General features: G+C 49.1%; 4 protein-coding genes across 9 annotated transcripts; 2 read left to right on the top strand and 2 right to left on the bottom strand.

The window, feature by feature from the left end:
- Positions 1-23,882: 23,882 nt before the first annotated feature.
- LOC122377781 (carboxypeptidase D-like) lies at positions 23,883-29,678 on the top strand. Its single transcript, XM_043358195.1, has one exon. It carries the CDS (start codon positions 23,919-23,921, stop codon positions 29,070-29,072), a length of 5,154 nt encoding a protein of 1,717 aa, XP_043214130.1. The 5' UTR covers positions 23,883-23,918; the 3' UTR covers positions 29,073-29,678.
- LOC122377782 (DNA repair protein RAD51 homolog 4-like) lies at positions 29,669-35,583 on the bottom strand. 3 transcript variants are annotated; one of them, XM_043358196.1, is made up of 6 exons: positions 35,503-35,583; positions 35,064-35,272; positions 33,132-33,244; positions 31,382-31,589; positions 30,715-30,892; positions 29,669-30,560 (listed from the first exon to the last, which is right to left on the bottom strand). In XM_043358196.1, exons 2-6 carry the CDS (start codon positions 35,208-35,210, stop codon positions 30,211-30,213), a joined length of 996 nt encoding a protein of 331 aa, XP_043214131.1. In that variant the 5' UTR covers positions 35,211-35,272; positions 35,503-35,583; the 3' UTR covers positions 29,669-30,210. The 3 variants fall into 3 exon arrangements, with proteins under 3 accessions (XP_043214131.1, XP_043214132.1, XP_043214133.1); XM_043358197.1 differs by lacking the exon at positions 35,503-35,583 and having other exon boundaries at positions 30,715-30,924; XM_043358198.1 differs by lacking the exons at positions 33,132-33,244; positions 35,503-35,583.
- Positions 35,584-42,175: 6,592 nt separating this feature from the next.
- LOC122377780 lies at positions 42,176-87,592 on the top strand. Of its 2 annotated transcripts, none has more exons than XM_043358193.1 (15): positions 42,176-42,377; positions 44,406-45,008; positions 49,571-50,014; positions 50,360-50,466; positions 53,217-53,354; positions 54,291-54,512; positions 55,485-56,228; positions 57,045-57,211; positions 60,707-60,826; positions 61,315-61,501; positions 72,304-72,626; positions 72,982-73,138; positions 73,769-73,912; positions 85,053-85,256; positions 85,835-87,592. In XM_043358193.1, the coding sequence occupies exons 2-15, from the start codon at positions 44,597-44,599 to the stop codon at positions 85,988-85,990; spliced, it is 3,525 nt and encodes a 1,174-aa protein (XP_043214128.1). In that variant the 5' UTR covers positions 42,176-42,377; positions 44,406-44,596; the 3' UTR covers positions 85,991-87,592. The 2 variants fall into 2 exon arrangements, with proteins under 2 accessions (XP_043214128.1, XP_043214129.1); XM_043358194.1 differs by having other exon boundaries at positions 42,179-42,377; positions 50,363-50,466.
- A 2,915-nt stretch (positions 87,593-90,507) lies between these two features.
- On the bottom strand, positions 90,508-122,176 carry LOC122377779 (DNA-directed RNA polymerase II subunit RPB1-like). Of its 3 annotated transcripts, XM_043358191.1 has the most exons (8): positions 119,201-119,494; positions 118,078-118,299; positions 117,248-117,669; positions 115,566-115,732; positions 114,541-114,717; positions 111,480-111,590; positions 95,852-95,964; positions 90,508-92,273 (listed from the first exon to the last, which is right to left on the bottom strand). In XM_043358191.1, the coding sequence occupies exons 2-8, from the start codon at positions 118,167-118,169 to the stop codon at positions 90,827-90,829; spliced, it is 2,529 nt and encodes an 842-aa protein (XP_043214126.1). In that variant the 5' UTR covers positions 118,170-118,299; positions 119,201-119,494; the 3' UTR covers positions 90,508-90,826. The 3 variants fall into 3 exon arrangements, with proteins under 3 accessions (XP_043214126.1, XP_043214127.1, XP_043214124.1); XM_043358192.1 differs by lacking the exons at positions 118,078-118,299; positions 119,201-119,494 and adding an exon at positions 122,075-122,176; XM_043358189.1 differs by lacking the exons at positions 118,078-118,299; positions 119,201-119,494 and adding an exon at positions 119,592-119,665.
- Positions 122,177-132,365: the final 10,189 nt, after the last annotated feature.

The following is a 132,365-nucleotide window of genomic DNA, read 5'->3' as shown; positions in this document are numbered from 1 at the left end:
CAATACACCACGCCCGGTGCTGTCCCCTAACGACTAATAGGCATGCTGGGTATATGTACCTATATTAGGTAAATTTGTGGACAAAAATGCGCATCGCTTAGGTTCGTGGGACAAAATCATGTACGCAAATGTACGGTACACGGTCTGTCTTTATCTGGCTCACGATGCAGCGTGACCACTCTGCACTCATGCTCCTCAGCAAAGTACCACCCCCTCGAAATGAGAGCTGGCTAGGCGTTAGGCCGCTGAACGACGAAACGCTGCTGCGAAATGCTACAATCAAGATCCATCTAGTTGATGTGCGTCAATAACAGTCAGACACGTCCCTTCCACGACACGTACGGAAGGGACGTCGAGCGCTTCCTACTAAGCATGGGAAAATGCCATCGCACATTTAGATTAAGCATTTGCTACTGCAATGCTGTACCTACATGCCCATAGCGCCGTTAGATAACCTGACAGAATAAAGACAGCAGCACTGGCGGACCAGTACGCTTGGGCGGACGGTAGGCTCAGTTCACTCTTAGACAAGAAAAGGCAGGATGATCGGCACACGCTGAGGCCGTACGTAAATCAATCTATCCAAATTCCTTGCCAAATCCGTCCAAGAAGCGCGCCTTGCGTCCTATCGGTCCTCTCAAAACGCATGCGCCGAAACAGACGCTAATCGACCTGGCATCCTCGCGGAAATCGTCATCACTCCATGCTAAGAACCTCGCTCAGTTCACTCTTGGACAAGAAAAGGCAGGATGATCGGCACACGTTGAGGCCGTACGTAAATCAATCTATCCAAATTCCTTGCCAAATCCGTCCAAGAAGCGCGCCTTGCGTCCTATCGGTCCTCTCAAAACGCATGCGCCGAAACAGACGCTAATCGACCTGGCAACAAACAATCTGTAGCTAGTACAGACTAGTATTGTAGTTTATTTCTCCATAATATACTAAAATCATTCTAGATTTAGTAGGGATGCCTAAACATCTACCAAAAATAGTGCGAAATGACTACCATTAGGTGCTATTCAAACTAAAAGTACTGCGAATTAGACTGAAAGCAGTGCTAAAGCCCCTTAAATAGGTGTTATAACTGGTTAGGTGCTAAATGACCCTGTTATACCTCAAATTAACTGGAAATGCCTAGTTTTGCCGAAAATACCACAAAATGACCGGTTTTTAGTGCTGAGAAAATTACCATCCCTTACAGACAGGTCCCTCCTTGGTGATAGGGACTAACCAAAGATGACGTTTGTATAATTGCATGCAGATTGATATCAATCTCGTACATGCAGATTCCGGACCCTTTCAAATCGCCTCAAAATCGGCATGTAGACCAAACAGGACACGCTGATCACGAATCCGAAGTCCGTTCCGCGGCACATATGAAACTTTTCCCGTAATTGACGAATTACGGATCTGCATGCAGATTCCGGACCCTTTCAAATCGCCTCAAAATCGGCATGTAGACCAAACAGGACACGATGATCACGAATCCGAAGTCCGTTCCGCGGCACATATGAAACTTTTCCCGTAATTGACGAATTACGGATCTGCATGCAGATTCCGGACCCTTTCAAATCGCCTCAAAATCGGCATGTAGACCAAACAGGACACGCTGATCACGAATCCGAAGTCCGTTCCGCGGCACATATGAAACTTTTCCCGTAATTGACGAATTACGGATCTGCATGCAGATTCCGGACCCTTTCAAATCGCCTCAAAATCGGCATGTAGAACAAACAGGACAGGCTGATCACGAATCCGAAGTCCGTTCCGCGGCACATATGAAACTTTTCCCGTAATTGACGAATTACGGATCTGCACGCAGATTCCGGACCCTTTCAAATCGCCTCAAAATCGGCATGTAGACCAAACAGGACACGCTGATCACGAATCCGAAGTCCGTTCCGCGGCACATATGAAACTTTTCCCGTAATTGACGAATTACGGATCTGCATGCAGATTCCGGACCCTTTCAAATCGCCTCAAAATTGGCATGTAGACCAAACAGGACACGCTGATCACGAATCCGAAGTCCGTTCCGCGGCACATATGAAACTTTTCCCGTAATTGACGAATTACGGATCTGCATGCAGATTCCGGACCCTTTCAAATCGCCTCAAAATCGGCATGTAGACCAAACAGGACACGATGATCACGAATCCGAAGTCCGTTCCGCGGCACATATGAAACTTTTCCCGTAATTGACGAATTACGGATCTGCATGCAGATTCCGGACCCTTTCAAATCGCCTCAAAATCGGCATGTAGACCAAACAGGACACGCTGATCACGAATCCGAAGTCCGTTCCGCGGCACATATGAAACTTTTCCCGTAATTGACGAATTACGGATCTGCATGCAGATTCCGGACCCTTTCAAATCGCCTCAAAATCGGCATGTAGAACAAACAGGACACGCTGATCACGAATCCGAAGTCCGTTCCGCGGCACATATGAAACTTTTCCCGTAATTGACGAATTACGGATCTGCATGCAGATTCCGGACCCTTTCAAATCGCCTCCAAATCGGCATGTAGACCAAACAGGACACGCTGATCACGAATCCGAAGTCCGTTCCGCGGCACATATGAAACTTTTCCCGTAATTGACGAATAATTCGTCAATTACGGGAAAAGTTTCATATGTGCCGCGGAACGGACTTCGGATTCGTGATCATCGTGTCCTGTTTGGTCTACATGCCGATTTGGAGGCGATTTGAAAGGGTCCGGAATCTGCATGCAGATCCGTAATTCGTCAATTACGGGAAAAGTTTCATATGTGCCGCGGAACGGACTTCGGATTCGTGATCAGCCTGTCCTGTTTGGTCTACATGCCGATTTTGAGGCGATTTGAAAGGGTCCGGAATCTGCATGCAGATCCGTAATTCGTCAATTACGGGAAAAGTTTCATATGTGCCGCGGAACGGACTTCGGATTCGTGATCAGCGTGTCCTGTTTGGTCTACATGCCGATTTTGAGGCGATTTGAAAGGGTCCGGAATCTGCATGCAGATCCGTAATTCGTCAATTACGGGAAAAGTTTCATATGTGCCTCGGAACAGACTTCGGATTCGTGATCAGCCTGTCCTGTTTGGTCTACATGCCAATTTTGAGGCGATTTGAAAAGGTCCGGAATCTGCATGCAGATCCGTAATTCGTCAATTACGGGAAAAGTTTCATATGTGCCGCGGAACGGACTTCGGATTCGTGATCAGCGTGTCCTGTTTGGTCTACATGCCGATTTTGAGGCGATTTGAAAGGGTCCGGAATCTGCATGCAGATCCGTAATTCGTCAATTACGGGAAAAGTTTCATATGTGCCGCGGAACGGACTTCGGATTCGTGATCAGCCTGTCCTGTTTGGTCTACATGCCAATTTTGAGGCGATTTGAAAGGGTCCGGAATCTGCATGCAGATCCGTAATTCGTCAATTACGGGAAAAGTTTCTTATGTGCCTCGGAACGGACTTCGGATTCGTGATCAGCGTGTCCTGTTTGGTCTACATGCCGATTTTGAGGCGATTTGAAAGGGTCCGGAATCTGCATGCAGATCCGTAATTCGTCAATTACGGGAAAAGTTTCATATGTGCCGCGGAACGGACTTCGGATTCGTGATCAGCGTGTCCTGTTTGGTCTACATGCCAATTTTGAGGCGATTTGAAAGGGTCCGGAATCTGCATGCAGATCCGTAATTCGTCAATTACGGGAAAAGTTTCATATGTGCCGCGGAACGGACTTCGGATTCGTGATCAGCCTGTCCTGTTTGGTCTACATGCCAATTTTGAGGCGATTTGAAAGGGTCCGGAATCTGCATGCAGATCCGTAATTCGTCAATTACGGGAAAAGTTTCATATGTGCCGCGGAACGGACTTCGGATTCGTGATCAGCGTGTCCTGTTTGGTCTACATGCCGATTTTGAGGCGATTTGAAAGGGTCCGGAATCTGCATGCAGATCCGTAATTCGTCAATTACGGGAAAAGTTTCATATGTGCCGCGGAACGGACTTCGGATTCGTGATCAGCCTGTCCTGTTTGGTCTACATGCCAATTTTGAGGCGATTTGAAAGGGTCCGGAATCTGCATGCAGATCCGTAATTCGTCAATTACGGGAAAAGTTTCTTATGTGCCTCGGAACGGACTTCGGATTCGTGATCAGCGTGTCCTGTTTGGTCTACATGCCGATTTTGAGGCGATTTGAAAGGGTCCGGAATCTGCATGCAGATCCGTAATTCGTCAATTACGGGAAAAGTTTCATATGTGCCGCGGAACGGACTTCGGATTCGTGATCAGCGTGTCCTGTTTGGTCTACATGCCAATTTTGAGGCGATTTGAAAGGGTCCGGAATCTGCATGCAGATCCGTAATTCGTCAATTACGGGAAAAGTTTCATATGTGCCGCGGAACGGACTTCGGATTCGTGATCAGCCTGTCCTGTTTGGTCTACATGCCAATTTTGAGGCGATTTGAAAGGGTCCGGAATCTGCATGCAGATCCGTAATTCGTCAATTACGGGAAAAGTTTCATATGTGCCGCGGAACGGACTTCGGATTCGTGATCAGCGTGTCCTGTTTGGTCTACATGCCGATTTTGAGGCGATTTGAAAGGGTCCGGAATCTGCATGCAGATCCGTAATTCGTCAATTACGGGAAAAGTTTCATATGTGCCTCGGAACGGACCTCGGATTCGTGATCAGCGTGTCCTGTTTGGTCTACATGCCAATTTTGAGGCGATTTGAAAGGGTCCGGAATCTGCATGCAGATCCGTAATTCGTCAATTACGGGAAAAGTTTCATATGTGCCGCGGAACGGACTTCGGATTCGTGATCATCGTGTCCTGTTTGGTCTACATGCCGATTTTTAGGCGATTTGAAAGGGTCCGGAATCTGCATGCCGATCCGTAATTCGTCAATTACGGGAAAAGTTTCATATGTGCCTCGGAACAGACTTAGGATTCGTGATCAGCCTGTCCTGTTTGGTCTACATGCCAATTTTGAGGCGATTTGAGAGGGTCCGGAATCTGCATGCAGATCCGTAATTCGTCAATTACGGGAAAAGTTTCATATGTGCCGCGGAACGGACTTCGGATTCGTGATCAGCGTGTCCTGTTTGGTCTACATGCCGATTTTGAGGCGATTTGAAAGGGTCCGGAATCTGCATGCAGATCCGTAATTCGTCAATTACGGGAAAAGTTTCATATGTGCCGCGGAACGGACTTCGGATTCGTGATCAGCCTGTCCTGTTTGGTCTACATGCCAGTTTTGAGGCGTTTTGAAAGGGTCCGGAATCTGCATGCAGATCCGTAATTCGTCAATTACGGGAAAAGTTTCATATGTGCCGCGGAACGGACTTCGGATTCGTGATCAGCCTGTCCTGTTTGGTCTACATGCCAATTTTGAGGCGATTTGAAAGGGTCCGGAATCTGCATGTACGAGATTGATATCAATCTGCATGCAATTATACGAACGTCCAAAGATGGCGTCAGTTTTGACAAGGCGTCACAAATGCCTTCCTTGATGCAAGTAAACGACTCCAGCAGTTCAGTGAGGTGATTGGGCGGTGAGGGCTTGGGTTGGCTTGTTGTCTATGTAGGTATTGTATTTATACAATACGTAGATATATACACAGTGTAGGGGAAGGAGGGTGAATTGCGCCACCTTAAGGAAAAACGCTAATTGCAAGAAAACCGCTGGAGATATAAGCATGCTTTGGTAACCATTTCAAAGAGGAGCTCATTGACTACGATTTAAGAGCCTCCCGATCAATTAAGAATGTTTCGTTTGCTTCTGACAGCTGCTTTTTCAGAAACATGCAAAAGGGCGCATTTGCCAACAACTGCTGCAAATTGCGCCAGGGGGATGGCGCAATTAGAACCCAATTGCGCCCTATGCTTTAACATGGCTAAGTGAATGAGACGGAATGCATACACCCCGGCAGTCTAATGTCATTGCGGCTTACTTACGTTTATAATGTTATTCAGGCTAGATGAATAATAAATGTAGGTATAAATCGCGATGTTTTTTGCCCAGGTAGATAACTTTACATGTGTCCGTACGCTTGTAAAAGTGCAACGAAAACGTTTACTGTAACCGACTAGATATATGTGAACGTATGCGCCTATACAGTTAACTTTTCAATCGGTTCTTTCAAAATTAATAGTTTTTATCGTTTTGACAACTTAATGACATCAGTTTTTACTTTTTTATCATAGCTGTCACTTCTCACGCCTGAGTCCATGTTGAAAATGTCGTATTTTGTCAATTACACCACAAGTCGTGGCCTAAATGGCAGCTGCATTATAAGTTTGACGAGAGAAATAATTTGCGGACTAACGACAGCGGGCTGCTCCCTTGCCTGACATTAAACTCCTTCTTTATTGCAATCAGTTAATGATACATTCATACTGTCGTGATACAATGGCTACACCATTATTCTATTTGCGCCCCCCTGGCGCAATTGCCATGGGCGCAATTAAAATTGAGGCACTTTTTAATAAAAGCATAGAAGTTATCATAAAGATGTTGCAGGAAGTTTACGGTTTCAGTGATATACAATGAAAAAGGGGTTTTTCTTTCTAAATATCACTCTGAAAATCACACAAATATCGTAAATTTTTATAGCCAACGATTCAAAATACTGCAAAAAAGTTAAGAAAACGCCATAACATCTTTGATGGCGTAATGAGCCTTGCTGATTGGCTTCGTCGGAGTGTTTGGGCCATAAAATGAACAATCCAGTGGTGAAAATAATGTTTTCGAACACAAAATTCTAAACATGCCATTGAATCCGTGGGAATGTTGGTGGGCGCAATTGGTTAGGAGGGCGCAATACACCCACTTTCCCCTATTTATATACACTGCGGTAGCGTCGTGCTGGTAGGTCATGTTGGTTGCAAGTTGGTTGCTTTTAAAAAATGTAATTGTTCATTGTCATATGAATTACCTACACAGAAACATAGTACCTTGGTGATCAACGCTTTTGTCCATTGAATGCCTTTCTTTTATTGCCAATTCCTCCATATTTTGAAAGCTGAACTTGAAGTAGTAACTCAAACTGCTTGATGCCTCGGTTGGTGGGTAGGTACCAAACCTACCTACCTGCCTATTCGCATTGTCTCCATGCTACTACCCTATGCTTCATAATTATTTTTTTATTCATGGACACAAATTGTGCAGCACATTTTCTGATACACAACAAAATGCTGCCATGGTCCATAGTCCATACATTTTCTGCACTTCACGTGACTTGTAAAAGTTATTTATTCACTGACGTTCCGAGTTTCATTAATTCAAATCTTGTCTCCAGTGTTGGCGTTTGGGTCAAAGTTCAGGTGAAGCACTCGTATATGGACTTAAAACTTAAGTAGGTACAACAATGAACAATACCCGCAGAATATATGCCTACTAATTTTGTATAGTAATAAAATATACAGGACACCTTGGCTCACCATGGCAGGACACTTTGGCTACGTGACGATATGTCATGCAATGATTTGGGCAGTAGGCATTGTGCATTGCTTACCGATGGAATCACCGATTGTCATAACCGCGCCAGAAACAGGAACGTACTCAATCTATGTAAGCTGCTGATTTGCCATGTCAAATATGCCTAGGGTTTTAGTCTTTAGGCTGTGAGGCACAGGCTCACAACTCATGTTTTTCCAATGCAGGCCGCTGCTTCCTTTGGCACTTTCAACATTTTTGAAGAATAAAGTAAGGCATGATGAGACAATTCCCTGAACTACAAGGATGCATCTAGTTCAAATATTTTTCGTTTTTAGTATGGTAAGTTCTAACAAAAAATACTGAAGATATATTAATGTCAATAGTTTTATATTTTAAATCACAATAAATTGATCTTAGCTATTTTTAGTGAGGCTGTGCCTCACTTAATTCTCCCATACAAAGCATTACCTAGGCCACTAAATTGGCATTTATTATGTAGCATGGTAAACACCCAAAGTGGCAGCATTGCTATGCCGAGGCATGGAAGCTATATGACCTAAGCCATGAATGAAAGAAAGGAAACAACCCAATAAAAGCTTTTTTGACCAAAAGCTGGTGAGGCACTGCCTCAAGTGCCTCAATGGAAGAACCACCACTGCTTGGCTCTTCTTGCAAAGTTACCTAGGTATATATTTGTCGAAACTCAAAAGTAGTGACCCCAATCGCATGAAATGGTCAATATGTACCTATCAAACATGGATTTTCCTATTCATTCTGCATTGTAATAGCTATTATGTTTTCAATATAGATTTGCACTGCTCTTGGTATGCCTCGGTAAGTCAATTTTGCTTGATCCAAAGGGTTTAAGTGCTTCAGGTTTGCATTTATTCACTTTCCAGTGGGCTCTGTGGATTTGGTTTATTGGTGTGGGACCCGTTTTGCCAGGGCCCTGTCTGCCCGCTGCTGCCAAAACAGTTTCCCCAACAGCTCACTACTAGCCACTAGGTGGCTAACTGTGTTGAAGGGATAGGGCTCAGGACTGTGCTGTTGACCAATGAGAGGCTGAGGAATGCACGCAGGCTGCTGATGCATGCTGACGTAGGCTACTGAGGTCTGCACAGGCCTTACTATGGGCAACTTAATGTGTTTTAACCCGCGCACCGACGGGGGGGGGGCGGTTGACGGCCCCCTGAGGTATTTCGTGAATAGTGCAAAAACTGCGGCGCGTAGCGCCGCGAAGTTTGCCATGACTTTTCCCTCATCAATTTTACACATGGTGTTCAATTTTGAACCTCCTACCTTTCAAGGTCAGGTCACCAGGTCAATTCGAATGACCCAACCTCATATCACTTTTTTGCAACTTTGTCACCGTGTCAGCGCTACAGTAGATGACGGAGGTCTTTGAAAATCGCAGGAACTAACGAGGTCATTAGTAGCTATTATTTGAATATCTGGGAATTTGATATCAATGACCTAAGGTCAGGTCCCGTCAATTTCTTGACGTCCCCATTATAAGTCAATGGGGAAAAATCAACTTTGTTTTTCCACCTAAACGCGTCGGAATGGCCCAATATACCATGAATGACTTCAGATACGATCAACCCTGACTTGAGTGACTACCTTGAGACCTTTTTTGCTCTTGGACAACTGTAAGGTCATGTGACGTCATCAAGGGTCACCAAAGGTGTTTTGCTAATAAATCCTTACAGGAACGAGATGCAACCGCGCGGATGGTCTCATTGTGTTCAGTTGGTCAGGGCGCATCGAATGATATATATGATGGCCTTGAGGTCACGAGACCTAAGGTCGACCTTTGACCTTGATTCGAGATCAACACATACATGATTCGATGCGGATTAACGAGAGGTTCACGATGGTGCCATTAGTTAGTTTCTAGCTTGGCTACTTCGAAAATTATTCCCTGAAGACCTGAAAATGACCTTTGTAAAAATTGTAGACCTTGTCCGTGTGTATCCCATGCCGCTTACCGCCTGTCGATATCTGGCTTCGTTCTCGAGATCTCAGGGGGTGGGGGGTGGGTCAGCCTTCCCTCGTCGGTTCCAAGTTGGCGCGGACCCCCGTCGGTGCGTGGGTTAATATAAGACACATGCTTCACGGCTTACTTGAGGTACATAACTCAACGGTGGCATCTATATTTTCATATATGTATTAGCACATGCACATTCAAAGAAAGTCATATTTGTAAATTGATATATAATCGTAATTAACCTGCGCCGTGCTGGGGGGGGGGGGCGTTTTTACGCCCCCTCTCCCAGGTTTTTGGCGAGTATTGCGCTGCCGTTCTTCATGGTTCCACTTCCTACTTCCTATGTACATCTTTTCCGGACATGTGAAAATTTCAGATCCCGGTCATTCAAGGTCAGGTCACCAGGTCACATCAAGTGACCTTACCTCAGAAAAAGCTCGAAGTCTCGCTTTAGCTACACCGATTGAGCGATCTATTTGAAACTTTTAGCGCTTGCTTAGGGTAACAGTATGTATAATATATATATATATATATATATATATATATATATATATATATATATATATATATATATATATATATATATATATATATATATATATATATATATATATATATATATATATATATATATATATATATATATATATATATATATATATATATATATATATATATATATATATATATATATATATATATATATATATATATATATATATATATCGGATTTCTTATATCTATGATCTAAGGTGAGGTCAATTTTGTGACCTCCAATAACTCAATGGGAGAAAATTGAAATGCGCCTCTTTTGGACGAATGTCGTTCTAATCTAAACTCTCTCAAGCATCGGTTCGTAGGTAAACATGACACACTGAACCGGAAAATTGCAACTGTGACCACTCTGTGTGCCCCTGAGGTCATCTCACCTGTCCTAAAAGGTGTTCAGCAATTTTTCGACGACAGCTTTTGACAGAGAGGTGCTAGAGCGGTGGAAATCGTCCAGATGTGTTCAGCTCGACGACACGGATCGGCTGATATGCAGCATGACCCTTTCCGATCAGATCATGACTTTGACCTGAGGTCAATTTTTCAAAACGACCTTTCAAGGCCAAATTATAGTTCATTCGACGCGTCTTGACGAGAGGAACACGATGCAGGCAAAAGTAATGTCGTGGCTCTCCTGAGTCAAAAGTTATTACCGATAAACCTTTTTCGTGAAAAGAGCCAGTTTTAGGGGTTTTGTCCTCTGGAAGCTAAACCATTGATCTGAGGTCAAATCTGAGAACATGACAGCGAAAGAGCGTTAAGAGCTATCGAATGCGCTTTTCCGCGGCACTGTACAGTGTAGCTCAATTGGTTCCCGAGTTAGCCGTCGGGTGTTTCAAAATTTGTTGGAATCGATAAAATTTAACATTTGATGACCTCTGGACTCTGGTGCCTTACCTTTGACCTGACTTTAAAGTGACGGAAGTGTTTTCTTCCCTATTTTTGACCTTCTTTCGATTGCCGCTTACCGCGTGTCGCTACGTGGTCCAGGAGCCGTGTTAGACGGGGGGGGGGGGGAGGGGGGCGTAAATACGCCCCCCTCCCCAGCACAATACGCTCCTCCCCCAGCACTCGGCGGAAAGTTCAGGCCACCAGCACGGCGCGGGTTAAAAAGATATTCTTACAAAAGACCATAGTTTGGTGTTAAGATTGTGAAATATAAAAAAAAACTTTGCAATAAAAGATAGGTACTTCATTTTAGACGTCTTTTGGAAGGGAGGGGGGGGGGAGGTTGTACCCGGCTTGTTATATACTTTTATGTGAACGCATACAATTTTTTAATCATTGATCTATATGGACCAGAACCTCTTTAAATATGGCGGCGGTCGACCCCCCCACCTGTAGTTTTTTTGCTGTCAACGGAAAACGACTTAACCCTATTCCGGGCGGGGGGGATATTTTAAGGGGGCCTTAACCCTCGCCGGCACAGGGGGGGGGGGGTTGATGCACCCCCCCTAAGGTTTTTCGCGAATAACTCGCGTAAAAAGCGGCCGATCGCGACGAAACTTTCAGTACCCTCGCATTGATCAATTTTACACCTATCCTGAAAATTTCATGACCCTGACCCTAATGACCTTTGACCTGTGACCTCTTTTCCGTGACCATGTTTGGCCGAAATCGCGATTCGGCGTATGTCGGCTCGCATTAGCCGCGCGTTTGCAAGCTTTTCGTGGTTTCAAACGTTCAAACATGTGATTTGATGTTGCTCCCATACATTAGGGTGGGTGTCAAGGTCACCTGAAGGTCAGGTCAGGTCATTGACCTTTGGTGACCTCGGGTGACCTCGGTTCACTTTTTCGAGTTTTACATGTTTCTAGGCTAGTTTTTGGAGCTGAATTCGAATTTAGCAACCATTTGAACATTTACGAAGTAGTTTTGGTGCCTTCGTAACATGTTACGAAGCTGTCAGAGGCGGTTGACACGTATTACGAATACCCGTCACAATCCCTACCGGTTGACCTGACCTGACCTGACCCGACCTGGTCTAAATGCTTAAAAACATCATCTCTGATCAAAACTAACACGATATTCGTGATCAGCACCCCGGAAAACCACACAGCAGCCACACTTTACGACTTTCTAACAGGTCCCGATTTTCCCGGTTTTCGGGTCATTGACCTGACCTGGGAGGTCACCCGATGACCTACTATGCATTTCAGACCCCATGAGACCCTGTTTTTCGGCGATAATTTCTTCAACTTTTGTCCAATTAGCTTGAAATTTTGGCAGACCATATTTCAGCTCAAGCGCCAATTTTTGTCAATATGGTCTCTTAACAAAATATCAAAATTTAGAGCCCTTGTCGTTGGCTCGTAATGTTAATCAGTTTTTGCACCCGGGTAGAGGCTCGCTCGCTACCGCACCGGATTGGATAGAAGCGCTGGCCAATCACGTTACGCCGTGCTCAATTTGACTCCGCCCACTGGCCGTGACCGCGATGGGTCTATGCCGCTTCAGTCGGTGTCAGCATCGCGGAGAGGTCGCAGCGGGACCACATATGTAATGGAGACAAGTGAAGCTGGCAAGTTGTTTCGGGACGAAAAAAATATCCGTTCGATGGCATTTGGTGTGCTCTTCTCATTATTTTGGTAGGTATTTAAAGTTTAAACGTCGAACCAGCTCAGAATATTCAGAATGATCAGAATCAAGGTAGGATCTATTGGAACGGAACCGGCCGTGGAAGGAAAGATAGATGGACTCTTGGACTCTGAAAATTTATATAAGCTGGAGTTGCACCTATCTCATCGTCAGACTGGGTCAGGTCACTACCCGATTACCTTTAAGATCATGCGTAAGCCTCTGCATGACCCAAAAATATTGATATATTTGGTAGCGTCAATAAATGTTTCTGAGGAAGGAGCAGAAAGCAACAAAGTAGGATGAAGAGTCTCGGGCACGGCCGATTGCCTGGGGCATCGCTCCAGCGAGAAGACCGTATTCGTGATTCGTGAAGCGGTGCGGGGCGCCGGGTGGGGAAGAAGCGAATGTGTCGCATGGTATAGATGTGGCCTTTATCGCGGTGTCGTGTGTGTTATATTGTTAAGACGTGCACAAAAAGAAATAGGAATGTGGCAGGCGGACATTGTGCACTACCCGAGAACGATAATCAAGAAACACGTATCTTTTTGTAAAACTTATGTAACAGTAGGTATGTCCTCAATGGTGAGGTAACTATCTCTAGGCTTTTACTTTTCATGTTTGCATTTCAACACAAAAGATCTGGGGGTAAAGTTAGTCCGGCGACCTCCTCAACCTAAGTCGATGATAAAATGGATTAGTCCTGAAGGTGTTTAATGCTTATGTTGCACCGGGATGACATAAATCAATCACGCCGACATACATTCCTATTCAAATTTCATATATCAAACACATTAAATGCATCCTATTAATGGTGATTCTATTTTGCAATTTGGACGTAGTCTGACGCGATACATAATTTTACGCAATCATTTGAAATCAACAGCGTCTTTTATGTGCCTTTTTCACAAGCCCCGAATCTTGTGTGGAAATGGTTATTTTGTTGTGACTGAACAAGGTGTACAGCCCTCTGCAAACTGCGTGGTAGGTATTCTTTTTTCGACAAAACCGAGAATAACGCGGATACTATGCTATCGGTCACTCGGAAATCGTAACAGCAAGACGCGCGGGAGACTCCCACCTTGGATTGGCATTACCATCGTACTCATTTTCCATCCAATTTGGCAACAAAACCCAAAAGTTTATATTTGCCCCAAAAACAAACTTTTGCATTTTGTTGCCACACAAAGCATCTACTTTGTTTAGTGATAGACCCAATCGAAGGAGTGGAGCATGGCGCCTCTACTTGCAGTGAGTTCCGACCGACTGATAGCATAATCTTTGAGTTATTACCGGTTTTGTCGAAAAAAAATACCTACCACGCAGTCTGCTGAGGGCTGTACGTACATTTGTGATAAATACAAAGTCGAGGGCTTCAGCTAGTGCGTTACTTATGCGCGCTATTTAGCTCATTCGATGAAGTTACGGCTGCAACGACAACTGCACGGCAGCTACGTTCCACGCGAGCCGCCCTGGTGCGACAGCTACCGCCCCGCCCGCTCCACGCAGCCGACTGACCGGCCAAGGTCACCGCCCCGTCCGCCGGGAGGGCGGAGCTTAATGGTCACGTGTTTGTGACGTCACCCCTACGCACGGATAGCCTCTACTCCAATGACGGATTTACGGAGCCGATTTTAACATTACGAGGCAACGACAAGTACCCTAAAATTTGATATTTTGTTAAAAGACCATATTGACAAAAATTGGCGCTTGAGCTGAAATGTGCATTGTGAAAATTTGAAGCAAATTGGACAAATATTAAATAAATTATCGCCGAAAAACAGGGTCTCATGGGGTCTGAAATGCATAGTAGGACCTTAAAATTGGGTATCATCGGCTTCCTCTCGTGACGGGCAACACGCTCGTTTTTTCCGCGAAGCTCTAGCTCGATCAGGGGCCAAACGCGAGGGGGGGTCGTACCAACCCCCCCTTGTGCCGTCGAAGGACGCCAAATGGCCTGTGCCGGCGAGGGTTAAGGCCCCCCCCCCCTTCAGGTTTTTCTTGTGCCATTGCCAAACGCCGCAAGACTGAAAGCTCATACTCGGTGACTTTTTCTTAACATCCATTGCGCACATTTTGACAAAAAAAAATTGCCGGGTCAGGTCAGGTCACCAGAGGCGGTTTGTTGACCCCACCTCAGAAAAGTTTGCAATCACGCCAGAGCTAGAGTTTTTGACTTGTCAATTTCTTCTCTTTAGGTTTTAGTTAGGGTACCAGTATGTGCAATTTGTATATTTCAGAATTTTTATATCTGTAGGCCAGAGCAGACTCGTGATCTTTACATTGCAAGCCTATGGGAAAATATTGAAACGCCTCCTGTTTCGTGTAAACGAGTCAAAACCACCCAATTCTTTCAGTATTATGAGATTATCTCCTCGGTGATGATCCCGATGCCGCTTATTGACGGGCACCGGGAAAGGTCATCTGAGGTCATGTGACGTCATAAATCGTTTTCTGTCAATAAATCACGACATGATGGTGCTTAAAGGAATAGGGCCACCTTTAACATGGGGATTGAAACTGAGATAGCCATCTTGTAGTCCGTGTCCGAAAACCTATCTGTCTACCTCCTTACGGCCGATTTCGGTCTCCATTCGTAGTTATCGGCAATTTTAAAAGAAAATACGCCAGGAATGCGTTCTTATCCCAGGAATGCGTTCTTATCCGACAATACAGCCACCCGCGGCGAGGCTTTGGTTTTTTACCAATCAGCTCCAACCAGCTCAGCTTTAACCAATCAGCTTATCTGACACAATCCGACGAGTCTGTCTTCTGAACGCTGATTGGCTTGAGTGTGACGTCATCGCTATGCCATCATACAGTAGGTGCCGTAGAGAGTATCAACATAGTACCAATATGTTAAATAGTTTTAAATACTTTTTCGCGAATTGTGCACTTCTGGCACCAGTTTTAAAAAGAAAATGAAAAATAATAATGTCAAAATGAAAAACAACGATATCTTCATATTTCACGAAGGTGGCCCTTTTCCTTTAAGACTTGTAAGTGGTACCAAACTGCTCGCCTGGTCAAGGCGCGTCGTTTGGTATGCAGCATGACCATACTCCACATACTCATTGGTGAATGACCTGACCTTGACCTCAGGTCAAATTTCAAATTGACCTGTGAAGGTCACCGCATACTTATTTCGCATCGCCTCGACGAGAGCAACAAAAAATTGCATTAACTGTCTCTATGTTTCTTAGTTTAAAAGTTATATAAGTAAGTAATTCCAGATATTACTGTTCATTGCTCTGGTAAAGATTAACAAAAAGACGTATATTGAGGCACAGAGCAGCATATTTTAATAAATCCAACCGGTTTCAAAGACCTCTCGTCTTCGTCATCAGGGATTGAAACATACAGAAAGGAGAGAGGTTACATATTTAAGCGCTGAAGAGAATAGCTATAATCATGCTTTTTCTGTTAGAAAACGCGTGGAGAGCGTGCTTAAAAATAAAGGTCACTAAAGGTCGTCATTCACTATTTCTTGTTGACGTCTTTCTCATTCTTGAGGAGGTCAATCCATCCCTGGTAAATTGTATATTTCCCAACGTTTCTGTTCATCTTTTCTTCGGTTGAAGCTTGGATATATATCGCTTCTTTTATTTCTCTTTGTCTTGACTTTGTCACAAGACTTTAGTTTTAACACCAAAAAAGTGTTAAAAAACTCAATTCGGGCAACATAGACCCACAAACATCGGAAGCAACGGCAGAACACAGCTACGACACAGGACATACAATAAAATGGGAGAACACATCAGTGATTGGATTTGAGGCTAAAAGGAAGCAAAGAGAAATAAAAGAAGCGATATATATCCAAGCTTCAACCGAAGAAAAGATGAACAGAAACGTTGGGAAATATACAATTTACCAGGGATGGATTGACCTCCTCAAGAATGAGAAAGACGTCAACAAGAAATAGTGAATGACGACCTTTAGTGACCTTTATTTTTAAGCACGCTCTCCACGCGTTTTCTAACAGAAAAAAGCATGATTATAGCTATTCTCTTCAGCGCTTAAATATGTAACCTCTCTCCTTTCTGTATGTTTCAATCCCTGATGACGAAGACGAGAGGTCTTTGAAACCGGTTGGATTTATTAAAATATGCTGCTCTGTGCCTCAATATACGTCTTTTTGTTAAGTAATTCCAAAGCATTTTATCGTTGATGACCTCTGGTGACCTCAATATTGACCTGACCCGAAAATATTTCATGTAAAAGTTGTAGATCTTTTAACGACCCATCAAACGCCGTTTGCCGTTTGTCGCTCCCATGTGTAGTTTTTGAGATCTGAAGGGGGGGGGGACGAAAAGGCCCCCCGCCCAGAAACGAACCTTTCAGAGCCCGCCCGGAATAGGGTTGCTAGGGGCTCGGAATTTGAAGACTTTTCCTTGCCATTCATTTGGCACATTGTGCCATTTTTTTTTTAAGTTTCTAACTTGCGCAGCGGCATCTCGAGGATGAGTTTCTTTCTGGGGGTAGTTTTGGCCCAGCTTTGACTGTTTCCACATTTGGGGCATTCCACGATAGATCGACCAAAGCCGTACACCCTCATATTTTTTTTTTGCTTAAAATTTGTCTAAAGGTAAGCCAGCTGTGGCTTTTTCTTCGAACAACGGTTTCCGAGATATAGGTACCTAATAGCCTCGGGCAATTCCTGGAGGTCACGCTGCAATCCTATGTTTGGCGGCTTATAACACAGAAACTATTGGATTTCTATGATAAAACCTTTATATGGTTCAACTCACAATCAACATTTGGCTATCTCGGATTTTGAATTTCTAAAAATTATGATCAAGTGACCTCTTGACCTTTTTTCGAAGAGTGACCTTGATATTTTCCCCACTGAAAGTTGCAATTTTGTCTGATGACGATTAAAACCTTATCAATTGTCATTCATGTGCGATAATAAAAAGTGTCTTTCGGCCTGCGTTGACCTGCGGTCAGGTCATTTTGTGACCTGCCCTTTAAAAAAGTCAATGGCAGAAATATGGGCTACCACCAAAACGCATCTGACCGGTTCAAATACTTTTAAATCATGTTGAGTTTGGCTATTGGTGCAGCTTTGCATCAGTGACCCGCTGAAAGGTCATCCGAGGTCACCCGGGCTTAACCCGGCAGTTGCTGGGGTATTTCGCCACCCACCGTTTGCTGGGGGGGGGGGGGGGCGTTAAACGCCCCCAGCCGATAACTCGAGAACCAATAGGCGCAGCGAAACGCACGAGGCGGCAAACGAAAGAACGCGACGAGACGCTTCAGATGAGTACTTTAAAGTTGAATTTTGAGGTCACAGGTCGGGTCAAGGTCAGGTCAAACACCTGAAACCGGGCTTTCAGTAGCATGGACTTCAGGACTTCGCAATGGGCGCCTCTCGTCATAAACTCTGTCAAAACGGTGCACAATCCATCATATAAGGCCTACAAGAGTGTCATCTCCATGTAGGGGTCAGTCAAGCATAGGTCAGGGTCAAGGTCAGGTCAACCGGGTAGGCACATATCCCCAAAAATCAAAACTGATATTCGCAGCCTGTGACACATGTTTTATGGGTAATTTGGGGCGTAGAACACGATGGTGACATTCATTTTATCATATGTGTACGTGTTTGGCTCAAAAAGTTCAATTTAAGAAATGCATGTATCATTGTCGTAAAGTAGTCACGAGAAATTGCCGACATTCAGTTCAAGATTTTGCAAAATGCGGAACGATAATCAATAATCGAAGATAGCCATTTGATTGTTCATGGTATTGGCAGTCTAATGGCGTTTACGGCATGTCTGTATGTCTATTCTGTGATTTTATATGATTTTTTGAACATATGCCGTTTTTGGTCGAAAACTCAGAAATCATGACGTCACTAAAACCTCGATATCTCAAAAATTTTCCGACAGATTTTTTTGAAACTTTGTCACAATAAACTTCAATCAATTTCCTACAGGAACCCAAAATTTGGCGCGCCTGCGGCGCGCCGTTTTTATGCTATGGCCCGGCGAAAAAAGTGGGGGCGTTTAACGCCCCCCCCCAGCAACTCGCGGGTTAACCCTCGCCGGCACAGGTCATTTTGCGTCCTTCGACGGCACAAGGGGGGGGGGGTGGTACGACCCCCCTCGCGTTTGGCCCCTGATCGAGCTAGAGCTTCGCGGAAAAAAGGAGCGTGTTGCCCGTCACGAGAGGAAGCCGATGATACCCAATTTTAAGGTGCTAGGTCATCGGGTGACCTTCTAGGTCAGGTCATGACCCGAAAACCGGGAAAATCGGGACCTGTTAGAAAGTCGTAAAGTGTGGCTGCTATGTGGTTTTCCGGGGTGCTGATCACGAATATCGTGTTAGTTTTGATCAGAGATGATGTTTTTAAGCATTTAGACCAGGTCGGGTCAGGTCAGGTCAGGCCAACCGGTAGGGGGTGTGACGGGTATTCGTAATGCGTGTCAACCGCCTCTGACAGCTTCGTAACATGTTACGAAGGCACCAAAACTACTTCGTAAATGTTGAAATGGTTGCTAAATTCGAATTCAGCTCCAAAAACTAGCCTAGAAACATGTAAAACTCGAAAAAGTGAACCGAGGTCACCAAAGGTCAATGACCCACCTGACCTTCAGGTGACCTTGACACCCACCCTAATGTATGGGAGCAACATCAAATCACATGTTTGAACGTTTGAAACCACGAAAAGCTTGCAAACGCGCGGCTAATGCGAGCCGACATACGCCGAATCGCGATTTCGGCCAAACATGGTCACGGAAAAGAGGTCACAGGTCAAAGGTCATTGGGGCCAGGGTCATGAAATTTTCAGGGAACGTGTAAAATTGATCAATGCGAGGGTACTGAAAGGTTCGTCGCGATCGGCCGCTTTTTACGCGAGTTATTCGCGAAAAACCTTAGGGGGGGTTGCATCAACCCCCCTGTGCCGGCGAGGGTTAAAAGACCCCACGCTGGACATAGGCGGCCCCACGCTGGACATAGAGGGCCCCTCACTGGCCTTAAAAGGCCTCACAATGGTGTTAGACGGCTCCACGCTGGCCTTAGAGGGCTGAGCGCTGGATTCTTAGGGCTCTACGCCAGCGTCAAAGGGTCCCACGCTCCAGTCTAAGCTTCTTTATGGCCGCCAAGGCGGCCTCTTGAGGGCCCGACGCTAGCCTCTGGGGGCTCGGCCTTGGCCTGTGAGGGCCCTACGCTGGCCTATGAGGGCCATCAGATGACATTTTAGGATAGTTTGACGCAGTTGGACTTTATTTATGCTTGAGCCAGTACTTCGGATGAGGCCCTGAAGGTCGTTTCTCTTGGGGCACTCAAACAGGCACGTACCCAGGATTTCGCCCAGGAGGGGGCCACACACCTGCTCTCGAAGGGGCCCCCGGGTCACCCGGGGGCCACTGTCAGCCCAGGTAGGGGCGTATCCAGATTTTCCAGAACCTTTCGATGAGGGGATTGGGCACAGTGGGTCCGGTCCCCATTGCAGACGGGCCCCTCTGTCGGTCTGTGTGTCTAAGCCCTGAGAAAATGTGGACAATTGGCAGGGAAAAATATCTTTTTTGCCTGAGAAGTGTGCATAAAATGCACGGTATTTAATAAGGAAATGAAGCGAGCGAGCGCCTCAAAGTCACCTGTGTTGGTCCATCAGAGGTGTCGGTGAAAGGCCGTCAGATGCGCTGGTGTGGGGTCCTCACAGGCGCCGTTGTGGGGGCCTTAGGGCTGAGAGACACTAGTGGGGGCCGTCATAGGAGTGCGTGGGGCCCTGAAAGTTACTGGTGGCCCTTCATAGGCCGGCAAGGGACCCTCAGAGGCCGGTAAGAGGTCCTCAGAGTCGCTGGTAAGTGGCTGTAAGATGCGCTGGCATAGGGCCCTCGGAGGCGCTGGTGTGGGGGCTCTCAGAGCCGCCGAAGTAGGCCCTTAACCCTATTCCTGGCGGGCTCCGCCGGGACAAGAAACTGGCGGGGGGGGGGGGGCCGATTCGGCCCCCCCCCTGAGATCTCGAGAACGAAGCAAGATAGCGACAAGCGGTAAACGGCATCGGATACGCACGGTCAAGATCTACAATTTTTACCAAGGTCATTTTCAGGTCAGGTCAAAGATGACGTCACAGGGGTCGAAAAAGTCAAAATGGCGGCGCTGGATATGGAGAGATTTTTTCTCGAATAACTTTCGAATTAGTCAAGATAGGAACAAACTAAGGGCAGCATCGTGATCCTCTCGTCAATCCGCATCGAATGATATATATGTTGACCTCGAAAGGTCAAGGTCAAAGGTTGACCTCAGGTCACGTGACCTCGAGGTCATCATGTATATCATTCGATGCGTCTTGACGAGCTGAACACAATGAGACCATCCACGCGTCTGTATCTTGTTCCTGTACGGAGTTATTGGCCAAAAACCTTTGGTGACCTTTGATGACGTCACATGACCTCACAGCTGCCCAACAGCAAAACAGACCTCAAGGTAGTGAAGGTTGATCGTATATGAAGTCATGTATGTTATATGGGGCCATTCCGAGCCGTTTTAGTGGTAAAAACAGGGAGTTGATTTTTCCCCCATTGACTTATAATGGGGAGGTCGCGAAACTGACCTGACCTTAGGTCACCGATATCAAAATTCCGAGATATACAAATTGCACATACTGGTACCCTTACTAAAACCTGAAGAGAAGAAATTGATCGGTCAAAAACTCTAGCTCTGGCGTGATTGCAAACTTTTCTGAGGTAGGGTCACCAAACCGCCTCTGGTGACCTGACCTGAGGTCAGATCAACTCAAAATTTTCAGACATGTTGCGTAGAAGCCTTTTAGGAAAAGTCAGAAAATTTGAGCTTCCTAGCTCAACGCGTTTGGGAGAAATAACCAAAAAACCTCAGGGGGGGGGGGCTCCTGAGGCCCCCCCCGCCAGGAATAGGGTTAAGAGGCACTGGTGTAGGGCCCTTAGAGGTGGCAGTGGAGGCCCTCGCAGGCGCCGTTGTGAGGGCTCTCAGAAACACTGGTGTGGGCCGTGGGGCCATAGCAAACGGGTGTGGTGCCCTTACAGCTGATCCCTCACTGGCCGGCAAGGGCCCTCAGAAGCCGGCAAGGTCCCCCAGAACCCGGCGTGGGGCCCGTCTGGAGATAAGTGTGGCTACGTAAGAGCCCATGGGGTCTTCTCACAAGCCCTGTGACGTCCTTTCCAGTTGAAACGTGGCCAGCGCGAACCCTCTGCCGCCCATTGGCACCGCAGGGCCCCTCGGGCCCGAGGGGACCCTAATCCATATAACGGACACCTGCCCCCTCGCCCTTGGCTATACCATTGAATTATCCAAGTGATCAGGGGCCGTTCAGGTAATCAGCGGCGTCTCAGGTGACCAGGGGCTTTTCAATTGACCAGTGGCCCACCAGGCGACCAGGGGACCCTCTGATAACCAGGGGCCGGCTATACCAGGGGCTCCATGGGTAACTAAGGGCCTTTGTGTGACTGAAGGGGCCTTCATATAACCAGGCATTCCCCGGGTAAACATGGCCCCTCAGGTGACCAGGGTTTCTTCAGATCACTGACCAGGGGTCACCCAGGGGATCAGGGGCCCCTCAGGTAGCTAGGGGCCCTTCAGATAACCAAAGGTCCTCAGGTAACTAGGGGCCCCTCTGATAACCAGGGGCCCTCATATCCCCAGAGACCCCTGTGGTAACCAGGGGCCGCTCAGATAACCAGGGGCTCTCAGGCAATCACGGGCCCCTTAGGTAATCAAGGGCCCCACAGCTAACCAGGGACCCCTCAGATAACCAGGGCCCCTTAGGTAACCAGAAACCCCCGTAACCAGGGGCCTCTCACGTAACGAGGAGTCCTTCAGATAACCAAGGGCCCTCAGGTAACCAGGGCCCCCTCAGTTAACCAGGGGCCTGTCAGACAACCGGGGACCCCACAGTTACCAGGGGCCCCTCAGGTAACCAGGGGCCCTTCAGGGCCCCCGTGCCCCCTTGGGTACGTCACTGCACTCAAGTGACCCAAAGGACCCACTTGCATGTTTGATCCCAAATGGGAAGGCCATGGTCTCTTGGCCTGCCCCTGGATGGATACACTATTGCCGAGCAGCCCCCAAGCACTCGCCGCACCCGGCTAGGGGAGTGCTCTAACGGGCATTCCCGAATCCCGCGTGGAATGAAGTTGCCCGTCCAGCCCGGAGCAGGGAGCTGAGGAGAAGGATTTGAATGTCCTGAGGATGGAAACGAGTCGACGGAACGGCGATCAAAGCCAGGTTATCGATGTTTGAAGGTTACCATACGCATCAGCTTTGGTCCAAAAGTCAAAGTTCGTATTTCTGTAGCCCGAGAGCATATGACCAAATCGTTTCGATTTTCACCCACATAAGTTTCACCTAACAGTCAGTAAGCATAGGAAGTTTTAACAAGATCGAGAGGGGTGGGACGTTTTTGGCTGTCCCGGTTGACGTGAAATGCCCCCATTCCCCCATCGGTAATGGTGAAAGAAGCCCTATCATTGTTTCTCGCTTATATGCTAATGTACATGATGCATAGATGACTTCTGTCGACTACTTGCCTTAGCCACTTCCATCAAGCCTGTGTGTGTATACCTATTGCCTCGCCCCATTTGGTTAGCTGATGCCCCTCTCTGTATGAATCACAGCTGCTGTAATGTTCTGTATGTTCTGATGTTCTGCATGAATCACAAGTGCTGTAATGTTCTGTATGTTGTGATATTCTGTAAGGTTAAATATGGTGATGAAATTGACCAATAACATGGCAGTGAGATGTATTTTTATATAACAAAATAAGGCCGAAAATATAGAACGAGCTTTCGTCTTACGACATCATCGGGTTCTGGTCTAGCCGAGGCGGTGCGGTGCCTCGGTGCCTCGGTGAGGCGGTGCCTCGTTGAGGCGGTGCCTCGGTGAGGCGGTGCCTCGGCTAGACCAGAACCCGATGATGTCGTAAGACGAAAGCTCGTTCTATATTTTCGGCCTTATTTTGTTATATAAAAATACATCTCACTGCCATGTTATTGGTCAATTTCATCACCATATTTAATTATTTGATCATGGCAAAACCGACCATTCAATACATCAAGAGTTACATGAAACCCGAGAACACCTTACAGAATTGCCTGTTCAAGGCAATTCTGTAAGGTGTCTGTTTTTGTACCCCTGGATATATTTCAGGGGAATAATGCATTCTGTACCCTGACTTTAGCCGAATATGCCCCCCCCCCCTTCCTAAAAATAGTCACTTTGTAACAAATATAAATGTAGTTGTCTTTGATGAAATGCATCCACTAGTTAATCTCTTCTTCAGGGATGGGCATGCTTATGGATGTGATTATGATAAAAACAATAGGCATAACAATATTATTGATATTTGACAATGCCACATTTTCTGTTGCAGGTTTTTGCACACTTGAATCAAGATGGTCGGCAAGTTAGTGCCTTTCTTGTGCCTACTGACATGCATCGATTTAGCAACAACTGATTTGCGAACTCAGCAACTTAACCTTATCAGACCAAGATCTCTTGATTCTGTTGGATTCGTCACCAAACAATATCACAAATATAAAGCACGCATGAAGATTCTTGCAAAATTAGCCTCTGACTATCCACGTCTGGCAAAGGTTTATACCATCGGTGAATCTGTTCAAGGCAAGTCGCTTTTCGTACTGAAGATCAGCACTGACGAAAAAGAAAGACAGCTGGGAAAGCCCATGTTTAAATATGTTGGAAACATGCACGGAAACGAAGGTGTGGGTCATGAACTGCTGCTTAATCTCGCTGGTCACTTGTTGTTTAACTATGACAAGGACGCGCGGATTACTCAGCTCATCAATAGCACCGAAATTCACATCATGCCTACTTTGAACCCAGATGGTTTTGAGCTTGCTCGACCAGGAGATTGCACTGGAGAAGATAGGCATTCAGGAAGAACAAATGCCAACGGAGTTGACCTGAACAGAAATTTTCCAGACCAGTTTCGGACGAAGCCACTGACGCGGGAGACCATTCTGGCGGATCGTGAGCCAGAAACTCTGGCTGTCATGACGTGGATCATCAACAACCCGTTCGTGCTGTCGGCAAACCTGCACGGCGGCTCCGTGGTGGCCAGCTATCCATACGATGACACGCCACAGCCGAGCCCGCGGGGCTGCTGTGTGGCCAGCGACGGGCCCGATACGGCGCTGTTCCGCCGGCTGGCGGCCATCTACGCCCAAGGACATGCGTTCATGCACCGTGGAGAGGATTTTTGTCACATTAATGAGAGGTTTGCTGGTGGGATCACAAATGGCGCCATGTGGTACGACGTGCCGGGTGGAATGCAGGACTTCAACTACGTGTTCAGCAACTGCGTGGAAATCACTGTAGAGTTGTCGTGCTGTAAGATGCCACCAGAGTCTAAGCTGCTCACAGAATGGAGTAACAACAAAGAAGCGTTGTTGAGCTACATGGAGGCTGTCCATATGGGCGTCAAAGGTCTCGTACTTGATGCCAACAACGATCCCATCCACGGTGCGTACGTCAGTGTTGAAGGTATCGATTACAACGTGACGACCACCGAGCGAGGCGAATACTGGCGCCTTCTTCTTCCTGGAGAATATACGCTCATTGCTAGTGCCGTAGGCTTCCAGGCGATGCGTGCTTCGATCACGGTGAAGGATGGTGAGACATCACGACATGTGTTCCATTTACCTCGCCGCTCGGATTCTTCGGCACCGGACAGCTCGTCTGATCAAGTGGCCGCGGCCATAGCCGGAGGCGCCTTTGTGCCAAAAATCGGTCCGTCGGCGACGCCTCCGCCGCCAACTGTGTCGAGCAGCACCGCCTCGCCACCCACTAAGGAACCGGAACTGGCGCAGACGCTGTCGGCTGAGTTTCTCACGCCGCCGGACTGGCAGCATCACGACTACGCCAGCTTGGAGTCGTGGCTGAGGGACCTGGCCACGCGCTACCCTGACATCACTCGGCTGTACTCTGCCGGCGTCAGCGTGCAGAACCGCCAGCTGTGGGTGCTGGAGGTCTCCGACAATCCTGGACGGCACGAGCCGGGTGAGCCAGAATTCAAGTACGTGGCCAATATGCACGGCGATGAAACGGTGGGACGCGAGATGCTCTTGCTGCTGGCCCGCTATCTTTGCGAAACGTATGCCACCAGTAATCAAACGAGGGACATTGTGAACAAGGTACGTGTTCATATTATGCCTTCAATGAATCCTGATGGGTATGAGAACTCAACAGAACATGGTTCTTTCATGCAACCGGGTCGAACGAACGCACATGGCGTCGACCTGAACCGCAACTTCCCTGATCGCCTGGGAGTTTTCGAACACAATGCACACCAAGAGCCCGAAACAGAGGCCGTGATGCGCTGGAGTCGCCAGTACCCGTTTGTGCTTTCCGCTAACCTGCATGGCGGTTCGGTGGTGGCCAACTATCCCTGGGACTCTGACAGCACTCGAACGACTGGCGTGTATGCTGCCAGCCCTGATGACGCCGTATTCAAGAAGCTGGCGAAAACATATAGCATTTCGCACCTCACGATGCACACTGGCAAGGGATGCGGTACGATTGACAAAAATGGGTTCAAAGACGGCATAACTAATGGCAATCACTGGTATTCGCTAACGGGAGGGATGCAGGACTGGAACTATGTGAACACGAATGACTTCGAATTGACTATAGAGATCAGCTGCGTCAAGTTCCCGTTCGCTCACGAGCTGCCTCGATACTGGAACGAAAACAAGAAAGCGCTGCTATTCTACATAGAACAAGCTTTGACTGGAGTATCAGGCTTCGTGAAAGACACTAATAACAACGCATTGTCGAACGTCACCGTGTCTGTGGAGGGCATCACCAAAGACGTAGTAACGGCGAAGGACGGAGACTACTGGCGACTTCTGGTACCTGGCCAACACACACTCATTTTCCATGCACCAGGGTACCAGACGGAGCGAAAGCAGGTGACCGTTCCGTATCTCTGGGCCCAGCAACTGAACGTAACCCTACAACAAGACGACCTTGGCCAGTGGTCGGCACAGCATGATTTCTCTCTCACGGAAAACATATCACCTAACAGTTACAGGACAATGTCACAACTGAAGGAGACGCTTGTGCAACTAGAGAATCAATACCCGACAACCCATGAGGTTATCGTCAACACAAGTCCATGGAGCGTCCATATGCCGGCAATTAAAGTTGCGGCCGAGGGTTCACTATCCGACTCTGAGAGGGTGACGGTGGCTCTGCTCGGTGGACTGGACGGTCGACAGCCGGCCGGGGGCGAGCTGCTCCTCCGACTAGCCAGACACTTGGGTGCTGCAATGAGCAATCCACGCTCTGAATTGGTGCAGAAACTGCAGAATCTGATCATCTACATTGTACCGCGTGTGGATGAAGCTTCTTTCGAGATCGATCAAGAAGGCAACTGTTCTCAGAGTTCCTCTACCAGCGGTTCGCCTCCATCGGCGCTGGTAGAGATGATGGCACAGGTAAATGTTCAGGCCGTTCTTAGTATAGAAGGAGGGGGTATGTTCGTGCGTTATCCGCCGAACACTCCCGCAGACTTTGGCGCTACTGAAATGCAAAAAGAAAATTTCGTTTCGTTGGCTGGTGCATTCGTTTCTAGTCACTCTCGCATGTCAAAGATGTATTGTGGCGACCAGTTGGCTACTGGTATGATGCAAGGCCGTGATGTGATCGGTCGACGCTTCTCGGACGTACAAGAAGTGCTCTACAAACAGTTCGGTACTCTCATGGTATCTGCCCATGTAAGCTGCTGCGACTTCCCGCGGCACTATATGATGGCAGAGCTGTGGCGAGAGAACCTGGCATCATTGCTGTCCTTCCTGCGTGCTGCACAACAAGGCGTCTCTGGATACGTCCGTGACGCGGCCGGCAAGCCGTTGTCAGATGCTGCCGTCACCTATTCGGGCCGATACAGTGGTCAGCTGAAGGTGTCGTCTTCTGGACACTTCTCTGCACTGCTACCGGAGGGGGACTACTCTGTCAACGCGTCAATGCCCGGCTTCCAGTGGCATGTCGAGCAGATCCGTGTCGAACTGAACTCTAATCAGGACGCGAGTTTGGTTCTGGAAAACACTAATCATTCGTTAGAACTTAGCTATCATTCTGGCAAGGGCACCGCCAACTCACTGCGAAGAATCGCTGAACATTACACTGAAATTAGCAGATACTGCAGCATTGCCGGCCAAGACTCGGAAATCCCCTGCCTAGAAATCAGCAAAGGCATCCATGAAAAGGATGGTGCTTTGACTAAGCCAAGCGTGCTTTTCGTGGGTACTATCCAGCCACATGAGCTGGCATCCCGCGAGCTGTTGCTGCAGCTGGCCACGCATGTGGCAAGCCGGTATAGCACGGACAGCGGAGTGGCTAAACTACTAGAAGAGCATAAAGTCATCATAATACCTGCACTGGATAGCCGGCATGCAACAGTCAATGAGACGGTGTGTGACGCTCCGGAGGTGCAGCCTGATCTGGACCGCGGCTTTGACCCTGATGTGACTCCAACGGACATAGCACGGAGCTCGCTGCCACCAGCCGTACAGACAGTGATTGGCTGGCTAGCGAAACAGCGTCCAGTGCGCACTCTTGTGTTGCGTTCCGGAGCGGAAGGCGTCACATTCCCTCGGGTGCCCTTGATCAACGGCTACCCGTCACAGGACCATCTTCAGTATGGCGACGAAGAGATGTTCAGTGCCGCCGCTGCGGAATATGAGAAGCTAGAGGGTGGTGCGGCCGCTGCAAGTCGTAATTGCCCCATTGGCAAGGTACAAGAGCCAGTGTCGCACCAGAGTGGCGGCAACCTAATGGACTACCTGTACCGATGTAATGTCTCGCTACCGATCTCAGTGTATACTTCATGCTGTGGAGCGCCCAAAGTTGATCAACTTTCCGCACTGTGGAGCCGCCACAGACCGGCTCTGCTGTCCTTCATCCGACAGAAGGAGGGCATCCAAGGGTTTGTCACCGATGAGCAGAACGCTCCGGTAGAAGGCGCGCGCCTGCTGGTGAACGGTTCTGCCTTCACGATCAGCACTCGTCATGACGGACAGTTCTGGAGGCCGCTTACCCCTGGTAAGGTGACTGTGAGCGTTTCGGCACCAGGCTATCATTCCGTAGAGAAACTGGTGTCTGTGTTCGCTGTTCAGCCCACGCACCTACAGCTGACTCTGAAACGGGACAAGCTGGTGGCGGGCATGCCGCGGATGGTGGTCATCGTGCTCCTTGGCGCTCTGGGAATCGTGGCCGTCGTCGTGTGCATGTTGTGCGCCACGTTGTGCACCGGACGATCGGGGCGAAAGCGGCGCGGCGGCGGCAAGCGCAATCGGTACGGCTTCCATCAGCTGTCGCAGCCTGACAAGCGGACTCTACTATACGAGGACGAGTCTGATGACGATGATGTCATAAGAGACGATTACAGGGGCGTCAGGGTTCCTACCAGTTTGTCAGACGACCCACGAGCCGTCCGACCATTCCACGACCTGCCGTCGTCGGACAGCAGTTCGGAGGAAGAGATTCTGCTGGCGACGACTTCCAGTCGACAGCTGCGTCGCTAATTTGTTGATTGCACTCATGTATTCCCACCGGATTTAGCCGGTGAGACATGCTGTCCTGATGAATATTTTAATGTTGTTGAACAAAGTAACTTTATACCTAGGCCTTTGTGGCTGTGCGTGGTATTCATCTGCTAGAGCGCTGTTCAATCATGGCTATTCTGCCGATCGTTCTATTTACAAAATGTGTTCTTCGCATCTCGTCTTCAGCCTTTGCCTGTGATTCCCTGCTCCCGTTGCCAGTCACCGTCGACCGCGAAGTTGGCGAATGGGACGAGTGTCGTTGCACAATCCGCCTGGGGCACTGTGTGGTGCTTATCGTACCTCTCCAGCTGAGGTTGTATTGACCGCGGCTGACCGATGGTCCGTCTCACTATATCGTATTTGTAAATCATGCCTAAGTGTTGATTTGAAGTGCGTAGGTAGGGTGTACGATTCCGGTGTTCGTCATACATTCATGACGTTAGGTTAGATAAAGCCTTCTACTATTGATGGGAGCTAGCGATGGGTGACTGGGTATTTTATTAAAATCATGGAATTAATTTTAATGGAAAATTGTGATATGCATTGTCGATGGTGTATATGCAATACATGCTGGGTAGTTTTCTAGTCTGTATTTGGAAGTACAGCAACCTCGATCTCATGGAAAGAGAGCACCACCATTCACCAATTTTACACAATCAAGGAGATGACAGCATACGCAATGCAATGTGAGAGAGAGAGTTTATCACCACTTCCAAATAATAGGACTAAGTTCTTAAAGGAAACATTGTGCAATATCACAGACTTATGATGCTGAAAAGGGAAACTCTTGACGACTGAACTTTTTGCTCCTTTTGCTCAGGGACAATATTGGTGGAGCTTACCTACTCAGAAGCAGTCATATAACCGAAATAAGCGATCACACACCTAGCGCAGCATCGAGCACGGCACGGATTCCAAGATATCACAGCATGACTAACGGATCACGGACTAACAGTGGTCCACGATAAGATGACGGTTTGATGACGCAAATCGCAAACGCTTCACAGGTGACATGCAGCATAAGCACACCACTCAGATCACTGATCCCTGCTGTGAGTCATGAGTGCAAACTGCAACCGATACGGAGACGTGAGCAGTGAGCGGCCCTCTGCTCAGGTTAGTCCTCCGGCGCACTTCGTTTCTGAGCGGTAGGGGCCTCTTCGACGCCGGCACCCGTCACCAGGAAGTCGGCTGACGTGCCGCACGGCGCGCTGATGCTCTTCGCGAGTGTGGCGGTGCGGCGCGGCCCGGCGCGCGGCGGCTGCGCCAGCGGGCCGGGCGCGGTGCTCGTCTCTCGACTGAGCAGCAGCCGGTGGTGCGGCACGTGCAGCCAGGCGAGTCCCAGCGCCGGCCGCTCGCCGCCGCCCGGCTCCGACTGCACCAGGTCGTTGGTGACGAGCGCTGTGAGCCGACACTCGGCCGCCACGGACTTGAGCGTTGTGCCCACATCGGTGAGCAGGCCGAAACCTAGACACGGACAGACAGCGGGAGCGTGAATAGGCAGTTTGTCAGCGCTGCTTAGGAGTCACACTTTTTTACCGTGTCAAACACAAACATTGACCTCATACTGCTGCACAAACTCGAACCTCCCGACCCGAACTGAGGTCGCGCTGCCACCTACCAATGAAGCCCGGCGAGGCCAGCAGAGGTGCCGCCAGGGCGGCCAGAGAGTCGACCACGAGCAGCCGCAGCCCGGCGTGCAGCCGGCGCCGACTGCGCACCGCCTCGAGCAGAGCCAGCAGCTCCTGCATGGAGAACACCTGCGCGTACTGCAGTCTCTCCAGCAGCCGGTCGCACTCCTGCCGGAACACACCTCAGGTGAGCGTGTAACCTGCAGGGTGATTAAGCTAATCATTATATTGACACACCGCGAGTCAGTATCGGCGGAACGCCTTCAATTAGGGGGGGGGGGGGCACTGCCGACTTTTGGTCCCATTCTTTCCATGCAACGCCCATAGGGCTTATGTTAAAATGCCAAAATCAAAGGCGGGCACGGTGCCCCGGTGCCCTCCCCGTTCCGCCGCCTATGCCGCGAGTTTTTAGAAAATGTCCAAGTTGCCATTACCGTTTGTGTCGGCGATTGGGGAGACGCACAAATTAAATTCAATACGGTTTATAGTGTATATTGTATAATGTGCAATTTTTTCCTCGACTTGTAAGTACGGATGATAGCAATGTCCCAATACGACTCTGCTGACCCGCTCGTGGTCTGACGTGCACTGCCGACCTGACCTGACCCTGCCGACCTGACCACGCTCGGCGCCCTGCCGACCCGCAGGTGGTCTCACCTGCGCTGACCTGCCGCGGCGTCTCAGGAGACGTCGACACCGGGCCACGCTGAACTCGCACTTGGCGTCGGCGACGAGGACGCGTGCGCCGGCCAGCAGGGCGGCCGCCGCCCAGGCCAGGCACAGCTGGGTCTTGCCGACGGCGGACGGGCCGCACAGCTCGACCAGGTCTCCGGCCGGCAGACCGCCGCCCAGCAGACCGTCCACTCTGGGAACCACAGAGGTGAGTGGCCAGCGCAACGGGAACTCTGCTGATAGAGCCAGCGCAACGGAAACTCTGCTGATAGATTGTACAAATTCCATGGCAACAGCCTACATAGTTGAGGGAAAATAAACCTTACTATTGTTAATGTTGTTGAGTCATTAGTGGTCATATATTAAAAATGAAGCATAACAGATATCTGAAAGATTGATGTTAAAGTATTTCATTATAGTTCGTTTTTCCTAAGTTTGCCCCTCACTGTAAACGTCTTTTTGAACACAGCACGAGAATTGCTAGCTGAATTACTGAGAAAACTGGTTGGCGCACATTGACTTCACCAGATTTCACAGACGATCAATTTTATCAAATTTGTTTACTATTTCACAGACCCATAGCTCGTATTTACCCATACCTACAGCTCCACAGTGATAGACGACTTCTCAGGAATTATGTCTGAACTAGTTAATAAATTGCACGGCGTTTAACATTAGCGTTACATCGTCGGTGTTCAAAACTAATTTTGAAAATATTATTCATATCTCCAATACAATGTGCGCCAACCAGTTTTCTCAGTAATTCAGCTAGCAATTCTCGTGCTGTGTTCAAAAAGACGTTTACAGTGAGGGGCAAACTTAAGAAAAACGAACTATAGTAATATGTATAATCATAGACCTCTATAGACCTCATATGTAGATGAACGGAGGTCTATGGTATAATGTAAACTGTAAAGCACTATCAACATCAGGCTTACATCATAAGTACCACTAATAAGCACATGAATATTACTACACATAAGGAATAGACACGTGCATGGATCCGAGCGATGGATCCATGATCTCAGTGAACCTCGAAGCAAACTGCAAGTTAGGATCTGTGATCCCACTGGATCATGCGTCTAAAATATATCCTGATACTATGATTTCATATGACCTGCCGATAAACCAAGAAAATTGATATTTGATTCGAGGGGATCCAACCTTGTACAGGCAGTCTTGAAAGTACCATCGAATCGGTGCGGTGGTTTCATCAAGCCCGACCGGGGAAGGGCTGCTAAATTTGAGAGTCACCAACCAATTGACCTGGGGGATGAATCATGGATGTCCACTGGTTGGGTGAATCTCAAAGTTATCAGCCCTTCCTCGGTTGGGTTTGATGGATCCACTGCACCGAAGCGCGGTACTTCCAAGAATGACTGTACAACATTTGAAACCATGCTCCTAAGGGTTTCTATGTAAGAAAAGTGCCACAAAACTAAGACTTATGACGTGCAATCGAATAACATTACTAAAACAGACTTTTGCGAGTTGAGCAAGTGAATCTTGATAATGTCTGTACTGACAAAAAAAAGATAGAGGATCTATGATCTCACTGTCCTCAAGTCTCTGACTCTGACTCTGATCCATGATCCTAATGGATCCCTCAATAAATTAAAGACCTGGATATATGATCTCATCGGATCCGAGAGCAGGATCCGTGAAATCAGATTCCATATCCATTTTCTTGGATCCATGTACATTTATGACTACCTAGTTATAATGTGGCTTATACCTGTCACAACCTGAAGCCAGAGGTGCAACAGATGGTTGATCCAACAAGTCAGTTGCAGAGCATGGCAGAGCAGAATATTTTGCGAAAAGCACCTTCTTGACAGATACCACCTCCTGCAAAGGGAAAAGTGGCTGGATTAGGTATTATGTATTCCCTCCAGGAGCAGTTGGGCTAATACTTTTTAGTTACCTTCTGATTTGGCTATGGACCTCAAAATATCATCTTGACCTGGACCTTAAACCTACTGCCTGATATAAATAAAGTATAAACCATAAAAACCCAAGATCTTCTGCTCTTACATGATTTACCATGCCTGCTGTTGATAGCTCCCAAGTTAGTTCTTTTAGATTGAATATAGAAGATGGACAGAGTATGTTATCTTTGAAATATAATTGGAATATAATTTGAAATATAAATTTCAGTCAGTTAAAGGAAAATCATAAGTAATTTGTGTTTATTAAATCTTACCACTTAAAATAATTATTACATTTAATTATTATTATACACCATGCAGTAAATCAAGAGATTGATAATATTAAAGGGAATATACCACATTCCTCAAATAAGTTTTTGACTACAGTTTGGAGTTTTATGCTTTAAATGACCAGAAAAGAAATAGAATATTTACAAAGAAGATTTTTGTAACATATTTTTATATAGGAAGAAGTATTTTGCATCTTTAGTAGAGGCTAAATAGTGTTTGCAGTATAATCTGATTACATCCCGACCAATGTAATCGTATCACATAGTCCAAACCAGCTGCATGCTGATTGGCTGACTAATTGGCCTCTGCTACAGGTGGCAACATTCTTGGCATTCTTCCATAAGGGAATGCATTCCTCTGTAAGGGAATGATTTCAGAACCAACATAGATAGGTGTATCTTTGGCTAGGGTGATTGTTTGGCTGTAAAAGCTCCTGATTAAATCTAGTCTCAGTACAACCTACAAAACTGCTACTTCAGGTCAAAAGCCCATGTCAAAAGTGGTATATTTCCTTTAACAAATCACAGGTACTATATAAATGCAAAAAATAATAACATTCAATTCAATATTTGGCCAGCTGGGGAGCAGTCAGGTCAAGGAAAGGTTTGTAAGCTTTATAAGATCCAGCCACCTAACTAGCCAGACTTCAAAGCATGGCAATCTGGAAGGGATCTTGTCAGTGCAGAGGGCCCAGTGTCCCAAAATATTTCGATTTGGGTGGGAAACGACATCCAAATAAATATCATTTTGCACTCTCATCTCTAATATCTAAGAGCAATTTTCCACTCCCAGCCTTACTGAGAATAAGCATTTGCATTGGTCATTTCACATATTACATTTTACTTCATTATATAGAAATGTTTGTCATTGATCTCTTTTCCACTCTTTTTGGGCCTTATCTGACTGGGGACTTTTCCACTCTTATCCCCCTTTTTGGAAAGGAATTTTCCCTTTTGACACCCAAGCCAAAACACAATTTTGGGACACTGGCAGAGGCACCCAGTAGGTGCATGGCACAGTTCACCATGCACCTGCACAGTGAGACGTGGTGCGGATGTGACATTGGGTGGTATATCCCTCACATGTGACCACCCATAATGCCTTGCTAAGGCATTGACATTGTCCTACAAAATGGTGCACAGTGATAAATGAGGTCAGCCAGAATCATTAAATTTTATTCATTTTCTCATATTGAATGTGGAAAACCCAACCAATACCTAAGCTTTGTGCCGAACTTCTAGGTCTTGTTTAATGCAGACAGCTGACAGGTAGGTACAAATTTCCAGTTTGGTTGGTGTGGGCTGACTCAGATTTGCCACTGTTGCTGGTGTGGCTTGTCTACTGTGTTGCCATGCTTTGAAGACTGAAGTCGGGTGTTTTCATGCTTTGAAGTCAGGATAATTTATACCTGTAATAAATATTGTTTAATATTTTCACTGTCAACTAACCTGATAAGTGAGACTACAAGCATGTATGAGCGCTTCCGAGTCCCTTGACAGGAATGCAAGAACAGTTTTGATGCCATTGTTCTTCAGTTCTGCCAGCACGTCTTCACTAAGCAATGGACATTCCTTATTTTTTAGATACTGATGCATACTCTTCAAAAGGCTATATTCATATTATATGAGGCATGCTCGGTGATAGGTCACAATGTGTCCTGTGAAAATATTGTCACGTCACCCAAAAATATTGTTGACGCTAGTCATAAATCATAATCATGATCAAGTTCTACATTAATTGCAAGCAATTTCAATTTCAAATCCAACCCAGACTGAATATCATTCGCAGTTAAGTCTTGTAAATTTGTATACGGCCCTTAATGTTGAGTCCTGTATAAATGTTATAAATATAAATATTCCAAGGTACACAAATCTGTAAGAATCTTACACAAAAGCACTAAATAATCGAAAAATATTTTCGATATTCATAAGACGCGGTAAATTCATGATTCATATGAATGTAACTCGTGCGCCACAATGACAGCATACTCGTTCGTAAAATACGGACACCATTGGTGGCGGTGTTCGTAAAATGCTGCCAACATTGCCGAGGATGATTCTTACAGATAACAGATAACAGATTACAGTCAGAGGACAAATAAAAGAGGGCATATGTTATAACGTGCATAGGCGGATCGGTATAGTAGATCCTATGTAGATCCGGCCTTGGGCGGATCTACATAGGAAGGTGGTCTCGGACGCTGCGGAAGAGGGGCATGCCCAAAAAAGTTTCTCCTAAAGTCCAACTTCCAGAAAAAGCTCCTCGGACTTCGATTGTCTACGCACTGCTGTGGAGTTCAAAGTAAACTTTTCGTAATAATACAATTTGTTAAAGGGACACTCCCACCTTAAAGGGACCCTCCCACCTTCAAAAAAGTTAATGAATTGGCATGAAAGTGATGCCGCTCGGTTCAAAAAGAGCGAAAACGAATATCTACCAAATTTCATCAAAAAATATTCACCGGTTTTCAAGATATTAGACTTTTACTTTTGTTTACTTTTTGGGATCTCCGCTGTTCCTAGCGACTTTATTTGAAAGTGCGGCATTTGTTGCGCGCAAAGCAGCATATACCACCGCGTGCTACCAAACGTTTTAGTAAAATATTTAAAAATCGTTAGATCTCCGCTGACGTCACAAATTCTAAGGGGGCATACCAATGCATTAGCCCCTTAGAATCCGAAAACTGCAAGTTTGAAATTCCATATCTCCGAATTAAAGCATTGTTCGATGTTGTGAGTGCCCAAACCGGTATTTTCAGGCCATGGCCACCAATTTGGCTATCTCAACTCAAAACTAATGTTAAGGTGGGATGGTCACTTTAACATTAGTTTTGAGTTGAGATAGCCAAGTTGGTGGCCATGGCCTGCAAATACCGGTTTGGACACTCACAACATCGACAAATGCTTTAATTCGAAGATATGGAATTTCAAACTTGCAGTTTTCGGATTCTAAGGGGCTAGTGCATTGGTATGCCCCCTTAGAATTTGTGACGTCAGCGGAGATCTAACGATTTTTAAATCTTTTACTAAAACGTTTGGTAGCACGCGGTGGTATATGCTGCTTTGCGCGCAACAAATGCCGCACTTTCAAATAAAGTCGCTAGGAACAGCGGAGATCCCAAAAAGTAAACAAAAGTAAAAGTCTAATATCTTGAAAACCGGTGAATATTTTTCGATGAAATTTGGTAGATATTCGTTTTCGCACTTTCTGAACCGAGCGACATCACTTTCGTGCCAATTCATTAACTTTTTTGAAGGTGGGAGGGTCCCTTTAAGTTTTCTTTCTGTTCCAGAAGAAACGACACATTTTCATTGATTTCGGGGGCTGCCAGAGGGGCATTTTCCCATGCTAGTTATAACATGGGTGTTATGAAGACATCATAGCTTGCACTCCATGTAGACGGGCACAAATGGTTTAACGGCGCCCTCCTGACCGTCTCGCGCCCGTATGTCTCTGTCCATCGTGCATCCCTCGACTGTTCGGCGCCCCTTGACCACATAGGGTTTTCAATGACTCCAGTGGCGGATCCAGCTCAGAGTTTTTTTTTTGGGGGGGGGGGGCAAACCATAACAATTTATCGATTCTTTCCTTGCTTCGTCCATAGGCGTAATGTTAAAATTATGCCGTTTGGGAGGGGCAAATGCCCATTTTGCCCCCCCCCCCCTGGATCCGCCAATGAATGACTCGGCGCCCTTCTAGGAGAATGGCGCCCTTTTCATGGCCTCACGGCGCCCTCGTAACCGTCTGGCGTCCCTAGGTCCCCCTCCCCACCAACTTAGCATTACTGACTGTGTGGCGCCCTTCTGCCCTCTCTGCGCCCGTGGATCATATAACATTTTTAATCACCTGTCACCCTTCTGGGAGAATGGCGCCCGATTGGCAGCACTGTGCCCTTCTTATAGCCTATAGGTGTCGATTTCCGCCGGGTTGGGACTTGGGGGTGCCCAAGCTCCATCCCCGCCGTCTCGGCCGGCTTGGCTTTGGAGCCCCGATAGACGGCGTGGGTCAAGATCACCTCTAGGGCGGCGGCGGATTTGCTCCGCCCGGGCACTCCCAACTCGGTGAAAATCGAAACCCATGGCCCTTCTCATGGTCTAACGGCTCCCTCCTGACCATCTCGCGGCCTTATGTCTCTGCCCACTCTTGTTCCGGTTAAACCGGGAAAAAGACTTAAAAGTATGGTCTTGTTTGAATAGGGATAATGAGAAGGGCTACGGGTCTCAGGGACGGGTCGGTGTTCTCACTTTTTCGCAATGTAATGCCGCCGAACATTAATCTGTTCAAGCAGTCTAACGAAAATGACGAGAATACGAGGCCACGTATGCCTGACCGGACACAATACTCTGTCGTTCGTTTCAGAAAGGGAAGGCATCAAGTATATCGCGACGGCGAATTATATAACGGGTGTGCACTTAGTTTCTGGAAAAAGATTGATCATCCGTATCTTTAAAACTATTAAAGCTATCAAAACAAACTTTCGTATAGTGAATAATCATTCATTTTGGTATGAGCATGCCAAAATTCAGACCAAACCGACTATTTTTTCATACAGAAAGGAGCTTACAACTAAGTCATGAACGCGGAAAAGAGTGGCGGAATTTTCACAAAAATAACAAAAATTCCAGAGAAACAACTTCTCTTCCCATTGGCGCTTTCTAGGTATTGCTAGAAAGAAGGCTTGTGCCATTAGAGGAACGGCACAAGCACGGGGAAGTGCGTGGCACATGCACAGTGTGCAGGTGTGTTGATTCGTGGTGAAAGTGCCCCAGCAGAAGAGGCTCGTTCTGGTAAAAGGTATTCACCATCTTGTGAGCGTTCCCGATACGTTTCCCGTCCTCCCGTTTTCCATTTTTCGAAGAAAAAATTCAAATTGTGATATTGTATACCAAAAAGGGTAGAGATACCATGATCCAGCATTCGGCAGCCGATAAAAGCAGCAGAGGAGCAATGAGACATGGATCTGTAAGCTATCATGATAAATGCTCAGTGCACAGACGAATCAAGCAATCACCTATGGATGCTGGAATTAGATCGCCTAAAAGGGAAATTTTATGTAATGAAGATGGGGTAAAACACCACTTCGACAGGCAGGCGCTCACAAAATGTGGAACCTCAGCCTGTTGACCACTTTTGACGCAATCTCCTGGTCAGTGGACCGCCAAATCCCCACGTGCGGTATCCAATCTTATGTTAGCCCTATGTAGCCAGTGCCGACATCGATATCTTTTGACAGCAGTGCTTAAATAAAGAAATTTTGTCACATTGGGAACATCACTACCCCAGGAAAGTATAGGTGTCATGATCACACCACAATGCAGTCACTGTGCGCGCGGAGCGCTGGATCTACGGGTCGCCGCACATGTACCGTTTGTGAGTCGCGAAGAGAATCTTCTTGGCATATCTCAACGGCGACCGAATGTGGACTTTTGAAGACAAAATAGTACTAAGGAAGATGTTAAGTGCATATCAGCGTCTATTTGAAGTCCATAACGCGCTAGCCATCGCCACACCTGGACCTGGAGGTGCCGCGCAATTTCAACAGGAGGCGTCTGTATAGCACGTGGGCTCTAGACCGCCTGGGAGGAGAGAGCGCCTAATTCTTTTGACAGCTTTTAACTATTGTTGCAATTTATATATGTGCCAAATATCATCTTAGTCTAAGTTCAAACACTTAAGTTATGGCAGCACAAACTTTTTCCAGAAACTAAGTGCACACCCGTTATTACATGTTCATTGGGCTGCAATCATGACATTGGAATACTTTTGAAAGGGAATTTGCTTCCGGCTTCCCCTTTCCTTTTCCTCATTCCTTCTTTTGTTAAATGAACGGACATAATTTTAACAAGCACTTCATGGAAGGACACTTTTTAGTTTGAAACACTTGATAAACATAGGATTAGTTTTGTTGTCCATATAGTTAAGCGCCCGTCTTAATGGTCACTGCGCAACCTCTTCACCGCCTAGGGCTGTGAGTATAATCTCCCGGCGCTCTTTTCCCGCCCATCGCCTTTTATCCCATTCAGGACATCATGGCTGTCTTATGTCATCCTGACCTTCCGGCTTCCGTCGCCTTTTGACCACATAAGACATTTAAGACGCATAGCTCGCGTAATCATTTGTTAGCCGTTGACTGGATGGTGGTGCCCTCCTACGTCTTTTTTACGCCCTTTCGGTCACTTTACACTTTTAACCGTGTATTTGCTTAGTCAGACATGTCACTTGAAGCGCCCGTCGGCTAGCAATGTTATCAAATTCGGTGTTAACCCTCGCATTTGTGCGGCGTTTGCCAGCTTCTAATGTGTAGGGGGGGGGGGGTCGGGTCGGTTGGACCCCCCTCCCTTGCCGTTTGGCCCCTGATCGAGCTAGAGCTTCGCGGAAAAAACGAGCGTGCTGCCCGTGACGAGAGGAAGCCGATGATACCCAATTTTAAGGTCCTAGGTCATTGGTTGACCTTCCAGGTCAGGTCAATGACCCAAAGTCGGGAAAATCGGAACCTGTTAGAAAGTCGTAAAGTGTGGCTGCTATGGGGTTTTTCGGGGTGCTGATCACGAATATCGTGTTAGTTTTGATCATAGATGATGTCTTCATGAATTTAGACCAGTTCGGGGCAGGTCAGGTGAGGTCAACCAGGAGGCGTCGTGACGGGTATTCGTAGTAGGTACGTGTCAACCGCCTCTCACAGCTTCGTAACATGTTACGAAGGCACAAAAACTACTTCGTAAATGTTCAAATGGTTGCAAAATTCGAATTCAGCTCCAAAAACTAGCCTAGAAACATGTACAGCTCGAAAAAGTGAACCGAGGTCACCAAAGGTCAATGACCTGACCTGACTTTCAGGTGACCTTGACATCCACCCAAATGCATGGGAGCAGCATCAAATCTCATGTTTGAGCGTTTGAAACCACGAGAAGCTTGCAAACGCGCGGCTAATGCGAGCCGACATACGCCGAATCGCGATTCCGGCCAAACATGGCCTCGAGGAATAGGTCACAGGTCAAAGGTCACTTGGGTCAGGGCCATGAAATTTTCAGAGTAGGTGTCAAATTGATCAACGCGAGGGTACTGAAGGTTTCGTCGTGATCGGCCGCTTTTTGCGCGAGTTATTCGCGAAAAAACCATGGGGGGAGGGGTCCATCCGATCCCCCCTACACATGCGAGGGTTAATATAGGCTCTCACATAACGAATATCCATTGCGCCCCAAAGCGGCCTGGCGCCCCTACAGCTAGGCAACCACAATCATTTTAGGAAAATGACACCCCTGTCAGGGGTGTACCTAATTTTATATCTCCTTGTGGGGGCAGATGCACCCACAAGTCTTTTACAAGCGTCCTATCGAAAGCACGGCGCCTTTCGCATGCTTTAACGGCGTCCTCCTGACCGTCTCACGTTCCTGGATAATATAACGTTTTTAATAACTCGGCGCCCTTCTGGGAGAATGGTGCCCTTTTGACAGCACCGCGCCATTCGCATGGTCTAACCTCGCCCTTCTGACCGTCTCGCGCCATTAGGTCTCTGTCCACCGTGCATCCCTCGACTGTTCGGCGCCCTTCTGGCCTCTCAGCGCCCCAGTGGACCACATAGCATTTTCAATCACTCGGCGCTCTTCTAGGAGAATGGCTCCCTTTTCATGGTCTCACGGCGCCCTTGTAACCGTCCGGCGCCTCTACGTCCCCACCAGCTTAGCGCTTCTGACTGTTCGGCGCCCTTCTGGCCTCTCAGCGCCCCTGGACCATATAACATTTTCAATCACTCGGCGCCCTTCTAGGAGAATGGCTTTTCATGGTCTCACGGCGCCCTCGTAACCGTCTGGCGACTGGCATCCCTACATTTGGCCCCCCTCTACATTTTTTACGCCCTTCCGGTCACTTTACACTTAAAACCGTGTATTTGCTTAGTCAGACATTGCACTTGAAGCGCCCTTCGGCTAGCACTGTTATCAAATTCGGTGTTAATTCAGGCTCTCACATAAAGAATATCAATTGCGCCCCAAAGCGGTCTGGCGCCCCTACAGCTGGGCACCCTAAATCATTTTAGAAAAATTACACCCTTGCTTGTAATTGACGCACCCCCCCCCCCCAACAATCAAACAGCCTCGCGAGTGGCGAGCCCTGTAGTGGGCACGTCACCCAGAAGGGGATGAGCTGGGCACCGATCCACAGCCGGCGGTGTCTCTGCAGTCTGCACTGCCACTGGTCAGTGGTCTCACTGGTCTCTGAGTTCCGACCGTCACCGCGCCGGTCCAGGTATATCATGCAAAACTGCATAGGGAACGGTCGATCTCGCCCGGCAGGTGCTGTCCTCCCGATGAAACCGGCTGGCGGCGACCGTCCCGCTCCGCCCGCCCGTCTCTCGCCGTCGTGTGCCCCTGCGCAGTGCGACCGCTCACCTGAGACCCGGGAATCCCCGGCGCGCTCCTCGCGCGGCCGCCTGCGCTCCCCCTCCCCCTCCCCACCTCCTGCGGCGGTCGGCCGGCGCGGCGGCCCGTCCTGTGTCCTCCGCGTTCCCCGGCGCCTCTGCGGTCTCACGTCAGGCGAGAGAGCGCCTGCCCGCCGCCGCCAGACGGCGCCCGGCCGCCAGGCGGAGAGGTGCATTCCGTGGCCGCTGTGGTGTGGAGTGAAGTGATGCGTGACTTCGCACAAGCGTGCCGCGCAGATGCATGGTGGCGGTGCTAACGCAGTTGCAGCCGGGTAGTGTTGTGCCAACTATACAGAGGTCCTGTCGAAGCTGGTGGTTGTGTTCGACGGTACGGGTCTGTCAATAGGTAGGTACTCGGGCTTGTTTTACATAAACGTATTTCGACTGTCGTTGTGTTCCGTATGAACTAAAGCATTTCAATTTGAGCTCATGTCATGCGCGTGTTGTGTTACCTACCTACCGGAGCCCGGAGGAGGCCACGATTGAATGGGTGATTTCGGGGGCCAGCAATATCCTACTCCTACTCGTAGAAAAAATGAATGGAAATGAGCAAGACATTTATTTATTAGCAAATAGCATACGACAATAACTTCGTTCCGAATAGTTTCGGCATGGATGAATTGGAGAACCTTTTTCATCCATTCCATGGATGAAGGTTCTTTCCTTGGTTCTTTCATCCTGATCCTGATCCATGGTTTTGGTGTCGGTGTCTGCATTCGTGTGTTGGTTAGGGCCTAATTTAGAAGATGACATTTTATTGTCATCTTTGCCCCTGCAAACTAAAAAAGCGCTGTGGCATCATTCAAGAGTCATTACGGAAATATTTTCTATTTGATGCTTTGGAGACTAGGCTGTTGACCTCATGAGGCTCATGCTCAGATATCTAAACCTAACGGAAAATGGTCGTGAAATCGCTCCCCCCCCCCTGTCCTTTTCCGTAGATATCTCCTAAACGGCTGCAGATATCGCCTACAAACTTTCAGGACCCCTCCGGGCATCAATTTTACACATTATGACAAAAAATAATTCCAAAGGCTATTACAGGCTGGCCACAAATGACGTCAGAATGACGTCATGTTCTGCCATTTTCGACAAAAAAAGGTTTCGCGAGAAGAGCTGTCAGGCCTACAACTTTTAAGCTACAGAAAAATGTTCGAGACCTAAAAGGTGTAGAATTGATAGGGCTATACAATGGCTATATCGGATTTTTGCTTTTTTATTTTGACCCCAAAAATAAAAAAGTATTTTTTATACAATAGCCAACGAATCCCCAAAGTTTTTCGAATTTCGAAAAAAAACGGAATATGATAGTAGGTACCCATTGTCTTCTATCCGCATACCAAATTTCAGATCGATAGGTATCTCTTTTTTGGCCAAGTTATGGCGATAGGCACGTAGCCAGGATTTTGCTCAGGGATGGGCCACGGGTCGCGGCCTAGTGTCGTATCCCCTCCAAAAAGTAAAACTCCTCGGATTTGGCCGACTTTTTTTGGGAGTGTGGTGCAGCTGTTGTTGTTTATATTTATTTTGTATTAAATGCTATTTTATTTTTAGTCTTCAGGGGGGCATGGCCCCCGCGTGCTCCCCCTGGCTACGCCCCTGCGTAAAACAACTTCAAAAATGACGTCAAATTATCAAACTTTTTTTTTAAATTCTAGACCATGTAGCGCAAAACAAAGACCACCACTAGACTCCCCGTGACGAGCTGTATCAGTCTCTCGATCGATCCCCATTGTATGCAAAAATATCAACTTTGAAATTTGGACTAATTTGACCTGAACTTGACCTGACCTTCACCAGAACATACCCTCAACTGGTCCCAAAGGTTGCCCGACCCACATAAGCGCATTTGTAATGTACGATGGACCATAAAACATGTATCATACGACACTTGCATAGTGTGACTCAGTGACCTGACCTCTGTGACCTGACTTGGTATCAGTGACCTTAGATAGCAAAATATGTGTTTGATGGAGAATTCTTCATCGTTGATTTTCAATAACATACCTGATATCAATTTACTCGATTTCACAACACACTTCTTGAATTGCGTGAGATGATGTTTTTCGTATGAACGGTGAAAATGCGACCTTTGACCTGACCTATGACGTCATCGTCTGTACTGAGGTCAATGAAATTGGGGCACAAGGTAGTTCCCCGTTGGGGCTATCCAACGCCGCTTGAATTTTGAAAATCGGACGTTAAATTTCCGAGATCTTGGGGGATGGGTGCCGAAACGCCCCCTCCCCCTCTACGGGTGGTAGGTAGGGTCCGCCGATAGCCCTACGGGGTGCGGGCTAAAGAATGCACTGCTGTTCTGATAGCGCACTTAAATGATTCATTTGAAATAGTTTCGTGACCCCTCTGTTTCCAGGCGCCGGCCCCGGGAGCACAGCGACCCTGGCGCGCCCTCGGCTGGACATTGAGGCGTCTGTCGATCGGCCGGACTGACGCGTCACCTGCCATATCGGGGCAGGACCGCCGGCCGGTCGGAATTCCCGGCTCGGGGTCCTGTGGGTCGCAGCTGGAGTCGGCCAGGGATGCACACGGTCGCTGCTCAGCACCATGGCGCCCGCGGAGATGGCTGTCGTGCCGCTGCTGGCCGCTGTCCTACTGAGTCCAGTCCTCAGCCCTCCGGCGGCGGCGATGCCGTTGGGCGCGGCCGGGGAACCGGGCAGCGGCGAGCCGACCCCGCCGCCGACGGAGGGCTCGGGGCCGCCAGAGACTGCCGCCATCGACGCGGAGGATCGCGATGAACCGCTGCTGTGGGTGGAGCTGCCGTCCGCGTGGAGCGGGCCGTGGAAGGAGGAGGGTGCCGAGGCCGGCTCCGGTCTCGGCGAGACCACGCAGCGGCCGGAGCTCGTGGAGCACCTGGGCTCGGAGGAGGGCGAGCAGGAGCTGCAGTTCCATGTGGTGGCCAAGCAGACACGGAAGACACGGCGGCGCAACCAGACGGTGATTGAGGAACAGCCGGAAGGTGAGTGCACCACTGCTGTCCACCACGCCGCATTGTTTGCAGTTTATACGTATTTCGTCTTTTTCACCCGAATAGATGTGTACACTCAGAGTAGTATGGTACTTTAGTATGGTGTGCTCACGAGGTAGCTACCTCGTTAGCGTACGAGGGATAATTTGTTCATGTGTCATAATTACCTTACGCACTTGCACGCACAGGGCAGTAAGTTTATCCCGTTCCTGGATCAATTCGTTCAATTACTGTTGCGTGCTAAAATTGTTACTTCTTAACCCCTTTCATAAAAGATATCCAGACAACTAAGCATTGTAAGTAAAGCAGAACATTATGCAAATGCCGCGCTCGGTGATATGCGTAGCTGAGATACTGCACCGTCACTGTTCCTCGTCCAGAGACCGTTCTGGAACGCATGCTAATACAGGGTGTCCCAGAATTACCCGGACATTGTTAATTAGCGTATAAAATAAGGCAAACATGATTGCGCTTTTTTCTTTTTATTGTCATATATAGTCAACTAGGGTGGCTGTGAAATAGCACATGCAATAGATATGCTTGTTACAAGATCAGCCGACAATGATTGAAAATGCCAGCCATTGCTGGTCTCAGTTGTTTTACGGCTCTCCCGAAACTGGGTGAAGGCCTGTTTTCTTTGACCTGTTGCCGGAGGATAATACGATCATATAAGATAAACTTAACATCAAAGTGTTCCCAGGTCATAAGGCATTATCCCCCAAAACAAAAATTGCTGCCTACACCACTTTTGCCGCGTTTTTTACATCTGAAGTGGAGAAGCTCCATGTCTGAACATGGCGGGATCTTTGGCTTCCAACAGATTTGGTTTCCAAAACAAACCCGTTCATGGCCATTTGGTTTACGGTATCCAGTTTTTTTACTGGTAGAATATTACCGCAGTAGTACTTTGTGCTAACGGCTGTCTGGGCCATCATATCAAGCCCAATGAGTGCACGGTGGCTCAAAATGTCTCACAATTTGATTTTCGACGGGTGCCTGGCCGTCTCTGCTGTTGGGGCGTTGTAGCCATCTGACGTTCACACACGCCTTTTTCGGGCGGTTCAAATGACAGAATACCTTCGTTAGACCACAAAGTGTGCTTCAATATAATTTTTTTGTTGTATATGTTATATTTTGGGGATGAATTGTAGTGATTTTCGCTGCTTTTCCCGTAGTTTTCGCATATTTTTCAGGCGAGGGACCCCAAATTCCAAAATTTGGCGAAGATAGTGGTGTAAAGTAGACTGATGTTCTTTAGATAATCCTGATCTATCGTTTAGCTAGTTTTTAGCTAGATCAGTGACGTTTGTTGTCCATGACAAGCAACCACCCGTATGACAACTGGTGCATGGCCCTTTTTGGCCGAGCCCAAGCTTGTCAATCAGGTTTATCTCTTGCTCTCTCTGGCTTCGTTGGCTGAGATAATTGCGCTTTGCTCAATCCTAACTGCTTGCAGATGAGCTGCTGAAGCTCTCCAGCAAAAACCATGCCGAAAGTCCGTTTACAAAGTTGAAAACGGGAGTTGATTCACCATGGTTCCCTATTAGTGGCTTAAGCTGAAAACGGAAAAGGACTACTCTTACTTGACTCTGGATAATACTTGACTCGAGTCGTTACCGGTCACCAAAAGCACACAGTCCCCAAGCTCGATAGCTAAGGTATATCTTATAAAAGTATGATGCTTGTATATCATTAGAATCGAGCGCAATCGTACTTTTAGCCAGAAAATAAATGTCCGGGTAATTCTGGGACACCCTGTAGGGTTCTGTGCCGGGGACCGGTTAGCCGGCGCCCGCGATCTGCGATATCGGCTCGAGCGCTGGATCCGGCCGCGCGCGACACCGCCAGGTAGCCAGTGATTCCCCGCTGTTTTCGACTCCGCGCGGACGGAGGTAGGGGAGGGCTCTGCCCCGGCGACGCCAGTAAATCTCCATCCGGGGATTTCTTAGGACGGACGGAGTGCCCACTAACGTGAGGTTTGCCCGCAGATAACACATGAGCCGGAGCGGAGTTATTATTCTCCCTCAGACCTTAGTATCGCCTACCAAGCCAAGTCAATTGGCCCTTCGGTATGCCGTGTGCACGACTCCCAAATAATGGGCCATTTTATCGTTTTTGGTTTTGTTGTTAGTTACAAAGAGGCGTCAAGAAGTGTGTGCGTGTTGCGATCACTGGTGTCGTTACAATGGCTCATACAGATGCGCGTCTGGCCGCGCTCGGTGCCAGTCGTGCCTCGCTGCAGGAACAGTCGTGGTATGTGTACTTACGCTCCGGAACGGTCGGACCATTTGGACGCGCGCTGGCCTGCGGCCAATGGGCGCAGCCTCGCTTGGCTGACCCTGATGTTGAAGAGTGGGTCGTAATTATGTGCAGTGGAGCTGAGTAGCTTTTGCCGCTGAATAGTGCAAGGGCGATGTGGCTGGGTGATGCATCGAATCAAGAAGTGATGTTTGTTAATTAGTATATGAAACGAAGGTAGCATTTTTTTCACTAAGATATAGGGGAGAGTGGGGTGGGTTGTATCAGTTTTTACTCCGAGACCCATAACCTCGTAACTATCCGTGGTAAACTCATTATTTCCATACTATCTCCTTCCTTGATTCTTCGGCTTTTTTGTGCAAAGTAACTTTTCCGCTACCTCTACCAGTTTTTCTTCTACGGTCTGCCGAATAGAACAATGTTTTTGATACAACTTGCCCCATGGCTTGGGTGAGTTGTATCACATGGTGGGGTAATTTGTATCACTATTTCACGTTTCAGGGATTGTGCTTGCTACTGGTTTTGAACATAACAACAACATTAAATAGGGTTAATACAATGTAGGGGAGAGCGGGGCCAGTTGAAACACGGGGGGTCAGATGAAACATGGCTTTATTTTCAACAGTATGCAACATATGGCGTTGCCGACACCACTGCGCATCCGCGCTCGACCACTTCCTTTGTCAACGGCGTTTGGGCGGCAAGCGGACGGCAATTTTGATTTGACACTTGTTTTTGTGTTTTTAAGGGGCGTTTGGGAGAAATCGTTTTTATGAATATTTTGTGATATCTCATAAACCTTTGTTTGCTGAAAGAAGAACTCCTGGCTCCGGAATAACACCTTATTTGGCCCTTCATTCAGCATGATGCCGTCCCTCCAGCTCGTTTGACATGTGCTTTACGGCGCGTGCGAGATGGCGGGAGCGGATGGGGTCAATTGAAACGCTTCTCTGAGGGTCAGTTGAAACAGGGCCACAGGCCGTTTCAATGGACCCCGGTGGCCTTTGCAATGGTTATTGTTCAGGGGCTGTAACATTAAAGGAAATAGTCCACCTTTGAAATGAGCTTTTAAACTGAAATAGTAGTTTAATAGAGCTCAATTTTTGACCCCTTTTTCTCCAGCCTTTTGCTTGAAAGCACACTATAGCCTGAGATATTTCTCATTTTTCTCATCCGCCCATTTTACCATAGTCTATGTACTTTATGTCACCTATTATGAGAAACTTTGCACTTTTAGCTTTCCAATGACCTATTGAATGCAGCATTTGGAAAAGTAAACCGGACAAAATATCTCCTTTAAAAAGTGGCCTTAAAGAGGAAAACATCCCATTGTTAAGGATAGGTGCAATTGACCCCATGGGCTGGTTCAATTGACCCTCGCATCGGGGTCATTTGAAACGGGCGTAGAGCTGTTTTATAAGCATGCGTTTGGCAGCAAAATATGTTTGAAACATAATTTTACATATCTTAAAATAAAGCCAAAAGAGCATATTTTTTCATGGCATTGTGCATTTTTCGATATGACTACTAGATCTCGCTGTGCATGTCAATATATAAAAAGTGGTTCAACTGGCCCCGCTCTCCCCTATATGCTCAAAGGCTTCACTTTTATTAGACCAAACTTAGGTCAATCCGATCGAAACGTCGAAGCGAACGAAAAATAAACAGACTAGACGCAAAAGTGGCCCGTTAAGAGCAAAGAAGCCAACACATTGTGCCGAAATGGAACAAATATTGACTAGCTACCTACAAACGCGAGCCAGGGCTTAGCTTTCGCGATCAAAAGCAACATACCCATACATACCTACATACATACATGTTACAACATACCCCACCCGGCTCTGATACAACATGTACCTCGCCGCCACCTTGGAAAAAACATCCTCGTGCTCAAAAACAGTGGACAGCTGGAGAAATCCATTTTCACTCACGCAGCCTTAGAACCTACCCTCACCACCGCTACGGATATCTTTCAAATTCGTGCACATCTAAATGCCCAAAACACACATTTTCTTGCAACTTTTTTTTTAGAATGACATTAAAAAAACATAAAATCGGCTCTCACCTCGAGACGCGTCCACCCAGCCACACGACAGAACAGGGAAAGATGGCGCCCGGAAAACCTCGTCGGCTGGTCGTGTCACGAGCCCCATCTATTGGATAAGTTTGGCACAATTCGCCCTGATACAACTTGGACATGATACAACTCTCCCCGTTCTCCCCTACCTGGGCTTAAATACCGCAATTTATCAGTGGATTTAGGACTACTTCGAATATCATTGGGTTCGTTACAGGCACTTGGCTTTCTGAGAGTGCTACACCGTCTGAAAAAGACACTATCCTTGGTCTACGAGTGTCGGTGCTTCTACGGACCCGGAAACCTCGACCGCAACAGACGCGGACCTCATCTGAAACAGACGTGCCTGAACATCAGACGCCGAAAACAAAACCAGCCACCGGGAGGTCGTCTGCAGTACCGGGTCCATCTACAGGTGGGACCACGGCCTCCCCCTCTGACGGCCGCGCCAGGGGCACCGCTCTGACCGCGGCCCCCAGCACGGCGACTGAGTACCGGGCGGGCCCCGGGCCGACCACGGAACCAGCTACCGCTGCTGACACGGCGCTGGAGACCAGCCTGGCGGGCACGGAGACCGTCACCTCATCACAGGCGCCGCCCGCTGCTCTGACGCCCCGGCCCACCCCTCCGCCAACGGCCGGCGGCGCGGCCGGGCTGCCCGGTGGGTACACAAGGGTGTCGGATTATACTGGCAGGGTGGGCATAACCTATCATCACTCGTCTTAGCGGTCATGAATTGGAAATAGATCTGCAGAAAATAGGCGGCGGAATGGGGAGGGCACCGGGGCAGATTTTGGCATTTTAACATTAGCCCTATGTGCGTAGCATGGAAAGAATAGGACCAAAAGTCGGCAGTCCCGTGTTCCGCTGCTACTGCTGCAGAAAAGATATTTCGCCTATCAATGTTTATGCAGTTGGCGGTCTTGGTAAATAAATAGATAGTACCTTCATATAATGGTTAAATTCATATAATTATTCAAGAGCTCAAAATTCGCCCCCCCCCTAGCAGGTGAACGGGAGACCGACGGGAGCAGGCTGCGGCAGGAGTACTGCCGAACCACATTCATCTGCGTGTTTCACGGCTGGGCTACCGTCTGCGTGATCGTGCTCATGGTAAGAGGGACACCCGACACCGTGCCCCGGCGCGTCGCCCCTGGTATGAGGCGTGTGGCTCTCCTGGCAGAGCCGCGCTTTGGACGGGTACTGGGGAGGAAAGCAGAGTGTGTGCAATGTGCATGGAATGAATGTATCAGGGTGATAACAAGGCTTTAAGCCAGGGGTCGGCAAATGGTGGGGCATGCCCCCTTTGGGGGTAATGGAGCCCTTTCGGTGGGGGTAATGAGGGATTCTGAGAAAACCTATCTTTTTAGAGTTAGGGGCTCCATTGATGGAACCATCGTGACTGTTGCATCCCAGGGTTCAAAGATTAGCCCAGGCACAGCACACATTGATAAGATATCAATTTTCACGTAGCTGCTCGCCTCACCATCCCACCGCGGTTCCGTACAGTCGTACAAAGCTGCAATTTTTAACCGTCGCCCATCTGTTGGCGTTTCAACAGCCGCTAACGTAAGGGGGAGGAGTCGATCGGACCCCCGCGGCCTCTCGGACTCTGAGATGGAGCTGTGCATAAAAAACGAGCGTATTACCCGTGACTATAGGAAGCCGCTGCTGCCCATTTTTAAGGTCCTTGGTCATTTCGTCTCATTCCGGAGGTCAAAGACAAGTTTCGAGAAAATCGGGACCCGCTATAACTTCTTGAAGTGAGATTTTATGGCTCAAGATGACCTCCAGAAAAAGCTCATAAGCCAATGATCATTAGTCCAGAGGCCAGTTTTACCGACAGAAAAATAGCTGCCTGCCGGAATTTTTCGCCTTAAGACCGCTTCACATACGGAGCGTAAACGGTAAAGCCCTATCCACTTCCATGCTCATCGCGCTTACGCTCCGTATGTGAAGCCAATGATTACGTAAACGTAAACTTTAACGGTAAAACCCTATCCACTTACATGCTCATCGCGCTTACGTATGTGAAGCGGTTTTTAGGCAAAAACTCCGGCATGCGGCTATTTTTCTGTTGGTAAAACTGGCCTCAGGAATTCCCGGGCAGGTTAACCCTCGCCCCGTTGGGGGGGGCCATTTTGGCCCCCCCCTGTGGTTTTTCCTGAATAGCAAGAAAACGGCGGCGCGCAGCGCCGCCAAATTTTCAGTACCTTCCCGGGCATCAATTTGACACCTTCACACCAAATTTCAAGTCTTAGGTCACCTTAGGTCAGGAGTTATTGAGGTCAAACTGAGGTCATGTTCGAGCAAAAATGGGCAAAAAACATGCAATCTTGAAACGCTCACCAAATCTACAGTTATCAAGCAATTTCAAAGTTCTTTATATGGTCTAGTAGACAAAAAGCGGCGCTACAAAACTGCTATCTCGGATTTTCAAAATTTTTGGTTTTTGACCAAAAAAAATTCAAAAAATTGATTTTTTTTAGAAAAACTTTGAAAAAATCCGAAAATTTTTCGAATTTCGAAAAAACCGGAATATATGTGGTAGTCCCAGCGCTCTTCTATATACATACCAAATTTCAGATCGATATCTCGTTTTTTGGCCAAGTTATAGCGAAAAAACTGTTCAAAAATGATGACGTCAAATTTTTGAACTCAATTTTTAGCAATTCTAGACCACGTACGGCAAAACAAAGACCACCATTGAACTCCCCGTGACGAGCTGCATCGATTCGATACCCATTTTATGCAAAAATATTAACTTTGAAATTTGACCTAATTTGACCTGACCTTGACCTGACCTTGACCTGACCTTGACCAAAACGTGATCTAAGCTGGCCCCAAAGGCTGCCTGACCCATATAATCGCATTTGTCATGTAAAATGGACCATAAAACATGTATCACACGACACTTTCATATTGTGACCCCCCCGTGACCTGACCTCTGTGACCTGACCTGGTATCAGTGACCTCAAATAGCAAAATATGTGTTTGAAGAACATTTCCCCATCGATGATTTTCAATGAAATGCATTTTACTCGATTTTACAACGCATTTCTTGAAGTGCCTGTAAACGGTGAAAATTGGACCTTTGACCTGACCTGTGACGTCATCGGTTTGACCTAGGTCAATAAAATTGGGTCACAAGGTAGTTCCCCGTTGGGGCTATCCAACGCCGTTTACCGCTTGTCGCTATGTTGCGTGGTTCTCGAGATCTTAGGGGGGGGGGGCCAAAATGGCCCCCCCCCCAACCGGGCGCGTTGCTCGGCAGAGCCCAACGGGGCGCGGGTTAAGAAAAAAATGATTGGCTCGAGGGTACAATTTGGTCGTGATCCAACGGCTTTTACGTGAGTTTTTAACGAAAAACCACCCGCGCCCCTATATGTACGAGGGTTAAATGGGATATACTAAATGCTTTGTGGAGGAAGTGTCATGTTTTAAATTTGATGCATTGGAAATGCAGAAATACCCAAAGAGTTCCAGAAAGGTATGGAATCTCAGTAAACTTGGTTGTGACAGCAATGGGGTCTGGTAGGTGGGGGTAATGGCCCTGCCTGGCGCCTAAAAAGGGGGCACAACCCCGAGTGACCTGCCGACCACTGCTTTAAGCAAACCCCGTGATAACGAACGAACGAACGAACGAACGAACGAACTTGATCGAATGAATGTTAGAATGGTTCAAAGGATGAACGAATGAACTAACCGTGTCAAACTTAGCTTGTTTCTCATCTCCAACCCGACCCTTACAATGACTGTAACGAGTGTCGTCAGTGTCGTAGTCTAGCTCTGTAGACCGAGCGCTGTGTGCCCTCACCCAGCCTAACCTCTGGCCGTCTCCCGGTGTTTGCTGTGCGCTTCAGTTCCTCGTCCTGCGTACTGTGGTCAACAACTTCGGCAGCGCGGTGCAATGGTGCTGTCACCTGCGCTCCCGGCACCGCCGCTCGGACGTCATGAGGGCAGTCGACGCCATCAACATCGGAATGGACAGGAAGTCCTGGGTGAGCGTACCGACATGGACATGACTTTATTGTATATCACATGTTGTTCTACAAAGGCGTGTTATGTTGATGGAGGTATCTGATATTATCTTGGATTTAATACCGTGTATAGACGTTAAATCTGGCCAAAATTCGGTCGATCGCCGTCAGTCATATGTGTTACTCAGTGATTCGGGTGGTTTGAGGCGTTAAGTACAAGTTTCAATTAAAGTTAAGTACAATCGGCCAAGCCGTTCTCGAGATCTGGAAGTGGCACCCTGCAAATGCCGCTATTCGACCCCTGCACGTGCGCACGTGCAGCAGCACCCCAACTGTAGCACATGGATGTGCATCGACGTTATTGTATGCTGCCGATGTAACAGGGCGGAAAATTTGACACAAATCGTTATGGCGCCTGCATTTGCCAGTTGCATCTGTCAGTCAACGCTAGGCTTCTTTGTGTATTCAGCGTGCGAATGCTGTGTCGTAGTTCATGTGTGATGCGCGCGCCATATGCTAAAATATTGCTGGTTTGGATGCTGGTGCTAACACCTGCACTAGCATCTGTGTCGCTTCTAAAAAGCCCGAATTTGAATTGCAGATTTTATAAGACTGCAGAGTGTTTGCTACCGAGAAGTCTCCCTTGGAGCGCCTCTGTAGATTATGGTGATTGGGCAGAATGCGATAAACTATCGGGAAAGTAGCAAACAAAGAAGATAATTTAATATAACTGCACTCTCATCAGAGAGTAGATTGGAAACGGAATAGTCAGCGATAACAAATTCGACGATATAAAAATTGTGACAATGGCATAACATGCAGATGCTGGTATAGACGAACCATGAGACTTAAGAGTTCTATGAGTCATTGTTTCGACATGACACCATTCTGCGGAAAAGTATGCGCATTAACATTGCACGTCGGCCTAACCGGCGCCATGTCCCGCGCCTGCCGCAGGCCAAGAAGTCGCCCTGCTCGCCGCAAATCAAGGCCGAGATCGAGAGCCGGCTGCGCCAGCTGTTTATCCGCTGTGACGTCACGCTGGAGATGGTCGGCAGCCTGAGCTCGCGGCTGGGCAAGTCGCTGAACGCGCGCCCAGAGGCCGAGGACTCGCTGCAGGAGTACCGCTTCACCGAGCCAGTGCTGGGCGCCGACGCCGACTTCATGGTGGTGCTACAGGTGCGGCCGAGAGCACTGGACGGGTGTGCTGACTGCTGTCCCCCCGCTGACCTGTGCTGTGACCGCACTGACTGTGTGCTGTGACCCCGCTGACTGTGTGCTGTCGCCCCGCTGACCTGTGCTGTGACCCTTCTGACCGTGTGCTGACTGCTGTGACCCTGCTGACCGTGCTCTGTGACCCCGCTGACCTGTGCTGTGACCCCGCTGACCGAGTGTTGTGACCATTCTGACCTGTGCTGTGACCCCGCTGACTGTGTTGTGACCCCGCCGACCGAGGGCTGTGACCCTGCTGACCGTGCTCTGTGACCCCGCTGACCTGTGCTGTGACCCCTCTTGATCTGTGCTGTGACCATTCTGACCTGTGCTCCATCCCCGCTGACCGTGTGCTGTGACCCCGCTGACCGTGTGTTGTGACCCCGCTGACCGTGTGCTGTCACCCCTCTGACCTGTGCTGTGACCCCGCTGACCGTGCTCTGTGATACTGCTGACCGGTTGGCTGGGAGGATGCCAGAGGATGTAGCGGTAGCGATATTTGGCGTCACACGGGGATCGACTTCACTGATAATGGCGTGGTGTTAGGCCTCTTTAATTTTGTTTGCTGAGGTTGAAAGACGCGTCAACTTTTGGGTCATTATGTGCCCATCACTTTGACATTAAGAAGCGTGAGTGATGCACTAGATGGCTGATGCATTGTCTGTCTTGTGTCAGTGGTCGGTAGGTACTTCCTGCCGCAGTGCCGCGTATGAGGTGTGCCGTGTTGGTTATACTGCCTTCCCCGGCGCTGTGTTTGTCTCTGCAGTCGGTGTCGTGTACGAGCTGCCGTATCCGCCGTGTGCCGATCATGTGCCTGTGTCTGTCTGTCGTGTACGAGCTGCCGTATCCGCCGTGTGCCGATCATGTGCCTGTCTCAGTCTGTCGTGTACGAGCTGCCGTATCCGCCGTGTACCGATCATGTGCCTCGTGTGCCGGCAGGTGCCGATGGCGCCCACCACGGCCGGTGGCCGCGAGCTGCCGCGATACATGCTCGACGGCGTGCCGCCCTACCTGACGCTGTCGCCCTTCACGGGCGCACGCGCCGCGTCGGGATCGTCGCTGGCGCGCCGCTGGTCGCCCGGCACGCCGCCGGCCGAGGCTGCGGCCGGCTCGGAGGCCGGTCTGGAGCTGCACTCGTTCACGGCCCGGCCGGATACGGCGCTCAGCGTATGTCCGCTCACCAGCTCACCTTCACTGCCCGCGGCCGAGCGGAGCGGGGGCCGAGGGGTGACCAAGGCTGGAGGCGGGGATGCCGGCGGCGGAGACAGTACTGGAGACACGCCTGGGGGAGGGGTGACCAAGGCTGTAGGCGGGGCTGTCGGTGGCGGAGACAGGACTGGAGACACGGCTGACGGCGGCGGAGATGGGGCTGTCGGTGGCGGAGACGGGACTGTCGGTGGCGGAGACGGCAGAGACACGGCTGCCAGAGACGGGTCTGCAGACGGCGGAGACGGGGCAGGGGACAGGACTGCCGGCGCCGGAGCTAAAGCTGTCGCCACCGGGCGGTTCCGGTGCACCAGTCTGGGGACGGACTGCGCCGGCGCCGCTGCCGCTGTCGGCGGCCTGCCGCCGGGACAGCTGGGGCCTCCGGGAGAGAACGGCGTCAGCGATGGCTCGGGAGGTCTTAGAACGGACCCGGACGGAGAGACAGCGACACTGCGGCGCTCCGTCAGCCTCACACAGGTGAGAGCGACAGGCGGCCTCACAGAGGTGAGAGCCACAGGCGGCCTCACACAGGTGAGAGCGACAGGCGGCCTCACAGAGGTGAGAGCGTTAGTCAGCATCACAGAGGTGATAGCGACAGGCGGCCTCACACAGGTGAGAGCGACAGGCGGTCTCACAGAGGTGAGAGCGACAGGCGGCCTCACACAGGTGAGAGCGACAGGCGGTCTCACAGAGGTGAGTGTATGACGCTCCGTCAGCCTCACAGAGGTGAGAGCGCGGCGGGTAGGGCACCGTCGGAGGACCTAGTCTCGTCAATTAGCTAGAAATAGAGCGAGTAGGTAATTAAGATATGGATCGATGAGTTTTGTTGAGCTCTTTGCTTAGTGCTTTCTGTCAGAGACAGTTTGTATCACTGGTGACAGTTACAATGCTTAATTTGCATCTTTTTCTTCATCGTTATCATTTTCATAGTAGTTTCTTTATAGCCAAGGAACTCCTGTGACAAATCATTCGATATAACTTTATTCCCGCAATTATCCATAAATCGTGACGTTTCCTCTCCTGAATTCAATTCCATAACTCCAGTCGGAAGTCTGGTCACAATTCACCGAAGCTACTTAGACCTGTGACCTCGCCCTGGGTGTGACCGTGTGACCTCGCCCTGGGTGTGACCGTGTGACCTCGCCCTGGGTGTGACCGTGTGACCTCGGCCCCGGTGTGACCGTGTGACCTCGCCCTGGGTGTGACCTCTGATTTACCGTGTGACGTCGCCCTGGGTGTGACCGTGTGACCTCACCCTGGGTGTGACCGGTCGGCCGGGTGTGGGTGCCGCAGATGCCCGTTCTGCTGCGATTCCCCACGCTGGAGGCCTCGCGCCAGGAGAGCACACCACCGGGGTTCGCGCACGTGCAGCTCTTCCTGGACCGAGTGCTGCCGGAGGACCGCAGCTGGTGGCGAGACGCCATGAGCGAACCGGTCGGCGGGGCGCTCTACCTCTCCAGGTAGGCGAATCTACCTCTGTGTGTTCGAGAATCCACCTCTCCAGGTGGGCGAATCTACCTCTCCGGGTGAAACTTCACCTCTAACCGGGTGACTTTTGACGTCTCGATGTGTTTGTTCGTTCATAAAGTTGGGACAGCACCTACTGTGAATGGTCGCGATAAAATGCTTAGAGACAGGGGCGTCGCCGACGGGGGGGTCGGGGGGTCGTGACCCCCCCACTCTTGAAAACTGGGGGTGTCGACCCCCCACTTTTTGCGATGCTGAGTATGCTTTTTTAGCTTTTATGTCAGTGAAGCAGGCGTCAGCAACACCAACAAATACATCAGATTCAAAATCGCTTCAAGAGCTCCCTAAAGCCAATTAGCCAATTACCTAAAGTTCAATTAGCTGTGGGCGGGGAACACCAGCACAACAATGTTTTTAAGTAGCCCCCATCCTAGTACCTTTTTATCCCTCAAAGGATTGGACGCGCCAAAACTGCCCCGAGCGTTCGTCTGATCGTTTTAAAAAAATGGTCGCAGTCGATTCGTCGGATCAGTACCTAACTACAAAACTACAAACTAGCCTCAGCCCCATGGCTACCGTCACAACTAGCTGTACAGTGCACATGTAGGGGAAAGGGAGTCAGATGGAACCGTCTCGGGCTTTCGCAAAGAAGTCGCGCAAAAAGGAGCCGATTGCAACAAAACTTCCGGTGCGCTCGAGTTAATCACCTACTTAAAATAAATCGATATCCCTGATTCAAATAAAGATGACCCGAGTTCACTTTTTCATAACGTGCTTTTAATTGATAGGGTAGTTTTTGGAGCTGATTTTGAACTTAGCGCCCATCTGAACATTTAAGAAGTAGTTGTGTTGCTTATTCATATAACATGCTAGGAAGCAATCGGTGGTGGTCATCCACTATTAGGTACTGGTCGATCTGACCTGACCTGATCTACCCCAAATGCATGGAGTCATCATCTTCGTTCAAAACTAAGATAACATTCGTAATCAGAACCTCGAAAAACCATCACAACTTACATTCGTTAAGTTCCAGCAGGTCCCGAGTTTCTCTACTTATTGGCGATGACCTGAGTCCTGAGATGACCCGAAAACTTGTAAATGGGTATCATCGGCTTTCTCTCGTCACGGGCAGTAGGGTAAGGGCGGGTAAGAGTACGCGGGCGATAAGAGTACGCATCAGCTGTTTCGGTTGCTTAGCAACGCGGGTTTGTCGAGTTCATGAAGTGACATGAAGCCGCCAGTGCGTGCATGTCACCAACGGAACGTGGGCGTTGAGCGGCGACGCTGTTGAGTTTAAGGCGATGAATATTATTTTCGAGCGTTATGATATTATTATGATATGGTACAATAATTTTGATACTTGGCAGTTGAGATAAGGTACATTTCCGTGATTGTTGTGGGAAACTTGTGAGGGTATCTGGGGAAATACTGTACAGTGCAATATTCTGTTTGCGAAGTTTTGCACAACGTTTCGGGGTTGTTTTGTGCGCGAATTGATGTACGGTAAGAGGACGCACTGTTCAGGAGGGTAAGAGTACGCAGAATTATACATTAAATCGAATATACAGAAATATAGAATTATTAATCTATCGCTCAATGACGATTGTTTTGTAGGTATATCATCAATGGAGCACTGTGATGCAGATGCGTACCCGAAATTCTTCCAAATACGAGCTATTCTCCTTTTTGATTGTGCATTTTTTTTTAAGAAACACGCGACATGATTATTTCCTGATTTATAGACTTGAAAGATTTATTTTGTTTTTCTTTTTGGATACTAGAATTAACTTAAATGCCTTCTGAGTTTGAAGTTAAGCATTTGGACAGTGCAAGCTGCATAGGTGTGTTTTCATATGCTTGCGTACTCCACCCGCCTGGCGTGCGTACTCTTACACACCCCATATGGTAAGAGTACGCAAGTGCAACGGTTCAGAAAATGTCAGTTTTAGACCACTTCCATTTACGCTGAAGGATTGTTGCCCCATGGGTTGATGGCTAATTCAATGAACTTTAATATTCCCTATTTGCGATTTCTTTCCTTCAAATATTAAACAAATGAGAGCAAGAAATCCACTAAGTGCGTACTCTTATACGACTTCACCCTATGCTCTTTTTTCCGCAAACCTGTAGATCGATCAGGGGTCGAAAGCATGCCTCAGCGTTAGTTTAGTATACGTTATACGTTAGCGACTGGGAAACCGCCAATAGAAGGGCTACAGTGAAGCAGAAAACTATTCGATAGCTCTTTTAACGCTCTTTCGCTAGCTTCGCGTTAGATTTCATCTCAGGTCTATGTTTGGCCCATAAGAAGGCAAACAGCTAACTGGACAGATTCTGCCGAAACATCTGCTTTGCAATAACTTTCGATTCCGTGAATTTGTATGGTATGTACATATGTTGTCTTGTCACCACCGTCTTGATCTCTTTGAGACGCGTCACATGAGTTAAAATTTGACCATTCAGAATTAACGTTAAAACGACCTCAGGTCAACGTTATGTCCTGATCGAAAAAGGACCTCCTGCTGCATATGAATGGATCCGTGTTGTTGAGCTGAACAGTGAACACCTTCCAGGTGCTGTCATCGCTCTACCGCGTCTTCGTCAAAAGTTGTAGAAAAAAATGCTGGTGGCCATCGATGGACATTTCCACTAATGACCTTTCGAGTCATCATTCGCCATAAGTTGCACCCTGTCCCTGGCAATGATGAGCTGATTTGTCATGGCTCCAAAAATATTTTGCGTTTCTGACGAACTTTTTCAAAGCAGTAGGCATTCGTGCTTTTTCTAATTTCTCATTATTTTCTAATGATGAGGTCACGTATTTGACCTGCCTTCAGATCATAGATGTAAATCCTCAGTTAGAATCATGAATTGCTGACACGTATAACCCCATACATTAGGTACCTATACAGTGTACCAAATTTCGAAGTTATGGAAGAAAAGCTACAAGAATGGCGAGAGGGGAAAGTTTTTATAGAGGTATACCGTATAACTGAACTTGACATGGCGACCTGACCTTAAGTGACCAGTGATAATTTTTACGCAAGTGATGTAGGTAGGTATACCTACCTAAAAGGTTATACCAAATTTGGCGGCGCTGCGCGCCGATTTGTTACACACGCACACACACACATACGCACGCACAAAACTGGGAAGTGTGGCAAAAAAAACCCTACCCATCGGGTGAAGACTAGAAACCCGACCCCCCCCCCCACTCAAAAATCCGTGGCGACGCCCCTGCTTAGAGAAGACAAATTATCCCAGTTGTGGTTTATGATGTAGTGGGTTACAAATGTGCCGTCCATTTCGTCAGACTTGCACTGTCCGATCTGATTTTCTATGCAGCCAGCTCGTGGTAACTGTTAACTAGTTGCAACTGACTGTTGATAATCCTAGGACCTGCGAGCGATTGGAATGCTAGCTCGCTCGTCCACCGTTATTTGCGGCTGCTAGCCCTAAAGTGTCCCACGACTTTCTGTGTTTTTCAGTAAGAAGGCGCGCCAGCTGATGCGCGACATGTTCGAGAGCCTGCAGCTGACGGTGGAACAGGACCGCCAGAGCATGTCCATGGTGGACAGGTGTCTGGCCGACTACCGCGGCGAGCCCAGGTAACTGTTCACCGCGCTGTCCAACTGGGACGGCCGGCCGGCCCTTCTCACCGCGCTGTCCGACTACCGCGGCGAGCCCAGGTAACAGTGAGACGGCCGGCCGGCCCTTCTCACCGCGCTGTGTACCTACTTCATTTGATTATTTGAAATTGTCTAACTGGCATGTCTTGTCTATTTTGATGAGGCGTGCCCGTGTTTAACCTTTTCATCAAATATCATCCTGTCCTCGTCCCTAGAGCATTTACTGAAGGCATTAGGTGGCAGCCTCAGATGCAAGCGCTACTCTGGTATTCTTCTCGCACGCGGCTGCAAAACGCTCCCATATGTACCCAAATATCCGCTTCACACTAGGTGCCAAACTCGCACCGACCGGCTTGCGAAAATGGCATATGAATCATATGTTTGCGCTCAAGTTTGCCGATAACTCACTTCCAACACGTTGTGACACGCCACTCATGCTAATGTGTCCGCCGGACGGTGCATTTCAGCTATGACAAGGACGTCAAGTCGCGAGGGCCGGCGGTCACCCTGAGGCTAACGCAGACCGACGACCGGGCCATCGCCAACATGCCCTTCTTCCAGAACAGCTGCTGCCACTGGCTTTGTATCTGCTGCAGCGTCATTCTGCTGCTGCCCTTCTGCGTGTGGATCTTCCTCACCGGAGGCTCGTGGCCGGTCAGTGAACTCCACCACCTGACGATTTTCACGACTTTTTCACACAATATTAGTTCAGCTCATCAGAGGAAATCACCATGCAGGCGAATCATCGAATTTTTCAGAAGTTTTGTCAGGTGTTTTCAAGTTCGCTGGCATGTTTACCTCAGAAAGTACTCCGAACATTCCCAAGAGGGTCAGTCAGTGAATGATCGATATCTACAGGGTGTAACGAAATTATCCGGACACCTTTCGTCGCGCTGTAATTAAGAAGCAAGACAATCTGATATTTTCCCTTTTGAATGATTATGTAGCCACCTTTCATAAGAGCGCAGGTACAAATTTCTGGAGCATTCCAGCCACTGGGTTTTCCAGCACAGTGGGTTTCATGTAGAGCAGCGCCTTACTAACCTGTGCCCACAGCTGGGCGGCGCTGGTGGCGGGTGTCCCCTCATTCATCTCCTGCTGGACAATAGTCCATAAGATATCGATGGAATTGGGATGGGAACTATTTCCAAGCCATAGCCCGTTAGCCCAGAAGAACAATAGGTCCTTTCGGCATCACGTCTCATACTGCTAGGGACTTGAAGGTGGTGCGCCGCCCCGCATGAAGACTGCGCGACTTGAATCAGGCATCAGTACGCGTTCAGAAACCGAGCCCTCCTGTGCCGTCTGGTTCAGTGGCTCCAACCAATCGCTAGCCATGATGTTGCACCGGTAATACTCGTCACTGATAGTGGTTTTCTGTGGCGTCATGAACAGCTTGAATATTGCACAGCAGCTGAACATGCTCCAGGTCTGAATTTTGGCCGGATGTTTGACGCCGGCGACGGCCGGCATGTTTGAGCTGCTGGCAGCCCACACATGGCCGATTTGACGGTTCAACGGACATCGCAGCTCGAACAGCTTCCCATCTGACCAGGCCAGCTCATTCATGTCTTCCTTCGACCAGTGGACACGCCCTGGCCTGAGGCCAAACGTGGTGGACTGGTTGTTTTCCCGTCAATTTCATTGGCTTTTTCACTTTGAAGAGCAGTAAAACCAAGCTAAAGGGCGGGTAACGGTGAATCATGATGTGGGACCTCTTATTATCTGCCTTGGTAAGAATTCGAGTCAGTTTGCGGATTAATTGGTGCCGTTTCCTTGTCGCTATCCTGACAACTCTCCTCACCACTTGGCAAAGGGCGCCCTTCGCGATCGACGCCGGGCTGAGTCTGCCACCAAGTCCAAGCTTATTACGTCTCAGGCAGATGTGCTACTGGCTGCTGCTGATGTCCAGCTGCTGACAGACCAGCTTCTGGCTCATGCCACCATGCCACCAACACGTAGCCTTACTACGAAACGAGAGACTGAACTCCCTTCTCTCCATTGCCTTAAACGAAAACTATCAAATGAACCCGTCGGCGACTCGACTCTTACTCAGAGCAAGAGTCATTTCGCAAGGTCAGGGTCACTGCTGAGTTGAGAGCAGCTATCAGAGGTATGCATTCATCCAACTTTCCAGCTTCTAACATTAAAAAAGAAACTTTGCGAGCAGATATGGCGAAAAAATAGATGTCCGGATAATTTCGTTACACCCTGTATAGCCGCAACTGAAGTTCGTATGATCGAGTGTCGGCCTGTGTGCCATGCCGTTTTAAACGGACGATGTGAAATACCGTGTATGCAATGCCAACATTCAGATGGCATTGCTAGATTGGGGAAATACCGCTGTTCACCAGAATCTCAAATCTTGTCCGGTTGCGCAATATTTGCTAACCTTCCGGCGATTACGTGACAAAAGATCGTAAGACAAAAGATCGTATGGAAAAAGATCGTACGAAAATGATCGTAAGATAAAGATCGTATGTTGTAAAAGATCGTACGGTAAAAAGATCGTAAGCAAAAGATCGTAAAGCAATTGATCGTATGCAAAAGATCGTACGAAAATGATCGTAAGATAAAGATCGTATGTTGTAAAAGATCGTACGGCAAAAAGATCGTAAGCAAATGATCGTAAAGCAATTGATCGTATGAAAAAGATCGTAGGAAAATGATCGTAAGACAATTATCGTATGTCGCAAAAGATCGTACGACCAAGGATCGTAAGCAAAAGATCGTAAAGCAATGGATCGTACAAAAAAGATCGTAGGAAAATGATCGTAAGATAAAGATCGTATGTTGTAAAAGATCGTTCGACAAAAGATCGTAACGTTACGTTCGTAAAGTAAATAATCGTATAGAATAGTGTTGTTACGAGCGAGCGAGCGCAGCGAGCGAAGCGAAGTCTAGTTTTTACGAGCGAGCGAGCGCAGCGAGCGAAGTGAAGTCTTTTCAATATAACGGAAAAATCTCAGTATGAGCGGCCCGGCCCGGCCAGGCCCGGCCTGTAACGCTTTTGAGAGGCTAAGGCTTATATCTCAGCAACCGCTGGACCGATTGGCCTGCGGTCTTTTTTGCTGGGTAGCCCCATCCCTTCTACCCCGTAATTGACTACTTTTGATACATCTCAGTGACCGCCGTGGCACGTGCCACGTGAAAAGTCAAGGGTGTTCAAGCAGTTTTGCAAAAGTAATGATTTTGAGAGGGCCATATCTCAGCAGCGGCTTGAGCGATTGTCTTGCGGTCATTTTTATAGGGTAGCTGCATCCCTTCTACCAAAGGTCGGATACTCTTGATCTATGTGAGTGCAAATTCACTGCACGTGCAAAATACAACAATAAGAGGTGCCAAAATTGTTCCCATTTCAGTAACTCGGTAATTACTGGGGCGATTTCGCTGAAACTTGGCATACAGGTAGGCACGCATTCCCATGTGTTGCGGTTAGGGTGCTACTGCACGTGCGCACGTGCAGGGGGCGTTTCCAGATCTCGAGAACGGCTGGGCCGATTGCGCTCAAATCTGGTACACGATTGGGGACCGGTTAGTAGGGTGCCGTGCAAAAGTCATTTTGGACCCCGTTTGCACGTGCGCACGTGCAGAATGCCGCTTCCAGATCACAGGAACGGCTGGGCCGATTGCGTTCAAATTTGGTACACCGCTAGCGACCGGTTAGAAGGGTGCTTTGCACAAGCCTGTTGGAAGTACCCTCTCGCCCTTCTACACGTGCAGGGCTCACTATCTCGCTCGCTCGTTCTTCGCCCAAAAGGCGTTTTACTGGTGAATATAACGGGAAAATCTCAGTATGAGCGGCCCGGCCCGGCCCGGCCTGTAACGCTTTTGAGAGGCTTATATCTCAGCAACCGCTGAACCGATTGGCCTGCGGTCTTTTTTTTGCTGGGCAGCCCCATCCCTTCTTCCCCGTAATTGACTACTTTTGAGTTTTGATACATCTCAGTGGCCGTCGTGGCACGTGCCACGTAAGAAGTCAAGGGTGTTCAAACAGTTTTGCAAAAGTAATGATTTTGAGAGGCCCATATCTCAGCAGCGGCTTGAGCGATTGTCTTGCGGTAATTTTTATAGGGTAGCTGCATCCCTTCTACCAAAGGTCGGATACCCTTGATCTATGTGAGTGACCCCTAATGCACGAGCAAAATACAAAAAGAAGAGGTGCCAAATTTGTTCCCATTTCAGTAACTCGGTAATTACTGGGGCGATTTCGAACCAATGATGGACAATTGACATCTTTAACCCTCGCCGGACCTATTGGTTTTCTACATACGCGCCGGCCGAGGGGGGGGGGGCGGGTACGACCCCCCCCCCCCTCGCCGTTTCGCCCCTGGTGGAGCTAGCGCGTCGCGGAAAAAACGAGCGTGTGCGCCGTTACGAGACACAGAGATTGGTACCCGATTTTAAGGTCCTAGGTCAACTGGTGACCTCTGAGGTCAGGTCAAGTGCCCCAAGGTACGGTTCAATTTTTGGTGAATAACTTCGCAAAAAAAAACGGCCGCAGAGCGCCGATTTTGGCAGCATCGTGCTCGCCTCGCTCAGGTGCGTCGAATGATATACTTTTTGTCCGGGTCAGGTCAACTTGGGGTGTTGACCTCAGGTCAAGGTCAGGTCAGCACCCCCAGGTCACGAAGTTGGTCGAAAGAGGTCATGTTGCATATCATTCGATTCGGCAGGCCTTCCTGAGTCCATTGGTGGCTTTCCCGGCTCGCTAGCTCAATTTGATCAAGAGTTATTGGCGAAAAACTAATATGACCTTGATGACGTCATAAATGACGTCACGCAAGGTCAACATTGCAAAAGTGACGCATCTAACCTTGCAAGGAGTGCATCAAATCACGATTCTGTGTGCTTGAGATAGTTGGAGATCGTTCCCGGCGTCAGAATAGCAGTTTTCATTTTTCCCCGTTGACTTATAATGGTGATGTCACGAAAATGACCTGACCTCATATGACTTTTAGAAAAAATCCGAGATATACAAGTTGTGGGACTCATAATGGATACTAGATCCTGCAAGTATCATTTCACTGTGACATCTCCTCTGGCAGTGAGGGCGTTGCAAAGTTGCGATATCTGAAGACCGTGCAGAGGTTCACTTATGACGTCATAGGTCAGTGACCTGACCTGACCCAAAAATGCGGTTGGTGTCAAAAGATCCGGCTTGGATCAAAGGTCAGGTATGCCAAGTTTCAGCTCTCTATCACCAGCGTGTTCGGAGCTATTGCGAAAAAAAAAAACCTATGAGGGGGGGCGGCACCCGCCCCCCCCCTCGGCCGGCGAGGGTTAACCGGCCTTCGATAACAATGACTCCTATAACTAGGATTGGATTGAAACTAGGATCCTATGACTAGGAGAATTGCGACTTCGATAGTGATAACGCGATAAACATCTGTTGATGACTCGTAAAGCGATGACGATTCAATATGAAAATGTAACAGTGCGAAGGAAAAAGTATTTTTAACGCCGTTTACTTCAGCCCTTAAAGGGAGATAATGACCTTTTTCCACAAAATCTGAATTAGGACCATTTTCTGACAAAACACAACAAGTTATAATGTAAATTAAAACCATTTTGCTCAATTCGGTACCTTGCCGCAAATATCTCAACTTGAAGTCACGTTAGCGGGGAGCACTGAAAATGACCGTTGAATATAAGTACTTACATCACTTTTTGGTACTTGCATGTAATTTTGTAAAATGAGCGTATTCCTTACATTTGATCTTCATCACATCTAGTTAGTTAATGGTCGTCTATAGTGCCTTCAAAAGATATTCATGGTTTGGGGGTGGTTTATGTCTAAATTTACGCAACTATTTTTCCTGCTCATCATCTGACGCCATATGCTGCTATTTTAGTAGCAACAACTCAATTTTGAATCGGTCCCGCCGACTGCACAATAAAAGAAGATAGATACAACACTTTTGCGGCATCACTGAAAAACTTATGCAGTACTGTTATCAAAATTCTCATAACACCGTTCGACAAGCCTGAAGTCTTTTTGAAATAAATATGCTTGTATTTTTCGCTTCAGGCTCTGACGCCAAAATAATGAATTTCGTAGTCGCAATCGTAAGATTTGGCTGCGTTTCTGGCGCATGCCGTTCATTTGTGGCGCAAAATATCCTATTACCTACTTGGAAACAAAGAAGAGTAGGCACTATGTACCCCCGAATTAGAATCTAATTAATTCTAAACCGAATTAACTAATTCAAATTAGAATCCTTACAACCAAGCAACGACAAGGCGATAACATAAACAAAAACCCAAGCGTCGCTGTTTGAAACAAAAGCGCCATATACTGACTTTTATAGAGAAGGACAACGCATTTCGGTGGGTGTTACAAGTACTGCAAGTACTGCTTCTTTTTTGCAAAAATAAAAACCTTTTTCACATACGAAAATGTGCTAGGAAATTTTCATATTTTATAGAAACTACAGTAGAAATAGTATAGATGTCGAGTAATTTTTATTTAAGAAAAAAGAAAGCTCATTATCTCCCTTTAAGCCAGGCGCGTAACCACCACTGGGGACACTGGGGACCGGTCCCCAGTAGCTTTTGGGTTACTGGGGACCGTCCCCAGTAAAACCGACGACCTCCTCAATTTTCTTAAATAGCCAAATATTGTCTCTAAATCGACGTGAAGAGTAATATGTAGTCAACAGAAGACAAAACTATGGATGTTTTGTTTAGCTCTCGCCCGGGTGGGCCTTTCAGCCAGCTTCGCCATGGGGGGAGGGGGCTTTTTGGCCACACTGCAGATCATCTCGGAAAGTAAGCAATTTAGAGAGATGCAGTAAAAAGAAATAGACAGCTCGCTGCGTATGTTTCAGAATTACACTTATTTTTGATTAGGTCATCGCTGAGGTCACTGGAGGTCACCAAAGGTAAAATTTTCACAAACTTTTGTTCCCAATTTTGACAGCTTTTCACAAATCGGCGCATAAGTCGGGAACCAATACAGCTTCAATGCGGCGGGGAAGCGCATTCGATAGCTCTTTTAACCCGCGCCCTACTGGGGTCTGTGTATAACACGCCCTACTGGGGGGGGGGGGGCTATTCATAGCCCCCCTCCTAACTCCGAAACTACTGGGCCGATCGTCAAAATTCAAACGGCGTCTGATAGCCCCGGAAAAACTGACGTGCGAAACCTAATTTCATTGACCTCGAGGTCACCGATGACGTCACAGGTCAGGTCAAAGTAAAAATTATTAGCATTTTGGCTTGTTCACATTTTGGGCTCTGGCCGCCGTCTTACAAGTCAGATCAGGCTCATTTTTGGTTTCCACACTCGTGAAGAGATGCTCTAGATACTTTGAGGGTACCAAACTTGTACTTTGATTTTCAGGTCAGGGTCAGGTCATCACAGGTCACGAAAATATTATATCATGCGTCGGTCACGTGACACATGTTTTATGGTCCATTTAGGCCATAGATTTCGAATTTGATGTCGTCTGTGTCATTCGAGGTCATTTGGAGTCGAATTTCGCTTAGGTCAGGTCACTTTCAGGTCAAAAAAGGTCAAATTTTGAAGTTAAAATTTTTCAACGAAAAAGGTGTCTAATGGATGCAGTTTGAGCTCAGGAACACGATGGGGCCATTTATATTGGTGTACGATGTCAAATACGTACTGAAAAATTGATTTGAAAAATTAATAATTGTGAATTTTTTGCAATAATGCGTATAACTTGGCCATTTTTGAAGATATTTAGCTAAAACTTGCTAGAGTTAGTCAATATTATGCTTTCTGTCACATATATTCCGGTTTTTTCGAAAAGTCAAAAACTTTTTGAAAAAAATATAAAAATATAAATTTTGAATATTATTATGTAAAATTTTCGAAATTTTCAAAATTTTGAAAATCCGAGATAGCAGTTTGATAGCGCAGTCAATTCTAAGTCCTTTCATGCAAAGAAATTGGATCTAGCTTAAAAACTGAGCTCTTGGGAGCGATTGCCGTGGTTCAATGTTTTGCGTCGAAATCGGACGAACATGACGTCACTCTGACGTTATTTCCGGCCGACCTATGGTAGCTACAAAGTTCAAATTTTGACACAAGGTGTCAAATTGATGCAGCCGAAGGTCCTGAAAGTTTGGCGTCGATCCGTTAAGCGGTTTGGAAGTTATTGCAGAAAAACGGGAGGGGGGGCTATAAATAGCCCCCCCCCCAGTGGGGCGCGGGTTAAAGGCCTTTCTGATCAATGTCCTCAGATTTGACCTAAGGTCAACGGTTTAGCCTCCAGGTTGGCGTTTTTGCGGGATACCTAGGTTTTTGTATAATAACTTTTGCCTCCAAACTTGCATGACGCTGATTTTACGGCATCGCGTTCGTCTCGTTGAGACGCGTCGAATAAATTATAAGTCTGGAAATATTGATCTCTGGTCATGGTCACGGAAAAGGTCATGTTGCATGTCCATTAGCGTCGCCACGGGGGGGCAAGCGGGGCAGCTTGCCCCCCCAACCTCGGACCGGGCACCCCCTGAGATCGATACAGATCCGATGAGATTTTGGAGTCGGGAAAAAATGGGGGTACCTTTCTGAGAATGCCTGTGAGGTCAGACTCGTTCAAGCCAGAGTCGGAGTCGCAGTCGCCAACATCGTCAAAACACCGACTCCAGACTCGGAAGTGTCAATACTGTGATTCATTTCATGTTCCTCGTTGGTTTTTTATTACATTTTATAGCTGATTTTTATAAGTTTTGAAGTGCTGATACAAAATTTGCGTTCAAAGCGTGACACTGAATCTTCGGGCCTTTCTCAACTCTCGTCAAATGTCTGCGACAGACTCAAGTACCGTTCAAGTGCCACAGGGCTCATGACTGCTTGCTTTTCACACAGGCTCCGAAGGAGCTCCACTGAGCTCTAAGAAGCCTTCAGAGGGCCCAAACCGGCCTCTGAGAGTCCCACTGGTGTTCATATTCTCTGAGGGCCCATACAGGAATCTTTGAGGACCTTACACATGCGTAGAACTCTGAAGGGCCACACGGATCTTTGAGGATACTTTCAAATATTTCTGAGAACCTTAGGCCTCTGATAGCTCAGCCGAGCTTTTGAGGCGACAGATTTTGCTGAGCCTAAGCCTGCAGTTTAGGGGTCACGACTCGGGTGTGCCTCTGAGGGTCCCAGCACATGTTTCTTATGTCCCTATGTAGGGTCCTTAGGGATTCGACACAGACCTCCAGGGTTCACACTGCTATTTGAGGGCTCCCTGCTCACCCTGGGCCTGGTCTCTTAGCGCCCGCCGCCGGCGCCGCCCACACTGGCTTCTGAGGGTCCCACCTTGGGCACGGAAAGCCCTAAAGCACCACATATGTACACGTAACTATTTGGGGTGACCAGCGCCGATTTTCAGGATCCTAGGCAGGCTTCTGAGAGCCCACACTGACCCTGAGTGGCCTAAAAGGGCCTGGAAGTCCCAAGCCTATCGCTAAAAGATCCCTTGCCGCTATGCCGTGCGAAATTTTGGTTCCGTTAAACGTCTTTTCTTCGCGTTTGCAGCGCTTCCCTACACACGAAAAACGAGAAACTTTTTGTTCACACTACACCTCCTCTCACTGGAGCAAAGATGAATTACTTCCGATTCACACTTCCGACATTCACTCTCCGCTGAAAGCCCTACTTAGCTTTAATCGGCGGCTGGGATAAGCCCTATGCATTTTACGTAGAACCTCTGCATGCATGCGTGAATGAAAGTTTCAGCAAGGTGATTCGCTTAAGCTGAGCGTTTAACCTTTTTATGATCATGAGCGACGAGCGTCTGCACAGGGGCTCTCCAGAGTGCGTCGGCAAGCGCAGCCATTGTGATTCTACCGGTCGTTTTTTGTTCAAAAATTAAAAACAAAAAATTCTGTAAAAAATGGCAAGTCATAGCTACAAGGAAAACCTTGTCACCATCGTATTCCTCGCACCATTGCGCGTTGAATGATATGTAAAATGAATGAGTAACGACTGGAGGAAGGCAAGATTTAACACAAAAGTTGATTTTGCCCCCCAACCGAAAATCTCTGGCGACGCCTATGCATGTCATTCGGTTAGTATTGTTGAGCTGAACACATTCATCGTGTTTTCAGCGCTCTAGCATATTTCTACCTAAAGTTATGGTAAAAAACTCATGGAGATGTTTCATGGCCTGAGATGACCTCAAGGGCATACAAGGGGTCACAGTTCCAATTAACCGGTTCAGTGTGCCATTTTTACCTGTGTCACGGGGTTTCAATGTGTCTTCGGCCTTAAGATCATTTCAATTTTCTCCCATTGACATATGGGAGAAAATTGGAAAATTGGAAAATGGAGAGTTCGCAAAATTGACCTGACTTTAGGTCACCGATGTGAAGACTTTAGAGATATACGAATTGTTCACATCGATTTCCTCATGCTAAAGCTCGAGTTTCAAACTTTTGGAATGTTGACTGTAGGAATGACAGTCGCATAGTTTTTTAGAGGCATGGCTACTTTACTTGACCTGTTGACCTGACCTAAGGTGACCTGGGGTCAAAATCTTCACACATGATGCGAAATTGAGGCATCATAAGCTATTCCAAGTTTCGCGGCGGTGCGAGCGGCGGTTTCCCTTAAACGCGCAAAAAATGGCAGGTGTGTCCAAAAACGCCCCCCACTCGGGCGAAGGCTGATCCTGAAATATAAAATATGGTCTTCGCAGCCCTCCATGTGGTCCCCAGTGACTTCGGCCTCGTGGTTACGCGCCTGCTTTAAGCAACATTTTAACCTTCCAGGCGGTGGGGGGGGGGGGACATGGGTTTAGTTGTATTCACTTCAAATAGGTACATGAAAACGGCAGCACATACATTCATTTATTCGGCACATATACAACGCGTTGCTTTTAGGTGTCATTGAGCCATCTAAGCTCTGAAATAACATCAATGTATGGTCGAGCTTACGACGGCCACTTACCTACTACGCGAACACAGAAATTGATAAGCTTTGTATGCGCTGGAGTTGGGCTGCACCATGTGAATGCCATATTTTGACTGTACGATCTTTATCTCATACGATCATTTGGCGTACGATCATTTTCCTTGACGATATTTAGCGAATACGATCTTTTGTCCATACGAGCATTATGTCGTACGATCTTTATCCATTACGACTTTTTGGCATACGATCATTTTCCTTGACGATCTTTAGCGAATACGATCTTTTGTCCATACGATCATTATGTCGTACGATCTTTATCCATTACGACTTTTTGGCATACGATCATTTTCCTTGACGATCTTTAGCGAATACGATCTTTTGTCCATACGAGCATTATGTCGTACGATCTTTATCCATTACGATATTTTGCATACGATCAACTGCCTACGATCTTCTGCCATACGATCTTCTGCTTTACGATCTTTTGTCCGGTTACCCCTTCCGGCTGTGCCCCGACGATGGCGCCCTCTGAGCCAGTGTGGCAGGTATTTCATGTAGTAACAGTTCCGCGGCTGGCCGCCAGGTGCGCAAGTGTACCGGCGGCGCGTGCTGCTCCATCTACTACACGGTGACGCTGCTGGTGCCGATGGTGCTGGTGCTGCCGGCGCTGCTGGTGGTGCTGGCGCTGCGGCGGCCCGAGCCCGACCCGGTCGCTGACGCCGCCGCCGCTGACCAGCTGCACATCGGATTTGTGATCGCCTACGTGGCGCTGTCGGCACTGTGCGCCTCGCTGTTCGTGTGCGTGTCGCAGTGCTTCTTCAAGCTGCCGACCATTTTCTACGGCGACTTCGTGACGGCGCTGGTCTGTCCCGAGTGGCCCAACGACGCCATGCAGTTCAAGACCAGGTGAGTGCCGATTCCTGAAGGAGGGCGGCTAAGAAGTGCTGTAGGTCATTGTCAGTAAAGTTACCATTTTTGGCCTGCCGTTTTGGCCATAGTCGAGAACAGAGCTGCCTGGAAGCCATGCTAAGTAAATTTGGTTCATAGCGATGACGTATAGTATATGCTTACCATTGTGCAAATATGTGTCCTTTTTGTTTATTTTGCACCTCGCAGTCACTGACAATCGCAACAATTCACAGACATGTCAATCGTCCTCCCTCGATTCACTCGAGTCTGTCGCCTCCCGTACCCACGCCGCCTCCCTTCTGTACGGGCTCCTGTCGTCTGTGCCGCTGATCGACCCCGCGGACACCGCCAGGTCGCGTCAGTGGCCCACCCGGTACGAGGTGGACGGCATCGTCCGCCAGGGCTGCCACCTGGTGCCCAAGCCGCCCCGACCGTGCCGCTGTCTGGCCGTGAACGGGCCCGCCGCCTGCGACGACGCCCACCTGCTGTGGCGCTACTCCTTCTCCAAGGTGAGATACTCCTTCTCCAAGGTGAGGATGTGCAACTACTCCTCCAAGGTGAGACTCAAGACTGGCGCTACTCCTTCTCCAAGGTGAGACTCAAGACTGTAGCGCTACACCTTCTCCAAGGTGAGACTCAAGACTGGCGCTACTCCTTCTCCAAGGTGAGATACTCCTCCAAGGTGCGACTGTGGCACTACTCCTTCTCCAGGGTGAGATACTCCTCCAAGGTGAGGGTGTGCAACTACTCCTTCACCAAGGTGAGACTCAAGACTGTAGCGCTACACCTTCTCCAATGTGCGACTGTGGTGCTACTCCTTCTCCAAGGTGAGATACTTCTCCAAGGTGCGACTGTGGCGCTATTCCGTCTCCAAAGTGGGACTGTGCAACTACTCTGTCTCCAAAGTGAGACTGTGGCACTACTCCAATTAGGTAGGACTGGCGCTATTGCTTCTCTGAGGCGAGGCTGAACTGCTAATCCTTATTCTAAGGTGAGACTGCCGTCATTACTGGCCAGAAGTCACCTTCGGGGGGGGGGGGATTAGCATGTCGCTATCTCGCCCCAGAGAGATGAGTGGAGCAACGGAATCAATATCGTATCGACTAACCTGCTGAAACCGTCGTTTGTTCTTGCCGCAGGCTGAAGTGCGACTCAGCCAGGCGCTCCCTGAACACTACAGGCGAGCCTACATGACCTTCAAGTGGCTCGTCAAAAAGTACGTCACAAGGAGCAGCTGCCCCATGTACGGCATCGGAAGCAACATGCGCTCCTACTATCTCAAGGTGAGCAGTTTAACGTGATGATCATGTTATTTCTATGTCGCACAGGGGCACGGGAACTACTTTCAGACTGGAAGGGGAGGGGACACACCATAGTAGAGATCAACCGAGGGGGTACCCCCAACAAATCTAGTTTAATTCTGACCGGTTTTAGACCACTTATGTACTTTCATCCCTTGGCTTTTTCAACAAAAACAGAAATCATATGCAAAAAAGTGCGGTATTCCGTTTCAAAGTTGTGGAGCCACCGCCCCCACGGACCCAGAGTTGTGGGGGGGGGGGCAAGCTGCCGCCACTGCCCCCTCCCCCCCCCCCGGTTCCCACGCCCATGGTGGTTGGTCAGCTGATATGTTTTGGGGATAATAACTTTGAATGACACGGAAACTCCAGTAAAACTACTTAAGAGTAAGAAATGAATGGAGGCTTCGTGCGGTCACTTCGGCAATGGTTTTAAACAGCCAATAGACGTTTTTATCCATACACATCGATTATTGTGATGTTGGCAACCACCCAATTAATCCCTCTAGGACCGGCTACACTGTACACTGTTAGCCTCTGCCACCCACTTTCGCACCGTGGGGCTGTGAGTGCGCTTATTAAAGTGTCAGCTGTGAGTCCCTGATCACCAGACGTTTGTTTGCTGCGCTCATTACGAGTCGACCGGACCGGCGCTGCGGGGTGCAGCGCGTGCGTCAGGGGTCATTGTGGTCGTTTCTAATCTAGATCACCACAGGCCGACGCGACCCGACCCGCTCAATCTTGCAGCTCCTTGAATTTGGGCGCGATTGTTTGCAATTGGTGTGTGTTTACCTTTCGGTCAGGTGTGCTGTGTGCGAATTCACTGCTGTTTACTAGTTAGAGCAGTGACTCGAGTGATCTAAAAAGATTTATGCTTGAAATAATGAGGACTTTAATGAACCTCAATTTCTTACCCAGCCAGCCTTCCCAAATGGGGCCCATATGGGCCCCAAGTGGGCAGCAAACTGGGGCCCATCTGGGCTGCCCACTTGGGGCCCAGATGTGTTTGTCATGGGCGTCCAACTGGGTCCCATATGGGCAGCCCAGATGGCCCCATATGGGGCCCAGCCGGGGCACATATGGGTCCCACATGGGCTTTCCCAGCCGGGACCCACATGGGTATAATTGAAGAATCCCACATGGGGCCCATGTGGGTTCGAAATGGGACCCATATGGGGCCCAGCCGGGGCACATATGGGTCCCACATGGGCTTTCCCAGCCGGGACCCACATGGGTATAATTGAAAAATCCCACATGGGGCCCATGTGGGTTCGAAATGGGACCCATATGGGGCCCAGCCGGGGCACATATGGGTCCCACATGGGCTTTCCCAGCCGGGACCCACATGGGTATAAGCGAAAAATCCCACATGGGGCTCATGTGGGTTCGAAATGGGACCCATATGGGGCCCAGCCGGGGCACATATGGGTCCCACTTGGGCTTTCCCAGCCGGGACCCACATGGATATAAGCGAAAAATCCCACATGGGGCCCATGTGGGTTCGAAATGGGACCCAAATGGGGCCCAGCCGGGGCACATATGGGTCCCACATGGGCTTTCCCAGCCGGGACCCACATGGGTATAAGCGAAAAATCCCACATGGGGCCCATGTGCGTTCGACATGGGACCCATATGGGGCCCAGCCGGGTCCCATATGGGCTTTCCCAGCCGGGACCCAAATGGGTATAAGCGAAAAATCCCACCTGGAGCCCATGTGGGTTCGAAATGGGACCCAGCTGGGACCCATACCCAGCCAACATTATTACCTTGGCCCCACATGGGGCCCAGGTGGGCCACTTGGTGGGACCCATGTGGGCAGCCCATGTGGGGCCCACATAAATTTGTCCCTGGGTAAATGGTGGGGCCCACCTGGGCTGGCCCACGCGGGCTCAAGGTGGGTACCATATGGGGCCCACCTGGGCTGGCCCACATGGGCTCAAGATGGGCACCATATGTGGCCCACCTGGGCTGGCCCACATGGGCTCAAGGTGGGTACCATATGGGGTCCACGTGGGCCAGCAGATGTGGGCCCTAGGTGGGCCCCATGCTGGCTCACCTCCCTAGCATCGTTTGTATTAATCAATAAATATTCACCAAAGCCCATCTTAGTTCCCACCAGAACCTACAATTAATTTCAATATGATTATAATATAATCGATGTCTGCTATTTCAATCACTCCCCCTGATCATTGCTGAACGTTCGCCACCGCAACAAAACAAACTGTCAGTGATCAATATTTATATTATCGATAAACACAAAAATGCTGTTTAAAATCTCTCCTCTCTTCTGTTCATCTCTAGACTTCTTCTCTCATCTGCTCCTCCGCTTAAACTCCAGCTGGTGTCCTCTCCTGGCGGCCTCCGTCGCGGTTCCTGGCACCCGTAAACCACTTTCGTGGCGCCACCTCCAGCTGGCCGTTGTTGGTGTCCTGGGTAAGCCCGTTCCGCCGCACGGCTCCTGTAAAATAAGCACCAGCAATGTAAAAGGTGCAGACACATAAGCGAATTGTGTATTGCCCGTGCTGTGTTCTACCATGATTCTGTATTACCTGCATTAAAAGTAACATCATCTGATTTGACTTGAATTAATTGAGAAATGAACTTAAATATTTTTTTGCAGGAAATAATCTGATGCAGAATAAACATACAAGGTCCGATTATGATGGACACAAAGGACATTAGTGCTTTATAAGTCGGCTGCTTGGAATTCGCTAATCGGACAGTAATTGACGACACCTGAAATAACATATGAATGGGAGTGCTGCTGTTATTCTGACATCCGCTCATAAGCGTAACTTTATATCTCTTTGTGGGTGCTCAAGCACCCCCAATCCTGAGCTCAGCACCCCCTGCCTTCTTAAAGCACCCCCAGCCTCCTCAAAACATTCCCAGCTGACTCAAGGCCCTCAATAATCAGAATGTCCATCTCCTAGTACTGTAATGAGCCCAGTGAATCATGCAAATACTATGCTTACTCAATTCAGTGACTAAGAGAATATACATTGAATAAATCACCACAAATTAAGATGCATGACATTTGTGTTAACATTAAATCTGATATTATCAAGGGCCCGGGAACGATTTTCAAGTTGGGGGGGGGGGCGAGCCTAAAATACCTGACATGATGCATATGAAACAGTGGCATAGCTAGGGGTCTAAGGGGACACGTGCCCCCTCCCCCCCATCGAGTTCAAAGGGACCCTCGGGTCCGAGAGGCCATGCGGCGCCATTTGACCGCTGAGGGTTAACGATGGCCATATTTCTACTCAGAAGGGCCCCGTGGGGCTCGTTAGAGCACCTCATGGGCCCTAAAAAGCCACACTAAGGTCTCCATAAGGGCCCCACGCCGACTTCTGAGGGCCTCTTGCGGCTTTTAAGGACACCTCAGTGGTCTCCAAAGGCCCGTTAAGCCTGAAACAGACTCTTTCCGCAGTCAGGAAATCGCATGCGAGAGCCTATTCAAATACATGGAAGCACGCTCGCATCAATCGCACGCACCTCCCGCGAGCGATTGATGCGAGAGGAATTACAATGTATTTGAATAGGCTCTCGCATGCGATTTCCTGAACGCGGAGAGTCTGCTTCAGCCTTTACTGGCCTCTGAGAGGTCTTACCGGCCTATGAGGGGACAGTTCTAGGGGCATTTCCCACCTGTGATGGTCCCACACTTATTTTTCTGAGGGCCCCATAACGGCAACTGTGGGGCCCTCGTCGGTGCCTATGAGGGCCCACACCGGTGTCTCTGAGCGTTTCACACTCCCAACTCCGAGTGCCTACACCAGTGCCTATTAAAGCCCTATATCGGCGGCTCTGAGGACCCACCCAACACCTGTGCATCTAAAGGCCACCCACTGATGACTTGAGGGCCCCACAATGGTGACCCTGAGGGCCCCACCGGCGTCTGACAGTACCATGCCGGTCTCTTAGGACCCCGCAGGACTTCTTCTGCCGGCCTAAGCCCTAAGGACCCCTTGCCGGTCACTGAGACCCCCTGCCGGCTTGTAGAGAGTTCGCGTCAGCAGCTCTAAAGGCCCCACACCCGTCTGTAACGGCTCTACACCAGCGTCTATGAGGGCCCGGAGCAACGCCTGTAAGGACCCTCATCGGCGCCTCTGAGAGAATCACACTAGCACCTCAGATCGCCCACACCGGCACCTGCATGGCGGCCCCACACCAGTGCCTCCCTTGCCGGCGGCTCTGAGGGCCCTACGCCGGTGATTCTGAGGGTGCCACCGATAACTGAAGGCACCACACAAGCCCTTAGTGTAGCTGAGCTTTAATCCCATACCGGCCCTCCGAGGGCGCCACGTCAGTGCACTCATTGCCCCACATCCCTCCCTCACACCCGGAGCGGGTAAACTGTGTTATACCTATAGCAACGATTTTACCACCGTTGTACGTTATGTATTTCTCAAAGTTGACTCAAAATGGTCCAGTACAAAATCTGGCCTGCCAAACTTATGGCCAAGGTCAGGCCCAAACACGTTTTGGGCAATCAGTCTCAGTCCATGACTCCATTCTTCGGCAACTATACGGTGCAAGGCCGATACTGTAGAAACTTGCAATTTGTACCCTTGACCTGACCTTGACCTTGACCTCAAACTTTAAATTAAGTACATGTTTTTAGTTATTCGTGATGAGATCTTTCGATTGGCGTTTGAATTTTCCAAATCGGACCATTAGTTCGGGAGATAACAAGGGGGTAAAATTTATCCCCCCAGCCCCGCGCGTTCGGCTGGAGACCCCAGCCCCGCGCGGGTTAACCCGGCAGTTGCTGGGGTATTTCGCCACCCACCGTTTGCTGGGGGGGGGGGCGTTAAATGCCCCCAGTCGATAACTCGAGAACCGATAGGCGCAGCGAAACGCACGAGGCGGCAAACGAAAGGACGCGACGAGACGCTTCAGATGAGTACTTTAAAGTTGAATTTTGAGGTCACAGGTCGGGTCAAGGTCAGGTCAAACACCTGAAATCGGGCTTTCAGTATCATGGACTTCAGGACTTCGCAATGGGCACCTCTCGTCATAAACTCTGTCAAAACGGTGCACAATCCATCATATAAGGCCTACAAGAGTGTCAGCTCCATGTAGGGGTCAGTCAAGCATAGGTCAGGGTCAAGGTCAGGTCAACCGGGCAGGCACATATCCACGAAAATCAAAACTGATATTCGCGGCCTGTGACACATGTTTTATGGGTACTTTGGGGCGTAGAACACGATGGTGACATTCATTTTATCATATGTGTACGTGTTTGGCTAAAAAAGTTCAATTAAAGAAATGCATGTATCATGGTCGTGAAGTAGTCACGAGAAATTGCCAAGATTCAGTTCACGATTTTGGAAAATGCGTATAACGATAATCAATAATCGAAGATAGCCATTTGATTGTTCATGGTATTGGCAGTCTAATGGCATTTACGGCATGTCTGTATGTCTATTCTGTGATTTTATATGATTTTTTGAACATATGCCGTTTTTGGTCGAAAACTCAGAAATCATGACGTCACTAACACCTCGATATCTCAAAAATTTTCCGACGATTTTTTTGAAACTTTGTCACAATAAACTTAAATCAATTCTCTACAGGTATATGGCCCGGCGAAAAAAGTGGGGGCGTTTAACGCCCCCCCCCCCCCAGCAACTCGCGGGTTAATGCATTGGGTGAGCCAAAATTGTTTTACAGTGGCGCTATTAAAACAAGCTCTCGAACCGATTTAACATCATTTCTTGCATGATGCCTGATGGCTACAGTAAGAAAGAACAGCTAAAAAAAACTACAAAAACTATGGCATGCCTTTCTGAAAGCTATTGAGCACCCCCAATGATTTTTGGAAAACTACACCCATGCATCCGCTATCAGGTGTCCAAGGGAGTTGGGCAATTAAATAAAGAGATAAAACCATTACTTACTGAACACGACATCAAAAACCCGGGTACCGCCGAAAGCCCTTTTCCCGTGCCGTCCATTTACGCTAAGTCGCGTAGCGAGTGCGCTCGTCATGACGCCTGCTATCGTCCTTCGGACCGGTGTAAGCGGGGGCGCTTACACCGAGGTCGGTGACAAACAGCCACCCGGAGTATCTGTCCACTGCCACGAGGTACTTCCTGCCGGCGTGATCGGCAAAGTCGATGTGTAGTTCGAACGGCCTTTCCGCTGGCGGTCTCCTCATCATGGTCTCTTGCTGCTGAGCGAGTAGATCTCTCTGGCAGCTGGTACAGCAGCGGGTGTCATTTTCCACATCCCGGTAGATCCCGGGCCAGTAGACGATCTGTCTTGCGCGGGCCTTCGTTTTCTCCTTCCCCAGGTGGCTGGCGTGGAGGGCTTCTAGAACAGTCCTTCGTAATCGCTGTGGTATGACGAGCCTGCAGCCGATCCGGCCTGACCGACTGGACATCTCCACCGACCGCAGTGACGCCTTCTACCTCTGGAAGGAGAGATGGGACGACTACGTCCTGATGTCACAGCTGCGACTCGACCAACTAGCGATACAGCTGGCGTCGCTGCGGGCGCGCCTCTCCGAAGAGACTCGAACGCGGTCGTGGTTGCGGCGCGGCCGCCACGGCTACGCATTCCTGCTTCCTTTCACTTTCGTTAATCGCACTTTGTACTCACTATGGGCGGGTTCGAGCTAATACCGACCGCGCCATGTGTCGGTTCCGCCCGAATTAAGGCTTTATTGGACACGCACACCACTCAGAGTCTCAACGCCAACTGGCCCGCCCAGACGCCGCAGCCCCGCCAGCCGGTCGGCCGGTCACCGCCCCGGGCGGTGCAGAGGCGGCCCCAGGCCCCGTCCGGTGGGCCGAGCTCCGCCGGCGGGTCGCCCGCGCAGGGGCGGGCTCAGGCGACACAATCATACGACACAATCACAACATTGACTCTCCAATATCAGCCGTAGCTGGTCTCACAAACATCAACTATGCGACTTCCTCACGACGTCGAAGTGTATTTTGGAGGTATGAGACTAAACAGCGAGTTCTTTTTTCTTGTAATATCATACACATTGGACAGTGAAAAAATAAATAATGGGCTGCCCACATCCAGCCCACCTACACCCCACTACATGGGCTGCCCACGCAGTGCCCATGTTAAGCCCACCATACAGGAACACCGCGTGAATGCCTGTGTTCACCAAAATTCCTGGATATGCCCTCGTACATGTGCAAGCAATCTCATTATCAAGCATTATGCCTGCCAAAAAATATGTGGGCAGCCCATGTGGGGCCCACATGCAGCCCACATATTTGCCCATCTCTAGCCCATGGCCCACCTAGCCCACCATGCCCATCAACTGCCCATGTGGGGCCCACATGGGCATGCTGGCTGGGGTTTGCCCATTTGGGCCCCACGTGGGCCCCGGATGGGTGTGCCCAGTTTGTTGGTGCCCAGTCTGCCCACATGCTGCCCGCATCCAGCCCAGATAGGTGTCGGGTCAGTTAACAAAGTTTTGTAGTAAGGTTTGCCCATTTGGGCCCCATGTGGGCCCCGGATGGGTGTGCCCAGCTTGTTGGTGCCCAGTCTGCCCACATGCTGCCCGCATCCAGCCCAGATAGGTGTCGGGTCAGTTAACAAAGTGTAGTAAAGTTTGCCCATTTGGGCCTCATGTGGGCCCCGGATGGGTGTGCCCAGCTTGTTGGTGCCCAGTTTGCCCACATGCTGCCCGCATCCAGCCCAGATAGGTGCCGGGTCAGTTAACAAAATTTTGTAATAAAGGAAATGTTTATTGCAGATTGGTGTAGGTGTCGGGTCAGTTAACAATTAGTTTTGTAGTAACTTTTGCCCATGTGGGCCCCGGATGGGTGTGCCCAGCTTGTTGGTGCCCAGTCTGCCCACATGCTGCCCGCATCCAGCCCAGATAGGTGTCGGGTCAGTTAACAAAGTTTTGTAGTAAATTTTGCCCATGTGGGCGGCTGGGCCCCATGTGGGCCCCGGCTGGGTGTGCCCAGCGTGTTGGTGTCCAGTTTGCCCACATGCTGCCCGCATCCAGCCCAGATACCTAGGTGTCGGGTCAGTTAACAAAGTTTTGTAGTAAATTTTGTCCATGTGGGCGGCCGGGCCCCATGTGGGCCCCGGCTGGGTGTGCCCAGCTTGTTGATGTCCAGTTTGCCCACATGCTGCCCGCATCCAGCCCAGATAGGTGTCGGGTCAGATACCAACATTTTGTAGTAAAGGAAATGTCCATATCCCAGCAAACATGCCCACATGGTTCCCATATGGGGCCCACATGGCCCCCCACCTCTTCCATATGGGCCCCACATGGGAATAGCAGTGGGTGACACATGGGACCCATATGGGCAAGCCCACGTAGGCCCCATATGAGACCCACGCGGCCCCCACATCAGGGACCCATATGGGCCAGCCTACATTGACCCCATATGGCATCATGTATGAACTTGATGTACTTGGAGTCCAAAATTCACATGAACAACAGTCACCTTTTTTGCTTTTATGCTCTTGGAGTAACTTAAATGGGGCCTACATGGGTGATCCATATGGGACCCACATGGGATGCCCATCTCCAGCCCACATGCGTTTGGCCCACCTGGCCCATTTTTCCCATATGGGGCCCATATGGGTAGCCCATCTGTAGCCCATGTCCCACGTGAGCCCATTTGGCCCATGTTTACCCCATATGGGACCCACATGGGATATCCATCTCCAGCCCACATGCGATTGGCCCACCTGGCCCATTTTTATCCCATATGGGGCCCATATGGGTAGCCCATCTGTAGCCCATGTCCCACGTGAGCCCATCTGGCCCATGTTCACCCCATATGGGACCCACATGGGATGCCCATCTCCAGCCCACATGCGTTTGGCCCACCTGGCCCAGTTTTATCCCATATGGGGCCATATGGATAGCCCATCTGTAGCCCATGTCCCAACTCCCACGTGGGCCCATCTGGCCCATGTTCACCGCATATGGGACCCACATGGGATGCCCATCTCCAGCCCACATGCGTTTGGCCCACCTGGCTCATTTTTATCCCTTATGGGGCCCATATGGGTAGCCCATCTGTAGCCCATGTCCCACTGGGCCCATCTTGCCCATGTTTACCCCATATGGGACCCACATGGGATGCCCATCTCCAGCCCACATGCGTTTGGCCCACCTGGCCCATTTTTATCACATATGGGGCCCATATGGGTAGCCCATCTGTAGCCCATGTCCCACGTGACCCAGCAAACATGCCCACATGGGTCCCATATGGGGTGAACATGGGCCAGATGGGCCCACGTGGGACATGGGCTACAGATGGGCTTCCCATATGGGCCCCATATGGGATAAAAATGGGCCAGATGGGCCAAACGCATGTGGGCTGGAGATGGGCATCCCATGTGGGTCCCATATGGGGTGAACATGGGCCAGATGGGCCCACGTGGGACATGGGCTACAGATGGGCTACCCATATGGGTCCCATGTGGGCGCCGCGTGGGTCCCATATGGGGCCTACGTGGGCTGACGCATATGGGTCCCACGTTTCACCCACTGCCATTCCCATGTGGGGCCCATATGGAAGAGGTGGGGGGCCCATGTGGGCCCCATATGGGAACCATGTGGGCATGTTTGCTGGGGAGCCCATCTGGCCCATGTTCACCCCATATGGGACCCACATGGGATGCCCATCTCCAGCCCACATGCGTTTGGCCCACCTGGCCCATTTTTATCCCATATGGGGCCCATATGGGTAGCCCATCTGTAGCCCATGTCCCACGTGGGCCCATCTGGCCCATGTTCACCGCATATGGGACCCACATGGGACGCCCATCTCCAGCCCACATGCGTTTGGCCCACCTGGCTCATTTTTATCCCTTATGGGGCCCATATATAGCCCATGTCCCACGTGGGCCCATCTGGGACGCACATGGGATGCCCATCTCCAGCCCACATGAGTTTGGCCCACCTGGCCCATTTTTATCTCACATGGGGCCCATATGGGTAGCCCATCTGTAGCCCATGTCCCACTGGGCCCATCTAGCCCATGTTAACCCCATATGGGACCCACATGGGATGCCCATCTCCAGCCCACATGCGTTTGGCCCACCTGGCCCATTTTTATCCCATATGGGGCCCATATGGGTTGCCCATCTGTAGCCCATGTCCCACGTGAGCCCATCTGGCCCATGTTCACCCCATATGGGACCCACATGGGATGCCCATCTCCAGCCCACATGCGTTTGGCCCACCTGGCCCATTTTTATCCCCTATGGGGCCCATGTGGGTAGCCCATCTGTAGCCCATGTCCCACGTGGGCCCATCTGGCCCATGTTCACCCCATATGGGACCCATGTGGGCATGTTTGCTGGGGCTCAGCCCATATGGGACCCAGATTTAGCCCAGATAATAGCCCACATGTAGCCCATGCCCACTTAAGCCCAGATGCCCCACTTTCAGCCCATATGGGCCCCATTTGGGAAGGCTGGCTGGGTTATTCAAAGGCAAGCGTAATTAACCGAAAATTAGCCGGCTGCAAACATGTTCTTTCGAAATTCGTCTGTAAATTTCGCCAACCATGCGATGCTCTATCAGCCAGACTGATGTTTTCACACCAGCACTTATTTCTTTTTCATATTGCCAGTTGAGCTTGTGAGAGACATTAAGAAATAAAAATGCTGCTGTCAGCCAGTGATTTTTCTCTTGGGAAACTGGTCTAAGAATTTATAGGCGGCACAGTCAGTGTCAGCTAGGCAAGTTACAACCCATTTGATATTAATTTCTTCGTCAGCAAATCTACGCTGAGTGCAAAAATTGGTGACGACAACGGGTGGGTTCATTCAATAAATGTTCCAGCTGCTATAGAGTGAAGACGGTACTGTTCTACATATATGCTGGACCTGCGGAGCGGTCACCTCCTCTTGTCTATGGGCCGCTCACTCCCCCTGTCTCCCTAGTTGTTCCTGTAGGGCGCTCTGGGCCGCTCACTCCGCCGAACTGTTTCCGCAGCGGGTCCTGTAGGGCGCTCTGGGCCGCTCACTCCGCTTGAACTGTTTCCGCAGCGGGTCCTGTAGGGCGCTATGGGCCGGTCACTCTACAGGACCAACTATGGAGACAGTTCGGCGGAGTGAGCGGCCCAGAGCCTGTCCTGTGGGGCGCTCTGGGGCGCTCACTCCGCCTCACTGTTCCCAGACGGTGCTGTTCTGGGAGCTGGACCTGCGCGGCGCCGTCGAGTGGTCCGAGGGTGTCGAGGAGGAGCTGCTTCAGCGGCTGGCCCGCCGCACGCTGCGCCACATCCGACAGCGACACCTGCCGCACTTCTTCATTCCCGACATCAACCTGCTGGACGAGCTGACCCAGACAGACTTCGAGATGGTCGCCGACCTCATGGAGAAGGTGGGCCGCTGCCGCTGCTGCTTGATTCTCGGCGAGCACAGCGGTGGCAGGGATGATGAGACGATTTTAAATAATCAATGGGATATGCGCTGCTATGTAGGTATTTAATATTCCCACTTATTCGGGTTTATTTTGTATTTTTTATACCAAAACTTTGCTGCACCGCGGCTTCGCACACAGTGAATGAGTTATTAAATCTCGATCCCTAATTAGTATGGTCGTACTTCGTAAAAATGACCCGGTTGGTCTAATTGATTCATGGTGCATCAAACCTCAGCTAGGGTACTTGATTAATTCTGGCTAATGAGAGATATCATGCTTTTTTGCCACGCAAAAAAGCATGAATGATGTCCTATTAATCTATCCCTCTATTCTATTATAGTTTGTTTAGTAGAGCCAAGAAGTTTGTCCAATGCCAATGTAATGCCATGTTTGTCAGGGGATCACGGGCTCTGGTTTGTTCCAAGCACAGCTAATTTACTGGTGCCGTTGTAGGGATGTTCAATTACACTGAATTATACACGCGCTTGTTACGCTACCACCGCACGTCAATCGACGCTATGTGTGTTGTCGGGCAGATCCTGGCCGGGCCGGCGGCGCTGCTCAACATGCCACAGCTGACGTGGCAGATGTCCACCATCGGCATGTGCGAGGCCATCTTCTGCACGCCGGGCAGGGACTTCCAGAGCGACGTGTGCTGCAACTACGCGTCCCGCATGCACACTGTGTGGTGAGCCGCGCCGCGCCACCCCCGCTCATCGCTGCTGGAGGGGAGGGGACGGCGCCACACCCCTGCTGGAGGGGAGGGGACGGCGCCACATACCCCCTGGAGGGGAGAGGACGGCGCCACACACCCCTGCTGGAGGGGAGGGGACGGCGCCACACACCCCCTGCTGGAGGGGAGGGGGACGGCACCACACGCCCCTGCTGGAGGGGAGGGGACGGCGCCATACACCCGCTCCTCGCTCCTGGAGGGGAGGGGGAGGGGGAGGGCGGCGCCCAGTGTGGGGCGCGTGTGGCTTCGGTACTGGCGTGACGGTGTACAAATATCGTGCGTACATTGCCCTGACATGTTTTGCCGACGAGTTTGCTTTGATGTGCAAATCAGCCGGTGCCACTCATTTGCTAGGTGTTTATACATTAGGCGTTTTACGGTTTAGGAACTAAATATGCTGAATGTCTTTCTTGTTGCCAGAGGCGAACATGTGATTTGTACCGTGCTCATTTTAATTAGTTTTCTTCGTACATGACAGGATGAAATGGTGACACGCTGACCTCCTGGGCTGGCAAACGATCGGAAACAATCAAACAGTGAATGTCAACAAAGGATATTTGTGTGCTTCATTTACGTTCACATAATGGTCATGATCTCAAGCATTTTAACGTCAGAATAGAACAACCATTCATAGTCTTTACCGAGGAGTTTTTAAGCCTCATAATAGCCATTTTCACATTAGATAATGGGCAATTTAGCACCGCTGAAACACTTCACTTCGTGGGTCATAGCATAACTATGTAGTGTTTGTTGTTTTTACGGTAAACAACAACTGGTTTTTACGGTAAACAACAACTGTTGATGCTGCCTCTTTTTGTAAATCATGATGATTATTTGCTTGAAGATATCAGGCGTAGAGATGGCACATCTAATTTATAATCACACCTAGGTTGAATTTTGTACATGTTTTCTCCCGCCAATGATCAAAGAGATGATAAATACTCCGTCCGTCCCTCGCTGTGTTTTGTACAAGCGTATCGCCCGACTATTGTATAGTGGTACGACGCAGTGCTCGTCACTGTTCTTGGAGACCTATAGTGGATTTTTAGCATTATATTCATGATCTTAAAGCGATGAACCAAGTACCTGTATCGTTTCGGCGTACTCGTGCAGTTCTACAGGGCAATTGTGTCTTTGTGAAGCGGTCGCGTCGGTTCCGTGAATCTGTGGCCGTTCTCTGGGCGAATCTCTGGCCGTTGTCTGGGCGAATCTCTGGCCGTTGAAAATGTTGTGAACCTCTGGGTGAATCTCTGGCCGTTCTCTGGGTGAATCTCTGGCCGTTGACTGTTGTAAATCTCTGGCCGTTCTCTGGGTGAATCTCTGGCCGTTGTCTGTTGTGAATCTCTGGCCGTTGACTGTTGTAAATCTCTGGCCGTTCTCTGTTGTGAATCTGTCGTTGTCTGTTGTGAGGAGGCCGGCGCCGTTGAGTCGCGCTCCGCCGCGGCGCTGTGTCGTTATCGGTACATTTCCTGCTGCACAGTCTGTGCTGTTCCCATGTCGGCTGCTACCGATATGGGAGGGACGGGTGGTGACGACTGCTGTAATACAACCAGTGTTCTCACGTGGCCGTTTATGCTGGGGACATTATGTATTTTCCCGCACAGTTAGGCATGTGTGCTTCGTTGGGCAGTGGACACTGCTTTCCGAGTATAGCATTTAAAACGGTACGAAAATGCTCTAAATTGTGTCGGTTATGGCTATCTAACCATCGTCACTATTCGCCGGGCCGTGTTCAGTTCACGCGCGCCTGGGGTCGCCCGCACGACTGGGCCTGGTGGTGTGGTCTGACCCCTGCTGGCTGCGACCCGACGTCCGCTGGGCGGCCCCGGCCTGTTGACGAGAACGTGTGTCTTATCGCGGCTGGTTGCGTGCGGCTGATCTTTACGACAGGGCATGACGTCGCTCACGCGGTCCGCCGCACGGGCCCGAGGGGCGCCGGAGGAGACAGACCGGTCCCCTCCCACCGGCAGCGGCTGGACGATAGTCCCGCGTGCTGCGCTTCGAACTCAGGCTACTAATGACACGCCAGGGGTGGGGTGAATCAAACTCAAAAGACCATAACTCATCTATAAAAAGTAGATTTTACAATTTAGTGATGTGAACTCAAATGAGCATAGTTTGGGAACAACTATCCCCGAGTATACAAGCGTATTCGGATAAAAATAGTGGCCACTCAGTCAGAATTACTTAGCCTCGACCTAAGCTAGATAGCTATAGTTAGCTAGCTAGATAGCTATAATAGTAGGGTAATGGGTAGGGACTAGTGCCGTCAATCGGAACTTTAATCTTCTGAATTCCGATTGTGTCTAATGTCCAATTCGGAATTTGGTTGTACAATGACAACAGGTTTTATACAACTTTAGACAATCACTTGTTACCTCAGCATTTTTATAAAGTAAGCGACAGCGTGTTTAACATTGATTGGTGAAAAGAAAGCTCTGCTTTCGATATGATTAACACATGTGAGCTAGTAATATACATTTAAAGCAAATAAAATAACATTGTAGAGTGTAAACTATTGGGTAATGCGTAGGTTTCGGACATCCTTGGATGAATTGCTGGCTTGGACATTTGTGGACGGACAGTCGACGTAAGTATTGGACATTGGACAGACATTGGACATGCATTTTCTGAAACTGACACCACTAGGGGACGGCCGCCCAGACAATTAGGACAGACAGACGGCCTAGTCACCCCCTAAATCGTGTTAGCCGTCCGGATTTAAAATGATCTAATCAGACCCAACAAAACAAACAAGTCGGTACCGACCCGCGGGCCCCTACAGGTACACAGGTCGGCTGGCATATCAGAGTCGGCACGCACGGCTGCTGTCCGGTCGGTGACGCATCGCGGCGGGGTCGATAGCGCACGCCGGTCGGCCCCACGCTGACGCATTATTCACGAGTACCCCCAGTAGAGCCGATAGTCCGCCCCACCCCCGTCCTCATCCTCCCCTCTCCACGGCGGAGCGCAGGCGAGGGAGGGTTTGCTGTAAACACTGTCTGCAGTGGCGTGGAGGCCATGGAGACTGACGGTAACGTATTCAATTCACATCGAACCCCTAGTTCAAACAATTGATCGACTGCTTGAAGAAAGCAACCTACTGACCGCATGAGATGTTATTGGCTGGACCGTTTTTGGGCGAGATTCGATGCTTCAATATTGGAGAATAGATGAGTTAACCATTAACCCGCGCCCTGCTGGGGGGGGGGGGTGTTTGAACACCCCCTTGTGGTTTTTTGGTACACCTTATCATACATCAATTCTACACATGTTGTGAAAATTTCAGACCAAGGTCATTCAAGGTCAGGTCACCAGGTCACTTGAAGTGACCTCACCTCATAAAAAGTTTCAATGTCTGCCATGGCTACACCGAGTGACCGATCGCTTTGAAACTTTCAGCGATTGATAAGGGTAACAGTATCTATCAAATGTATATCTCGGAATTTCGATATCGGTGACCTAAGGTCAGGTCAATTTTGCGACCTCCCCATTATAAGTCAACAGGAGAAAATTGAAATGCGCCTCTTTTGGACGAAAGACATTATAAACACTCCCAAACACTGAATTACAAGTGGTTTAGACACACTGAACATGAAAATGGTGTCCGTGACCCCCTATTTATGCCCCTGAGGTCATCTCAGGTCACGAATGGTGTCTAACAGTTTTTCGCAAATAACTTTTGATAGAGGCATGCTAGAGCGGTGAAAACGCCTTAGATGTGTTCAGCTCGACGATACGGGGCGACTGATATGCAACATGACCCTTTCCGGTCAGGTCATGACCTTGACCCGAGGTCAAATTTTCAAGTTGACTTTTCAAGGTCAAATTATAGTTCATTCGATGCGTCTTGACGAGAGGAACACGATGCCGGTAAAAGTAAGCTCGTACAAGGCTTGGCTCAAAAGTTATTGCAGAAAATCTGTTTCCGAAAAAAAATCTGCTATTTTTGCAGTTTTTGCCCGCTGCAGGCAAAACCGTTAACGTTAGGTCAAATCTGAGAGAATTACTCAGAAAGGGCGTTAATAGGGCTATCGAATGCGCTTTTCCGCGGCGCTGTAGCTTTATTGGTTCCCGAGTTATGCGTTGGCTTCCTGGAAATTGTCGACATTCGACCTGAAAATCGGCGAAATTTTGCCTTAAATGACCTCTGGTGACCTGACTTTTGACCTGACCAAAAAAGTGACCGAAGTGATTTCGTCATTATTTTGGCCCTCTTTCGAACGCCGCCTTCTGCGTATCGCTACGTGGCCCAGGAGCCCGAGTTAGAAGGCGGGGGTGTTCAAACACCCCCCCCCCCCAGCAGGGCGTGGAAATCCAGGACCCCCCAGCCGGGCGCGGGTTAAGGAGCTCAAGCTTCTCCCTCGATACTCCCCTCTCCTTGCAGTTATCGACTTGCGGGAAGTTCTAACACACTACTGTGCCTGTGATTCCGAATTTTTTGGACGCACCGCACCGCACATGAAAATCCAGAGACACAACCAACGAAATGTATTTCACATATCTCAATAATGCTTTTGAATTCAGTCAACCCGCACATTGGAAACACCCCATTCCCCTTCGTACAGTTATCGCCTCTCTAAACATATCCCTGGCACGGAATCCGACACTCGTAGCAGGGGCCGTGATGGCTGGCAGCACTGGTTCCATCGACTGACCGGCCGGCCGTCCCCTTGTCCTGCCGTGCCGTGCGTCCCCAGTTTGGCGTCACAGCACCGGCCAACTAGCGCTGTGCGTCGCGAGAGAAGAACCCATTCCCACCACCCTGGAGCGGTCGGCCAGAGGTGGGGCGGAGCTACGGCGTCTGCCCCGCCCCGGCGGGCCGCCCTCCCCGACTGAGTGGCTCCGGGAGCGCAGGGGAGGGCGGGGAGAGGGAGGCTCCCAACGGGGAGACGGCAGTCCGAGACGGCGAAGGAGGGGACTGAAACTTGGAGATAGGAGACTGCGACGGGGAGAAAGAAGTTAAAGACGGCGAAAGAGGAGTCTTAGACGGAGAACGGAGATTCTGAGACGGGAGGAATGGAGCCTTAGACGGGGAGAGGGGAGTTTGAGACGGGGAGAAGGGAGTCTGAGACTGGGAGAGGGGAGTTTGAGACGAGGAAAGGGGAGTGTGAGAAGAGGAAAGGTTATATCGACGCAGGGAGACATTGGAATGAGTTGAGACGGAGGACTGGGGCAGAGAAGCCGAAAAGGAAACATGAGACGGGAAGGAGGAATGTTGAAGAAACGACGGGAAAGGTGTGGGGAAGACTGATGAGTTGCGGGGAGCAGAAGAAGGCTGAGCCGAATGAGATCCAGATTCAGGGGTAGATATCACACGTCCTGACGGGGACGTCATTCCACTCTGGGAGTGGGACAGGACGGGCGCCAGTGAAAGGGCATTCAGACGGGGCTCGGGATGCTGAGTTTGGGCGTATCCGGACTGGACGCCATCAAACTGGGCATTTTTAGATTGGGCGTATCTGGACTGGGCGTATTTGGACTGGATGCCATTGGACTGGACGTTTTTAGGTTGGACGTATCTGGGCTGAACGCCACTGGACTGGACGTTTTTGGATTGGCTGCCTTTGGGTTGGGCGTATCTAGGCTGGACGCCATCAGACTGGTCGTTTTCGGATTTGGCGTTTCGGGACTGGACGCCATTGGACTGGAGGTATTTGAACTGAGGGTATATGGACTGGATGCCTTTGAACTCGGCGGCTTTAGACTTTGCGTATTTGGGACGAAGCCGGAATAGTTGAGACTGCGAGGCAGAGCGATTTGATTTTAGCTGAGCTGGCGGGGACAGAGGACGGTTCGACCTCACCGTCGGACGACGGCGGCCAATTGGACGCCGAGAGACTGGGGGGTTTGCGGGTTTTACGGAGGGTTTTACATCAGCGCGCGACTTCCCGCGGAGCGAGCCGGCCCCCGAGCCGAGTCGGCCCCGCGAGGCAGCTCCGCCGTCCCACCCGCGGCGCCTCGTGGCTCCAACATTCGACATGAGCTGGCTGGTATTGCCGGAAGCGGATGTTACGGCTGTGCCGCTGCCATTTACGGCCTTTGTCGGCCGGCGGCGGCCGGCGGCCGAGGGCGTGGCGGCGGGGGCGCCGCCCCGGGCGCGTCCCTGCGCGGTGGCGTTGGCGACAGTCGGTGGCCCGGTGCCGTTGGCCGAGGATGAGGATCCGGAGAGTGTGGGGCGGCCGGCGGCGGACCGAGGCGCGGCCGAGGACGCAGGCTGGGTGCGGGGCCGGCGGCAGCAGCTGTCAACAGCGGCAGCCGGTCAGACGGGCAGGTGTCACACGCCAACACAGGACTCGGACAGGCAGAGCTATCACAAGGACGCAGGACAGCGCAGATTTACAGCAAAACACGCGCCCAGACACGCATTCCTGCAGTGGAGACCTGCTGCAGGCCCGCGACAAGCGTCGTACAAAACAGTAACCTGACACGACACACACACACAGCGACGCGAAGATCTCAAACACCCACTGTCAGTGTCGATACGACGAGTGTACAGTTACATACGGAAGTGCGCGACCGTGTGTCGACGCGCGGTGCTCACTGCCAAATCTCAATTTCCAGGCGTGGTTGATTCCGTCAATACATAGGGGAAGGAGGGTGAATTGCGCCACCTTAAGGAAAAACGCTAATTGTAAGAAAACCGCTGGAGATATAAGCATGTACTGGTAACCATTTCAAAGAGGAGCTCATTGGCTACGATTTAAGAGCCTCCCGATCAATAAAGAATGTTTCGTTTGCTTCTGACAGCTGCTTTTTCAGAAACATGCAAAAGGGCGCATTTGCCAACAACTGCTGTAAATTGTGCCAGGGGGATGGCGCAATTAGAACCCAATTGCGCCCTAAACTTTAACATGGCTAAGTGAATGAGACGGAATGCATACACCCCGGCAGTCTAATGTCATTGCGGCTTACCTAAACATTTATTTTGTTATTCAGGCTGGATAAATAATAAATGTAGATATGTATCGCGATGTTTTTTGCCCAGGTAGATAACTTTACATGTGTCCGTACGCTTGTAAAAGTGCAACGAAAACGTTTACTGTAACCGACTAGATATATGTGAACGTATGCCCCTATTGAGTTAAATTTTCACTCGTTTCTCTCAAAATTAATGATTTTTATCGTTTTGACAACTTAATGGCATCAGTTTTTACTTTTTTATCATAGCTCTCACTTCTCACGCCTGAGTCCATGTTGAAAATGTCGTATTTTGTCAATTACATCACAAGTCGTAGCCTAAATGGCAGCTGCATTATAAGTTTGACGATAGAAATAATTTGCGGACTGACGACAGCGGGCTGCTCCCCTGCCTGACATTAAACTCCTTCTTTATTGCAATCAGTTAATGATGCATTCATACTGTCGTGATACAATGGCTACACCATCATTCTATTTGCGCCTCCCTGGCGCAATTGCCATGGGCGCAATTAAAATTGAGGTACTTTTTAATAAAAGCATAGAAGTTATCATAAAGATGTTGCAGGAAGTTTACGGTTTCAGTGAAATACAATGAAAAAAGGGTTTTTCTTTCTAAATATCACTCTGAAAATCACACAAATATCGCAAATTTTTATAGCCAACGGTTCAAAATACTGCAAAAAAGTTAAGAAAACGCCATAACATCTTTGATGGCGTAATGAGCCTTGCTGATTGGCTTCATCGGAGTGTTTGGGCCATAAAATGAACAATACAGTGGTGAAAATAATGTTTTCGAACACAAAGTTCTAAACATGCCATTGAATCCGTGGGAATGGTGGGCGCAATTGGTTAGGAGGGCGCAATACACCCACTTTCCCCTACCATAACAGGGATGAACATCTTAATCAAATGCTACTTAAGTATCTGTGAGGCGCCTCGGCCCACAAAGCTAATGTGCATCACGAAACAAATCGGGTCGCCCTCCGATGAATCAGATTAGGCTCGAATTAACGAACAGTACCTATACATTTTAGTGGATAAAAGTCTATACATACTTTGCACATTATCGATGAGTGGTTCAGTTTCAGCAAGTAATTAACATGCAATAAATAAGGCTTGAAAATTGCCCGGGAACTGAGGTTTGTTTTTCAATTAAAAACATAACGAATAGTGTCTTTAGCTATTGAACACAAACTTTCGGTTAAAAACAGTGACCTGCTCTCATCATTTGCTAAAAAAGAAGCGTAAGGCCCGAGCGAAGAAAAGGAATACCAAAAGAGCGCCTGAAAGGCAGATCAAGGCCGCGTGCACGTGCGAGTGCGTTGTCAGGCTGGCGGGCTGGACTTTTTCAGTCTCGATTGAGGAGGCAATCTGACTGCGTAGCGTGCACCCACTCGCTGGCGATAGGTCAGCTGACGTACTGCACGTCTGTAATCCCACCAAACCAGTCACAGACGTCCGTAAAAATACATCGCTGCACCATGCACTTCAAAGGTTAAGCACATTTCACAGTAGCGCACAAAATCAGATAATGTCCTACCAGCTGCGCAGCCTCACGGCCTCAGTTTTACAAGCCTCTTTGACCAAAAACATCCCCTGAGATATTTGAGTTTAGTCTCTGAATAAAATGGGAGGAAGTTGTCGCATCAATGCCTAGCTGATGAAATCATCCTTGGCAAAATACTTCAAAAGGTGCATGCTTAGCTTTGTGCTCCTTAACAAGCCAGTTAAACGTAGTTATATCATTGCCGCTTATGTCTACTCATTATCATCATCTTCGGAGTTGGTTGATAGGATCGATAACATTTCAAAAATGTTCTTGTTGCTTCCGGTCATTAAAGTCTCGACATATCCAAAAAATAATGAAGCTAACTGAATAGGCGCCATGAGCTCTTGTTTTCCAGACATTGAAGGAGCTGATCAATAACCATCATATGTAGAGTTCCACTTACAACTGCCTACCCCTGGCGCATGTGGAAAGCAAATTAGCGTTACAAGCGGAGCTGCGGCCAATGCCCAAAGCAAACTCCTCTCGTAATATGCATTACTCGTAAAAGCACCTGAGGGAACAGTCCATGCCGCCCTACACTTGTGACACGCAGGTCCGATTATATGGCCCCAAAGTTGAACCGGGATACTTTCTCAGATACACAATCCTGCATAAAATGGGGCCGGCATCATCACCTGCAAGGAAAATGGCTCATAAAATATCACAAGCACACAGCATGTGTGCAAAACCTTATGCATACGAGCACACATCCTTTCTGGAATCTGAACCAAGCCTAAGTCCGGCAAATATAACAGCATATGCACTATCAGACCAACCATACATGAATTCAGCCTACCTTCGGCCCACCGCGGCAAGGTTCATGTCCTGCAACACTCGTTGCAGCGCCATGGTAGCTATGGTTTGGTACAAAAATAAATGCTCACAGGTGCACTGGTCACGCAACTAAGCCCTAGCAGCTGGAGGGGATAAAAGCCCTCTACAACCCAGTGGCCCGCCCGCACCCCCAGTGACCCGCCAGTGTTCTGCTAACGCAGAAAGGGGTCCACGGAAGCCGTCGCCCTCGCGCAGCTGAAGGCCATGGGTGGGCACGGTTACGACTTTAAACATGCTAACGGGAAGCAGCGACGTTGCAGAAATGTGGAGTTTGGTGTGGCGGAGTGGCGGCTCAGCAATGAGGCGTCATTTCCGCAGTCGGGGCCACCCCGTCCGTCCGGTCCCGTCACCCTGCAGCGCGTCCAAACGGGACGGCGGCAGTCAGCCGCGCCCATCTGCCGCGGCTGTCCGTGCTGCGGTTCGAGCGCGGCGCCGGCGTCACATCACCCGGCGCGACCCCGGCGCCGGCCGGAGCGCTCCGGTGCGGGCGGCCGGGCCCGCCCGCGCCACCATCACCTGGGGTTGACGATGCGCCGCAGCGCCTCCATGTTGGTGCCGCGGTACTTGTCCGGGTCCACCTGGGTGAACGGCACGCGCGGCTGCTTGGTCTGCGTGTGCCACACCAGAATCTGCCCACAAACAGACACGCGCCTCCGGTCAGACTCCCCGAAACGCACACTTACGACACAGCAGGGTGCCAAAAATAGCGCCAGTCAACAGGCCAATCGGTTGTCCTGAAGTCAGATCCATCGACATACTACGGGAAGGTCGTTAACCCTATTAGTGGCAGGGGGGGGGGGGTTGTTTTTATCCACCCCTCAGGTTTTTCGGGAATATCTCCAAAACCGCTGAAGCTACGATGCTCAAATTTTCTGACTTTTCCTTAAACTAAATTGGGCACATTCCCTGAAAATTTCAAGTTCATAACTTTACCAGGGGCGGCTCCAGAGCACTGGGAATTGGGGGGTCCTATTCGTGAAGCGAGTCATTTGGGCGAAGATCACGATGCTGCACCAGTTTTACGAACAGTGAATGAAAGGTATCATGTGATAACATATACAAAGTTATTGTGCATCCTCTTTTGACACGTTTTTGCTATAACAGGCGGATCCAGGCGTCCAAAAAGGGGGGTTATTTTTTTCCTCCCAACATAGGTGCCCTGACACCGCCTATGCATGACCAATACAATTTTAGTCGTTCTCTCATAAGAAAATTGTAACATAACAAGACCATTGCCACCCTTTTTAGAAACAGTACCAACAAAAACCTTATTTACTATACTTTTGTGTACCCCCAATCTCAATGATCTGTATCCGCCTATGATTTTTGAAAATGCATATTTTTAGGATCCATGTGAATTCCTGGTTCATTCTCTATCGATCGGCAAAAGTTGCGTTAAGATTGGTTCAGAAACCTGGCCGTGATAAACAGTCTAAAATGTATCTGCAATTGTATGTATGTATGTATGTATTGACGATCAAGAGCAATCCACAATCGGCGTAATTTGCCCGTTTTTACCCCCCTCTACCCCCCTATTGACATTTTTCAATTTTATTTTTTTTTTAGAAATGTAGATCTCGTTGAGCGAAATCGAATGCCGTTTGAATTTTGAAAATCGACCCGTTAGATCTCGAGATATCAAGGGGGGGTCGTAAACAGCCCCCCCCCCCTGCCACTAATAGGGGGTAGCCAGGAGCCTGCCACTAATAGGGTTAAATGAGCTACCGAATCTGTCATATTATACTAGCCCTATTAGTTCACGAACTACGGTGTCGGATGAGAAGCCACAAAATTCGAACTGTGTTGGCCATCAGAGATGTTGGAAGTCCTACCTATTGGCCAGAATGAAAGCAACGTTCTTTTTTACCATTCCTACGTTGGCCGTTAATTATTTTACGCTCTGAAATTGGTGCGGCGAGCGACAAACAAATAAACCTTAGCTGAAAACCACATGGGTAGGTATAGCTGATTAAATGTTATGTGTTCAATGTAATCATTAACTCTGACAGCAATAACAGATAACATTCATGTAACAAAATACATTGCACTTAATCATTCTCGATACAAGGAGTGCGGGGTTAACGAAAAACACCTCTCAGTCGTACCGTGGTCATCGTAATTTAAATTGATGCTAATTATTATTTTCGCAAGCGCCAAGCAGCTCTCGCTCGGAGAATATTTGCATGCAACATGTGTACGCTTACGGACTAACTGTTCAAGTGTAAATGTAGGCTCAGTGTAACTGTATATGCATAATATAGCACCACCAGCGCCGCCGATGAATTCCCAACAGTTTTGACACTAAACACAAACGTCTGAGGACCTTTCACAGTCTCACCGATATCAGCTGAGCTTGCCTTTGATTGACACTAAAGCCCATCAAAACCCAATCTAGGAATTAAGTTGCAGGCAACAGGTACAGTCCACAGCAGGAGTAATGTGCGGTTTCAGTCATGGGTATGTTCTGCTTCTGAAGCTTAGGAACGATTAAAGGAAATAGTTCACTTTTAACATGGGGTTTCGAACTGGAATAGCAGTTTCGTAGCTTGAGCTGAGACTAGCACAAATCAGGAGCTTTTACGGCTCAACGATCACCCTAGACGAAGATATTCCATTTCTCGTTCCGAAAAGAGTGCCTTGCAGAGGAATGTGTGCCTTGCACAGGAATGCAGCCACGTCATCGTCAGCCAATCAGCATGCTGCTTACAGCCAATGCAGCATGCATAGGTTTGAACTACGCAATATGATTGGTCAACGCGTAATAAGCTTCCGCGTCAAACATGATTTTACATTAAATATAGTTCGTCCTATATTAAAATATAGAAAATAATTGTTTTTACAAAAAAAGTTTTATTTTATTTTCTGATCATTTTGAGCATAAAAAAATCATAAATCCATAGCAAAATACTCATTTCAGGAAAGTGAACTGTTTCCTTTAACCAGACTACAATGAAACTTTGAATGTAGCTTATATGGGACGACGGTGAAAACAGGGCGCCTGGGGCGATTTGATCAAGGTTCGTGAAATTTACACGTGACGTTTGGCATATAGAAGGCCCACATAGGGGGAGAAGTTTCAAATGTCACGTGACTAGTATGCCCTCCGGCGCCCTGTTTTCACCGGCGTCCCTTATATGTATCGTCATTCGTCACCCTTGCAGCTGCAACTTTAGCTATTGACATCTTCTTTTCGATCACTCCGCATTAAACAATCGCCAGTCAAAGCCAACCGTTGAGATTGGTAAAACCCTACATTACTTTAGCGGTGGGCTGTACCTACCTACTACCTACCTAACGCTTCTCAGAGCTAAGTACAGTCCACCGCTAAAGTAATGTGTGGTTTTACCAATCTGAACGGATGGCTTTGACTGGCGATTTCTTAAAGCGCAGTTACTGAAAAGAAGACGCCAATAGATAAAGCTGCAGCTGCAAGGGAGCCTTTGAACTTGTTCGGAGGTCAAGGTAAGGCCACTTGACGTGACCTGGTGACTTGACCTTGAACGAAACGGGTCTGAAATTTTAACAACATATGCGGAATAGGTGATGAGCAGATATACCAAAAACGGCGGCGCTGGGCACCGCCGTTTTTTTTATAGATATTCGCGAAAAACCTTGGGGGAGGGGGCGTGAAAACGCCCAGCACGGCGCGGGTTAAGTCAACACTGATCCACAATTCATTTCCTGTACTTTCAAAATGCCTAGGATTCCGAATGTACTCGTATAATTACCGTTGTGCCACGTTTTAACCCACGCCCCACTGGGGGTCCTGGATTTCCACGCCCTGCGGGGGGGGTGTTTGAAGACCCCCCACCTTCTAACTCGGCTCCTGGGCCACATAGCGATACGCGGAAGGCGGCGTTCGAAAAAGCGCCAAAAATAATGACGAAATCACTTTAGTCGCTTTTTTGGTCAGGTCACCCGAGGCCATTGAAGGCAAAATTTCGCCGATTTTCAGGTCGAATGTCAACAATTTCCAAGAAGCCAATGAAAAGCTCGGGAACCAATAGAGCTACAGCGCCGCAGAAAAGCGCATTCGATAGCCCTATTACGCCTTTTCTGAATAATTCTCTCAGATTTGACCTAACGTCAACAGTTTTGCCTACAGGGGGTAAAAACTGCCAAAATAGCCAATTTTTCGGAAACAGTTTTTTCTGCAATAACTCTTGACACAAGCATTGCACGAGGTTACTTTTACCGGCATCGTGTTCCTCTCGTCAATACGAATCGAATGAACTATAATTTGACCTTAAAAGGTCAACTTGCAAATTTGACTTCAGATCAAGGCCATGACCTGACCGAAAATGATCATGTTGCATATCAGTCGATCCGTATTGTCGAGCTGAACACATCTAAGGCGTTTTCATCGCTCTAGCATACCTCTATCAAAAGTTATTTGCGAAAAACATAGATAACATTCGTGACCTGAGATGATCTCACGGGCATAAACACTGGTCACAGACACCATTTTCATGTTCAGTGTGTCTAAGTTACTTGTAATTCAGTGTTTGGGAGTGTTTATAATAGCTTTCGTCCAAAAGCGGCGCATTTCAGTTTTCTCCCATTGACTTATCATGGGGAGGTCGCAAAACTGACCTGACCTTAGGTCATCAAAATTCGGATATATACATTTTGTACATGCTATTCCTCTTAGCAATCGCTGAAAGTTTCAAAGCGATCAGTCACTCGGTGTAGCTATGGCAGACATTGAAACTTTTTATGAGGTGAGGTCACTTCAAGTGACCTGGTGACCTGGCCTTGTGCCGTCGAAGGACGCAAAATGGCCTGTGTCGGCGAGGGTTAATGCAGAAACACATCGTAAAGGGCAAAGGCAACTTGAGGTGTGACACAGAGCTACTTTGCCATCGATAAACAAATGGCAGAGATTGGTCGGACTGATAATCCTAAAACCCCGCTATATTCAGTAGGCCGGTATTCGCTTAGTAGTCGACCATGGCCCCGCAATGACCGTGTTACCCTCTCGTCACGCCCCGTTTTGGCATCTGGGGCGGGTCTGTCGGCCGCACCGAGTGGCACATGCATTTGCAGTCTGTTGGGCGGGCCAGCCCAGCTCTCAGCGGCAGCAGCGGCACGACCTACTCCCGGCCGACACCTGCACCGGTGCGTCCGCCGGCCCCTGGACCTTTCGAGAACCGACTGTCACCGGCACCGCTACTGGTCAGCAGCGCGGACAGCGTCTCTGCGCCCCCACCGGCGACGGCAAAAGTAGGGAAATCGGGACACCCGGCAACTGTGACCACTCGTCAGACCAGTTCCAGATCCAGATAGGTACATGAAACGATTCGATTTATTGAGAATAACTCGAAGGCTATGATATCGGTCACTGATAAATCAAAGCAGCAAGAAGCACGAGGTTTCACCCCTAAAATTGGGCTCACCGTTGTCTTAATCGTCCACCGATTGTGGAAGAAACAAGCATTTGTAGTTGGCACACAAAGTTTTGCGTTTGCCTTTTATTTTTAAATTTTGCTCGAATACCTATAAGATTACAAGCATTCAGAGTCACAGACCACGCTTAGCAGAGCTTCTTGCGCAGGCACCGACCCTCCTTCCGATCGTGAAATTTCGGGCAACGGGAGGATTAAGATAATACGATTTTAGTGTTTAAGACAAGGTTTACCCTCGCCCCGTTGGGGAGGGGGCAATATGCCCCTCCCCCTGTGGGTTTTCCTTAAAGGTAGTGTGCCACCTTTGAAAGATTTCCCGTTTTATTTTTCCTAGGATAAGAAGCTTCTGTTTTTACCTAATATCGCAAAAAAAAATCAAAAATGGGCCTGGAATAGTGCCTTTTTCGCCTAAAAGTTTATCGGTTTTTAGATATGTATAACAACTGTAGTGGGCTCACCTGCAAACAGGCGTCGGGCAACAATCGCGAATGCGGCGCACTTGTGACAATAAGCAAAGGTCATTATAGTGTTACGACCATACGACGTACGGGAATGAGTTATCAGCTGTCTAATCGTAGACAACACAATGTCGAGCCTTAAACTGTAAGCCTGTATTGGTATTGTTTCTTAAATTTGGCTGTCGAACATTAATTTGTGGTTTGAAATATGATTTTATGTAAAATAATTGATATGAAACAGCCGTCTCTTAAGTTATGACCCCATTACACCACACGCAAGTGGCAGAAATGACAATGATCAGCTGACGCATTTTTCTTGGCCGAAGTCAGAGCGCGCGGCCCGACGCACCACGCGTATTTGGAAATTCCGACCTCGACGAGCATCAGAAGCCACCTAGCAGGCGTGTTCGAAACCGCAGGAGATGATGATGAACGGGTTTATCGAAACTTGATTGGATGAGCCTATCGGTAATAGCGATTTTAGTGTGTGCATTTATTGTTCATAGTGGTGTGAAATGTGGTTGGGGTACGACCGACAACCCGTCGGGGCGAATTTCGCACTGGGGTACTCAAAATTTGAAGAATTTAAGACGTTTCCATAAGTTTTGAAGGTATGGATAAGTTCTAAAAATCCGGTTCTCCTTATCCGGGTCGTTAACTCCATGTGGTCCAAGAAAGCTGGCACACTACCTTTAATAGCAAGAAAACGTCGGCGCGCATCGGCGCCAAATTTTCAGTACCTTCCCGGGCATCAATTTGACACCAGCACACAAAATTTCAAGTCTTAGGTCACCTTAGGTCAGGAGTTATGGAGGTCAAACTGAGGTCATGTTCAAGCAAAAATGAGCAAAAGACATGAAATATTGAAACGCTCACAAAGATCAGGATCCGTGGGATCAGATCCCAGATCCATTTTCTCGGATACATGCACATGTCTGTATATATGAGTCCCTGCTCTCTATCTACATACCAAATTTTGGATCCATCCCTCCTTTTTTAGCAAATTATAAACTTCAAAATTGATTACGTCAAATTTTTGAAGTCATTTTTTCTAGCAATTATAGACCAGTAGCGCAAAACAAAGACCTCCAATTGCACTCTCCGTGACGAGCGGCATCGAATCGATACCCATTTTATGCAAAAATATCGAGTATGAAATTTGACCTTATTTGACTTGACCTTCACCAGAACATAACCTAAACTGGCCCCGAAGGTTGCCTGACCCACATAAGCGCATTTGTCATGAAAAAATGGATCATAAAACATGCATCCATGATAATTTCATATTGTGACCCTCAGTGACCTGACCTCTGTGACTTGACCTGGTAGCAGTGACCTCAAATAGGAAAATATGTGTTTGACGAACAAATCCCCATCGAGGATTTTCAATGACATGCACTTCACTCGATTTTACAACACATTTCTTGAAATGCCTGTAAACGGTGAAAATTCGACATTTGACCTGACCTGTGATGTCATCGGCTTGACCGAGGTCAATGAAATTGGGTCACAAGGTAGGGGAGAGTGGGGCAAAGCGGCCACCCTAACGTTTCTAACGATGCCGACGCTTGATTTTTAAACTTGGAAAGATTCTTTCTATACCAATGTGATCCCTATTAAATTGTCTTTTATTCCAACTGCGTTTCATTTCCAAAGGCGTTCACATATGGGAGATATTGACAAAACTTTAAACCTATAGCATATTGGCCACTTTGCCCCATCCCTGAGGCAAAGCGGCCACTGGCGACTTCTCAAGTCCCGATATGAGAAACAGAATAGTTGCCTCATGCACGACTAGGGTATTTGATGGTGACAAGGTTTAAGGGAAGATGGATGTTTACTTTGTTATCTTCCCACCTCACTGGCGGATCCAGGGGGGGGGGCCACCGGGGCCATGGCCCCCCCCCCAAAAGCCTGAAAGGGGGGCCAACATATCTTTTGGCCCCCCCCCCCCAAAACGCTTGGAGAAAAATTAATGTGAGAAGGTTGCGTAGTAGATACCTACTAGAATCAGCAGCGTGATTCAATAGCGTAGAGAAAGTCAGGGGCGCGGGAACTACTTTCAGACTGGGGGAGCACACCATAATAGAGATCAACCTAGGGTCCCCCCAAATCTAGTTTTCTCACCGGTTTTAGGCCACTTATTTTTCATCCCTTGGCTTTTTCAACAAAAAAAAGAAACAGTTGCAAAAAAGGACGGTACCTATTCCGTTTGAAAGTTGTGGGGGCACCGCCCCCACTGGCGGATTCAAGGGGGCCACCGGGGCCATGGGCCCAAAAAGCCTGAAAGAGGGGGCCAACATATCTTTTGGCCCCCCAAAACGCTCGAAGAAAAATTAATGTGAGAAGGTTGTGTAGTAGATACTTACTAGAATCAGCAGCGTGATTCAATAGCGTAGAGAAACCCAGGGGCGCGGGAACTACTTTTAGACGGGGGGGGGGGAGGTCACACCATGATAGAGATCAACCTAGGATCCCCCAAATATAGTTTTCTCGCCGGTTTTAGGCCACTTATTTTTCATCCCTTGGCTTTTTCAACAAAAAAAGAAAACATTTGCAAAAAGGAGCGGTATTCTGTCTGAAAGTTGTGGGGGCACCGCCCGCACGGCCCCAGAGTTGGGGGGGGGGGGGGCAAGCTGCCACCACTGCCCCCTCCCCCCGGTTCCCGCGCCTATGGAGAAACTACCGGGTTTACTAGCTTCCTTCATAAAGTGTCGTCATGTCTTATCGTCACCCGAGAAGGTCTTATTGCATAAATATCGATTGAGCTGTCAAGTTAACAAACTTGCTGTGGCAGCCTGACCTGACATGACCCGGCAACTTTTCATTCACGGAATATGCGCAATAAATTTTTTAGGAAAACTCACTGAGTTTTCGTTGAAAAAAAAAACTTGTTTTGTTTCGTAATTGTACAAGAAGCATATGAGGGACCTTTTTGTCCCTTCCTGCGAAACGGTAAAAGGCTTATTTCGGTCACAGCTCAGGCCAATCTCTAAGGGTCAGTCGGGTCACTTATTTCTTAAAAGGGTCCTTACGGCATCCAAGGACCAATTCCGGCTTTTGAGTGCGCCACATCAGCATTTGATGCTACGACAGATGTCGAAATCTATGTTACAGGCCGTATGAAAATTCGGCCCGTTTGCAAACGGCCTGGCCCAGTCAGGCCATATGAAACTACCTGAAAACACCGGCCGTTTGCAAACTATGACCTGAAATATCAGACCGTTTGAAAACGACCTAGTTAGTTTCGGCCTAGCGGATCCAGGGGGGCCACGAGGTCATGCCCCCAAGCCTGAAAGGGGAACAACATATATTTTTTGTCCCCAAAAACACTTAAGAAAAATGAATGTGAGAAGGGCGTAGTAGGTAGAGAGAAAATACCGTATCATTAAAAATCTGTGAGCTTGATAAAAGTGTTGGTCTTGTCTTCACCCAAGAAGTTCTTATTGCACACTTTAACCATGGATGAAAGAACCTTCATCCCCTGGTTCTCCTTCATCCATGCTTTAACTCTCGATCGACGTGTGAAGTTATCGTGTAAGGTTATCGTGAAGTTATCGTGAAGCCGATCGCGACGAAACTTTAGTACCCTCATGGTGACAAAGTCTGAAAATTTCATGACCCTGACCCAAGTGAACTTTGACTTGTGGCCTATTTCTCGAGACTGTTTGGCCATGTTGGAGGCCATGTTTGGCCGGAATAGCGATTCGGCGTATGTCGGCTCACATTATCCGCGCTTTTATAGTCTTTTCGTGGTTTAAAACGCTCAAACATGTGATGTTGCTCCCACGCATTAGGGCGGATGCCAATGTCACCTTACGGTCAAGTCAGGTCATTGACCTTTGATGACCTCGGTGCACTTTTCCGAGTTTAACATGTTTCTAGGATAGTTTCGTTTAGCTGATTTTGAATTTAGCATTTTGCAGCCATTTGAACATTTACGAAGTAGTTTTGATCAGACATGTGCTTGGATCCGAGAGCTGGATCTATGATCTCAGTGGATCTCTCGACAAAATAGAGGGGTTGGATCCATGATCCGGATGGATCTCTCGACAAAATTCAGGGGTTGGATCTATGATCCGAATGGATCTCTCGACAAAATTTAGGGGTCGGATCTATGATCTCTGTGGATCCAGCGGGCAAAAATTTGTGGAGGACCTATGATCTGTATGGATCTCACGACAACATGTAGCCAATGAAACCCTTATCCTACATAATTGTACACCTTACAGTGCAATACAATTGAGAATTATCACTTGTGGACATGGTTATTGGTTAAGACCACTTGTAATCATTAGGTATCATCATTAAATTTGAATTTAAATAAACAACATTTGTACTACATTTAAAATAAACCAAGAACATGCATATTGCTACTTTTTGTGACCAATTGTAACTTTTTCATGACAGCACTGATGACAATCTTATCAACAAGCTACAGCCACTTTAATTCAATGAACAAGCAGTACAGACAGATGCAGTGGCAGCAGGGCACTGCAGATTTTCATTTTGGTCCCATTCTTTCCATGCAACGCCAGTAGGGCTAATGTTAAAATGCCAAAATCTATGGGGGGCACTGTACCCTGGTGCCACCCCCCCCCCCCCTGTTCTGCCGCCTATGGACAGATGTTAGGGAATCAAACCTGGAAGCCAAATAGGTCAGTTTTGTTAAAAATAATCCAGCAATCCACTTCTGCCAGGTATGAAATCCCAATCCAGAATGTTCGTATGAGCTATTAGTATGTGCAACACAATTTCGATTTAGTAAGAATAGCAACCAACCTCTAATACTTTCCTAATAACATTACAAGTTCAAAAATGGCATCAACTTCTTCAGATTGCCTACTTTTGGCATCGTGCCACGTGTGGTGCCATGCTGTGCTTTTGTTATGAGAGAGCCTCCCAAAAAAAGACAAACGAAATTCACAGCTCACGTTTTGGTAATATGGTTTTATTACGTCATTATCGTTTGACCAATGAAAAATCTTAATTTGACCAAAACCGTAATGATTCCAAAAGATTCCCCGTAATAGGCCCTTTAAACTAATGACGTAAGATATTGTTATTCTTTTGAAAAATGAATAAAACAAAGATGCAAGGCGCACACCGCTCTGGGCGATGTGATACCGTGTCAGCTTACTTTTACGTCATTAAATTCAACGCTACAAAGATGATATTCACAAACAATCGTATCGTAAAATCATGTGAGGCAGAAAAATGAACATTCTTTTTAAAAAACTCCAGACTTTTGAGTTTCCAGTTTGATTCTTTATTTATTTTCATTATACTCGAAGGTAGAACGCCTAGCTCATTTGTTATTTGAAATGACGTCACGAGTTCTATTTAGATACTGAATAATCATTTTACGGTAAATATCCAAGGCCATGACAATTGATATTTCGCTTCCCACCGCTTCCGCAGGCTGTTGAATATCTTTATACTTTTGTTTATATCTCAGTTTATTTTATCAAATATTTCTTTCAATAGATTGAAATACCTTTACCTAACCAAGCCACATGTGTTAGTATCATCTTTTATTGTTTATCAATCAATTGTGGACTGTGGTAGCTGGAAAGTGGAAACTGGAAAGCCTCATGGTTGTCTAATGCAAGATTGTCTTATCAATATCATTATGTACCTAGGTTCTAACATGAATTGTGATGTGGTAGGTACCTAGTTATGTATTGTTCATTAGTCATTACTTTGACTTACCTCTATGTTAATTGTTAATGCAAACTTTTCTGTTGGTAGGTATCAGTCGGGGGAGGTTTGGTCAATCGTTGTCATTTTTAGCACGTGCTATTTTTGTCACACGTGCTAAAAATGACAACGATTCTGCTATTTTTGACAACGATGAGGCCGATTTCACTCCTCAGCGAGGAAATGAAGATTTTGGAAAGATAAACACTGGTTTTGGAAAAGAAGTGCTGCCACCTGGTGCAAGACGAAGAATCCAGCTTTAATATGCCTGTTATTTGTATGGTAGTTTGTTTTGTGGCCTGAAGTTGGAACTTAAAATTGAAGCATCCGAAAATGATCGATATTGATCGAAAACATGATGTTGATGAAAAAAATAATATTTTAAGTTGAGAGAGGAGGCCATTTTATCCAGATGCAGTAGTTTACTTCTTGAAATTATTTTTGCTAATGACGGCTGCTAATTATCCCTCATTACATGGCAGTCATCGTAAGCAAAAATAATTTCAAGAAGTAAACCACCGCATCTGGATAAAATGGCCTCCTCTCTCAACTTAACATATTATTTTTTTCATCAACATCATGATTTCGATCAATATCGATCATTTTCGGATGCTTCAATTTAAAGTTCCAACTTCGGGCCACAAAAAAGGGTATACTTCAACGTTGGACTACCATACAAGCAACGGCCATATTAAAGCTGGTTTCTTCTTCTTGCACCAGGTGGCAGCACTTCTTTTCCAAAATCAGTGCTTGTATTTCCAAAATCGTGATTTCCTCACTGAGGAGTGAAATCGGCTTCATCGTTGCTAAAAATAGCTGATAGCGTTGTCATTTTTAGCACATGGTTGCCAAAAATGGCATGTGCTAAAAATGACAACCATTGACCAAACCTCCCCCAACTGGTATGTGAACTGTGAACAATCTTCATGTCACTCAATTCTCTCAAGTTGTGACTGTCATGAGCCTCCTTTATTTTGAATTCTGTATAATGTAACTGGATGCCTTTACTAATATGTCCTTTGTATAAGACTGTTTGTTTCTAACCATACTTTGGTATTCATAACTTCTTATGAAAGAAAGTTGTTAACATTTTGAGCACCTATGAGCTATGATCCCAATGGATCTCACGACAAAATTGGGGAGCCAGATCTATGATCCGAGTGGATCTAGCGACAAAATTGAAGGGTCAGATCTATGATCCCAGTAGATCTCTCGACAAAATGGAGGGGTTGGATCTATGATCTGAATGGATCTCGGATCTGGATCCATGGGATCGGATCTCAGATCCATTTTTCCGGATCCAAGCACATGTCTGGTTTTGATGCCTTCGTATCATGTTACGTAGCTGCCAGTGGTAGTGGACACCTGCTATACGGACGCCCATAAGTACTCCTACTGGTTGATCTGACCTGACCTGCCCCGACATGGTCTAAACGCATGAAGACATTATCTATGATCCAAACTAACATGAAATTTGTGATCAGCACAAAAAAACGTATTACAGCCTTACTTTAGGAGGTTCTGACAGGTCCTGATTTTCCCGTCTTTTGGGTCTGTGACCTGACCTGGGCGGTGTTTCACGGCACGCTGCCAGCCGCTGCCAGCGCTGATGGCACTTTTGGTTTCAATGGAGACATCAACAAGCCTATACCCACAACACTACCGAAGGCTGGCCTTAGCTCGCGGAATGCGCTATCAGCGGCTGTCAGCACGACCGTGAAACACCGCCCTGGAAGGTCAACCAATGACCAAGGACCTTAAAATCGGGTATCATCGGCTTCGTCTCGTCACTCACGGGCAACACGCCTGTTTTTTTTTTTCCGCGAGCTCTAGCTTAATCAGGGGCCGAACGGCAGGGGGTCCAACCGACACCTCCCAGCCCGCGAAGGCTGCGCCACGCACCGACCCGGAGCGGGCTAATTGGTCGACAAAAGCAATTTGAAGTGTTTTCAAAGTAATATTTAGGCTCGGGTTGGGTGGGCTACCATTTCTATTTTTTTATTTTTAGTTTAAAAAATATCGTTTCAGGGCTGTGACGAAAAAATAAGTGGCCTAAATCCGATGAGAAAACAGGATTTGGGGGTACCCTAGGTTTGGTTACTTGCAGGAGTTGCCCCCCCCCCCCAAAACGCAAGTCTGGATCCGCCAGTGTCCCACCTATTGCTAAACAAAGAAAGAATTTTCTTGGAAAAACATTTAATTGCATAATTTGGTAACTCATGTAACCGAAAAGTGGCCAAGATGAATGCATGACGACACATTTGAATATAAATAATGTTTTTATCCAGATGGAAACAACTTATGGCCAATTGGGGGCTGGCCACTTTGCCCCGGCCGCTTTGCCCCGCGCATACCGTCCGAGACAAAAATATTCCAGCTCAGCTATTAGTGGGGTAAAAAGCATTAAAATTGGTAGAAGGCATGTACGATAACCACGCAATGCATGGACAAAAACGCTTATAAAAATTCCAAACGGTTATGGAATAAAATAACATTTAAAAATTGTAAACATAATTGGTAACCTGGCAAGAAATGCTTTTCCGTGTTTCACAGAACAATGGCGATGGGCCTGAAACCCCGGTCTGGCTCATTCGAACGACCGCAAAGAGAAGTATAATTGGAAATCATAAATTGGAACTGACGCCAGCTGTGGAGGGCTAAAACGATGGATGGCCGCTTTGCCCCGGGTGGCCGCTTTGCCCCACTCTCCCCTAGTTCTCCGTTGGGGCTATCCAACACTGTTTGCAACTTGTCACTATGTTGCGCGCACTGAACTCTATGTTGCGTGGTTCTCGAGGTCTAGAGGGGGGCCAAAATGCCCCCCCCCCCCACACACACACAGGGCACGTTGCTCGGCAGACCCCAACGGGGCACGGGTTAAGACCCTTTCAAGACACGGCCCGTCGTCTTACCATACGTGGTACGTGGTCACTTGAGAGACGTATTTATCATCTTATTTATTACACTATGGTCTTACTCAATACTCAACCGACTTCAACTGGCTGCGGCTGGAGCCGATCGGCGCGGCGGGTGGACCAAACGCAGTTCATCCCCGCCACCAGTCGGGTGGGCGCAGGATGGGCTCAATCCACATCCTCGTCATACCGTTACCAGATCATTACCAGCCCCGTGCGGTATTTTATAATTACATATTTCGTATTGACCGATAACATAGCCTTCGAGGTTCGCTTTTGCTGAAAAAAAAACTCCAAACACGCAGAAACGAGAACTGTGCCTACTCCTGTGAATGACGATCTGCATGCGGTTTATTGCAAGCAATTCGCCGCGTCTTTCTTTGTAGGTTCTTTACACTCGCTAATATTCGACTTTTTATAGCGCCTATCACATGGCGGGGGATCGGTCCGACCTACCGCCGTTCGGTCCTTATTGCCAGTCCGCCGCTATCTATTCGGGCTACTCATGGTCTGGAAACCGAGGGGTCCATACGATCCCATTTAGGCGAAAACTGTCCCGTTTCCATCTGGTTGCTGAATTGTGTTTTGCATTGCCACGATTTTTCTTTTATGCCTTTAGTATTATACATTCTTGGACGATACCGCGAAAACGAAATATTTCTATCGAGAGTTTTCAAGGGATTTCATGCACGAGGCCTTGGCCGAGTGCATGAAATTCTTTGAAAACTCGAGATAGAAATATTTCGTCGCGGTAGAGTCCTAGATATTATTTCCTGTATGTTTCTTAATATCGCTCGTTATCTGCTTAAAAAAGGCCGAAATATGCATAAATAAAATACAGTAACATTAACTACACGTTAGGTACTGAAATACTGGCAGTTCTAATTACTTAACAGTGCAGCAAAGCTTACAAATTTTCTTTAAAACAGAAGCCCTCGATGAAATCAAGCTATCCAAGAAAACCATCCAAGAAAACGTCTCGCGCAAAGTTTCTTGGATGGCTGGATTGCATTGCAAGACTGCATCAAACATACAGGAAAAAAGAAAAATTGATGCGACGCATAATGATTAATGATGTTTATTGCACATCACAAAAATAGACCAGTTAAAACATAAGGCTTCATAACGCCGCGCTGGGCGATTTAAAAATGTCTTGGGGCAAGCGTTGACAAGGGAACGCCAGTGTTGAGTTTTTCAAGTGTAAGACATATCTTTAGAATTTCATCACCGTACCTAGAAAACACATAATCGGCGCAAACATTGAACCAGCCGCATTGCTCAACAGATAGCAAATGATAGCGTGCCTATCCACTTTTGTCGGGCTCACATGAACAAGCCCAGGTTCGGGTGCATTCTTTAGGGTGCATGCTTGTTGTTTATCCTTTCTTCTACATCGCGTTTACCAACACTCCGCGTAAGCCCACAAACGAGCGCCTGTGTGTGGGGTCCCCTCCGCGGCGCCCAGGGGTGGCGCCGGCGGCGCCGGAGGGGCGAGGGGAGGGGTGGGCGGCGCTCGGGGGTGTCCGGTGTCAGTGCTGTGACGTGGCCGCGTGGCTGCCCGTTTCGCAGGTGGCAGCGCGGCCGATAGCCGGCGCCGATAGCCGGCGGACCGGCGGGCGCGCACGACGGCGCCGGAGGGGCGAGCCCGCGGCCGGCCGGACCTTACCTTGGTGCAGTTGTCTGCCAGAGGCTCGAGGTCGTCCTTCTTGAGGCCGAGCGATTTGAGGAAGCCGTCCTCCTCATAGCCGGCCGTGAACGGCATGGCCGCCTTCGGGTGCTGTCCGCAGAGAAAGGCCGTCAGGGGCCGGCCACATCAGGCGTCGGGCTACCGGCCGCGCCGTCGGCAAGGGGCACCGCGCGGCACGCATGGGTCGGGTCACAGACAGCGGGGGGGGGGGGGCGCCACACACGTGTTGGGTCACATACAGCGGGGGGCACCACACACGGGTTGGGTCACAGACAGCGGGGGGCACCACACACCAGCCGTCGGGTCACTGTGCAGCGGGGCCGCTCGGCGCACGGGTCGGGTCACTGCGCGGTGGTGCACCGCACAACCGTCGAGTCACTGGCCGAGGCCGCTCAGTGCTGCCGACTTTAGCAGCTGTGGAGTTTAAGTACTAGGAAATGATGATTACCGTATCAAGCCATATGTGTGAAATGAGTACGTACCTTTTAAGCACCTAATTGAGTTAAGTGGTCTCTGAACCAAGATCTCTATGTCTGAACCTTCCTAAACTTTGCTTTACCCTCTGGCCTTTATGGCTTTGTAATTTATTTTAGGGAAAATGAAAGGTTATCATGATTGGCACTTTGCATGGTGCATATCGCACTGTAATTTACAGCTTACCTGCACGTCACTGATGGATAGATAGTCGACAGTGGCCACATGAAGCACACAATTTATATCGGCATGAACACACACTGAGCTTTTTCGTTTATTATTTCTCCATGTCCCTCAATAGTGTCACCAGTCACGTTTCTCACTATTAATCATGCAAACACGTACTGTGAAGTATAAGTGAGCACTAACAAGCGAGTAGACGCGCTGTCGTTAAAGGGACCCTCCCACCTTAACATTAGTTTTGAGTTGAGATAGCCAAGTTTGCGGCCAGGCTCAGAAACCACCATTTATCCTGGTCGCAACCCCCGCAGCTTTATGGTGTTCAAGAAATTTCTTCCCTTTACTTGCAGGGTGGGACCAGCGTGGTCCCTATCTCTTAACCATTACGGGAATCTGATGACGTCATCAGGCTTTCGAACGTCCGTTAAATGTTTGACTAAAACGTTTTGTAGCACGCGGTGGTATATGCTGCTTTGCGCGCAACAAATGCCGCACTTTCAAATAAAGTCGCTAGGAACAGCGGAGATCCCAAAAAGTAAACAAAAGTAAAAGTCTAATATCTTGAAAACCGGTGAATATTTTTCTATGAAATTTGGTAGATATTCGTTTTTGCTCTTTCTGAACCGAGCGACATCACTTTCATGCCAATTCATTAACTTTTTTGAAGGTGGGAGGGTCCCTTTAAGCCGTTATGTACACTGCTTGCAGCACGCGCGGGATATTCGCATGCATAATGTGCAGAGCTGCCCCACTGCGCGGGCCCGGTCGATGACTGAAGCGCGATGGAGCTCGGCCTCGACAGGCCGGCCGCCGACCGGGTCACTCGGTCGGTCGCGTGAGCGGGCCGGTCAGTCGGGCGCCAGGTGGTGGATACATATTGCATGGCGATGTATAACCAGCCAGCTGAGCAGCCTTGTTATGGGGAGGGGACCAAGTGCCGCCAGAGTTTCCCCGCGCCATCATAGTAGGTCAGACCCATACTGTGACCGCACCGCCAAAGTTCGTTCACCCCAGCTGGACTCAACCTATGTATGATGCAGCAGATGTCATGAATTCATTAGATCTAAAAGGCAATGCTTGTTTGACTTTACTTTCAGCTGGTCTACGAAACTCTGGTGACCACTAACGGGCTTTGACAAAACCGCTGTGTTTGCTGGAACAATATTGCACCAACCATCGATGATGTAAGTTTCCGTCTTTTGAGCTCCAGCAAACCGGCCAGCAAGGTGAGGCACGGATAGCTAACGCCGACTGTGAGCCATCCATGGGTGAAAGATAGCGTGTGTGTGTAGAACAGCTGCTCAGCGTGCTCGCACCCACTGGGAGCGAGCACGTCCTGTCGCAACGATACGGAGCGTCGGCACACCCAGCCCACCCGACGTGGATCCATCCCATGACGGCCGGTGGCCGACGCGCGTCTCCAGAGTGGGGTGTCCTCTGGAGCTGGGCGAACGGACCGAGCCCCGTCCGGAGACTGGGGAACCGCCCAGTCCGCCCGAGAATGGCAGAGCCGGGGTATGACCTCGCTCCTCCCTCAACGACTCCCTTCGCCGAACTGGCGTCCTGCCAGCCGTGCCACCAAATTCATATAATTCATCAGCTGTTAATTTAACCGGTTCTAAAACACAAACGATAACAAAATATTATCATCTACCTAGCTTGTCAAACCAATCAGTCTATGGAAAACCATCACTTGATATTAATCCTTTTCAAACGTCCATCTAATCAGATATACATGTCTAGAGCATAATTAGAATCACAAAGGTAGGTGGTTGCCAAGACCTGCGTTGGTCCGCCTGCCACCATGCATATTGCATGCACTGCGGGTGGCTGACGGTGACTCGGCCTTCCCTACAGTTCATCGGGTGCATGATGTTGCATGGGACGATGACCTCTCACTGTGCATTCACCTGCTTCTTCCCGTGCCGTCCGTTCCGTGCAGTTAAGTCCCGTGCTGCCCCGTGCCGTCTCGTACATACAGTCCATGCCGTTCTCGTCCCGTCCCGTCCCGTTCCGTCCCGTCCCGTCCCGTCCCGTCCCGTCCCGTCCTGACCCGTCCCGTCCCGTCCTGTCCCGCCCGCCCCATGCCGTCCCGTCCCGTTCCGTTCCGTCCCGTCCCGTCCCGCCCCGCCCGCCCCATGTCGTTCTGTTCCCGTCCCGTCCCGTCCCGTCCCGTCCCGCCCCGCCCGCCCCATGTCGTTCTGTTCCCGTCCCGTCCCGTCCCGTCCCGTCCCGTTATTCGTATTGTGCCTGCACCGCACGGCTGATCTGCCAGATGCCAACAGGTCAGTCACATCAAAGTAGCGCGAGCCCGACCGTCTCCAGATGCAGTGTCATGCACACATTGCAGCGCCGCCCGACCGGGAAGTCCCGCGCCGCGGCTCACCTCGAGAAGCAGCTGAACGCTGACGGCAAAGCCAGCCATGTCCATCGGGAAGGTGCGGCCGCCGATCCAGCCGTCGTAGAAGCCGACCACGGCGCCGTTCCGTACCACGGGCGTGCTCAGACCGGCCTGGGTGACCAGACCCACTGGGAACGCCGACGCGCGCCGCGTGCGCGCCAGCTGGCGGGGTAAGCGCGGTGGTAAACACAGGGTCAGTGTAGGTGACACGACATATGGAGGAGGGGCTCATCCCAACACGAAAGCACTGCCAGTCAGAGTGTGGAAGGCAGAAGGCATTTCTTTTATTTTTGGATGAAAGGGATTGCTCAGTGAGAATCACGTTGTTGTTGGCCATGTAATGGTCTATCGTAAGAACTTATACACATGTCCAATTCAGATACCCATCCATACTATGGTATGTAACAAAACATGCGACAGCAAACAACTGGCGCGGACCACGAAGAGCAGATGCAGATCGTGCTGCAAGGAACCACTGCCGACAGCAGGGGCGGATCCAGAAAATCTCCAAGGGAGGGGCCATTAGAAACCAGGAGGCCCCCCCCCATAATCCCACCTGTTGGAGGCCCCATCTTCCCACTTGTTGGCCCCCCCAAAAAAAAACTGCGTCTATTGAGCTTATCTAGCTGTTCAGGCAACATCTCAACATCTGTGCAGGCTTGGAGGCCCTCTGTGCAGGTTAGGAAGCCCTGTAAAAGTGGTCATCTCTGTGAGTATAAGAGACCTCCAAGTTATGAAAAGCTTTACCAATCTTCTAACAAAGAAGTCTTCTCAGCTAGTCTTCTAAGAAATAACTAAGTGGGTAGGTTAAAAAAAAAAAACTCATCGGATTTCGGCCACTTTATTTTCAGGAGGCCCCCTTTTCAGCTTTTTAAATTTTTAACTTTTTATTTTATTTTTGAAAAAAAATCGGCCAAGGGGGGGGCCATGGCCCCCATGCCCCCCCCCCCCCTTGTATCCGCGCCTGGCCGACAGAGCCTCCAAACAGTGTCGGGAGAGAGCCCACCCACCTCAGCGAACAGCCGGTAGTCGTAGGTGTTGTCGTCGTCGGCGAAATAGAACACGCCCTTCTCGGCGTTCTCTCGCAGCCACTGCAGCGCGGCCATTCGGTTCGACACGCCGCGAGGCACGGCGCCCTTAAAGCCGGCCTCCTTGGAGTACTTTTCCGGCTTCAGACCTGCCGCGTCATGGAGGCGTCAATCAGCGGCCAGCCCGCTGGGTTTCCGTGTGAGCGGGCTGGTGAACAGCATACGGACGGGAGGAGAATCAAGGCCATATATAGGAGGAGAATGGCACCGATACCATGGGTCTGAGCTTTTATATGTTTTAGTTTATGTTTTTATATATATATATGTTTTATATATATGTTTTTTTGTATGTTTTAGGGCCTTGGGTCTGAGCATGCCATTAAGTCTGGAACACAGCTTTAAAACGTGCAAATCGCGTCTCAGCGCCTCCCATTGGAATACATGGCATATTTTCCATTCCCAACTCATAGCGCATTAATCTGCGGGTTGGAAGCGGAAAATCATGAATGTATTCCACTTTCCAGCCAATGGGAGGTGCTGAGGCGCGATTCGCACGCTTGAAAGCTGTGGGTCAGCCTTAACGGCAACTTAACGGCTTAACGGTAGGTACGTCAGGTCATTTGGGTCATTCTTCGAACTGAGATGAGAGCATCGGCTCGGGAGACTTTTCGTATCATGCATCAAGAGTCTGGACTCTGACACCATAAAGCGCGCTGCAGCCCGCGAAAATTAGTCGTATTGTGGTTGCCTGAGTCGTGCTGTGCCATTTTAGTTAAACTCTGAGTTGTCTGAGTCGTAGATACTGTAGCAAGTAAATTTCCGAACAGATTTGTACGTATGTACGGCTCTCGCGAGATTAAGCGGTAGGTTTTGCACTTTTACATTTCCGGTTATATCTCAGAAACTAATCGATCTACGATGAAGCCATTTTACACGATCATGGCCGGCTTGTTACCCAACAAGTCGATCGTATCTTCAATACTTAAAAGCTTAAGACGACGAAGATATAGCCAGAAGTACACTAAATTTTCTAGGTGCAAACCCATCCGCTAAAACCCGCGAGACCTGTACCTACCAGCGCTGCAGTCAGTGCAGCAGGTACGATTTCTATCAGCTACCACCCGTCACCAGGCGCGGTCGGGACACAGCGGGCCGCTCAGAGCTCCAAGTAGGGCGCGTCGCAGACCGATATCACCCTCCCGCGGCCCACGCCGTGGCGCGGGAGAAACGACATCTGCCCGAGCCCCGCGATAATGTGGACATCCGCACCCCGGGCCCCACGCCACTTATCATACAGTGACAGATAAGTCTCGGTACTTCGTGACTATGTGCTAGCGAAAGTTCGGGAAATGCTCGGGAAAAAGGCAACTGGTAAACCAGTGTTTGCCGTATCTGCAAAGAGATACCTATGCAATGTTTTCGTCCAGTGATCCATGACTACAGGTATGCAAACGCTCCAGCAAGTTAAAAATGACATGAAGTCCCTCAGCAATGCATTGTGAAACAATCAATTATATGCATTGTTTGATTAACAAATGCATCGCACTACACGACACATCATAGAACCCCCTGCAATGTAGGGTTCCATCTCCCGGGAGGCACTCCATTCGCTTTCATCACGTCAGCTTTATGTGCAGATGCTGAGCCTGTGGCGGTCCACTCACCGAGGATGTGCACGTGCGGCAGCCCGGAGCGCTCCAGGATCTCGGTGACGGCCGGCGTGCGCTGCGCCGCGTCCTCGGTTACCACCCAGAACACGTTCGAGGTGAGCATCAGCGTCTGCGCCAGCCGCGTCATCTCGGGCACCTGCACGGCGCGCGGGTACGTCGGCGTGATGACGTACACGGTGGCCAGGTCGCGCGCGCCGGCCGCCGGCGCGGCCGGGCCGCGCAGCACGCCCTGCACCAGCACCGGCGGACAGGCCACCACCGGGGCCACCTGCATCTCGGGCACGCCATCCTGGAGCGACAGGGCGCCGGCGGATGGGTAGGGCACCGGCCGCGTCCTCAGCACGGCCACCAGGCACACGGTGAGCACGGCGATGGCGGCGGCCAGCGCCAGCGGCCTCCGACTGCGCAGCATCCCCCTGCCGGCAGATAGCGCACGGACGGTGAGCATTCCGCTCAGTAGAAAAGCTAAAAACCTAAAGCTACAAATCTATTAAAAACAAACAATCATCAGTACCGTCACCGTCGTTCCCTTTTCCATCCTCAAGACAGTCCCTCCTTCACGTCTCAAAACCCTTATTCCGGGCTGAACGGCCACCTTCATCTGATGAGTATGCTCCTCACGAGCAGGCTCACGTGCGGTGGGTGACCGTTTACGGGGGCTTCCAAAACCAAGATTTGGCTTCCGAAACAGAAACGTCATCTTACAGGTATATAAGGCCTTGATCTTACATCTAAACCTTCACATTGACATGGCATGCAAAAACTTCAGTTAAACCAAAAATGCTTTCAGAACAAGAAAGGAAAGGTTAAACGGTTAAACCTACCTCATAAAGCGCAGGCTACTATTGTTAACCACTGTGCGGCATTGGATATCCTCATTCTGAGATGCTGAGCTTCGTTTCTTGGACTGGGACATCTTATATTCAACCGATTTTCCGAAGAAAAAATCAGCCAAGATACTGAACCAGCCACCTCAACAAATGTGGAATGGGCGGAAATGACGAGACAGTCACCGTGTCCGTATGGCGCACATACTAGGCACTCTAGGCAGGGATGCGGAGCCGGAGCCGGAGTCGGAGCCGGAGCCGCCGGAGCCGGCATATTTTGCCCGGAGCCGGAGCCGGAGCCGGAGCCGTGAAACAATATAGCCCGGAGCCGGAGCCGGAGCCGGAGCCGCCAAAAAAGGGGGCGACTCCGGCTCCTTTTTATTTTTTGAAGAGGAAAAAAAATAATTGACCTAGTTCGGTTTGACAGTACAAGGCAGTAAAACATATGGTACTTTACTTACGTCATGGGCCATCAAGTGAATGAAAAAAGCCGAATATCCCCAGTATCCCACAGTACGCATTACGCAATCAACTTCTTGTCTGCTCCTCCCCCCCCCCCCCACGTCTACTGCATGCCCAGAACATGAGGACCGGTCATCAGGTGACGGCCATTGTTTTCAAGCCAGTGCAGTGGACTGCGACTCCCAGCACCGTCTCTTCCCCTCCCCCCCCCACCACCCCCCACCCCCACTCCCACCCCCCAATGCAGCCGAGACTGGTGTCAGCTTACGATGGTTCAGTGAACTCCAATTCGCGGCGACTGCGTTTCCAATGCCATCGCTTCCTAGTCCTTTGTTCTGCCAGTTCTCTCCGAGGTGCGTTTGCGCGGGGTTGCGGTGAGCCGGTCATGGCAAAGAGTAACGCGTATAACCAATCCCATTTTTCTTCCACCCGTATCTAACTGATTGCATAGAGGATGTACTGAGTCGGAGCCGGAGCCGCCGGAGCCGGAGCCGCCGGAGCCGTACCATTTTACTCGGAGCCGGAGCCGGAGCCGGAGCCGCCACAACATTTCACCCGGAGCCGGAGCCGGAGCCGGAGCCGATTTTTTTCTCCGGAGCCGGAGCCGGAGCCGGAGCCGTCTGAAATTTCCACGGCTCCGCATCCCTGACTCTAGGTATAGATGGCTTTGCTAGGCACGCTGAAACAATTTCGAATAATTGACTGCCTCAAATTAGAAATGGACATGCTTGGGAATATTGGAAGTATCAAGAAATGCCCTGTGAAATAGCATACCACACACACATCACCACTCATAAAAACGGGGTCTAAAATGGTCTAAAACGTGTTTCAAGGTCAAATAATATAACACTTATCCCTAGGTATTTCTCTAAAATACAGCAGTATTTAAATTCGCTGCCCTAAATGAAGCTGGAACCTAACCGTCGTTCACATCATGCGCAATTGGGAAAGGATAAGTTACAATGCTATCCCTTTTCACCGTAAGCTTCATTAAATCAGATATAGGTCATACGGCAAAAAGTAAGGCATATAAAAGTCAAGTAAAATACCTGGCACGGCCTTGTTTACTGGCATGACTGGGCATGACATTCAATCCCTAACCAGAATGCACATGCAAATGAATGGTTTCAATGGGCTCCTCCAGTTACGAAGATGTCGAAACATTTTTCGTCATCAAAAGCGAGCATCTTGCGATTGAGCGAGCATCACAACTTCGCAGCGCGCTGAGCGCTCAGAAGCCTCAGAGCCAGAGGAACTTTCATAGGGAGCTGAAACTTGGAGGCCCGGTGTCCTCCAAGGAAAAGGATTCCACAACTTGTATAAGTAGCTTGAATTTTTCCTCAAGGTCACTTGAGATCGGATCGGGCCCGTAACTTGTCCTTACCATAGTTACCATTACCATTTACCTTGACATAGGTAAGTCAGTCAAAGGGGAAATGTGGAAACTGTTATTTGGCGCCGGGAATGATCTGAAACGACTGAAACTAGTCTTTTAAGCATCGTGATTTCCTGCATTCCTTGCAAGATCCGAATCCGATGCTTCGCTCATGCATCATTGACCTTGCAAAGATTCTTACAGATTACGACCTTGCATGGCGTCATTTAGGTGTGACGTCACAGTGGTCATCAGAATTTTTCGTCTACATGGAAATCCTTTAGACGACGCCCTGTGCAATGTGCATAGGTCAGGTGTTGCACTCAGTGGCGGATCCAAGGGGGGGGGGGTCACATGGGTCATGCCCCCCCTTGAGGCCCGGGGGCCCAAAGACCTGCCAGGGGCACCACCGGCCTATCAGGGGTATCACAGTCCTGACAGGGGCACCACAGGACCGCCAGGGGCACCACAGGCCTAGCAGGGACACCACGGGCCTGGTGCCCCTGGGCCCTGACAAGCCTGGGGTGCCCCTGACAGGCCAGTGGTGCCCTTGCTAGGCCTGTGGTGCCCCTGGCAGGCCTCTGGTGCCCCTGACAGGCTTGCGGTGCCCTTGGAAGGACTGTGGTGTCCCTGGGCCCTGACAAGCCTGAGGTGCCCCTGACAGGCCCGTGGTGCCCTTGTTAGGCCTGTGGTGCCCCTGGCAGGCCTCTGGTGCCCTTGCTAGGCCGCTGGTGCCCCTGGCAGGCCTCTGGTGCCCCTGCGCCCGGAGAGGACTGGTGCCCCTGAAAAGTCTGAAGTGCCCCTCGGCAGGCCCGTGGTGCCCCTCGGCAGGCCCGTGGTGCCCCTGACAGGCCCAAGGTGCCCCTGCGAGGCCGGTGGTGCCCCTGGCAGAACTCTGGTGCCCCTGGCAGGTCTGTGGTGCCCCTGGCAGGTCTGTGGCGCCCCTGGCAGACCTGTGTTGACTGGTGCCCCTGCTAGGTCGCTGGTGCCCCTCACAGACCTGTGGTGCCCCTGGGCCTTGACAAGCCTGAGATGCCTGGCTATGACAGGCTCGTGGTGCCCCTGATAGACCAGTGGTGCCCTTGCTAGGCCTGTAGTGCCCCTGGCAGGCCTCTGGTGCCCCTGCTACCCCTGCGCCCTGAGAGGACTATGGTGCCCCTGAAAAGCCTGAAGTGCCTCTCGAATGGCCCGTGGTGCCCCTGGGCCCTGACAGGCCCAAGTTACCCCTGCGAGGTCGGTGGTGCTCCTGGCAGGCCTCTGGTGCCCCTGGCAGGTCTGTGGTGCCCCTGGCAGGCCTGTGTTGACTGGTGCCCCTGCTAGGCCGCTGGTGCCCCTCACAGGCCTGCGGTGCCCCTGGAAGGACTGTGGTGCCCCTGCCCCTAGGGGTGCTCATGGGCCCAACAGGCCCGTTGTGCCCCTGACAGGCCTGTCGTGTATACTTGCTAGACCTGTGGTACCCCTGCTTCCTGGCAGGCCTGTGGTGCCCCTGGCGGGCCTGTGGTGCCCCTACAAGGCCGTATGTGCCCCTGACAGGTTTGTGGTGTCCCTCGAAGGACTTTGGTGCCCCTGACAAGCCTGAAGTGTCAAGGACAGACCCTTTAGACGCCAGGGTAAAGTTCGTCGGACTGACAACGATTTGCTTACCTGATAACGTTCCTGGTAAGTACTCACTACTCAGCGTCCACAACATATATACACATAGCACATTCATATACCTGCTTACAATTGGTAAATGTGGTTGTGGCTAAGAGTTAAGATACTGACTAAAAATAAAAAATAAAAATAAAGAAACTGAAAATGGGGGCACCACCAAAATGAAGTGGACGAAATCCGTTGAGTTTTTAATTTTGGGTATAGGTAGGGGCACCACTTCGATTCATGACCCTCCCCTTGGGGTTTTCCTGGATCCGCCCCTGGTTGCACTTCTTATGACAGTTTGACCACATGATTCGAAAATATTGTCATCTGCGCGCTGTTTGAGGCTTGAGCCTTCAGCCTTTAGGTCATTTTCAGCTAGTTTGAGTAGAGGCTAGGTCACGGGCAGGTAATTTTGAAGCTTGAAGAACAGATATTGATATTCTAAAGCCACGAGATATTATCATGATACAACATATCCCTACTCGGCGTGGTGCCGCGGACCGAGCCGTCTGCACTTACCCAGCTGTCAGCGTGTCCCGCTGTCCGGCAGTCCTCTCACTCAGGGGACGCTCCCCTCACGGGCCGCCGCCGCCCTGCCGCCGGCGCGTCACACACCACCCGCCACCGCCCGGCGTGCGGCACTGGGCAGCGGGGCGCGCAGGGCGCAAGCGCCGCCGCGCCGCGGCCACCGGAGTCGATAGTCGCGCCGGCAGCGACACCCACGGCCGACGACCGAAGCGGACACCCTCCCCCCCTCCCGTCCAGTCCCCTTCATCTCTCCCCTCCTACTGGATGGAGGCGCGACATACGATGCAAAGTACGGGAGGGTATAAGGTAGGTTAAAACACGGAAAATATGCCCTTCAACCGTACTTTGTCAATCAACCAACATATTATTCAACATCATCATTATTCTATGATCAGACGTGTCGAATAATAGGTAGATACCTAATACCTTATTGTTTGTTAAAAGATCCACATAGGAATCAGCCATTTTGGCCTGTATTAGTGTTATCTCATATTTCAAGCATCGGAGCCCGATAGCAGTGAGTAGATCTCAATGAGTCGTAGTCCACCACAAGCTAGTGGGCCCTTAATGGTTCCGTGAACCATCAGAGAGCCATGGGCCCTCATTGAGTCCATGTGGTCCAGGTCCAGTAGTGGACCTGTTGAAAAATTTGATAGAAAGGTTTTTGCTAGGCATACTTTTCTTTCACACACCTCCTATGTACAGCAACGCATGAATAACTCAGTGGCGGATCCTGGCGGAGGGGGGCACGGGGTCATGACCCTCCAAATGGTCTGAGAGGGTCAGTTGACCCCCCTCCAAAAGCCGAAGACCTAAATGCGTTATAGACGCTGTCTTGCATGCTCAAAATCACCTGTCAAACACATCTGAATTCTGAGCTAATACCTTAGTTTTTTCTGGATCGTGTTGCGTGAAAAGACGTATTGCAGGCCAGAATCTTACTCGTTTTTGTCTCAACCGTGCGAGCACCAGGGGATGATACAGGAAAACTCCTAGTGGATGCTCATGAATTTGATTCGTGGTCAGGCGCGGATCCAGGGGGGGGGGCGACGGGGGCGGCCGCCCCCCCCCCCATCCGAAAAAGGCGCCCATATCCCGCGGCAGAGAGGGCGCCCCGAGCAGAAGAGCGGCGACACAGCAAAGGTTCAGCAGAAATAGGGCGCCTCCAGCAGAAGTTGGGCTCACCAAGCAGGAGAGTGACGCCCAATTGCCCATTCCCAGCAGATGAGAGTCGCCCCAGCAGCAGATGGGCGCCCCCAGCAGAAGAGGAACGTCTTATTACAAGAATAAAAAGATACATTCTGTTGAGGGGCGCCCCTGGCAGTGGAAAGCCACCCCCAGCAGGAGAAGGCACCCCTGAAGAGGAGCGACGCCCCAGCAAACGGAGAGAGGCGCCCCCATTCCGAGAAGAGGGGCGCCCTGACAGCAGATGGGCGCCCCAACAAAAAAGGAGCTCCATAAGAAGAAAATGGGTGCCACTGGCAGAAGAGGGGCGCCCCAGCAGAAGAGAGGGGTCTCCAGCAGGAGACGGGCGCCCCAAGCAGAAGAGGGGCGCCCCAGCAGAAGAGAGGCGCCACAGCAAAAGTTAATCAGAAATAGGGAGCCTCCAGCAGAGGTTGGGCCCGCCAAGCAGGATATGGGCGCCCCATTGACAATATCCGGCAGACGAGACACGCCCCAGCGGCAGATGGGCGCCCCAGCAGACAGCAGCCGTTGGGCGCCCCCAGTAGAAGAGGGGCGCCCCATTACAAAAAAGGAGTATATTCTACCAAGAGGGGCGCCCCTGACAGCGGAAGGGCAACCCCAGCAGAGGGGCGGTGCCCCAGTAAAAGGAAGGGTGCCCCGTTCCGAGCAGAAGAGGGTCGCCTCGCCCCAGCAAAAAAAAAACAGGAGCCCCATAAGAAGAAAAGGGGTGTCTCTGGCAAAAGATAGACGTTCCCCGCAGTGGAAGGGCGCCCCCACAAGAGTGGCGTCTCCAGCAAAAGAAAAGTGCCCCTGCAAGAGAGGGGCACCACATCAAAAGTTGGGCAGAAGTGGGGAGCCTCCAGCAGAATTTGGGGTCGCCCAACAGGAGAGGGCTGCCCTATTCACAGTAGAAAAAAGACTCTTCAGCAGGGGCGCCCCAACAGAAAAGGTGCACTCGTAGTAGAAGTGGGACGCATCAGGAAGAAGAGGGGCACTTCTAGCAGAAGATGGGCGTCCCAGATAAGTGGGCCGCCTACAGCAAATTGGTCGTTCTTAGGAGGAAGAAATGAGGCGACTTAAGCAAAGTGGGTCTCCCCATGAGGGATTAGGCGATCCAAGCAGAGGTTGGTCGCTTCCGGGAGAAGTGAGGCATACCAGTATAAGTGAGACGCTTCCAGAAAAAGGAGGGATATCACCGGGAGAAGAAGGACTGCACCAGTAAATGGAGGCCACCTTTTTGCTAATCTCTTTTGCTAGGGTAGCGGTGCCCATCTACGACTTTTAACCCGTGCCGTGCTGATGGTCTGAGTTTGGGAGGGTCACACTCCCTCGTCTAACTCGGCTTCTGGGCCGCGTAGTGACACGCGATAAGCGGCATTCGAAAGATCGTCCAAAAACAGGACGAAAACAAAACGGTCATTTTTTAGGTCAGGTCAAATGTCAGGTCACCAGAGGTCATCAAAGGTAAAATGTTGCCTATTTCAACATTTTTCCGTTTTCGAAGCAGCGGCACATAACTCGGAAACCAATAGAGCTATAGCGCCGCAGAAAAGCGCATTCGATAGCCCTTTCAGAGGTGTTACTGTAAGCTGCGCTCAGATTTGACCTCAGGTCAACGGTTTAGCCTTCAGAGGGCAAAAGACTCTAAAATAGCCGATTTACGAACAATGTTTTCCTGCAATAACTTTTGACTCAAGAGAGTCTCGGCATTACGTTTGCCAGCAATTCATAGACCCGGGAACAGGGGGGGGGGCAGCGGGGGCGCTTGCCCCCCAACTTTAGAGCCGAGGGGGCGGCGCCCCCTCAACATTGAGGCAGCGAGAAAAGATCTTTCCTCCCTTTTCCGGACTTTTTTCCTTCTTGTTTCCTTTACACATCTACACATCAACACATGGCATTTTCCTTGCCATCTGAATGGTTTCTGCTGATACAGTAGGTATCGATTTGACAATATCTGCTATTGTCATCCCGCTTTGATTTGGGCCTGATATTGGCCATAAGTTTGGCAGGCTAGATTTTATACTGCACCAGCTTGAGTCAACTTTGAGAAATACATAACGTACAACGGTGGTAAAATCGTTGCTATTATAGGTATAACACAGTTTACCCGCTCCGGATGTGATGGAGGGGTGTGGGGCAATAAGTGCACTGACGTGGCGCCCTCGGAGGGCCGGTATGGGATTAAAGCTCAGCGACACTAAGGGCTTGTGTAGTGCCTTCGGTTATCGGTAGCACCCTCAGAATCACCGGCGTAGGGCCCTCAGAGCCGCCGGTAAGGGGCCTCTAGAGGCACTGGTGTGGGGCCGCCATGCAGGTGCCGGTGTGGGCGCTCAGAGGTGCTAGTGTGATTCTCTCAGAGGCGCCGATGAGGGTCCTTACAGGCGTATTGCTGTGGATCCTCATAGACGCTGGTGTGGAGCCGTCTACAGACGGGTGTGGGGCCTTTAGAGCTGCTGACGCGAACTCTCTACAAGCCGGCAGGGGGTCTCCTCAGTGACCGGCAAGGGGACCTTACGCCGGCAGAAGAAGTCCTGTGGGGTCCTTAGAGACCGGCCCTCATAGGCGCCGACGAGGGCCCCACAGTTGCCGTCATGGGGCCCTCAGAAAAATAAGTGTGGGACCATCACAGGCGGGAAATGCCCCTAGAACTGGTCCCTCATAGGCCGGTAAGACCTCTTAGAGGCCAGTAACGGGCCTTTGGAGATCACCGAGGTGTCCTTAAAAGCCGCAAGAGGCCGTCAGACGCCGGCGTCGGACCCTTGTGGAGATCTTAGTGTGGCTATTTAGGGCCCATGAGGAGCTCTGACGAGCCCCATGGGGCCCTTCTGAGTAGAAATATGGCCATCGTTAACCCTCAGCGGTCAAATGGCGCCGCAGGGCCCCTCGGACCCGAGGGTCCCTTTTATCCCGATGGGGGGGGGGGGTACGTGTCCCCTTAGACCCCTAGCTACGCCACTGTTTCATATAATGCATCATGTCAGGTATTTTAGGCTCGCCCCCCCCCCCCAACTTGAAAATCGTTCCCGGGCCCCTGGCCAGCATTGCGTTTCTGTCGTCGAGACACGTCGAACAAACTAAAGGTTGACCTTATGAAAAGTAATTTTGAGAATTTGACCTCAGGTCAAGGTCATGACCTGACCGGGAAAGGTCATGCTGCATAGCAGTCGATGCGTATCGTCGAGCTGAACACAACTGAGGTGTTTTTATCGCTCTAGCATGAATCTATCAAACGTTATTTTAAAAAAAAACTGCTGTGGACCTTTCATGACATGGGATGACCTCTGGGACATAATGAGTGGTCACACTAGGTGCAATGTTCTTATTCAGTGTGTTAATTTTATATGTATCCCAATGCTTGATATTGTCTAGAATGGCGCTCGTCCAAAAGAGATGCTTTTCAGTTTTCTCCCAAAGACTTAATCATACCTACCTACCTAATGGAGACGTCGCACAACTGACCTGACCTTAGGTCACAGATATCGAAATTCCGAGATATACATTTCATGAATATTGTTGCTTTCATCAATCGCTGAAAGGTTCAAAGCGATCGTTCAGTCGGTATAGCAATGGTGAGCATTTGAACTTTTTCTTAGGTTAGGTCACTTGGCATAACCTGGTGACCTGACCTTCCACCACCCGCGTCTGAAATTTTTACAACATGTGCAGAAAAGATGCATGATAAGGTATACTGAAAATGGCGGCGCTGCGCTCAGCCGTTTTTCAGATATATGCGAAAAACCTGACGGGGAGCGCAATAACGCCCCCAGCACGGCGCGGTTTTTAACTCCCGATTTTGAGGGTTTGGCGCCCCCTTTGTATGGAGCGCCCCCGGATTGCCAGGTCGCCCCTATTTCGACTTGCCGCCCCCCCCCCTCCCGAAAATTCCTGGATCCGCCCCTGTTCGTGGTGCCCCTACCTACATATACCTAAAATTAAAAACTCAACGGATTTCGGCCACTTAATTTTGGTGATGCCGTGTTTCCATTTTTTATTGTGTATTTTATTTTTAGTGCCCCTGGGCCCTGGCAGGCCTGTGGTGCCCCTGGCTGGACTGTGGTGCCCCTGGCGGACCTGTGGTGCCCCTGCTAGGCCGCTGGGCCCCTGGGCCCTGACAGGACTGTGGTGCCCCTGATAGCCCAAGGTGCTCTTGCGAGGCCGGTGGTGCCCCTGGCAGGCCTCTGGCATGACCCCTGAGGTGCCTTCAAAAGAGGATGTGGGGCCATCAGAAGCGGCTATATGACCGTCGGCATTGGGCCTTGAACTGCATGGGCCTCTGCTGTGACCCAAAATAAGGATCTCGAATGTCCAAATGGGACCTTCAGAGATTGGTAGGGAGTCAGGGACCCTCATTTCACCGTATGAGGTGGTATAGGCACCCAAAAAGCAGTCGGATTCCCTCAGATCCCGAAATAATTATGCATTACTTACGCGGCATGCTTACCTTCTTACATATTGCGCCCTCGGAGGCCAGCGCGGGGCCCTCATATGTAGGTCGATATGAGCCCTCTGAAGCCGATGAGAAACCTCAAAGGCCATCATAAGACCATCGGGTCACTGGACAGTATGAGACTCAAGAGGCAATTTGGACCTTCGGAGACCAGCGTGGGCCCCAGGGACGTACCCAAGGGGGGACGGGGCGCCCCCCCCCCCATTAGAGGCGTTAAGAAATTCACGGGAATCCAAAAAATCGCGTCAGGAGATTCAGGGCCCTCTGTAGAGAGGAGGCCCCCCGTAGAGAGGAGGCCCTCTGCAGAGAGGAGACTATCTGTAGAGAGAAGGCTCTATGTAAAGCAGAAGCAGAAAGGCCCTCTGAAGAGAAGAGACCCGCTGTAGAGAGGAGACCCTCTGTAGAGAGGAGGGCCGAGGCCCTCTGTAGAGAGGAGGACTCGCGCCTCAGTTGGGAGGAGGCCCTCTGAAGAGAGGAGGCCCTTTGCAGAGATGAGGTCCTCTGTAGAGAGGAGGCTCTTTGAAGAGAGGAGGCCCTCTGTAAAGGTGGCCCTCTGAAAGGGAGAGACCCTCAGTAGAGAGGAAGACCTCTGTAGAGAGGAGGCCTTCTGTAGTTGAGAGGCCTGGCGAAAAGAGGAGACCCGCAGTAGAGAGGTGGTCCTCTGTAGAGAGGAGACCCCCTCTGTGTTTTGACAAATCTTTTTGCAAATTGTTCGCGCCGCCGATTCATGTAGGTACAGGTCAATACGAAATCGTGATTGTAATTACACCAACCAACCGTGACAAATTGAATTAGAACTCATATGTGTAACTGTAAAGGAACTCCGGCTTGTACTGCCATACTAAACGGGTGGTAAAATTTGTGTTTTGGAGCAGTGTTTTGACAAATGCTTTTGCAAATTTTCTTGGTCAAATAAGGGGTCACCCACATGCATCGGGAATAGTTCAATACTTGGTAGAAGGAATGAAGCTACCCTACAAAAATTACCACATGTAAATCGGTCAAGTGGTTGCTTAGATTCAGCGTCGCAAAAGCGTGACCAAAGCCGAAGCGGAAATTTCCGTTATTTTACGTAAGACTCCGCTCACTTCGCTCACTCCGCAATAAACCAAAGTTAGCCCGTAGCCGGTTTATGCCTTTAGTTAGCCTAAGTTAACCCGCGCGGGGCTGGGGTCTCCAGCCGAACGCGCGGGGCTGGGGGGGGGGGTGTAAATTTTACCCCCCCCCCTGTTATCTCCCGAACTAATGGTCCGATTTGGAAAAATCAAACGCCAATCGAAAGATCTCATCACGAACAACTAAAAACATGTACTTAATTTAAAGTTTGAGGTCAAGGTCAAGGTCAGGTCAGGGGTACAAATTGCAAGTCTCTACAGTATCGGCCTTGCACCGTAGTTGCCGAAGAATGGAGTCATAGACTGAGACTAATTGCCCAGAACGTGTTCTTAGGCTACCAAGACAATATTCGTTGCATACAATATCATTCAGAGGTCAAGGCCAAGGTCAGGTCAGGTCAGGTCACCAAAAACAAAATATATGAAAGGGCATGTGCGACACATGTTTTAGGTATGGGTCATTTTATTCATAGAATTCAATAGGCACACTCAATAAGTGATATGGACCACCTCTGGATGAATTTCAGGTCAAGGTCAGGTCAAGGTCAGGTCAAGAGAGGTCAAATTTTGAAGTTGGTTGTTAAGGCCTAAAAAGATGTCTATCGGATGTAGTTTTTCACGGCGAATCGAATGGTGCTATTTTTGTTTCTGTACGAGGTTCCAAAAAAATCATTTTTTCAAAAAATGTGTGTGTCGTGACGTCATAAAATTTGAAATAACTCCCACATTTCTGAACCAATTCTTTTGAAAATTGATATGTAGGTGCACATAGACCACTTCTCTGACATATATTCCGTTTTTTCGATACACTTAGAATTTTGGATTTTATGATTATTTTCCCAAAAGTCAGTTTTTGGGAAAAATTTGGGCCAAAATCCAAAATTTAAAAAAACCGAGATCGCCATTTGATAGACAAAGTAGAATCACGTATAACCTTTTTTGTTACGTCTTGATTCCTTTAAAAATGAAGATGTTAGCGGCGTTTGAAATTTTGCCGTTTTTGAGGCGAACATGGCGAACATGACGTCACTAAAACCTCATTTTCTAAAAAAAAATTCGAAGGATTTCGCCCAAATTTTCAGGGAACGTGTCAAATTGATTTAAGAAAAGGTACTGAAAGTTTGGCGGCGCTGCGCTCCGCCGTTTTTGAGATATTGCAAAAATTCGCGAGGGGGGTAAATTTTACCCCCCCCCCCCCAAGCCCCGCGCGGGGTAATGACCCCAAGCCTAAGTTAATGACAATATTATCAGTTAACCCCTTATTTTCTTTTTCATACAGTGTCTAACTATACTGGATTAGCTAATCCATTTTACTGATCCGGATCAGTGATGCCCATGGAGACGCGGTCAATATTTTGGCCTAGTCCGTGGACCGAACTCGCCTTGAACCGTCATTTTAAGTGCTGATGTCTTTGTGCTCTGCGACTGGCGAGCCTCGCATTGAACCACCGCAAGTAGCGAGGGTCATTAGTCATTACGGAGGCTGCAGGATTGCACAAAGGAGCATAATGAAATGGCACAGGTGCATCGACAGACGACAATCACGGTATAGGGGAAGCGGGGGTAGCACCGCCATGTGGGAAACACCGCCATCCTCTCTATCAGCAAAACTCTGAATTGTAAATGTAAACACCCGCCATTTCGGTGTCCGAACGGAAACGGGACGCCGCGTGAGGTAGGTTTCGCTAAGATTTGTTTGATTTTGAGATCGCAATTGCCCATTTCGTGAATTTCAAACCATCGTTGTAATCATTTGGCATGTTTTAGCAGCAAGTAAGTGGTCATTTCAAGTCAAAATGCCTTGATTTTTACGTTAAATTTGAGGGCATGAAGTGCTCTTCGTTGAGAAAGGAATTACAGAAGAATCGCGTCCCGGCTTGTTTTCCCGTCGGGGCGTTGTCGGTCCATGACTGTGTGTGGGGTAACACCGCCATGCTCGGCGGTGCTACCCCAAGGGGTGGCAAAATGGATAAAGCCGCAATGATGATTCACTCAGCTCGGAGAAGAGCTTTAGTTAGGCAGCAAACGTCGTCTGTTTTTTAACCTCACGTTTGACTTCACTGGATGTTTCGAATTAAACGTGAATTTGTCATGCTTTGTATGCATATTGTCCGCAACAAACAGTCTGATCTGTGACAAACTAACAACCAACTCTTGTGTGTCTTATATGAGTTTGAGTTACTATTTCAGACAGCAGTAACGCTTCCAAGGGTGGCTGTCACCGTAAGACCGATCTGTGGGTAACATCGCCATCAGTGGCGGTGCTACCCGCACATTTTTTGGAGGACGGAAAATGCAGGACTTGTTTTCAATGTCTGTAAAGTAGCGAAATTTTATAATGGAGCGCTGGAAACTATGCCAACATGTAGGAAAACATTCCTTCTTTCACATGAATGCAAAAGAGCTTCGTTTTTACTACGCATATCAGCTCGGTGAGCAGAAATGCTTATGGTGGCGGTGCTCCCCCCGCTTCCCCTATAGAGAACCACGACAATGAGGTACACTGGAACAGGTACCGACTACCGACAAATTGGTATCCCTCGTCAGACTGAATGTCATTCATTGTCATTGTGGTTCATGTTGTCGACATGGGGTCCCGGGTCGGCATGACAAGAGCGTATAGCCCAAACTTATAGGGTGAAGGTAACACGCTGCCCACACATCTATATTACTATTTGAGGAGGGTGCGTCTGTCCGTTACCGAGGTCCCGACTTGGTGCTGCTTTGCGTGGACTACAGGCCAGACCGTTGCACCTAGCCCGGTGAAAGTTGCACAACTCATAGATCAAGGATGCGCGACGTGCCTTTGAGGGGTCTGGGCTTGATCGGTTCGATAGGGAGCGCGTGGCGCGTGCTCAAAAAGTGCAAATTCGCGTCATAGACTTTACATGTATAAATCGGCGTGCGAAATCGGGCGAAAACGGCTAAATTTGGCCGACACGGGTCCGGTCCCTGTGCAATATCTTTGCGACCAGGGGTCCGACCGGCACGGGGAAAACAGCATCGTGTAGATAATTGAACGGGCTATCGAATGGTGTGCGGTGCAGGGGATGGCACGCGCCACGTGCACCGGGGAGGGCACTTTTATGTGGAAAATTGACGTTTTGGACGGATTTTGGAATTTATATTATTTTCAAGTGACCGTCAGATGGAGCGAGTTGAAACAACGCCTATTAGCAATAAAAATGTACCGCCTCTCATGGAAAAATTGTGAAAAGCTGATTGATCCAAGTCAAGGTGGTACAAATCACGGGAGAAAATGGTGTTTGTCAATTTTGTGCCACTTTATTAATCACACGGGTTTTGCTCAATGATCTGATATCTCTGGCAATTAAAAATGGCACCGTTGGAAAGAGCATTCAATTCTGTCCAAGGTTCAGTCTTCATTTTTGCACGATGATCAACAGTATTTTAAAAAATGTAAATGTTCCAAACCATTACATCGTCATATTTAGCGAAATTCATTGATGGCCCTCAAAAGACTTCACGCCAGTTTTCGAATCATTCTAAAGTAGAACGCATGATAATACGACAC

This window comes from Amphibalanus amphitrite, unplaced genomic scaffold, assembly GCF_019059575.1.
Source record: "Amphibalanus amphitrite isolate SeventyFive unplaced genomic scaffold, NRLGWU_Aamphi_draft 000050F_arrow, whole genome shotgun sequence".
NCBI classification, from domain to species: Eukaryota; Metazoa; Arthropoda; class Thecostraca; order Balanomorpha; family Balanidae; genus Amphibalanus; species Amphibalanus amphitrite.
Note: the sequence above shows the minus strand (reverse complement) of the source record. Positions and strands in the feature narration are given on the sequence as shown.

Excerpts from the sequence above, each read along its gene's own strand:
- LOC122377779 (XM_043358191.1), bottom strand. The coding sequence starts at position 118,169 with ATGTCCCAGTCCAAGAAACGAAGCTCAGCATCTCAGAATGAGGATATC. Across the intron at positions 117,670-118,077 it reads AGTAGCCTGCGCTTTATGAG|GGGGATGCTGCGCAGTCGGA; the intron begins GTAGGTTTAACC and ends ATCTGCCGGCAG. Across the intron at positions 115,733-117,247 it reads GCCGCACGTGCACATCCTCG|GTCTGAAGCCGGAAAAGTAC; the intron begins GTGAGTGGACCG and ends ATGACGCGGCAG.
- LOC122377782 (XM_043358196.1), bottom strand. The coding sequence starts at position 35,210 with ATGCATCAGTATCTAAAAAATAAGGAATGTCCATTGCTTAGTGAAGAC. Across the intron at positions 33,245-35,063 it reads CTTGTAGTCTCACTTATCAG|GAGGTGGTATCTGTCAAGAA; the intron begins GTTAGTTGACAG and ends TTCCCTTTGCAG. Across the intron at positions 30,893-31,381 it reads GCCGCGGCAGGTCAGCGCAG|GAGTGCGACCGGCTGCTGGA; the intron begins GTGAGACCACCT and ends GTGTTCCGGCAG.
- LOC122377781 (XM_043358195.1), top strand. The coding sequence starts at position 23,919 with ATGGTCGGCAAGTTAGTGCCTTTCTTGTGCCTACTGACATGCATCGAT.
- LOC122377780 (XM_043358193.1), top strand. The coding sequence starts at position 44,597 with ATGGCGCCCGCGGAGATGGCTGTCGTGCCGCTGCTGGCCGCTGTCCTA. Across the intron at positions 54,513-55,484 it reads ACTTCATGGTGGTGCTACAG|GTGCCGATGGCGCCCACCAC; the intron begins GTGCGGCCGAGA and ends GTGTGCCGGCAG. Across the intron at positions 56,229-57,044 it reads GCTCCGTCAGCCTCACACAG|ATGCCCGTTCTGCTGCGATT; the intron begins GTGAGAGCGACA and ends TGGGTGCCGCAG.